The 140,608-nt window shown below is 40.1% G+C and overlaps 11 protein-coding genes across 22 annotated transcripts; 7 read left to right on the top strand and 4 right to left on the bottom strand.

The window, feature by feature from the left end:
• The first annotated feature begins 297 nt into the window (after positions 1-297).
• kcng1 (potassium voltage-gated channel, subfamily G, member 1) lies at positions 298-12,192 on the top strand. 2 transcript variants are annotated; one of them, XM_026154906.2, is made up of 4 exons: positions 298-749; positions 1,722-1,838; positions 7,578-8,414; positions 10,581-12,192. In XM_026154906.2, the coding sequence occupies exons 3-4, from the start codon at positions 7,632-7,634 to the stop codon at positions 11,358-11,360; spliced, it is 1,563 nt and encodes a 520-aa protein (XP_026010691.2). In that variant the 5' UTR covers positions 298-749; positions 1,722-1,838; positions 7,578-7,631; the 3' UTR covers positions 11,361-12,192. The 2 variants fall into 2 exon arrangements, with proteins under 2 accessions (XP_026010691.2, XP_026010690.2); XM_026154905.2 differs by having other exon boundaries at positions 1,705-1,838.
• A 2,159-nt stretch (positions 12,193-14,351) lies between these two features.
• On the top strand, positions 14,352-44,782 carry src (SRC proto-oncogene, non-receptor tyrosine kinase). Of its 5 annotated transcripts, none has more exons than XM_026153888.2 (14): positions 14,367-14,787; positions 32,992-33,253; positions 33,372-33,471; positions 34,150-34,167; positions 35,199-35,297; positions 36,208-36,234; positions 36,416-36,519; positions 38,376-38,525; positions 38,703-38,858; positions 39,725-39,904; positions 40,271-40,347; positions 40,430-40,583; positions 40,866-40,997; positions 42,253-44,782. In XM_026153888.2, the coding sequence occupies exons 2-14, from the start codon at positions 33,001-33,003 to the stop codon at positions 42,459-42,461; spliced, it is 1,659 nt and encodes a 552-aa protein (XP_026009673.1). In that variant the 5' UTR covers positions 14,367-14,787; positions 32,992-33,000; the 3' UTR covers positions 42,462-44,782. The 5 variants fall into 5 exon arrangements, with proteins under 5 accessions (XP_026009674.1, XP_026009676.1, XP_026009673.1 ...); XM_080295215.1 differs by lacking the exon at positions 14,367-14,787 and adding an exon at positions 25,993-26,011; XM_026153889.2 differs by lacking the exon at positions 34,150-34,167 and having other exon boundaries at positions 14,352-14,787.
• A 1,862-nt stretch (positions 44,783-46,644) lies between these two features.
• On the top strand, positions 46,645-71,318 carry mical1 (microtubule associated monooxygenase, calponin and LIM domain containing 1). Of its 2 annotated transcripts, XM_026154399.2 has the most exons (25): positions 46,645-46,799; positions 47,303-47,392; positions 50,462-50,769; positions 51,628-51,835; positions 52,281-52,388; positions 52,567-52,662; positions 52,857-53,012; positions 53,716-53,816; positions 54,086-54,343; positions 55,255-55,370; positions 56,034-56,160; positions 56,473-56,551; positions 56,717-56,864; positions 56,982-57,172; positions 58,325-58,431; positions 58,749-58,811; positions 58,930-59,161; positions 59,834-59,895; positions 63,616-64,429; positions 64,517-64,626; positions 64,711-64,824; positions 65,575-65,668; positions 66,700-66,793; positions 67,060-67,133; positions 68,427-71,318. In XM_026154399.2, exons 3-25 carry the CDS (start codon positions 50,512-50,514, stop codon positions 68,618-68,620), a joined length of 3,804 nt encoding a protein of 1,267 aa, XP_026010184.2. In that variant the 5' UTR covers positions 46,645-46,799; positions 47,303-47,392; positions 50,462-50,511; the 3' UTR covers positions 68,621-71,318. The 2 variants fall into 2 exon arrangements, with proteins under 2 accessions (XP_026010184.2, XP_080151340.1); XM_080295214.1 differs by lacking the exon at positions 47,303-47,392 and having other exon boundaries at positions 46,650-46,799.
• A 4,046-nt stretch (positions 71,319-75,364) lies between these two features.
• camk1gb (calcium/calmodulin-dependent protein kinase IGb) lies at positions 75,365-86,657 on the top strand. Its single transcript, XM_026154898.2, has 13 exons — positions 75,365-75,520; positions 77,410-77,521; positions 80,773-80,898; positions 81,076-81,150; positions 81,247-81,385; positions 82,823-82,946; positions 83,086-83,161; positions 83,362-83,474; positions 83,562-83,640; positions 84,616-84,703; positions 85,071-85,420; positions 85,508-85,606; positions 85,742-86,657. The coding sequence occupies exons 1-12, from the start codon at positions 75,397-75,399 to the stop codon at positions 85,563-85,565; spliced, it is 1,464 nt and encodes a 487-aa protein (XP_026010683.1). The 5' UTR covers positions 75,365-75,396; the 3' UTR covers positions 85,566-85,606; positions 85,742-86,657.
• A 2,602-nt stretch (positions 86,658-89,259) lies between these two features.
• On the top strand, positions 89,260-90,199 carry g0s2 (G0/G1 switch 2). Its single transcript, XM_026154396.2, has 2 exons — positions 89,260-89,401; positions 89,532-90,199. Exon 2 carries the CDS (start codon positions 89,550-89,552, stop codon positions 89,901-89,903), a length of 354 nt encoding a protein of 117 aa, XP_026010181.1. The 5' UTR covers positions 89,260-89,401; positions 89,532-89,549; the 3' UTR covers positions 89,904-90,199.
• A 349-nt stretch (positions 90,200-90,548) lies between these two features.
• taf8 (TAF8 RNA polymerase II, TATA box binding protein (TBP)-associated factor) lies at positions 90,549-96,258 on the top strand. The gene is made up of 8 exons (XM_026154151.2): positions 90,549-90,726; positions 92,478-92,637; positions 92,926-93,024; positions 93,110-93,172; positions 93,278-93,402; positions 93,516-93,663; positions 93,775-93,917; positions 95,559-96,258. Exons 1-8 carry the CDS (start codon positions 90,679-90,681, stop codon positions 95,697-95,699), a joined length of 927 nt encoding a protein of 308 aa, XP_026009936.1. The 5' UTR covers positions 90,549-90,678; the 3' UTR covers positions 95,700-96,258.
• Positions 96,051-101,703, bottom strand: LOC113013330 (ciliary microtubule-associated protein 3). Of its 2 annotated transcripts, XM_026154152.2 has the most exons (5): positions 101,413-101,697; positions 100,002-100,100; positions 96,701-96,834; positions 96,504-96,621; positions 96,051-96,225 (listed from the first exon to the last, which is right to left on the bottom strand). In XM_026154152.2, exons 1-5 carry the CDS (start codon positions 101,560-101,562, stop codon positions 96,160-96,162), a joined length of 567 nt encoding a protein of 188 aa, XP_026009937.1. In that variant the 5' UTR covers positions 101,563-101,697; the 3' UTR covers positions 96,051-96,159. The 2 variants fall into 2 exon arrangements, with proteins under 2 accessions (XP_026009937.1, XP_026009938.1); XM_026154153.2 differs by lacking the exon at positions 100,002-100,100 and having other exon boundaries at positions 101,413-101,703.
• A 357-nt stretch (positions 101,704-102,060) lies between these two features.
• On the bottom strand, positions 102,061-107,722 carry LOC113013328 (V-type proton ATPase subunit S1-like). The gene is made up of 10 exons (XM_026154150.2): positions 107,546-107,722; positions 106,441-106,561; positions 105,541-105,615; positions 105,254-105,447; positions 105,123-105,160; positions 104,898-104,983; positions 104,574-104,800; positions 104,417-104,452; positions 103,117-103,354; positions 102,061-103,009 (listed from the first exon to the last, which is right to left on the bottom strand). The coding sequence occupies exons 1-10, from the start codon at positions 107,662-107,664 to the stop codon at positions 102,797-102,799; spliced, it is 1,347 nt and encodes a 448-aa protein (XP_026009935.1). The 5' UTR covers positions 107,665-107,722; the 3' UTR covers positions 102,061-102,796.
• Positions 107,723-109,267: 1,545 nt separating this feature from the next.
• On the top strand, positions 109,268-116,318 carry gdi1 (GDP dissociation inhibitor 1). Its single transcript, XM_026153469.2, has 11 exons — positions 109,268-109,570; positions 110,546-110,653; positions 110,832-110,931; positions 111,692-111,826; positions 111,912-112,110; positions 112,290-112,421; positions 112,524-112,623; positions 112,769-112,940; positions 113,593-113,737; positions 113,862-113,916; positions 114,904-116,318. Exons 1-11 carry the CDS (start codon positions 109,526-109,528, stop codon positions 115,054-115,056), a joined length of 1,344 nt encoding a protein of 447 aa, XP_026009254.1. The 5' UTR covers positions 109,268-109,525; the 3' UTR covers positions 115,057-116,318.
• Positions 116,319-117,391: 1,073 nt separating this feature from the next.
• Positions 117,392-129,008, bottom strand: itih6 (inter-alpha-trypsin inhibitor heavy chain family member 6). Of its 2 annotated transcripts, none has more exons than XM_026153462.2 (17): positions 128,640-129,008; positions 127,896-127,931; positions 127,012-127,166; positions 125,226-125,336; positions 124,823-125,073; positions 124,434-124,603; positions 124,218-124,334; positions 123,920-124,091; positions 122,223-123,797; positions 122,045-122,077; positions 120,805-120,822; positions 120,646-120,693; positions 120,535-120,555; positions 120,353-120,448; positions 120,149-120,262; positions 119,684-120,067; positions 117,392-118,539 (listed from the first exon to the last, which is right to left on the bottom strand). In XM_026153462.2, the coding sequence occupies exons 1-17, from the start codon at positions 128,757-128,759 to the stop codon at positions 118,277-118,279; spliced, it is 3,684 nt and encodes a 1,227-aa protein (XP_026009247.2). In that variant the 5' UTR covers positions 128,760-129,008; the 3' UTR covers positions 117,392-118,276. The 2 variants fall into 2 exon arrangements, with proteins under 2 accessions (XP_026009247.2, XP_026009248.2); XM_026153463.2 differs by having other exon boundaries at positions 120,353-120,397.
• A 321-nt stretch (positions 129,009-129,329) lies between these two features.
• Positions 129,330-139,853, bottom strand: LOC113012978 (6-phosphofructo-2-kinase/fructose-2,6-bisphosphatase-like). Of its 4 annotated transcripts, none has more exons than XM_026153465.2 (14): positions 139,691-139,853; positions 134,783-134,908; positions 134,598-134,694; positions 134,297-134,363; positions 134,101-134,175; positions 133,310-133,366; positions 133,074-133,195; positions 132,766-132,973; positions 132,434-132,580; positions 131,753-131,857; positions 130,672-130,801; positions 130,491-130,553; positions 130,331-130,395; positions 129,330-130,024 (listed from the first exon to the last, which is right to left on the bottom strand). In XM_026153465.2, exons 1-14 carry the CDS (start codon positions 139,740-139,742, stop codon positions 129,965-129,967), a joined length of 1,374 nt encoding a protein of 457 aa, XP_026009250.2. In that variant the 5' UTR covers positions 139,743-139,853; the 3' UTR covers positions 129,330-129,964. The 4 variants fall into 4 exon arrangements, with proteins under 4 accessions (XP_026009250.2, XP_026009249.2, XP_026009252.2 ...); XM_026153464.2 differs by lacking the exon at positions 139,691-139,853 and adding an exon at positions 136,030-136,215; XM_026153467.2 differs by lacking the exon at positions 139,691-139,853 and adding an exon at positions 135,494-135,634.
• Between the last annotated feature and the right edge of the window lie 755 nt (positions 139,854-140,608).

The raw sequence follows: 140,608 nt of genomic DNA, 5'->3' as shown, positions 1-140,608 counted from the left end.
TGATGATGTTTGGCTTTCACTTCTGGTGGTTATATGCTGCTAAAACTTGGCATTATCATCCAAAGGCAATTCAAAACAAGTATTTATTTAAGAAAAAAAAATAAAGGAAAATTGCATATATACATTTGCTCCGGTTGCAATGAACATTCTCAGTATGAGCCATGCGTTCCACCTCATCATCATACTTCATGTTAACATTTCCCACCACTTGTCTAAAATTGGACACCCTGGTGAGTGTGAGCCAGCCTACAACCGGCCCTCCCCTCCTCCCTCAGCCAAGTAACCCACTGGACAAATATAAACCTTTGTGTGAGTCTACAATCAAAAGACAGTGATTATTCTCATTTTAAAGGTGAAGGGGAAGTACGGCTCTTTCTAGATGGTGGTTGCCATGGATTTCTCTCAAAAGGTTTTGGTATAATGGCACATCCCACTTCTGATGTCAGCGCTCGAGGAAGGGGAGGAAGAAGGATTCGAGAGAGAAAGCGAGAGTCGAGGGAAAAGGAAAGGGAAGGAGGGAACGAGGGAGGGAGGGCGAGAGGAGGGGAGGCAGCCTGTTGCTCATGATTATCAAATAGCGTTCTCGTACTCCACAAGCCCAGTGCCTTTGCATAGATGGACCAGAGTTGAAGGAGGTAGCAGCAGTGCCTGAAAATACACTTCACATTTTCCCTCATGTACATTCTTCTCATCGCCTTCAGGCTTCTTCAGCAAACTAACAGCTGCAGAGGAACTGATTTGAGAGCGCAGTGAGTATGGATTTTTTTGTTTACATGTTTTTAAACTTAATGCTTGTTGTATAGAAAAAAACAAACAATACTCCTTAGTTGTAAGTGACACTTTGGGAGTTTTTCTCATTCGTGCGTTCAGTGTTTAAATTCCAAATCATGTATGTAAATAGCTGCTTCCTCAGGCTTGATATTATAACTGTGTGCGCCATGTGCCTACCTGTTAGTGTTTTCGTAGGTCACGCTGATGTGCTGTCAGTATTTCTTTTAAAGTAACTTGAAGGGTGCATCAGCAGTGTCAGTTGTAATCAGACTGAGCTAATTAATGGTTTCCTGTGAGGTCCACTTTTCATTGAACGAGGAATTATCTGTCTCGAACAGATGACCGAGACTTGCATGCCCGATGTGCTGCATGTACGCCATGGTAACAAGGGTGCAGCAGCATGACACTGTATGATGTGTAAACATTTACTGAGACAGGGTTCGATGCAGAGACAGATTTTGTCTGGCATGCTCTCTGAGGAGGGACATATATTTGATATATATATATACATTATCTTTGCAGTGTCCTTTGAAATGAAAAACACTTTTCAAAATCTAATTTTAAACTGAAAATTGATGCAAGGGAAACTTTTGAACGTGGGAACAACTTCAAGTCCTCAAACAGCGTATCACAGCTTATGTTTCTGTCAGTGAACCCATATGAGATCAGTTCAAACACAGCACATGGTTTCATTCTGAAGATGATTTTAGATAATGGCCCATAATGTGATTAGAGTCCGCAATGCAAATCCCTCTTTGGAGACCTTGGAGCAGTGATATATGATATGTAATCCATCATCCTCTCTCCCTCCACCAGGTAATTGTGACTCTAATGAGATGAACTAATGACTTTTCCTATTCTAATAACTAATAGTGGCTCTCTGATTCTACTCCACAAAAAAGATCCATAAAGTAATTATAGTATGCTTCTCAGGTGCTTTTATGTTTAAGGTGCTTGAGAGACATCTCCTGATCTGCTGTTTCCCTGAGCACCAGTGGGTACCCAAAGAAATCTGCAGCCAGGGCTCGGACTCAATACAAATTGGGCGATGGATGTGCTTTGAAAGTGTAAGTAAGAAAAAGTCCTCGTCTTTCCTTCTGAAGTCTTTTATCTGCACAGACTTGGATGTGAATTTAGTCCATCTTCTAAAACCCTTGGCTCTTTCATGTTCTGATTTGACCGTTTAGGTTTTTAACCAGTTCAAGCTGTGGTAAAATGTAAAAATACAACTAACTTAACCAACACACAGATGTGGTGTCCTTTGACAAGAAAGCTTTTATTTTCTACACTCAGCACTGACCATCAAGTGTCTAATTTCCCACTTAAAGGACAACTGTTAGTTTACAGTCCATTTATACCATCTCATCAGCTTATTTTAAGTTGAGTTGAGTTCTTCTTTTTTCCTTGCTGAGCTTTTAAGCGACTGGTGCGAGCACCTTCTGTCACTTCAGCCTGCAGGGACTTGCGCTGCGCCCTAGTGCAGAGGTCTTTTGAAACACTCTGTCCAAAGTGACAGACAGTCGGGTCTTCTCTGCAGTGAGGTTGTGATGCCTGCACACATGCTCGCTGTCTTTTATCTGCTGCTTGTGAAAAACACATTATTTACACAGCCCTGAAAGATTAGGTGGTCGGATGATTGCAGCTCGACAGGAAAAGGGCAGCAAGAGATGAAAAGTGAGTATCGGTTAATGCACGCAAACGATGCAGAGAACTTAATGTTATGCAATCTTTATATAATCAAGTTAGATGAGCACTCGCAAATGGTGAGAGTGTGCAATCATCCACTCAGGAAAATTCCTGAGATGAAAAAGAAAAACACATGCTGTCGTTATACATCGGATGTGAGTGATGGGTGTAATGTTGAGGTGTTTTGTGTGCTGACTAAATATTGTGTGTCACAGTTTGTCAGGGATCAGAGGACGGGAAGTGCTGAGGCATGATATGGAGCAGTGAGGTAGAAGCCTAGAGAGTCGGTGGGCCGGCTCAGATCGTGTCTGGGGAATAGAGCCCTTTAAAAAGGAAGGACGGGCAGAGGACAGATTGGAAAATAAACTGTGGACAGAAAATGACAGAGGTGTGATGCTTCTCATTTGCTCTTTGTTACACGACATTTTATTCCAAGCGAGACATGAAGAAGTACTTGAATTGCATTTCAATAATTGACTTTTAAGCTTTTAAAACGACATTTTTATAAAATGAAAGGTGGTTTATTTTACAGATACATTTCATTCTGTTGCTGCTTTTCACTCCAGTTGAATTGAACAGTGAACAGGATGAAAAAGAGTAGCCATTAGTGCTGAGATAGCTCATTACTGAAACATATTATCTGCACAGAATACTTCTGTACCTCAGAAGTAGAGAGCAGCGCACTGTGGTGGACCACAGACAGAGTTGGGGAGACATTTATTGCCCTGGAGCTATACTGTAGCTTCTTCCAGGGTTCTCGGCATGCATTAATACCACCCACATCCAACAAAAAAGAAACACTTTTGTTTACAACTATTCCTGCTTGAATTACTGTAAGGAAAGGTCTTCGGGGTAGGATTGCTTCTGGCATGCCTGACTGTTTCAGTGTTTAACCAGATTTCAGAGAGAGAGAGAGAGAGACAGTTGGGTCTTGGCAGCTCTTGCGGTCCATTTCTGGAAACACCATCCTCTTATAGTCCATTAGAGAACAGTGAGCTGTTAAGGGAATAGGAGCAGAAGTGGTTGTTGGGGAGAACAAAAGGAACATTGTGTGGTTTAAATGGTCATTAAGCCTGAGAGGACATGACTGACATGACTTCATTGTCAGGTGGAACATCTCTATAGAGAGCATTTATTTTACAGCACGTTATTGCTTTAAATATGGTTGAGGGGCTACATGCAAGAAAATAAGACCGAACTCTACACTTTGAACAGCTGCCACTGGAAAGCTTAGAGGTTTCGATTTTCATCAGAAACACTGACAAAAATCCGATACTCATCAAATTACCATGTGTCTGTATTTCACAGAATGAGTCAAGCTGAATTGCAAATCTTTGATTCAGAGACAGATTGGTAAAATCTGTCTTACACAGCACTTCCAGCAATATGGAGATATGCAGCAATAAATAGTCATCGCTAAGTAAACTATTTGTATCTCTTTGCGGGCACAAACACATAGACACTCTTCAGATGTTCATTTTTACTATTAAATTTGAATATGAACCACCCATACTGAACAAAATTCTTTAACACATGCCTCTGCAGGCAGGTAAAAAGAAAATAACAGACAGATCTCAACAGTTACAACACATTTCCTTATTTTTAAAAGCTTATAATTTTTTTAAATTGCTCTTTGATCTTGTGGTCATGATCACTAGTGGGCTCTTTAAAATGATCTCAGTCAATATTGGTGGTATTAAAAGTCTCCAAAGACTCTTGAGGAGGGAACCATGGGAAATGCATGCACAATACTGTCAGGCAACTGAGACTCACAACCCAGTGACTCACCAGGCAATCTGGAGAACATGCCCTGTGGCTTAGCTGTGATAACGCTGGCACAGAAAGAGGCCAGACCTCAGCCGATCTGGTGGGGAGAACAGCCTTCGCTGTCTTTGCAGCGTTTCATCTCTCCTTCTCCTTCTAGACTTTATCCCCCAGAGGAAACATCAGAGGCGCAACATTGCACGGAAAGGAAAACAAAACAAAACAAGAGTTTAAAAAAATGCTCCTGTGACTGCGGAGATGGAAAAGCACAATCGGTTTAAAGGCAAAGTGAGAAATCAAACAGCCTCAAGGGGTTAAGTGTGATTTAATCTAGTAGGAGAGTGGCGTAGGCTTGTGCACATCCACACCGGCGATGCATTGTAGGCGTATTGATAACCTCCACCGCATGGAGGGAGAGTGTGAGAAGAATCAAAAAGGAGGGATTTTGCCTTTTTTGAAAATTTATTTTCATTCTTGTGTTTGGCTTTTGTTTAATGGTACTACTGTTTATTTTGCAGGCAGCGTTTATATTTAAGAAAAGTGGGAAGCGATTGAATGTGAATCTGCTGATGGCCTGCATGATTTCCCTGATTGCACTGGGGTTTTGTTATGATCTGACCTCAGGGGCATTCCACATGTGACGAGTCCAATAAAGCCAAAAATCTATATTATCAGGAAGTTAATGCAACAAGGCAGAGCACTGGAGGGAAAAGCTTCGGGCGGGTTTGCTCTGATTTCAGGGGTGAAAGATGGTGCTGACTGTAATCAGTGGCTCACACAGGCTGACAGTGCAGGTGCCTAATAACCATTCAGTTGACACATTCACATCCCCATTTTAGAATCCTTACTCAGAATTTGGCCAAGCAGCAATCCAGGCACTGACATTTTAATTTCTAACTGGCTAACCTGCCTCCCCCTAAATCACTGTAATTGATTAAATTAGTTTGGACAGAGGCCACAAGGCCGTCACTGCACTGGTGATAAAGTGGTGATAAAGTGGTAAACATTTTCCAGTTCCTTCTCTTTCTTATTGCAATATAGTGCTGCTCCTGTTCTCGTTCTCGTCTCTTGTTCTGCCGAAGAGTCTTTGGTAAATGTGCATAAGCTGGCACTCGGAACAGCCTGCATAACTGTGTGATTGCACGTTAGTACACACACACCTCAACCGACACCTAACTGCGTTTTAAAGCCTCCCGCTCTAAATGTGAGAGGGCCAGAAATAGCACAGACGGATTATTAAGTGTGTTTGAAAACAGCCTCTTCAGTATCTGTAGGATAACAGTTACATCAGTGAATTACTGAGTCAGTACAGCATCACTGGGTGACAAATCTTTATACAAAAATGTGAGGAGTTAAATAGTTGCCCACATAAATGTATACTGTTAAGAGTTTAACATTTAATCATGATCTGTTACCTCAGTCAAAAGAAACTAATGCCTCATTGTTATTTGCCCTCCTTTTCAAATTAAAGTAACAGTACGACTTTGGGGTAAATACATGGAATCAAGTCTTGAAATGGGGACACAGTTAGTCAGGCTCATTCCAAAGTTACATAAATCCACATATTGTCCCCCAAAGCTTAGTTTATTCCACTCAAAACATATGACAAGTTAAACTGTTGTCGCCAAAGCATTGTTTCCCCTTCTTTGTCTCCTCATATTAAGTAAAGTTGAACAGTGCCTCTCTGTCACTCCATAATTAACACAGAAACCTCAGAGTGGTATCAGTTTTGCCATTAAACTGAGGACAAATTCTATTTTAAAACGTATAATACAGTAAATACAATCTCATGTAGCAAAGCAGGGTTGAATTTCTGTTTATGTCCACCAGATATCTTTGCCCCTTAGTGGCCATTCATTGGCTAATACAGCTTACCTCTCCAGCGTTGGGATTTGCATCTTGCGGCTTTATAGCAGGGCGGATTCACCGAGACCAGTGTGTGTGATCGAGCCAGACACTGGAAGGAGATATCTGCAAATATCGTTCAACGACCAGAATACTATTGTTATGTTTGAATGAGTGGAAATAAACAGTATGCAAATTAACCTACAGCAATATGTAAATGTCACCTCAGTTCATTCTCTTGTAAAGTTATGCAATTGACTATACTAAACATTTACCTCAAGGCAGAGCAACAGCAATAAATATTATCATTGTCATCATCATCATACTTTCTTTACTTATTGTTGTTGTAACAATATTCCTTGAGGTTCATGTTTAGTACATTAGATAAGGAAGCAAACAGAAGCAATAATATCAAGTTAAAATAGGTAAATTAGTAAGAAAAGAAAAGAAAAATATTTGCTGTAACATTAAAGTAGTAATAAGGAAAGTAGGAAAACGCTAATAAAATCTAAACTTTTTCCAATGGCGCTGTTCTAAAAGGGACTAGATACTAAACTAGAGTGCACTATGACAAAATAAATGTTGAAAGACATTTTTAAATTAAGGCCTTATAAAACCCAGAAAGACTTTATTTACAAATGCCTACAGCTGCAGATTCCTGTAAACCCTGAGGCACAGTGCTCTGCGGCGCATAGTTAATAAAAGCTACTGCTTCATGACTTCAGTGCGGCTCAAACTTCAGCCTGAGGCTCGAACAAGCAGGAAACACCATCCAAGTGCGGAAACGCGCATATTTTAATCTATTTAATCATCACACGTTTAAAAAGAAGAATATTAAGGTTTTATTACAAGTCAGTGTGACATATTTAATGGAAGTAATGTTAATGAAAACAGTCTTCTAGGATTTCACTAATATGTTTACACATATTAATATTATGCTCGGTGGAGTTTCCCCGCTGTAGCTTTACAATAGCTGAAAAGTGTGTTGGTGGTAATGTTTCACGCAGCTTTCTTGCTTTCATTTCTACAGTGAGTGGGCTGTTCTGCAGGCAGAGATTGTTTACATATCACTCTGCTTTTCTTATAATTTCACGTATCCATTTGAATCATAATGCAAACAGTCCGAGTGCCTCCTGCTGCAGTAAAGTGCATTGTGATGGTATTCATTTAGTAAGAGTGTACTGCTCAGTATGTTGGCAGGTGAATTGAAGTACTTCTCACAGTGATATGATGATTTTAACTGACCTGGACACCATGACTTTTTTGTCTCAAGCTTCCTTATAATTGAACCTCATAACTTTGTCTGTTGTTTGCATTTTACTCTTTATCAAATAATAATGGACTTTTCTTTCTCTGCGTGTATTACTAGTCTGTGTAATACTGCTGACTGTACCTTGGTCAGGACTCTGTTGCTAAAGAGATTTTTAAACTTTGCTTTTTAATTAGTTTGGCCAATTGTGTCAAACCTGCACTGGTGCACTAACTTCAGACTCTCTATTGTTTCTGTGAAGGTGACAGTGTGTTGATGGGAGGTTGAGCACAGGGATGTGAGCGGACCGGTAAAGATGACCCTGCTGGCGGGTGACGGCTCTGACTATGACTACAGTGCCCTGAGCTGTGCCTCTGATAACTCCCTCAACCCTCCCTTCCCACAAGAGAAGGAGGCTCACAAGGGAGCCTTCTATAAAAGGGCGCAGCCTGCCCCTGAGCTCAGCACCATCCACGATAACACACTCCTGTCCAGTGCCCGTAAACTCCATGCCATTATCAACGTGGGTGGCCTGCGCTACCAGCTGCCTTGGACCACCTTAGAGGACTTCCCCTTGTCACGTCTGGGCCAGCTGCACCTCTGCAGCAGCTTCGATGAGATTATGCGCATCTGTGATGACTATGATGTCACACACAACGAGTTCTTCTTTGACCGCAGCCCCTGTGCCTTCCGTAACATCCTGACCTTTCTGCGGGCGGGCAAACTGCGGTCCCTCAGGGAGATGTGCGCCCTCTCCTTCAGAGAGGAGCTGCTGTACTGGGGGGTTCCAGAGGAGAGCCTGGAGTGGTGCTGTCGCAGGCGTCTGCTGCAGCGCATGGAGGAGTTTGAAGCCATGGAGAGAGCAGAGGAGGAAGAAGAACTCCTGGAGGATCTGCTGGATTCAGACAGTGGCCACAGGGGACGCGCGGCTGAATCTAGACTCAGTCGGTGCATGGCTAAGCTGAGGGACATGGTGGAGAGGCCTCACTCTGGCCTCCCAGGGAAGATCTTTGCCTGTTTGTCCGTGCTGTTTGTCACCATCACTGCCATCAACTTATCCATCAGCACCATGCCGGCCATGAGGGAGGAGGAGGAGTTGGTAAGTAGAAACGTGGTGTTTGACACAGCACATGAAGATTAAAAATGATATAAAAAAGAAGAGGTTGTAAGGCTACAAAAGCAAAACAAAACGTATGGTTTCTGTGAGGTACAGTTGGGACAACAACAGGTTTTGTCCCAAAGCTTCTGAGGCTCTTACAGCTGATAAATGTGGTTAATATTGTTATGATATCCAATTTTTTCAAAATAGCTGCCCAGAAGACTCAATTTCCAGTGTCTAAAATTAAAGAACTGCTTAGCTATGGTTAAATTAATAATTAACCAATTATCTAAATGAAGACAGAAGAAGCAGAAAAGTAACTTGTGCCTAAATATAGTTCATTTTTGAAGTATTTGTATTAATAAGGAAAAAATGAGAATATCACAAACTTTGCAAATCGAGTCATTTCATTCTAAATTTGACAAACATTTCAAATATAAGAATTCATTTTGAAACCAATATAGTTAAAACAGTTCACCAAAACTTGTACTCTGTTTTAATTTCATTTCTATTTATATATTTTTAATTCATTTTAATGTATTTGTCATTAAAACTGCTTTGCACAGCCACAATACATAAAGAGATGCCACCATACTGACAATGAATATGTGAACCCAGCAGGTTTATGTTGTTTTTTCTATCCATTCTTTTTAAACTGATGTATCCAAAGGGAAAAAAAAGAGGTTATGTGCTTTACAAAAACCCCTCAGCCATTAAAGAAAATGCTAATAATGTCACGTCATTTTAAAACCTCATTCCAGTAAGAGAAGGAAGGCTGCTGAGAGAGCCACAATTTTTCCCCCAGATTAGAATAAATGTTTGAAGACGTCTCAGGCTGCTTTCATGAAATGCTTCCATTATTATGTCTGACTTCAATCACAAACATAATTAGCACCCCAGCCTTTTTAGTCAAATCAAAGGAAAATTGAATATCTGAGCCACACACGTAATCTTCTCGCAGAGTAAAGTGCAAACAGGTTGTGAATTAATTAATTGATTTGTCGTGAAAGCTTTTGTGAAAATTAAAAAAGCAGGCTTTTGATAGAAGTGCAGATTGACTGCAAACTCTTTGATTTCCACTGTGGGGGAAAAAGTTTGTGTTGTTTTTTTCTTTCTTTCTGTTTTAAGTTGTTCAGATAATCAAGTGCAGATACAGTAATTGTGGGAAATGGGTGGAGTGCAAAACGTTCGCTCCTGTACAGTGAGACATTAGCTCAGGAGTGAGGGAACTCCAGGCCTCGAGGGCCGGTGTCCTGCAGGTTTTAGATGTGTCCTTGATCCAGCACAGCTGATTCAAATGGTTAAATTACCTCCTCAACATGTCCTGAAGTTCTCCAGAGGCCTGGTAATGAACTAATCAAGTGATTGAGGTGTGTTGAGCCAGGGTGAAATCTAAAACCTGCAGGACACCGGCCCTCGAGGCCTGGAGTTGGCCACCCCTGCATTAGCTGCAGATGAGTTAAACATCACCTCTGTCACACTGTTAAACCAATAACTGCCTAAGAAAACGGGGGAGGGGAAAAAAAGAAAAAGAAAATTGAAAAAGGAAATGAAAAGCTGCTTGTTGTCTGATTTAGTCACTGATATATTCATCTGACACCCTTGCACTGTATTCTCACTTGAGAGTCTGAATTCATTTGTTTTTAAAATAAAGTGCCAATGATCTCATTCTAACAGCTCCTCAACAAGACGACAAAGCCTTGCATTAAAAGTACACAAGTGTTTCAGGTTATCTGGAGTTTTCAGGTGGTCAGGCCACTTCCTCCTCTGTGGGAGTATGTTTCATAATAATGATATTATTCCCTGATATGGACTGCATTCAGCGGCTATTGCAGTATGTGCTTTTAAATGCTTTGAACCATATTTCAACCACGCACTGAATCATGAAGAAAAATACACTGCTTCTGGAAGTGTGGCGGTATCGTTTTAGACGCTTTGACCTAAGATTTACTGCCTAATGACATTACTTTTTCCCCCATAACCAAAACTGGTGGTTTGATCTGTAATGAGCAATTATTTTTATTTTTTCATTGTCTTGGCTGCCGTGCTGAGGGCTGCAGAGTCCTACCACTGTTTAGCGTTTGAATTTCACACTGAGGTGGCTCCCTCTAGTGATTCGACCTCATCTACATGCTGGTGACCACATTTTGTTTCTTTCCTAAACAGGGGACCTGTTCCCAGATGTGCTATAATATCTTCATTGTGGAGACTGTGTGTGTAGCCTGGTTCTCCCTGGAGTTCACCCTGCGCTTCATCCAAGATCGCAGCAAGCTGACCTTCCTCAGACAGCCCCTGAACCTGATTGATGTGGTAGCAATCCTGCCGTACTACATTACACTAGTGGTGGACAGCACTTCCAAAGGAGAGAAGAGGCTGGGCTCAGGCAACACCTACTTGGACAAAGTGGGCTTGGTGCTGCGTGTGCTGAGGGCCCTGCGTATCCTCTACGTGATGCGGTTAGCTCGCCATTCCCTGGGCCTGCAAACTCTAGGCCTGACAGCACGCCGCTGCACACGGGAGTTTGGACTGCTACTCCTTTTCCTGTGTGTGGCGATCGCACTATACTCCCCCCTGCTGTACTTGATTGAGAATGAAATGGCCACCACACAGGAATTCACAAGCATCCCTGCTACCTACTGGTGGGCTGTCATCACCATGACAACAGTGGGCTATGGGGATATGGTGCCAAGGAGCATCCCGGGTCAGGTGGTGGCTCTGAGCAGCATCCTAAGTGGCATCCTCCTCATGGCCTTTCCCGTCACCTCCATCTTCCACACATTCTCACGCTCCTACGTGGAGCTGAAGCAGGAGCAGCAGAGGCTCCTGCAGAGGAGGACACACTTTCTACTGCGGAGCCGCATGGCCGGGCTAGGCAGCAACCTGTCCTTAGAGAGCGACATGCTCTTTCCTATTGGGTCGTCTGACATGAGAGAAATGGATGACTGAGACTGCAGGACAACTGAGGACATGAGAGAGTGGGTCTAGAATAGAAACCAAGGATGAAGGAGGTAACGCATGGGATTGAATGTGTAACTAAGACAGGAAGAGAGGCTGACATTCGATGGATTGGCTGGTTGAAAGGGGCGTCAAAAAGTGAGACACAGAAGAGACAGAGATTATTTTTTCTTCCCAAAAAATGCAGCTTGATTTGTAGCAGTGTACACTTAAAGAAAATGATGAAGAGATGAGAGAGAAATAAGAACAGCAAAAAAGGATCTCTTTATTAAGCGCATATAAGAGCAAACATAAGTCCAGCTGACAAAAAAGACAAAATACGCATAAACCTCGAGCTTACCGGTGACCTGTAGTGTTAAAACAGTCATATTCTAAAACGTGTTTATGAACAGAAGACATGCCTGAAGAGCACAGTCACAGCTTCACATCATTCAACAACATTGTGATGTTTTTTTTAATCTCTGGTTTCAGTGGATTTGGTGATGTTGTGTGCTCTCGGGACAGTGCCAGTTAACTGAAGATGCTGTTTGCTTTTGTTAAATCCCAAAGATATAAATTCCTTCCCAACTACAATGTGACCCTTGATCAACTCATTATTTTCTAACTGCTTTGAAAACATTGAAACTTATGTTGGGGTTCCTTAATAATACTGTGGCACAGCCAGCATCTACACATTACTTATGATGTCCTAACTGTCCTTCTTCTACACTTTGGGGTTCATATGCAATTTTTGAACACGTTCTGGAAACAGCATTATTGTGCTTGTAATTACTGCATTTGCTGTGCATAGCTGTTTATAAACTATATCTCACTTTAAATTGGATTTGAGTGGAATCTCTCCTTTTTTCTGTTGATGATTCATTGATGCCTCTTGTTTTAACTTCAACTTTTCACTTTAGAAACAGGGAAAGGAAACTGTTTTACTAAACTGATGCCTAAAGACATCATCCATGGGAACCAGACTCTCTTGGTGAGCTTCTCTTTCCAGACTGTATCAGTTATATTGTTATAAATTTATATTTCATTCTCATCTATTCGGTTACTGATGGTTTACACCAGTGGTTTTCAAACTGTGGGCCATAGGCAGTTTCACTGCAGGTGGCATGTGGACGATTAGGGTAAATATATGCAATGACTGCAGTGAAAATATTGTGATGCTAAATTTATTATTTATTTAGTATTGACTCTCCAATAATACATACAGAAAAAAAACCCAACAATCATATGACCCCCTCTGAGCAAGCACTTTGGCGACAGTGGGAAGGAAAAATTCCCTTTTAACAGGAAGAAACCTCCGGCAGAACCAGGCTCAGGGAGGGGCGGGGCCATCTGCTGCGATCGGTTGGGGTGAGAGAAGGAAGACAGGATAAAGACATGCTGTGTAAGAGAAACATAGATTAATGACAAGTATAATTCAATGCAGAGAGATCTATTGACTCATAGTGTGTGAGAAAGGTGACTGAAGAAGAAATACTCAGTGCATCATGGGAATCCCCCAGCTGTCTACACCTATTGCAGAATAACTATGGGAGGATTCAGGGTCACCTGATCCAGCCCTAACTATATGCTTTAGCAAAAAGAAACGTTTTAAGCCTAATGTTAAAAGTAGAAATAGTGTCTGTCTCCTGAAACCAAACTGGAAGCTGGCTCCACAGAAGAGGGGCCTGAAAACGGAAGGCTCTCCCTCCCATTCTACTTTTAAATACTCTTGGAACAAGTCTGCCATGTCAGAGCGAAATGCTCTAATGGGGGTACTGACATAAATGCAGTGATGAAACGCCAAGAGGCACAAAGCAGTGATGGACTGTCTGAAGTATTCTAATTAAGTATTTGTCTGTTATATTTATGCGCTTCCTTTTCACCTAATTAATACAGTAATACCTGTCTCTGCAAATTATACTTCTTGCTACATTATAGCCGTCTTACAGCTAGATACATTCTTTATTAATATTTTTCATACAAAATCTACAGATTACAAAATAGAAGAGAAAAAAGGCAGGGCAGTAGCTGCACACTAACCAAGGGCTGTATTTGGAACACCTATACATCTGGTGCAGTTCGACAACAGTTTGGTTGGTTGCATTCAATGCACTCGATCGCTAAAGTGGTTCTAATAAGGTGTTTAGTACGTGCATAACATAGGTTTAAGTAAATTTACCTCGACATCACTCATCTAAAATGCTGGCAAAAAGCCATACATGTCATGCATGCAAGTTTTTAAATTGCCAACTCGCTACATGTGCAGGAAAGGAGGAAAATCATAAACGGTTTCCTTCCCTCTCCGTATAAGAAGAAAGATTACAGGATACTTCTGGGACAAGCCAGCATGTTTGCTTGTATGCGTTTTATTTTTTTAATCGTAGGGGCATTGTTAGTACTTGTAGGTAAACTGAAGTACTTCTTTCCTCAGAGTTTAATGTGTAAAGTTGACAGAAGCCTCCAATTCTGCAGCAGCTGCTTCGATTTAGAAATGCTGCTTCATGGCCAGCAGGTGGCAGCATTGTGTCATCAAATAGAAACATCACAAGCAAGCCTGATCTTTGATTTTCACGCTAACAAAGAGAATAATCAAAATCGAAAATTAGACTACCTCGCATTCTAGTTCAGTGATATTAGGGATTATTTCATGATGTCAGATTAAAAAAAAATTCAAACAATTTTTAAGGATCTAAATTTATATTATAGTTAAAATATCTCCATGTTTTTAGGTCAGCCTTTGAAACTTTACATGGAAAATTCAGCAGTATTTGTGTGCAGGGTATGATTTAATGGTGTGAAGTTGGCTCACATCACAAAACGTAACATGTGTCATAGGCTAAACAGTCTCAACCGCCAAGAGCAGGACGAGTAATTGTACAACGAACCGCGTTTGAACCTGCACTACTCAGGTGAGGTGGGGCTTCTATGACATGCCATTCACGCCAATCGGGCAAATCCACAGTGCAAAAACCCTCCCACCAATCAGAGCTTTCACGATGCGGTGAAGTCTCCTCCCTTTCTTGCCTCAAGCACATCCCAGTGTTTTGGTCATGATTTGGTGTTTTTGCTCAGCCTTGTCGCAAACCGGGGGTTTCTGTTACGCGCAAAGCTCGGAGTTTTTAATCAGGGACGTTCCGGTGCTTTTCTTCATTTAGACCGTGTCAGTGAAAAATGTTTCCACAGCTTCAAAGGCTTTCCCCGTCATGACTTCACCGGGCGCTCCCTCCAGTTGAATGGGATCCCTCCTCATCGCCTCTGTGTCACTCGCTTTGGCACAGACTCTCTCTTCAGCTGCCCGTCTTCTCCAAAGCCCCAGTTTTAGGAATCAGTGAAGCTTTTTAGTGTATATCATCAGTTCATTAATGCTTTGATGCCAAATCCTCCGGTCTGATCGACAGAAGAGCGACGCCGTTAAATCTCTGGTAGCCTGCGCTTCACGGTGAGTAAAGCCAACTTGTTGTTTTAGTCGCTTGACAGGCGGACAGACAGGGATTAATAAAAAATGAATGAGCAGTTGGAGCTCAGCCGTGCATCAAATAAGTACAGACAAAGCTTCACTCTTTGGGGCATTAAAACAAACAAACATCTCTAATCTAAATTTACACTCAGCATCTTATTCAGCGTATATTTTTGTAAACAAGTGCTCCTGTTAATGGTGACCAGCAGCTGGTAGTTTTCGCACCTTGTAATAAATTAAACCACGTTGCATCCACACCAGTCTGAAAGTTTATCATCACAGTTTTTCTTGAATAACTAAACTACACGGGGTGTGAGGAGTCTCTCCTCTGCTGTACGTGGCTTCAGGAAATAATCACACCACACCTTTTAGTTGCACATCCTTGATTTTAGGGCCATGGGAGTTTACACAAGTGAAACTTTCTGTCTTTTGCTCCAGTTGATTTATTTATATGAAAGCTGAAATGAGTTTAGATTCATTACATATATGTGTGTATGTATGTATAGTAGGATTTTGCTTGTTCACTCGTCATGACACATATTTTCCCTCTCAAATTCCCCCACACAGTTTAAAGACATGACTGTCATATGCTTAGGATTAGTCTCTCCCACTCAACATGACTCAAAAGGTCTAAATATTGACTCTGTTGTGGTGTAGTAGCTAATAACTGAAAAACTAGGTGTGCATATTTCAAAGTTATTGTACAATCTGTAACATAACGTTGAAAGCCATGCCCCTGAGAAGTTGTAGTTTCAGTCCATAATGTTTAACATTGTGATTAGTCATTGGCTTGCATTTAGTGTACACATCAGTCCCGACTCTCGGCCAATGGCTAGGATCTGCTAACCTAGCCTTTGTGTCAAAAATTAAAACCGATTTAGTGTCTAGACGAGATTTTCTTGCAGACACTTAAATATTGGTCTCTCAGTTCCTGCAAGACGTCACCGTGCGGCATATGTGTTATCATGGCTGTTGAGATATGACAGCTGGCACAGCCCTTGTGCTCTCCACACACACACAGTTAAACCTGCTGTACCACTATTGCAGTGTGTTGTCGCAGCTTTTTGGTCTGCCTAAGATCGCAATATTGTATATAAACATTCAGCTTATTTTCTTTCTCTCACTCTAATCCTTTCTGAAACCTCAAACATTTCTCGGGAGACATATTTCAGTGACATGCGTGGAGGTTTAATGATAATAAAATTGCTGTTACATTTGATTATCAGTAGTGCATTAGACTAATCCTCTACAGATTTTCTAGTGTTTTTTTTCCTCCCATGTCTGTGTGTGTGTGTGTCTATGTGCGTGAATGTTTAGTCTTTTCCTGAAAGCATTAAAATGCTTGGCAGCAGGCAGAAAGAACATATTATTTCCCATGTGTTCAATATAAGTTGATCCAGCAACACGCAAGCTGATGCTCGAGATGAAGCAGGGCATGCTTGATCATTTCTGTTAACCACTATCTTCTCTCCTCATAAGTGTTTTCAGCTAATGTAAATACGGGTCAGATGTTGCCATTTTCACTATTATTAGCATGCTTCCTGCAACCAGTGAGTGAGAAGTGTTTCTCAAAGTGGTACGAGATGGTCCATTGTGATTTCTAACTGCCAGATTTCAGGCTCTGCAGAGGGGACCTAATGCTCCTTGGAATCCCATGAATGTCTTCAGTGAAAGCCATAGATGTTTATGTCAACTCCAATGAGACTAGTGGAAACTGGCTCTTGAGGCTGAAATTCCTGCTAATTGGCAACGTGGATGTGGACTGGCCGCTTTGTTCCCTCTTATACTGGAGTGGTTTGTCTGTCAGGGTGATGCACTGCGCCTGGCATCAATGAACTGCTTGTTTCCGCAGCTATCCAGACTGGGAGAATCAGCGTCTTTAAGACAAGTTGCTTCCACTTTCAAAAATGCCTTTGTGCACCTATTCATAGAGAAGGAAGGAAAGCGATTTGGGGTGGTCTGCAGAGAGAAACTGTTTCTCAGGAGTTTCAGCTAAGCGTTTTGTTAGTGATGTGTGTATTTGTCTCTGCCTTTAACTGCACTGAAGCAAAGTGAGCAGTGGCAGTAAACAGCTTTCACTCTAGCTGGCAGTTTGCTGAGTTCATCATTTGATCTAGCTCATGTCCCACTTTCCTTTAGGTCAGATGAGGATTAATTGGCAGTGAGCTCTGAGGACATATTGTAATTAGATTTTTTAAAGGATTTGCCTTTTGTGTATATTTATTGGTGTAGCTACATTAAAGCCATATAATTCTAATGTTAAATATCAAAACATAATTGCACACACAGAGCTTAAGCACAAAGTTGTTATATATTATAAATAAACTGATGTCAGTATTGGCATTTATATCAGTTCTTCCCACACATCGGCTTATTCATTAGGCGGGTTGCCAGAGAATATTTTAGTGCTGATTTTTAAATTTTTGTTTACTGTTTTGATCTATCTAACAGAATTGGACCAACCAAACTCATTTTACCAGTGGACAATCTTGATTTTTATTTCTAAAGCGCAGTCATCGCAAACCAATCGAGAGTTATTAGCAGTAATAATAATAATAATAATAATAATATGAATTGTGTAAATCTTTATGTTGTGCAATTTTTGAAGCCTTAAAAACATTTTATAAAACATATTGCAGAAAAAGATGCTCATGTGGCCAAGCAGGGACCACAGAGCATAATTATTAAATATGTCTGTGTAAGTTCTCAGTCATCCAGGTCATGATAGGAACTTGGAAAGAAAGCGAATTATCAAGAAACATAATAAATAATTAATAAATGAATAATTTACCCTTTCCAATAAGACTATAAATTACATACAGTGCTTAATAAATTTATTAGTCCAAGGGAAAGCGTTTTAATCTAAATGATATTTTGTAATACTAAAATATAATATAGTTATTGTTGTATGAAATAAATTTTCAATTTTAAGGTTTTACCAAAAAACAAACAAACAGTAAAGCACCTCTTTTATATTAAGATACCAAACTGTATTTTAATTTTCTTTGTTACTATATATTTTTTCTTCTTTCTTTCCAATTACAAGTTTCAAAATGTGAAAGCAAAAGTACCATAGAAAGCCATATTACTGTTATGTTCAACTGCTTTCTCAATTAAAGAAAAAAAAATACCATATTGCAGTTGTTTACTTGCATTCCTGAACAGGAAAATGTGTTATAGTGGTTGAGCGATTGATTAATGGTTATAAAGCATGAATTCAGTTGGTGACTTGCCTAATAAATAACTAATTTTTAGCTTTAAACAAGTTTTTGATAGTTTGCTTGTTTTTAATGAAAAGTGGTTTCATAAATTCGTTAACCACTGTAGTTTTAACTAAAGAATGAATGAATGAATGCCGGAATCTCTTGAAATCCAGATTTTTTACCCTCTAAACATTTTTGTGGGCATAGGCCTAAAAAGTGTATAATCAGTGAGGCACTAATTAAAAAGAAGAAGCATAACTGTCCAGAGAACCAGAGATGAAAAAAGAATCTAAATGATCTGGGGCTTCAGTAGTAATAGGAGTAGTAGTGTGGCTGCGCTTTGCTAAAACAACATACTATTCCCCTTTGGCTTTTGAGTACTTAACAAACAAAACACTTGTCTGATGCCAGTGTCAACCCCTCTTCGGTTTGCCAACGAGATACGCGAAGCACTCCAAAAAGAGAGAAAGCGGGAAAGACTGTATCTGTGAAAAGGGGGCATGAAATTTGTGATGGCTTCCTGCTGACAAAAGCCTTTGAATTTTTCATGTTGCAGATACTAAACTTCTGTTGCTCTAGCCCAGATTTGTTGCTAATTAGTGCCCAGCCACATTCAAGGGCATACGGTTGAGCATGGGAATGCCAGTGCCACCTGTTCTCTCGTTCTCCCTGTCTTACATCACTCCCACCCTGTCACATGCTGTCTGTCTCTCTCTGTTTGGGCTTTGTGTACCATTGGCATAGTTTTGAATCCTTTACTGTAAGTCTACTTTTCATCTACTCCGTACGGTGTCACTGCTTGAATTAGTGTCTGCAGAGGAAATGCGGGTCACCGTGTATACACCAATAAAACATGAAGTTACAAAGCTGTCCAGTTCACCCAGTAAAAGCACTTGAATAATAAAGATGAAGAACTGAAGTGCTCTGACATATCCCTTCAAGGCTTCACTCAGAGGGGTCTGTGCTTGCTGGCCGTCTGAATGAAGTATCTGATAGTGGTTTGATACAGACAAACAGAGGAGGGTTTGTATCCTCCCAGGATCGTTGGCCACTTCCTGCCCCTGTGCTCTGGGAATTAGCCAGGGTGACACAGGCCACGCATCTTCTCTCAATCCACCCACTGTTGCCTCTGTGGAAAAGCGATCACTCTCACACCCTCATTCCCATCGCTCCGTTCGCATTTCTTGTGACAGGAAAAGCGTCTTTGGCATTTAAAAAGATGCCTCTCTGTGTAGCTTTGTGTAGGCGCAGCTGTGCGAGCCCGGTCAGGCTGATGAGATGCTGGGAAGAGCGCACGCTGCTCTCCCCTCCCTCAAAACGTGAGGCTGTCCATCCTCTGAGAATCACCGCCACATATGTCGACATGGGAGTTTTTACACAGATCGTGTTCCGGCAGGGAGCACAGACCATGTCAGAATCAACCTCTGGACCAGGCAAATCTTATAATCTCACCAAAACCAGATAACAGGAGCATGCGTGGAATTTGTGGAGCAAAGCTGCACTAAGGGATGAGGGTACTCAATATGATTTGTGATCCTTTCAGTGAGTCGTGTCAGGCAATGAAAAGCAAAATCCGGATGAAGAGAAATTTGCTTGAATGAAGTGTTACTGTGTTCACGACAGCTGTGTCACTACTCAAATGACTCAGTTGCGACAGAAACGACCGGGCCATGCCGGGTCATATCCTGGGGTCTTGGTTTGACTAAATCTGTTTTTTATGTTTTACAGAACCAGCTGATATAATTGGTAAATCATTTCACCATATAATTACTGGTTGCAGTTTAGATGTTGTTTCTTTGTTGCAAGTAAAAACAGGTAACGAAACTGAAATATATCAGTGTGTGGTTGCTAAACAATACTGATGACTCAGGGATTATTTTCCCAAATGATGTGATTTCTCAGTTTTAAATTTGGCTTTTTGGCTCATCGCCTGCTTTGGACTAAAATCTCTGCATCCACTGACATTTCAGAATATGTTCACAATCCACTGTGTTTATGGCAGTTTTGGATCATGAAACATGACTTCATCATCATTTTTTTTCCTTTTTACTCATCTCTAATGTAAAATATGATTCCAGTCATAGTCACAGAGATAGCAGGAATTGCTGCACCTCGTCTTTCCTGCCTCTTTCCTCTGGTTTCACTCCTGTCTGTTGTTAGGTGAGTCAGACATCTTCCTCTTCCTCAGCAGAGGCAGCTTAGTGGCCCAACCCATCTGTAGCTTATGAAACCTCCAACTGCACCATCAACTCAGTGCTCTTTACTGATTGCCTCGCAAACTGTGTCTCAGTCTCTGCTTCACCACCCCACAGAGTAACATTTGAATATTGAAATCAGGGCCTACTGAACAAAGGCTGGTTTAAAAGAGTTGGAGGAAATCACTTCAGTGTTGGGGGCCTCGTCCTCCAATCTGTTATGGAAATGTCATGGCAGGGAGCAGTTATGTTTTGATGATGAAATGTGACATGGGTACATTTTAATATTTTAATGCTTCTGCATCTCTGATACTTTTATTTGTCTATCTCCAAGGAAGCAGTGCTCAACACTGGGCTCTTTGTGTCTTGGTTTCAGTTTGAATTCAAAGCCAAAGCAGCTATAGAAATGTAGACTGAGCATGCTTTAGTTATGCTGGGTGTGCACAGAAGTGCATAACTTTAGCTATAGCCCTGTCTATTTGAAATATTCAGCTTTATCACTGAAGACAACCTAATAATGGAGGCGTATCAGCTGATTATCAGCTACAGCGTGGCATTCTTAGCATACATTTATTTCTGTTGACACAATAAGAAGTCTGGGGGTGTTTTTCGTGTGTGTGTTGCGACCTTGAATTGCATTCCTGTTCTTTAATTGTGTGAAAAATTCCTGCGTGAAGCTGCCGTTTCTTACCCCGAGAGGCAGTGGAGGGAAACTTTTGGAGTGGATGTTATGCGTGGCTGAGGGAAACTTGTGCTTTTGAACATCTAGGAAGAGACAGTGTCTCTACCTGCTCCCAATAAATTCCTGATTTGGGTTGTGTGAGCAGGAGAGCAGTTCAAACTCGTCTTGTCCTCCTCTCTGCATTCCTTAGCCATGACTGAACTCAGTCACTCTGCTGCAACAAACCTCAGATGGTAAAATGCACATCTAGCGCACTTCTTCCTGCATTAAACAGTGTAAAACAGTACATATATACGGTGCATGTTCCCTCCTGGTGAATCAGGAGCTGCAGGGATTTCTTAGTGCCTGGCTGTGCAGATGAGAAGTTAAACGGTAGAAGCCCTCGAAAAGCCTTAGCTTACTGAAGCGTGAGGCACATGGGAGTTTCTGTGGAAACTGAGAAGATCAAATACCTCCTCTTTGAAATGTGATGGGATGAGGTGAATTTAAGGTTTGCTATCACAGCAGTGGAGTCAACTGTAGGCGACATATTCTGAAGCAGTAAAACACATCCTATGTGATACTGCAGAAGGCTTTCTGATCCTGTATCTGTAGTGTCTTTGTTGTCTTTGGACCCCTCCGTTTTCTCATGTCAAATATGTTCCTCAACCGCTTTGAGCTCACTACCAGTTCAGCAGTGTTTTAGAAAAACATTGTTTTTTCCACCTCACGTGACATGTGCCTGACACATCAGTGGAAATGAAATCCTTTATTTCCACCATTTCTTGAGGGATTGGAGAAAGAATAGAGGATAGAGTGGGAGAAGGGAGATAGACCAAGTGTAAGGGAGTAAGATGGGGATGGGAAGTGGGGGTGGGGGGTTCAATGCCCTTGAGGATTATCTTTCTCTTCTCCTCCCTTCCTCTTTCTCCTCCATTTCTTGTTTGAACACATGACCGCAGCTCATCAATCTCAGTTCGCATAATGACCATATTTAGATGAGAGCTGCACGATATGAAGCTGATGTTGGAGTAAGTCCCAGAAGCCACGCAACCTGGACGTTTGTCAGCGGAGGTACCTCATATTGCAACAATACAGTAGTAAACCAGTCTATTCTTGGCATTTAATATGCCACAGTGGAACAGCGCTCTGCCTCTCACACCGTCAACACAAGTGAACACCCTCAGGGGTCTTAAATGCAGTCGCAGTACTGTGCATGCCACAAATGCCTCAGATCTCATAGTTGTTCAGGAGCCGCCGCTGTTTCGTTTTGATCCTCGTCTGTATTCATCACCGGTGACACAGAACGGCCAAAAACAGTCTTTGAGGTTCAGCTGCTTGCGATGTTCCACTTAAAATCTCCTCCTCATAAACATAAACCTGCAAATGTTGAAACTGTGAAATGCTAACTATGGGTTAATGTGCTGGAATATATTTGCTGTTTTGCAACAAACATGATGAGCTAAGCAGAGGGAATTGCAGTAATGTCATCGCTCTGTCTCGATTCAGCTGGGCCCCCGTCACACCCAGACTGGGGAGGTTAGTCACAGGTCTCAGGCAAATCAGGTGCAAGAAAGGTGATACTTCTTTTTACTAGTTCTGCACTAGGAAGGCTACATTCAAGTTACTCTGTTGAGAGAGATATTTAAGAAACTTGGAGTAGAAAGAGGGCATGATTTACTGAATAATTATTGAAATACATAGACTTCCACAGATTTGGTACAGGTAAGCTCTTACCTGATGGAGTTATACTGTAAGTAAGAACACAAATGTCAGATACAGCTTGATTTGACTTCTACATACTACATGTAGGTCCCTAACTGTGTGGTGCGCTAGTGAGAAGATGCACTGATAATTTATAGCTAGTCATGTGTTTTCATGTGTTTTCATGTCTCTTCCTGCGCGCTCTGCCTTAGCCTAAACCAGTAGTTAGAACATATCCAAAGCAGACCAAATCCTGCAGGGTAGGAAATTACTCTGGGTTTATGTGCTAAAATGGTTATAATGTGAACACATAATGGTTTGAAGTTTAGCGTCGATATGAAATATGTCCAAGAGCGACGTGGCTACGTCTCTGATTTTAATGACAGTGCTAGCTGTGGAAGTAGGAAGTGTTGGGCTCAAGACATAATGTAGGGAATGAATGGTGGAGCTGGTTTTTCATGAGTGAACAGAAGGATGGAAAGAAGGAACTGGAAACAAGTGAAAAAAAGTCTCCTTAGAGTTTACTTATCTTACTGGTTCTATTGGAGGAATAGTTCAGTATAATTGAAGAGACTTACCTTCTTCACTGGGTCGATCCTACTGCCCTATTTACTCCTGCCAGGTCCTCTACAGTAATGTCTTCTAAATAGTTTTTCAAGAAAAGTACTTTACAACTTGAATTTGTCAAAGTCACAGTTAAGCCATGAAATACTGCTGCATGTAATCTACCTAGAAAACAGGTTGTTGCTTTTACATTTAAGTTTGTATGCATATGAAACATTTAATATATTTCTACATCCTTAGTAAGTAGCTCTCCCTCTTTGTTACTTTGCAACCTTTGCAAAAGGCAACAGATCGCTCATGTAAAATGGCCCAGATATTTTCTTTTTGAGTTTCAATCCCAAAATAATTTGATATATGTCATACTCAGATTAGGAGCAGGGGATAAACAAAAATCCTTGAACCTGCAGTTGCTGCCAGCAGTGTTTGTTGTTTGGAAGTGGACAAAAATTCCTCTGTAAGCACGGGGTTTAAGACAGAGTGGCCAGCTGCTCGACTCCATGAGCCCAGAGATGTCAAGGCCAGGTTGGCTGTGGTGTTTGGCAGCAAAAGGTGATCTGCAGGTTGCTTTGATAACAAAGAAAAAAGCAACAACAACAAATAAAAACCCACTGCAGAGAAATACACACACACACATACACATACATTTTCACACAGTGAAAGGGATAAGAGCTCACAGCCTCTGATCCTATTATAGAAGCCAGAGCACTGCATGCTCCTAAGAGGCAGGGAATATGGGTAAACAGGGTATTTTTCTGTTTTTTTCTTGTGGGAATCGCCCTGTGCTATAACTGAAAACACGACAATGGGAATAATTTCTCCAGGTGATCTCACCATCTTTCTCTGAGCCACTTTTTCTTTCACACTCATCTCTCTCTTTCTCCTTTTATAATGCTTTCAGGAAGTGACACATCCCACGTAATTTGGCGAGATGGAGCCTCTGCTAATCTTACCTTTCTCTCTGTCAGATAGGCACGCTGCGCTCTCTGAGTGTTTTGGCCTAGAAAGTGCCTGCGCGTAGCTATCCTACATCTGTGCAGTTTGTTGGTTTGAGGAATGCTTGGAATTGCCTCCATGGCAACGTTTGTGTGTGTATGTGGAGCAGTAAATATTGACTTCATCACCTCCCCATCCTTGTGTCTGTCCGTGGCAGGAGCACAGCGTGGGTGGGTGGGTTGGGGGGGGGGGGTTTGGTACACACTTTATCCAGGACTCAGCAAAGTCCTGATATGGGGAGGGTGGTGTTTACCTTCAGATATCCAAACATGGTGAAGCTTTCTGGCTTTGAGTGGTTCACAGTTTGATAAAGGATGGATGTACTTTACAAAAGAGGTGAAATGCCAGGGGCTTCGTGACGTATTCTTTGCTATGTCACTCTATTTTAGCTCAGTAATAATCAGCCTAATGAATAACGAAATGTGAAGCCTGGGCAAACGCAGATACAAACCTGTGCAGGGGTAGTACTGCTGTGCAAACATGTCCAATATGCCATTTCCTCTATTCGTGTTTGTTTAAAGAGAGGGGAAACAAGGTGACATGAAGCTACACCCAGTGTTTGTTCAGCACCAGGAAGCAGCTCACCTGTATATGATGAGTGTAAACTGTTCTCTCTGCTCTGAGTTCAGGTTTTTAGTATTTTTCCCACAGCAGATGGATTTGTTGGGACAGGATACGAGAGCTTGGAGGAATAGCGGCAGCCGCAGCCGAAGTAGTGGTTTGACCGGTTTATCCTGTCTTGTCATTGCAGCACTCGTGCTGTTTGTAGGCCCCAGATGGAATGTCCTCACTGCATTTGATGAATACGATTAGGGAATAGATGTTGATAATCTGGAGAGAACAAGCAGGCTTGGATTATGCTAGAGTTGGCGACTGGTGACGCAGAAGCCAAAGCCTCCCTACTTTTCCCTCCATAGTAATTACATAGAGAGCATTAAGATGAAGGAATACACCAGGCAGGCTGACATTAGGATCACATGCTTTCGCTCACACAGGCATATTCTCTTTGCGTGCACACATGCTTCCTAACCCCTGTACTTCTGTTCACTCTCCATTCAAATGAGCCATATTCTTTAAAAGCAAGAAACCTTGACTTTATCAGCAGCCTCTTCAGCGTGCAGGGATGTTTTTCCACTGTAGCGCGATCAAATAGAAAACCCCTTTGGAACGATGTTGCAGCTGGTCAAGTGTGAGCTTGTTAGCACAGTTCTGATTTTAACTGAGTACAGCCTGGTCACACATCCACTTCAATTCATGTGATCAGACCACTCACGCACAAAACCCCACTTTAACGGGTGGTGTCTGTTTATGCAAATGCAATAACAACATGATGTTATCTTCCTGCCTGCAGTCTGGCAGCTGTTGTTCACTCAGTGGACTTTTATTGGAGGCCTACAGATAATAAATGTCACTATGCCTCTCTTATATCATATGTCCCATTTTCCAGCATTGTGCCTGCATTCAGGATTGTAACAACTCAGCATAAATCTTGTTTTTTGATCTGTAGTTTAAATATACATTTTAACTGATAAAGGTCTCAGGGTGTAAATACAGAGGGAACTCACTATCATCACTCTTTATCAGCATCACTACAATGTTAGCAAACATCAGCCTGGGGGGGACCATCTTGCTATTTGGAGCCAATGGGGTGATAATGAAACTTTCACTCGATGGTGTGACACAAACTGCAAAAGGACACAGAGGGGGCCCAGAGGCCGGAGGCCCGAGGGCCCCCTTTGCCCCGGAAGAGGCCTGACCGAGCAACAGGCACCAGGCCCCGCCAAGTAGTCACCGGGAGTGAGCTGGTACATACCTGAGTGCCCAGCCCCGGACACCAAGAACCACCAACGCACCAACCCCTGAGGGCATCAACTTTTACTTTGAAGGTGAACCTTTTCATCTCTACCAGTTTCACCGAATACCAAGAAGCAACTTTCCGCAGCTACTGTATTTTTCTGACCATAAGGCGCACCGGATTATAAGGCGCATTAAGCGAAACAAGCATTAGCATTCATCCTCCAGCCTCACTGTTTATGTTATGCTAACATAGCTGTGTCGCTAGCGATCATGTAGCACATCTTTATATACCAGCTAGCCCAATTTCAGTAACCCTACAAACGTCACTGCCTTTTAGTTTTCTGTCTTCGTTTACGTTGGAAGTGACAACAGAACTGTACGTTTTAATTTATTCAGAAATCCCTCTTTCAGAACATGCTATATCATTTTTAGGTGGAAACTAGCAAGCTAAATTCCTGCTAACTTCTAACTCTGTTAAATTTAATAAATTCTGTTTTCATGTCACTATGCCTGGATGTTAAACTTAATTGTTACACCCGGAAAAGCAGCAACACTGATCATTTTATTACAGATGAAAGAATTTAGATAGTTTTTCAACTTGGAGGGACGGAGTTTTGGACCCAGAATACTCTGCGAGGCTCCTGACGACAGTAGCCGTAATGCTCCGGCAATCGATCAAGTCGTGCGGCTTCGTAGCTTAGCAAAGTCGTACCAAAACATTTTTTGACAGATTTTTGAGCACCGTTTCGAGGTCAGTAAGCACAACCAGAATTCATACATAAGGCGCACGAGATTATAAGGCGCACTATCGATTTCTGAGATAATGAAAGGATTTTAAATGCGCCTTACAGGGAGTGCAGAATTATTAGGCAAATGAGTATTTTGTCCACATCATCCTCTCCATGCATGTTGTCTTACTCCAAGCTGTATAGGCTCGAAAGCCTACTACCAATTAAGCATATTAGGTGATGTGCATCTCTGTAATGAGGAGGGGTGTGGTCTAATGACATCAACACCCTATATCAGGTGTGCATAATTATTAGGCAACTTCCTTTCCTTTGGCAAAATGGGTCAAAAGAAGGACTTGACAGGCTCAGAAAAGTCAAAAATAGTGAGATATCTTGCAGAGGGATGCAGCAGTCTCAAAATTACAAAGCTTCTGAAGCGTGATCATCGAACAATCAAGCGTTTCATTCAAAATAGTCAACAGGGTCGCAAGAAGCGTGTGGAAAAACCAAGGCGCAAAATAACTGCCCATGAACTGAGAAAAGTCAAGCGTGCAGCTGCCAAGATGCCACTTGCCACCAGTTTGGCCATATTTCAGAGCTGCAACATCACTGGAGTGCCCAAAAGCACAAGGTATGCAATACTCAGAGACATGGCCAAGGTAAGAAAGGCTGAAAGACGACCACCACTGAACAAGACACACAAGCTGAAACGTCAAGACTGGGCCAAGAAATATCTCAAGACTGGTTTTTCTAAGGTTTTATGGACTGATGAAATGAGAGTGAGTCTTGATGGGCCAGATGGATGGGCCCGTGGCTGGATTGGTAAAGGGCAGAGAGCTCCAGTCCGACTCAGACGCCAGCAAGGTGGAGGTGGAGTACTGGTTTGGGCTGGTATCATCAAAGATGAGCTTGTGGGGCCTTTTTGGGTTGAGGATGGAGTCAAGCTCAACTCCCAGTCCTACTGCCAGTTTCTGGAAGACACCTTCTTCAAGCAGTGGTACAGGAAGAAGTCTGCATCCTTCAAGAAAAACGTGATTTTCATGCAGGACAATGCTCCATCACACGCGTCCAAGTACTCCACAGCGAGGCTGGCAAGAAAGGGTATAAAAGAAGAAAAACTAATGACATGGCCACCTTGTTCACCTGATCTGAACCCCATTGAGAACCTGTGGTCCATCATCAAATGTGAGATTTACAAGGAGGGAAAACAGTACACCTCTCTGAACAGTGTCTGGGAGGCTGTGGTTGCTGCTGCACGCAATGTTGATGGTGAACAGATCAAAACACTGACAGAATCCATGGATGGCAGGCTTTTGAGTGTCCTTGCAAAGAAAGGTGGCTATATTGGTCGCTGATTTGTTTTTGTTTTGTTTTTGAATGTCAGAAATGTATATTTGTGAATGTGGAGATGTTATATTGGTTTCACTGGTAAAAATAAATAATTGAAATGGGTATATATTTGTTTTTTGTTAAGTTGCCTAATAATTATGCACAGTAATAATCACCTGCACACACAGATATCCCCCTAAAATAGCTAAAACTAAAAACAAACTAAAAACTACTTCCAAAAACATTCAGCTTTGATATTAATGAGTTTTTTGGGTTCTTTGAGAACATGGTTGTTGTTCAATAAAAAATCTATTCCTCAAAAATACAACTTGCCTAATAATTCTGCACTCCCTGTATAGTGCCGAAAATACGGTATTTGCCAACCTGTCGAGGAAAACATATTTCTCCCAAGCAACTGACCTGTGTGACCTTTTAGAATTTGAGAATTGTCCTTAATGGGACCACCAACAGGAAAACATCCTCAACTAACATCTCTCTTTTTTTGTGGTAACTCCAATCAAATGGGAGAGAATTCCAGTATCAACAGTGTGTCTTTGTTCCAGGCTGTAAGCATGTTTATTTCTGCACTACCATCTTAACATGGAAGTCTGTAACAACTGACACATTTGGAGCCAGTCTCGGGAGGCCACAAAAGGAACTGTTCTTGGCGCTTACAAATTAATTTTTCAGGCCCGAAGGTTTACAGAGCGATTAAAACAAGAAATTAAATTACTCTTGACATACAGTAGTTTGCATGTATCATCCACAATGTCCTTAATGAAGTGATTAATTTTAAGCTTTGGTTACACATCAGTTCATGTTTTTTTCAGCTTATTTACCTCAGGCGTGATAATGAAATTACATGGCCATTAATGCATAAAGAGTAAATAAAAGCATGTCTGTGATGCCAGTAAAACTGTTGAAAGCTCTGCAGCAAATCCCATATTGTTTGGCCTCAATATTCATCATCAAAGTTGAATAGAGAGAAAGAACATGTTACTAATAATACATTCACAGCAATAACTTAAATGTGACCTTTAACCTGGGCGGGCTATATGAAACACAGCTCTTTCCAATAAGGGCGACTGTCATAACTTGTCCAATCATGTATTAGATGCCAGGCCGACAGGAACAAGTCTCCTGAGACAGATATGAGGGGTCTACTGCAGTTGTCATGGCAAGATACAAGCCCTTACATGCTCCTTCACAGAACCATAGTTTCACGATCTGACTCAGTATTACTTGGAGTTTTCTTCAGTTTCATACTGGGAAAACCCTCATTAAACTCACATACAGAAGATCTTAAGCTAGCTTGTTCAATTTTGATGTTCGTGACTGTTTGATCCTTCCCAAAAGATGAAAAGGCTTTTTTTTAAAGGGCCAGAGCACGACAGGCTGTGTTGTTGGTGAAATGGACTAGTACCATGACAAAGACTTGTGCGGTGAATGAACGACACATCTTTTTATTTGGATGAGAGGATACCATTCAGAAATTGTAATTGTTCTCGTTTCACAATAAATGATAAAGAAAGCGGAACAGGGATAGACAGTATCCTGTTCTGGTTGGGGTAGCAGAAACCCCAGCAGCAATATTAAAAGACTATACCCATTTACCAAAAGCTCAGGAGACTTGAAGGATTTGGAATTCATTGCCAGATCTTATGCATAATTAAGCAAACCCCCCTCCCACCAACCCAGCCACACCCCCTGCCTTGCTGGAGAGATTTTCATGCAGCCATGCCTCAGACAGTTGGTGCTTATTACAGTACCTCAGCGCATTTAGGCTTTTGTTATCATTAACTACTGCAGATAGTACACGTGGAGACATGATTCCACTTACTCTGCTGCAAATGATGACAATGTTTGGCTTCATGACTTCCTTCATTTCCATATTGCCTAATGGCTGTTAGAGCTAAAACACGCTAGGATCTGGCAACCAGAAAGCCACAGGCCACAGGCTGTTTCTGTGCCTTGTTTATGCTGCCTGCTGTGAGTTGACAAAAGATGGCTTTGTTGGAAACTGAGTGTGAAGGGAAAAAAAATGAGACTCTATTAATGCTCCGTTTCATGTTTACTTGATTGAGTCTTCCTTTCCAGGGAGGTTTTAGTGTATTTGTCTGTGTCTAGGACACTGTTGGCCAAAGGAACTGAATTCTATTCAGTCTTGAAATTTGCGAAAGGTCTTAATGGCTCTTTTTAATTTGTTCACTTCATCAGATTCTATGCTGCTGCTGCTGAACCCTAAAAGCATAATTACTGAGTCAGTAAAATTCACCCGTGTTTACCAAAGTTTCTCCACAAAATTTGTTATTTAAATGCCATCTGATTGATCCTATTAAGGCAGCGTCCCTTAAGAATAAGCGTCTTGCGTGTGGAATTGGGAAGCCTCTTACAAGACTGACGACTGCAGATCAGAGAGGTCTCTGCTCTGCCTCAAACAGCTTATTAACCATGCAAACAGTCTGCTGGGGGAGAGCACAGAACACACAAAGAGCAGCTCCCTGAGCCACCCGTCATCTTTGTGTCTACTCTCTTGTGTCTGTGTTTTTGTGTTAACCTGCAACCCATGCAACCCCCCCTCCACCCCTTAATGCAGACATACCCAGGGGGTAGACTTATCGACTCTTCGGCCCCACTGCCCCTCATCCCTTTCTCCTCCCTCCTCCCATTTCACGATGATAACACCCCCCCCCCAAAAAAATCAACCCCATGTTATGTTCACCTCCCTTTCATTTTTTCTCCTTATAATGCCTTTACATATTTTTTTGTATTAAATCAACCCTGGATGAGCTCATATGTGCACTTGCACATATGGCCACAGGCATCTTCTAAACTGTATACAAACTACAAACACAGAAATAACTTCCACATCTCCTTTTGTCACCTCTGCTTCTCCTCTCCTGGCGGAGGGGCAAAATAAGAGACAAGAACCAGCTTTGCAACTTCATTTCCTTATCTTGCATAGTGAACTCAGTCCTTTTATAGTAAGATATTTTCCACCATATGTCATCATTCATAGCTTTGAGTGGCTGCTATCCAACGTTTTGTAGCTGGCTTTGTTTTTGCATTCGCTTGTTAACAACAGTGGGCTGTGTATTGGCTGAGTTGAGCAGATTCACAGCCACCTAAATAACAGAGGTCAGGCAGGCCAAATAACTCGACACTATCCAAATGCACTTTTACCCTTATCTGCTTATCAGAAGTGTTTCCAAGCCATCCCACCTTAGTGTCTTTTCTAAATTAACATTTCTTAGCAGATCGCCTGTGGCTATGTCTATCCATGATAGCAGTCCTTAAATTATTCTGGGCTTAGTGTAAGGATTTCCCTGCACTAAGCTGTGGTTAGAGTTCATGAACCTCCTCAGGTGGGGGAGCTTCAGAAATAAAAACTAAGCAGCAATCCAAAACTGGCCTCCTCTGTTCTCATCTTCTTAGTGCAGTTTCTCAGTTTTGTAATTTATTGACAACTTGAACACCATCAGCACTGATGAGTGATCTGCTATGTCTAAGATGCACTAGTTTATCATTTTACCAAAAATCATCATATTTTAAATGTATCAGTTATAACTGGTAACTGGCTGTTCAGACTTAGTTATCCATTTCTGTGTTGTTCAAGTTAGCTTGCGCAGCACGATGGACCCCAACGCAGTCTGAGGGCCAGAGGACGATCACCTGCACTGTAATAACAGTATTATTTATTTACTTATTTATTTGTTTGTTTGTTTTGATAATTGTTCAGTTTTCTTGGGCATTTTACTTTGCCAAGTGGTCAGATTATCCGACTTGCTAAATAGCGATATCGTCTCCTGTTGTGATATGTCATTGCATTTAGTGTATGCAGACCAACACCTCACAGGGCCACACTGGGTTAGGACAAACACTGTTGTGGTGTACAAAATAGGTTTGCAACTAAAAATGATTTGTGTGTACTTTGTGTTTGGGCGGGTTTTAAATTAAAGAATCAGTCAATCAGAAAATTATCATCTGAGTCAGCTCTATTGTACATTTGTTTTTGTTTTTCCTGGTAACAGCTTTTACAACTCTGACATGCCCACAGGTCTAGTTTCTGAAAACAGCAGGACGCTGCTGAAAGCAAACATGCTTTGATTAACCAGAGTGCACAGTGCAGCATTTAGCAGCCTGAGAGATAACTGTATATTGGACTTACTAACACATTCAATGCAAAACACTATGGGTAATAATGCTTCTATAGCTTGTTTCAGTTAAAAGAAAATCATTTGTGTTTTTTGGTGTTTATATTATTTTAATATCTTATTTTTCTTTTGTTAAAGGTACTGAAAAGTACTCATGACAGCTGTCAGTGCTCAAACTTGCCCGCTCAGTAGTGACTAAATGCTGTAAATCCTCACATTTAAATGCTAAAACTCCTGAATGTGGGCATTACTTTAGCCACACTCACGTAATGGCTCTAAATTATTACCATAATTGATGTTTACCAATCTTCTGTCGATCGTTTACTTACTCAGCACTGCTGTTGAAATGAAGGACTTTTTCATTCCCCCTCAACAAGACATGAACGTGAGTTTTGACGCAATGGGAATGCCACCTCAAAATGCTTCAGCCTTTCTCTGGAATTATTCTGCTTCTGACACATGTTCATGCTTGCATGTGTGACATAACTGCTGTCTGTGTTCATGCTGCTGGTGGGAGTGGGGTAAAGTGGATCTCGTGTCTGTGTTGAAACCGAAGAGTGGCAGCTGCTCCAACGTCTGCTGGAGATGTTTTGCTTCTTGTGGTCCGTGTGACACCGTGTCTCTGTGGGTTTAATAGTAGTCTCCGGTCCGTCTCTGGTTTCTGCATCTGGCTTTGTGGCAGTCAGAGGAATTTTTCCAGAGAATGTATTCTAAGAAGATCACATAAGAAAGCAAGTCTATTTGATGCCAAATTATAGTGTAATTTTTCTATTACAGTGCCTGGAAATTCAATTTGAATTAAGTTTATTCTTAATCTGCTGTCTCACAGAGTTTTCTCTGTCTTTGAATGCACAACAGGCCTTGGCTATGGGGGGATCCAAGAGCAAGTCCAAGGATGTAGGCCAACGAACACGCAGCCTCGATGGCAACCTCAGCTCGGGTGGAGGGGCTGGCGGCCACCATCTCAACTCCACTCAACAGTCCTTAACACCAAACCGCAGCCCTACTGTGGATGCAGGTCTCAGCGGGAATCAGTCAATGGCTAATACTGCAGAGCTAACGCTCTTTGGAGGAGTGGACAATAACAGTGTCACCTCTTCAAACTGCATAGCACGAGCAGGTGAGAACCTTCGCTGAGAGCTTTCAGTTTTACAGTTACCACCTTGTTGTGCTGGCTATTTAAACTGTGCACTCTGTATGCTTCACTTTATCAAAACCCACACTTTATCGTCTCACAGGAGGGGTGACGACCTTTGTGGCATTATACGATTATGAATCTCGAACAGCCACAGATCTGTCTTTTAGGAAGGGCGAACGGCTCCAGATAGTAAACAATACGTAAGTAAAACATTCACACTCCTTCTCTGTCGTCTTTTGGCATAAGTTATTGCTCACCGTCTGGTTACTGTGCTCTCCAAAATTGATGTCACTTGTCTACTGAAGACTTCTGTCTTTACAGTCAAGGGAAACATTTCCTATTCCCTATACTGTTGTTGTTTTTTTAAGTACGGGCTTGCTCTTTGACTCAATAGCTATGCAGTGAACCATATAGTGTAGTCATGCACCCCCATTGCTGCCTGCCTACTGACAAATTACTGACCAAGAAGGCAGTTTGGAACAATAGTGGATTATCATTGACCCGCTAAGCCAGAGATCTGGCCCATTAATGGGTCAAGGATACTAAGAATGCTCGAACCAATTCTAAGACTTGTTAATGTAAGTGTCAGATAGGCTTGTCCTAGTTTTCTGTTTGGTCAGGTTCACTGGATTAGTAAAGCTATGCATAGTTTTTTCTCTCCCTGGCCTCATTACTGTGCCTCATTCAATACACAGTAGTTCAAGTAGTTTAGGTTCAAAGCTTTATCATATGTGCTGTGCTGAAGTCTGCTTGTTCTGCGTACTTTGCTATTCTGCCACTGCTCATAATATGCTCTCTGTATTTCTCCAACGCTCTTCTTTTTCACCATTTCATCTCTCTTTCCCATTTCTCCTTCACAAACCATCACATTTTGATAGGAGGAAGGTGAACTGCAGGTTTGTGAAGCTTCTCTACGACTGTGTTTAAATCAACCATTTGTGAGCCTGTGTTCTTTGTATCACATGAAGCATATGTGAAACTGATGCCTCTGCCCTCGCCCCGTAGCAGTTGGTTGAAAGCCTTGCAGCACTATCAATGGGAGGCAAATAATCAAAGCAAATAAACATATTGCTTTAAAATTTGACTTGTGAATATAGTGCTGCAAAGCTTCAACAGCTCAACCTCTCGTAAAGTGTAGCCTTCATGCACCATCAGTCTGCCTTTTGCAATATCCATATGTTTCTATAATTACTAGGGATGGGAATCACAAGAATATCATCCCCTGTTGTGATATGGCATGAGTACACTGACAGTAAACATCAGCATTTTTATTAAAGCGTGCAAAGGGTCTAGATGGAGTCCCTTTGCCAGTTTGACTTACCAGAATCACTGCTTCATTTACCGCAACTAATTATGGATCATATCAAATGAAAGAGGGTGAAGGGAACAGAAGTTAACTAACATGTGCTGATGGAAAAGAAACTCTCAGAGGGGAAACTAGCCGGGGGAAAGCAAATCAGAGAACTAATTAACTGAACCGACACGTTATTATATAATAATATTAATTGAATAAGGATGATAATACATACCCACACTGACACCACAGTGGTGTACATAATTGCTGCATTTTGTCATTTCAGGGATATCTTTTCCTCACTTACAGATATCAGGATGTATTGTAGGCGCATAGATCATGTTGCTGTTGTGTGCAGTAAATTATGATATTATCATTTTGTTAGTTACAGCGATTCCCAACCATAGTAATTGCATAACAGAAAAAGAACCTGGGCTGACTTTCATCAAGCTTCTCCAAGAGCCAAGAGCTGAAATACTACAGCTATTGCAGCAGTTACTAAAATTGCAAAACAAACTCTATCCTTTCATTTATGGTCTGAGACACTTGATAAACAGCCCGAAAATTCACATTTGTGTTTTGGACTTGTGATGAGCCTTGGTAAAGCTGTGTGTTATCATTTCGTCTGTGCAGAGAAGGGGACTGGTGGCTGGCGCGCTCCCTGACCACCGGAGAGAGCGGTTATATCCCCAGCAATTATGTGGCTCCATCTGACTCCATCCAAGCAGAAGAGTAAACCCCTTTATTTTTTTTCTCTCTCTCTCTCCCTCTCGATGTGACACTTATCTGTCTTTCACCAAGTGCATGGAAAGATTAACCCTCAAACTTTGTGTTCTTTGGAGCTTTCAGTATTATTACTTTTATTGTGAATTAGAAATTTGACCTTAAAGGAATAGTTTTACATTTTGGGAGGTAATTTTATTTCATTTTTTTTGCTGATAGCTATGTAAAATTAGTACCAAAGCTACAGCGAGTTCACAACAGCTAGCCAGGTTCTCACTAAAAGTAGTGAAATACATGAACCTAACCATTTCAAAGCGACTACTGCTACATATTATTAGTTTGAAGTAATGAGGTCAGTGTATGTGGAAAATAATACTTCAGCCAAATGCTTAGGCTTCTAAATACTTGATTTCAGACAGTCTCTTATACTCTGTGCTCCGTGTAAAGGTGGATGTCTATTATATGGTCATATCAGGCACACGGCTCTGGCTGTGAGGGCAGAAGCACCACCATCAAGTCCAAGAATGCTGGAAATGAGTGTCACAGATCCCATTTAAAGCTCACTATGAGGCTACGAAAGTAGTAGCAACTGAGCAAAAGGACTAGAAAGAGCATAAAAATTGGGCTTGCTGGCAAGTGAACTTTGTTACTATTTGACTGTATTTGCCTCTGTTACCAGTCTTTAAGGTAAGCTAAACTAAGTGAGTGTCTTTGTAATGTAACACTGACTTGATCTTGGGCTTGATGCTGGGATGAAAGTCATTACACCGAAATCTTAAACTATCCATTCAACTCGCTGTAGCTCAGAAACCACTTTCTCTGCTAAACCTCTCATGCTAACCTGCTTGCTTACAATAAAACTCACAAACTAACTTTTTGTAACAACTTCGTTTCTCACCTTTGCCTCTTTCTCCATCAGTCATCTCAAACTGGCTCTAGAGTCCAGGTAAGCAGCTGTTGCACTGTAGGCACTTGTATGCACTGCATCTGGAATAACCGAAACCTTCTGAGACTATAAGCGAGTTCAGCCTCGATTTCCCATTCCCTCTCTTTCTCCCACTCATATCTCCTTCCCCTCACCAATCTGCTCCCTTGTGTCCCATGTGTTGTGTCTTGACCTCAACCAGGTGGTACTTTGGCAAAATCACACGCCGCGATTCTGAGAGGCTGCTGCTGAGTTTAGAGAACAGGAGAGGGACTTTCCTGGTGCGAGAGAGTGAAACCACCAAGGGTAAGTTGAATCACAATTGAAACTGGAATACGGTGAAGTATCTGAATGACTTAGTTAATTTGTTCTCTAATCAGAAACTCCCTGTAACTACTATTTTGGCATTGATCATCAGACTGTTCGTTAAATATATCTGGTCTTGGTCGTAAAGTAGCTCTAAAAATGAAAGCTGTGCCAGCATCTACAACATTACTTTCCTTACTTCCTTACTCAATCGTATTTAAACATCACCTAGATATCCTTTTTAGATTTTCTAAAGTGTAGTTTGTGTACAAACGGATCCCTTAATCTGTTAAAAAAACTTTGAACAAACAAAAACATTATTGCTTCTGGAAATTGTAAGAAAGCTATAAAAGGTAATTCACCACAAGCAAGAATCAAGAGATCATGTGTTATCCCACTGATTTAGCTGATCTTCCCACTAACTCATCCACAACACAGTTTTAAAGGGATATGATTTGCATGTAGATATACATCAGTGTCGGATTGTTTTGTTTTTTTAATATATTTTGAATAAAAGTGTACTGAACTGAAAACACAGAATCATACAATATTAATATTTAATGTGCTGTAGGAGAGTTTCTGATTGGAGCTCTATTGTAGGTGGAAACACCATCAACATCTGTTAGTTTGCAGTGCAGTGTTTCCAGTTTTTAGTCATACAATAACTAGTTGAGGTGTTTCAGGCATGCAAGCTGTGTACATGTACTTTTTGTTAAGACAAGGAAAAAGTTAAAAGCTTGCCTGCATTTTTTTAGGATCTGTGATTGTTTTTCTGATTTTAAAAAGTGTTTTTTCAAAGCACACTCATCCCTATCGAACAAAACTACTCCTGAATCAGTGACTTCTGATATCCTTCAAACACCAGCCCTCGGCTTTCTCACAAGTTTTCCTTTATGACAGAGTATGAGAAAGAGTAATTGTAAATGTAAAACTTTTAGGGCCTGGGCATGTAGATTTTTATTTTTAAAACCAGTCTACCAGGGAACTTTTTTAAAAAATCTCAGAAACATAGTGTGCAGTTATTTTTACACCTCTTCGTGTATCTTTCTATGAACTTGTAAAATGTTCAGATTTCAAAATGAATTTTCTGTTCTGTGACATATCAGACTAAAAAGGCACCGAGGAGAAGAAAGCAAATTCTTTCTACAGTAAGGCAAGCCTCCGTGCTGCTCACTGTGCTCCCCGCTGTGCCGTGTCAGTCATGTGGCAACGTGGGTACAGAAGAGAAACAAATCAGGCAGATGGGAAAAGGTTGGATGTGATGCCTGTGGGACTCAGTGTAGAGAGATGGTTCTGATAGGCAGCTACTCTGATGCTGCTGCTGCTGCAGCAGTAAAATAGTCTCTTCGGGCTCAGTCAGTTGTGTGTATATGTCGTGTGTACACACTGGTACATTACAGGATTACTGTTATGGAGCAGATATATGGAATCTGGAGAGACTGAGAAAAGATTGAAGGTAGGGAGAGATAGGCAGAAGGGGAGTAGGTGGGTGAGCTGGAGCAGAGGCGAAATACTGGGTGAGTGAGTGAGACAGAATTAGGTCATTGTGGAGCTGAGGCTATACAACCACAGGCCATATTGCCCAGTTCAAAAATAAAGAGAAAGGCTAGGCATCGCCTTGGGCCAAATCTGTGATTCAGACTGTTTTTTGGTTGACCAGCACTGCCCTCTGGTGTTGCAATGAACACACTGCCCACAAAAATGGACTCCAATTACTCTTCATTCTGAATGGCAAATGTTCTGTTACTTTCCACCAGGTGATTTAAAAGAAAGAACACAGATTTAACATCATTCGATGAATCAATGCTATCAATGTCTTTGCTACTTTGTGTTAATTGGTTATCATTTTCCCCCAGGTGCCTACTGTTTGTCTGTATTGGATTATGACAACACAAAAGGGTTAAATGTGAAGCACTACAAGATCAGGAAGCTGGACAGTGGAGGCTTCTACATCACGTCACGCACCCAGTTCAACTCCCTACAGCAGCTTGTCAATCATTACCGCAGTGAGTTCAGTGCAGACAAAATGCTTTTTAGCTTCCCCAACAGAGTCTTTAGTAATTACACAAATGAGCAGAGCGGCTCTAATATTCATTCACTTATTCTTTTAGTTAAACCTTTCCTGTGTTTCCTGCCCATTATTTGCTTTACCACTGACCAGCTTCACAATCTTCCCTCCCCAGAGCATGCTGATGGATTGTGTCACAGCCTAACAGACATATGTCCTGTACTGAAGCCTCAGACTCAGGGCTTAGCAAAGGACGCCTGGGAGATCCCGAGAGAGTCTCTCCGTCTTGACATAAAGCTTGGACAGGGCTGCTTCGGCGAAGTCTGGATGGGTGAGTCAGGCTTTATTCCTTTAATGGATATTCAGTTATTTTCTCTGGTCACAGCTATTGTAAGACCAAAGTGCATAAATTATTTTAGCGCTGCATGACTGAAAAATTGCACAGCTATAACTATTACTGCTGTAACTGATAGCTGATTCTGATTAGAATATTATTGCATGATCACTGTTGATGCCAGGGAAAATAAAATGCCAAACGTTTTAGAAATTTGGCCAATATGCCCTTTAAATATGCCGACGTCACTTCTGGAACATTTTCAGTGTGGCTGCTTTTTTCAAATTGTTCAGTAGATCTTTGTTTCTGTCGCTTTGCATTTTTTCCACTACAGTGTGCAATGAATCTTCTCCAGTGTATGAAAACAATGACCTGTCAGTTAGAATTTCATTTTGGGAACGTGGATGAACTGACAGGGAGGCAAATTAAGTGTAATGGAGGTTGGTGCTGGTGCGACCACAAAGCTCTTGTGTTTTCAGGCACACCCAGGTATGCTCAGGTCATACCTACTGACTGTCCTCCCACAAATGTCTTAAGGCATAACAGTAGAAATCAGCAATCATTTGTCTTTCCCTTTGGGGCAAATTCATAGTGAAAAAACAGGAGTCTTCCATTTGCTTGAGCTCTGACTAATTACTGGAAACTACCAGTAATTAGCTTTTAAGCAGAAATGTTTTGTTGTCAGAAAAGGATGGTCATGGAGCAACATTTAAAAAAGCAACCATATACAAGACTGTCCAGAGGTGCATTAGAAAATTATTTAACACTTAAATGACTTCAGTTTTAATGGGGGAAAGCTGGAGTTGAATTAAGTTCTAACAATCAATACTAATGTTATACTAATAACATTTGTTTTTAATTAGGAACATGGAACGGTACAACGCAGGTGGCGATTAAGACCCTGAAGCCCAGCACCATGTCCCCAGAGGCCTTCCTGCAGGAGGCTCAGGTCATGAAGAAACTGAGACATGAAAAGCTGGTTCAGCTTTACGCTGTGGTGTCTGAGGAGCCGATTTACATCGTCACAGAGTACATGGGCCAAGGTCAGCGTGGGGTCCTCACTTGGCCACATTTAAATATTTTTTCAGAGTACATTTTTTCATTTGTAAATGTAAATAAACATGTGTTGTACTTAAAATATTATTTGATTATGACTCATCGAAATCATATTTCTAAGTCTAATTAAAAGATGGACACGTCTTAAAAAAGGGGATGTGATTAAGCAGAAACAGCCAAAAATTGAGCTAAACTATGATGTGTTTACTGCCTGGGAAAAAAGAAAGTTCTAGACAATGAATTTATTTATAAATAAACGTCATTTCTGCATACATTTTTTTCAAAATTTAAAATGAATTTCAGGAATTTTATAATCACAGTGGTGATTAACTTATTCTAATCCGCACTAACAGGTAGCCTACTGGACTTTCTGAAAGGGGACATGGGTAAGATGCTTCGCCTTCCCCAGCTGGTGGACATGGCCTCACAGGTCAGTGCAAATAATATCACGTTTTATTATTTAATTGTTTGTTACTTTTCTGTTATAAAACAGAGATTTGCCCCTTTCTTAGATTGCTTCAGGGATGGCTTATGTCGAGAGGATGAACTATGTGCACCGTGATCTAAGAGCTGCTAACATCCTGGTGGGAGATAACCTGGTTTGCAAAGTGGCTGACTTTGGTTTGGCTCGCCTCATAGAGGATAACGAATATACTGCCAGGCAAGGTAAAAGCATAAGGGTAAAAAAGACAGCATTTATTTTATCATGCTGTTTCTCGATGTGACACAGTAGCCTTTCTCTCTTTTTCTAACACCAGGCCAAATATAGAGTATTTCAAAGGCATCACATATCTAGTTGGATTTTGTTTCTTCACTTTTGTGTAAGGAATCAGTGATTTTGTGATGTCACAGCTGTTGAACAGCAGGAAGCTCTGCCAGTTGGTTTTTTGTTTCAGCCTGTTTACAATGATCTAATTTCAGCCTCCTGATAAACTTGTTCTTTTGCAGGTGCCAAGTTTCCCATCAAGTGGACGGCCCCTGAGGCTGCGCTGTATGGCCGCTTTACCATTAAATCAGATGTATGGTCATTTGGGATCCTACTGACTGAACTGGCTACTAAAGGCCGAGTCCCATACCCAGGCAAGTATAGATAATTTTGTTTAAGGCTTTATTATGGTTGAAGGAATTTGAACCTCAAAACTTAATGCTTAAAGGAAATGTATGTTTATTTTTTCCCTGTGAGAGACTAAATAACACATAAAAAAATCAATCCAAAAGGTCATTTGAGATCTAAAACCACTGGTGGGCAGATAATCCCAGATTATAAACCCACAGTAGGGGTGTCAACCTTTGGAGGTTGTTCTGAGGATCATTAACCCACTATTGGTCATTTGACCTGGATAACCTACACAGACTGTGCATTTCCTAAATTTGGTAACTGTAACATTTTTGGCTTTTCAAAAATATTCACAACCCCTTTTTAAAAAAAAGGTCATCCTGTTTTTAGTAACTCTCAGGAGTCCTTCTGTTTATGAAGTATGTCAGTTTCGTGGTCTCTTCATAGTCAGTGTTTGCTGAAGGACCAGCCACAGCTTTCAAAATGCTGTTAAAGAATGGAGAAAGCCTGCATTTGTTTATGATGTGATTGAATTCATATGTGGGTTATATCCGAGGCCTTTGTTGACTATCTAGTCAGAATGGAAAACTCCCACCAGCTCATCCTTAATAGTACTAGCCCTAACCAGATTCTTGAAAGTGGTCATCTGCATCAGTTAGCCCACCTACCACGTCCATCAAGAGTCAGTCTTAGTTTATATTTATTTTTATTATTATTATTTTTTGGCTCGCTCCTAATGCTTCATTGTATCAGTCTTATTGATTTGTGGTCGTGTTTCAGCGTTCCAGTTCTGGAATATCGTGGCACCAGAGAATAATGGGTTTCTGATAGTCTTGTGTTTTTATAAAAAATGGGAAGACTGTAGAGTTTGGCTGCTTCACAATAAAAATAAAAAGTGTAACCACTAGGGGGCATCAGTTAGCATGCACTCAGAAAGGTTTCTGACTGAGTGACCTGAAAGATTTGCAAGACAGCCATAATAAGAGCTGGTTGACTTCTCTAAATGCTCTGTGACATCATACAAATATGAAAAAGTTAAAAAATTTGTGTCTTAAGAGTAAGTGCTGCTGTAATGTCAGCCCTTAGGAGTTTTATTAATAACTCAGTGAAAGAAAATAATTGTAAAATATGCATAAAAATAATAAAAAGATCAGAATACACACTTACCTAATAATTCTGTATTCTGTGTATAGCATAAAGATGTCTTACTTAGTACTCCAACTATGGATATAGTTTTTCAGCTGCATACCTTTCATAATGCTTTATTTTCTCTACCAGGTATGGTGAACCGGGAGGTGTTAGACCAGGTGGAGCGTGGTTATAGGATGCCGTGTCCAGCAGAGTGCCCCGAATCCCTTCATGAGCTGATGCTGAGCTGCTGGAGGAAGGAACCTGAGGAGAGGCCAACTTTCGAGTACCTGCAGGGCTTCCTGGAGGATTACTTTACCTCCACAGAGCCTCAGTACCAGCCAGGAGAGAACCTGTAACCAAGCTGGCAACATATCTGTGCACACAGTATGGATGTGCATAACTGAGCATGTGCATCGTCTTTAAAGTGCATGGATAATTGTGTATGGGGCGGTTGTGTTTTTTGGGGGGTTTTTTGTCCAGTGGGGCAAAGAACTGACACATATTTGGGTACAATCATTGATTCTGAGTGACATCAAACCAATCAGCAAAATCCAGTCTTTCCAAAGTCTCTCCAACATTTCCAGTTTGAGAGACTGTTTTCAAGGTATGGTATTATTTTTCAACAACCCAAAACAGGCAAAGAGGTGTGTCTGCCTTTTATGTGTTTGTAAGGTGTCCTAATAAGCCTTCCTCGTGGGTTCTTCCTATGTTATTTCTCCTGACTGATCTTATAATTATCACCATCAATTACACAACATGGCCTACAAGACAGCATATCAGTCAAACATGGGTGGGTGTCCAGAGAGTTAAGTTTATTGGTTACAACAGGATGTCTCTTTTCGCCACATTTTCTTTGGGATCCCCTTCGAAACGCACACGCTCAGACGCCGTCTTCCATTTTTCTGCTCAAGAAGCATCTATGTGGTACCAACATCAAATTTTAAGATATTATCGATCTCTTTAAAAAGAATTTGCTATTATACCTGGATTAACTGGAAATTTTCTATGGTAATACTTCAGTTTTTAGCACCACACTTCCCCTGTGCAACATTGAGGCTTGTTTCTGGATTGCTGTGAGATTTTGTGATGTGAAAGTGATGTGAAAGTCTCTTTCACCAGCTGGACTAATTGAGTTATTGCTGTGACCAACATACAGCTCAACGCAAAGAAGAAAAGAGGCCGTCCCTGTCTCTATTTGCTAATTGTGACTTTTCTTAATCTATAAAGATAAATGGCTACTGATCACTAAAGATCATCTCAGGATGGAGAAAACAAGAATTCTTCTGTGAGGATTTTTGTGCCAATGAAAAATGTCTTTTTTACTCTCTTCTACTGTGTAAAAGTGTATTTTAATACTCCGGACTTTTCTTACAATGAAGCTTGTGTTATCTAAACAGAGGTTATGCTGTTCTGTTCTTCTTAAAGGATAATCCACTGTTTGTGAGATCCTGCATCTGTGTACACTTTTGGATCACAATTGGATCACCAGCATGCATTTTAATCTGTAGATTTACTTTCAAGCATTCGCATTAAAATCAGGTGAATGTCCCCGCGCAGTTCTCAACTTCATGGATATGAAGACGATTTTTAACCAGCAGTAGTATTTCACTAATGAGTGCAAGTTTTCGGACAATGTTACACTGGAGATATTGTCATTGTGTTCTTATTGAATATGATAAACGAGCTGCAGTATGGTTATGCCTCCCTGATGCCTATAGGAGGCAGACTACAATGCTTTCCCAGGACCACGGTGGCAGGTATAACAAAAAAAAATTGGCTTCTTGAAACCTAATTGTAAATATTCTTAATGATAATATTTGTATATATCTTTATAATTTATTACTTTAAAGAATAACCCAATTGTTTATTTTGCTTTCTGGTACTTTTCTGGGTTACATAACATCTTAAAGTATAAGATTAATCATAGTTGCAACACTTCTGAGCACAGGTATGTTTCTTGTGCACGTATTTCTGTGAAACCTTTCTCAGATGAACATTAACGTGCCAGTTGTTTCTCGCCACATACTGATAATCTACCAGCATCGATGCTTCCCATAATACAATCAATACCACAATGTTTACATCGTGATGACCTTTAGATCATTTTGATGCTGCTATACAGGCTGAGAAATTAGCAGGTAATCGCGTGTCATTCTTGTCAGACATATTGCTTTCATGAGTCTGTTTGACAGTGTTGTGCTGCCACCTTCTGTTGTTCCTCGAGTGGGCTCTCCAGCCGGGATTTCCCAAAGCACTGCTGGTTAAGGCTGAGTAACTCCACGCAAAAGGATGATGCAGCTGCCATGAATAGGAGCTTGATATCTGTGTTACATCTGCTGTGTTGCACGGATAAAGAATGCAATGGCCTGCAGGTGTAGTTGGGTTGTTTGCATCGTTCCCTTTTCCTGCTGTCTCATTGAATGTTTGAGCAAAAATATGGATAAAGTGCATGAAAAAGATCATATAGTCAGTATGCAGCCTTGCTAATAAGCCAAGGACATTTCCTGTGGGGTTCTGTGGGTCTCCTTTCTGGCTATGCAGATATTTTAAAATCAGTGATATTCCTATATATACTCTTTTTCTACTGTATCCAATGGGAATTTTCTCATAAATAACTCTTTGTTAAATCCTACTGATTACTGTTCAAATTTGAATAAAATTTGTATACTGCCTATGACACGCGCTTTTGTTTATTAACTGAACAAATGCTTCTTTAAAAAAGAAAGAAAAACATACTCACACAAAGCAGTAATGTACACAAAATACTTGATTATCCTTTTCTAAGACACAAAGGTAATCTTCCATTGACCTAGAAAAAGATTTGAAAGCATATTTATAGCGACATGCAACGAACAGTAGTGTCAATTTTTTTTTATCTACATATAAATAGTCTAATTACAAGACTTTTGCATAGTCTTTATTTCTTCATATTTTGTTTCCAAGGAGCCACATTTTTTCTTAATTTTTAAAGTGCTTTTAAGCAATAGTTCTTTCAAAGTTTTTCTCTGCATATCTTGTCTGGTTTTTCACTCATTTTCAGTCTAGTCCTTGTACCTGAATATTTTAAGAGGAATGTTTTTTTGTTTATTGTGCCACTTAACAATGAGCTGAATCATTCAAGCCTAAAATAGACGCCTAACTCACGGGATGAACCGGTATTGTGTCTACACATAACAACTTGACAGCTAACCAAAATTGTATCTTTAGGCATTTTGTTAGTAGATTCCTGTCACAAGAGCACGTAACTTGTTCCCATTTGTTTAATTGAATCAATGAAAAAATACCAAAGATAATACAGTTTGACAGGCATAAATTTTTTTGAACCAGCAATGTGATTCCTGAAGATTTTTAGCAAAAAAAAGAAAAAGAAAAAAAAAGAAGGCATATCTCAGTATGGTGTACAGTCTGTCTGTACAAAAGGTGAATGGTATCTAAAAGTCATGTCCTTAAGAAACTGGAAAAATCCCAGCAAAGAACTGACACTGGACCTGAGATATGCATTTCGCCCTTCAGTGCTTCCATCTACTGTCCACTGAATCCTCATCAAAAACATGTCTTACAGATGCATTTCAACCAGTGGTGTTGGGGATCTTCTCAAAATTGTTAGAAATCTGTCATCTAGTCTGATTGGCAGTGGCTTCATTGTTTCAGCTGGAAAATGATCCCAAACCTGGATTCAACAACAAATAATGGAAGATTATCAGCCTTTGATTGGCCTCCAAAGGGCTCAGACCTCAACACTACTGAAGTACTAGGGGGTCATCTTGATAGACAACAAAACATCTATTTATGAGCTTTGAATGTCCTTCAAGAAGCCAAGAGAATTATTCCTAATGACTACTTAAAGAAACTACAAGACAGCTTGCCTGAGAGAGTTCAGGAGAGTTAATCAATAAAGGTGGTCATACTAAATACCAAACAAGTCACAGTGCACCATGGACAGGTCGCCAGTCAGATGTAGGGCTAACAGATAGAGTCAAATAATTAAGTAAAATAATTTGATAGATATAGCACAAGAAGCTTATTTCGCCTGCTCCCGTATACATACGGAATGAGAATGCATATTTATTCCGTATGCATACGGATTTCTGTCGCAGTCGCCAAGATCTTTCGAGTATTTTATATATGGGGGACTATGTAGCCTACATTATCCGTGCCATTATGAAGTAATGGTAGAAGTTGTAATTAATGTATTTTCAAGTGTCCTTTTATTTGTTTCTTTTCCCTTGTAAAAGAGAATAAAGTAGGAGTAGAAAGTTGGAAATATTCAAGTTAAATAAATTGAGTCCAAGTTCTTCTTTGACATTAAACATTGTTTCACGATATGGTTGCTCTATGCATTTTCTTAACGTGTAAAACCCACTGATGACATGTTTCACAAGTATAATTGGATTATTATTATTATTGTTGTTATTATTATTATTATGGCAGTATTAACATGAATACTGAGCTGTGATCACAGAACGTGTCGTCCGCGTGCATCGCCTCACAGCTCGTCACGTGGGGCTCGCGCTGTGTGTAGCTTTACAGAATGTCCCGGAAGAGGCTCCACTAGTGTAGTGCGGGCGCGAGGTGCAGGTGAGGCAGTCCACGTCCTTACCTGTAACCAAAGGAGAGAAAAAAAACGAAAAAATGGGAGCGACAGCATGGACACAGTTTCAAGGAAACCCGCTTCTAGGTCGACCTCAGAGCTGGTAATGTAATGTTGTATATTGTGCCTGTATTTTCCCCCCTCTCGATCTCTGAGGCGGGTACTTTTTCTATAAGTTTTCAAGTTTATTGATTGATTGTGTAGGTCATTACGTGCTGCTGTCTGAAGCGTATCTTTTAAAATTCTCTTCCATCATAAAACACCCAATTAAATCATTTAGTTTTTATGATGCAGCTCTATAAGATATATTTTCTCTGAACTTAAGTCAGCTCCTGTTTCAGGGTGCAGTTTGCAATCTGGTTGCTTGCATACAGTAACATGTTGGGACTGCATCCTGCTTTGGCATAGCAGAACGCGATCAGTGCCACGCCTGCTCATTTAACAGTTTCCTATGATTGTGAGATCATAAGTATTAAAAAAAAATGCCAGCACAAAGTCTAGATACGTGTCCAGGAAATAATCTCTCTGTTTCCTCTCACGTCTTCTTCGCGTCACTCATTCTCCTTTCTCTTTCTCTTCTTTTATGTCCTTCTGTAAACCTGCCAGGCTGGACAAGAGAATATGATCCATCCACGAGTCTGATAAAACACAGCGTTGCTGCCAAACAAAGTGCACAGAGCTTACACGTTAAATAAGGTGGGTCAATCCACTCGAATCCAATCCACTGGCAGTGAGTGAAATTAGGTCAAATTACCTTTCAGTCCTGTTATTTTCTGTCTGATCATGCTGTCAGCAACAACATTCCCGAGAAGACTTGCTTCTTGCCTAGAATTGCTTAACAGAAGTCAGATGATGATGGTGGTGGTTGTGTGTTGTCTTACCTTTGTCACAGATGACACTTCTTTTCGCGTGGCCATTCTTAAACTTGTATTTTAGTGTGAGAATATTTTCTTTTTTAACATTGCAACACTTACAAAAAGGAAATCTGTCTGTGGGCTTGTGGTTTCAGCTGTGCAGTTTTACATGTTTAAGAAGGGAAAAAAAAGAACATGACAACAGATTATAAAAACAGCAGCCTCCCTGAGAATTAGATCAAAGTATCAAGTCGGCCGTGTGAGCTATTTTAAGTTTTTAGATTTGACAAGCTTATTTTGTCTTCAAAGAGTACCTCACTCTTCTTAAATGTTCTGTTTTTAATGGGAGGAGTGGTTCACTTCATAGCCTGCTTGGAGACAAATAATCACCAAGTCATATGTGTCTGCTATATATAGCCTGTAGCTGTGTATTCTTGTCAGTTCAATTCAGTTATATTTATATAGCGCCAAATTACAACAACACTCAACTCAAGGAACTTAATATTGTATAAGCACTTGATTACAGTGGGAAAGGAATGTCTCCTTTTATAAAGGTAGAAACCTTCAACAGAACCAGGCTCAGGGAGGGGCGGCCATCTGCTACGACCGGTTGGCGGTGAGGGCAGGGAGACAGGAAAAAAGACACGCTGAGAAAAAGAGCCAGAGATTAACTATAACTAATGATTAAACACTGACTGGTGTGTAAATACACAGAGAGTGAAACACACAGGGTATTATATACACATATATGGTCGATAGCTGTATATAATAAAATAAGATAAGATGATATAAGGTGTAATTGGAAAATTCCTGCGTTAAAGCCGCCAAAATATTACATAAAGTACTAAGGTTTAATAAATCATAGAAAATAGAAAATAAAGTTAAAATCTACATAAAATGCAAAAAGGGTAAAAATAATAAATATTTCTAAACTATGTAACAAGTTAAACATTCGAGTATTAAAGTAAAAATATACCGTTAGATATTTTAGTTGAACAAGAGCTGTTTTTGTTTTTTTCATTTGCATTGTGCCTTTTTCGTTGAAGCTAGTGTTTTGCATCTCCATGGAGGTTTATCTAACACACCAACACAACTGTTTATCTTTGTGTTTATGGCAGGTTGTGATATCTCTTTAGTGACTGAAAACTGTCCTGCACAGTAACAAGCATTAAGTCAATAAACAGAATAAGAGGAGTGATTTATTTAAAATTTTTTAGCATCTTGTCATATGGACGCAAAAGCTGCCTCGTTTTGATGCCCATTTTCTGGAAACTGTAGTAAAATGTGAGGACGGGAATGTTGGCCTTAGGAAAAGCTAAAATGCAGTTGTGTTCACACGCATACAGGGGCAGTCATGCAAAGCATGCAGGTGTACTCTCTATAATGAAAGACTTTGTCTCAGGTGGAGGGCAAGAGCTGACAACTTTACAGAAGAGAAGCGTAAATACCAGTAAATGATACAGTGATAGTTACAGGAAATGTCAGCCTCACACTTTTGGTGTCATCTGCATTTTCTTCAGCTTGCTGTTAGGAAAGCGTTAACTTGTGGTAAATTTTCAGAATTCACCTTTCAAACATTGTATTTGTTGCTTAAGGATGCTGTTGACTTAAAAGATTAGCATGTTGCTAGGAGTGCCACTAATTTTAGGTTAGTCAACAATCTTTGCCAACATTGGGTAAATGTTGACCGAGAATATATGAGCTCATAGCTCCTATTTTAAACCAAATATTTCCCACAATGAGACATGCATTGTTTAGGAGTTTACTGTTCCTTTTAACATTCTTTTGTTCTACACACATCGTAGAGGCTTCATCTGATAGACACTAGGGTCAGATGGTGTTGAAAACCTATAGCTGTACTCTTTGTACTCACTGTTACATCTGCAGTAATATAGTACAGAAATGTGGTTTCCGTGTTCTTAGTTAGGTCCTCCCCTCACAGGCCCATATTCACGCAACGCTGTGCATGACTTGCAACCAGAGATGTAAGGTTGAAAAAAGATCCACGGGCATATTTCTTTAATTGCTAAGATTCTTCAGAAGTCAAAATCTAGGCCATTATCGTTCTCTTATATTCGATTTATGTTTCATCTTCTCTTGTTGGTCACTTTTCTTTGAACCATATGACATCACTGAAGCATGTCTGTCCTAAAAAGAAATAGTTGTATATAACTTGGTTTTGCCAGGGTTAGGACAAAAGAATTACCAGCAGACCAAACACAGGAAACCGTGCTTGAAATGCCAGATTGTTAATGTGAGTTTGTTGTCTACTGCCTTTCCTTTTCCCATACTTTATTTGATCATATTATAAAATATCTTTGGACTTTGAACTGTTAGGCAGACAAAGCAAGATCTTCGGAGTAGGCCCTGCCCACCATGTGTTTTTAACTACCCGTCATCAATTAATAGCAAAAGAATCAACAGATTAGCTGAGTATAACATTACATATTAATTTTCACCCCTATGGTTTACTGAAAAGTAAGCAAATAAAACATGTGTTTTAGCCACATGTTTCTATTACACTGTGTCCTCTTTCTTACAAGCAAGTAAATTTCCTGAGACTGCATGTGAGAATGACACATCAGCTGTGGGCGGGCTGTTTGGTTGTAAAAAGAAAGATAGAGAGAGCCACAGGGGCCCCATGGAGGAAGTTAGTAATGACTCAGCCAACCAGGTGACATAAAGCCATCAGTGTTCAAACATCTGGACTATAATTAAGCGCACACGAGGAGGGAAATTCCCACAACAAGGCATGTAGGAGTTTTACATAACTGGACCACCTCTAAACATTACAGCAACAAAGGCTGTAAACAGTGGGAAAATGTTTGATCATTTACATGAACCTATCCCGAGGAGGTGTTACTTCCAGGTAGGAAAAGATGATGTCACGATATAATTTCTTCTTTCACAGCTACCCAACCCAGTGACCAAAAGGAACTGGTCTTCTTGACATCCTCAGCTATGGCGAGCCAAGGTCCTGTCAACCCTTCACATGCTACGTTTGACCTCTTTGTCCAAGCCCAGACCTGTAAGGATGTAAAGCACCATTTCACTCAGCTCTGCAGGCAGCTGGAGATCGATCCGGAGGATTTCGGGAGCTTCTACGCAAAGTTAAAAGAAAGACTGAACTACTGGAAGGCCAAAGCTTTGTGGACCAAGCTTGATAAAAGAGCTTCTCATGAAGATTATCAGCAAGGAAAGGTCTGCACTAAAAACAAGGTACAGACAACTAAAGGTCATTTATTGTCATTTTCAAAAGTTAAAAGATTTTGATGTAAGAAGTTGAGATTGTGGTTCTACTACTTGCATGATAGAGATTCCTCTTTAATCGCAGCTACATTAAAAGAGTTAAATCACGTCTCGTAGCTTTTCCAGAGATTGGATCGTGTCACAGAATCTTCATTAGTAGAGGAAGTTTATCCATTTATGTCGTGGCTCATTATAGAAAGTTAAAATTCGACTCGAGTAGGTTAAATTTGCAAGAGCGTTTGCAACATGTGGATCATTAATCGATTAGGTTAGGCCATGAGTACTGCTGTCCACGAAGACTTTCTGGCATTTTATGACATTTATCTTTCTCAACTTTGTGTATTTTAATCTTCATTGAATGCTTTTTTGATGCATTTATTTTAGTCAGAACATAAATGTATCAACCTGTGATAATAATGGTGTTTCCTTACTTTTATAGAAAACATTCTATGCCTAAAACTATAACAAAAAAAGTTGTTAAAAAGATCATACAGATTATCTATAAGTGCTTTTTCCTTTCCAAGAACCTTTGCTGCACTTGCGGATCGATAACTGCAGCCATCAAACTACAATTTATTTTCAATTCAGATGTCATATTTGATTGTGGGCTGTGACTCTGTGGGTTTTTTGCATCTCTTCCCTTTAATTTCTTGTTAAATGTTTGCCCTTTATATATAATTCATGACACTCTCACAGTCATCAAATGGCTTTATACTAATTGTCCTTCAAGAGCAGCTTAAAATCGTTCTCGTTTGTCCTCACCTTTTGCTTTAAAAATGTTTTATTATCGCGTCCATGCTGAGGGTTTGCTGATTTCCTCTCTCCTAGTGCCTCGTGCTGGGTGCTGGTCCATGTGGCCTGAGAGTGGCCATTGAACTGTCCCTGCTGGGGGCTCAGGTGGTGTTGCTGGAGAAGCGGGAGACATTCTCCAGAAACAATGTTCTCCATCTGTGGCCCTACACCATCTATGACCTCCGCGAGCTCGGAGCCAAAAAGTTCTATGGCAAATTCTGCTCTGGCTCTCTGGATCACATCAGTGAGTGCCTCAGTCAGTTATTGGAGTGAGAGTCTATATATAAAACCGTTTTGAGCCAGTCTGAAATGAATTAAATAAACTCACTGCATTATCATTGTTTATGGGGCTCCCATACTTTTAGTATTACATGATACAATCTCAAATTTCAACCGTGTAGTTGTTTTTTTCACTTAATCGTTGCTAATCAAACAAAATGGGCTCTCAGATTCACAATTTCTGTATTTTTCTGTCATTCATGTTTTATGGCTTTATTACCTTTAAGTTCTGGTAGGTCAGCACGAGCAAATTTCAGACATCACATTACTGAATTTCCTTAACAGAAGAGTTTTTAAAGAGAGAATTGCAATATTAGCAACCATTTTTAATCTGTGCACGACTGATAGTATTTGTAGCATTTTGGTTATGCTACACACACATTTCTCATGACACCCACATATATTTTTAGGCATCCGTCAGCTGCAGTTGATTCTATTGAAGGTGGCACTCCTCCTCGGGGTAGAGGTGCACACTGGAGTGGAGTTCCAGGGTTTGATTGAGCCCTCAGGAGAAAATGGTATGTGCGTTTAACAACCATCCTCATCATCCTCCCTATTAAGTTTGCTTGCTTTATCCACTGTTGTTGTTGTTTCTCAAAACTGGAAATATTCATAGACCACCAACATGTAAAGCAGTAAACTTGTGATGAAATCCGCTGAGGTGCAGAACATAAAAGTTTGATGTGTTTCTGACAGGTTGGATGGCAAAACTGCAGCCCCGGTCTCATCCTGCCGCAGCCTTCCAGTTTGATGTCTTCATCTCTGCTGGGGGAGGCAGGTTTGTCCCTGATGGTGAGACAAATACTTATGCATGCTTGAATACTTTCATTTCCCACTGATGCAACAAGGGCTACTAAGCAATTTCACAAGGCCTAGTTGATACACATAGTTATTACGCACAATCCAAATTTACCCCAGCAGTCTTTTTCAAAATGTAGCATTTCATCAGCTAAGTTTCCTGTTTTTCTTCTTACCCAAACTCTCAGGGTTCAAGCACAAAGAGCTGCGAGGAAAACTGGCGATCGGCATCACGGCCAATTTCATCAACAGACACACAGCTGCTGAGACCCAAGTAGAGGAGATCAGTGGTGTAGCCCGCATCTATAACCAGAAGTTTTTCCAAGAGCTACTCAATGAGACTGGTAGGCATCCCTGTGACATCTGCAGTGATGTTTGGCAAAAAAAGAGGAGGACATCTTAATTTGCAGTGAAGCAGCTGTCTGCTCTTATTTATAGTATAATGTTTAAAAATTAAAGCAAGAAAAGAGAAAATCGCTGGCTTCGGATTAACTTGTTTTACTCCGCAGCGTTCACTAAGCTGAGTCACTGAACCAGAATATTTTTAATAACAACATGAGTGCTTTTATTTTCATTAAATTTTTCCTTTGTCGCGCCTTGCTGAATGCAAGCCTCAAGGCATGAAATAAATGTTCACACTGCTGCTTCAGGTTCAGCGTGAAGTGTGAAACAAACAGCAGTGCTGTTAATCTGCGTTTCGAACCTCATCTAATTTCCTGTCAGATTGTTAACTATTGGTTAACCTGCCTGAATCCTCTGAGCTAATTTATATCTACTGCACTTTCATATCAGTGAAACGCTTTAGAGGAACTGAACTGTGTTTGCTGTGCTCACACCCCTTTGAATGACTGTCTAATCAATCCACACTGACTTTCCCTGTGTAGGCCAATAAGCTCTCACATTTTCAAAGTGGTTAAACCAAAAGAGAATAGCAAACATTCTATTGAGAGAAATATGGCACTGAGAGAAACTGCAGAAATGCTTTTGCTTTCAGCTTACCTCATTCAACCTCTCCTCCATACTTTCTCTCTCCATTCTCCGTTCCAGGTATTGATTTGGAGAATATTGTCTACTACAAAGACGACACCCACTACTTTGTCATGACTGCCAAAAAGAAGAGCTTGTTAAAGAAAGGGGTCATTAAACAGGTGAGAATAACACATCTATTACTGAGGAAAAGTGTGATTCTTATTGGCACGAGCTCTATCTCTGGCCAGTAAAGAAAAAGAAACAAACCACGTAGATGACACAGCCCTGCTGCTGCTTCAATGTAGCGACACTAAAAACTGTCAGTCATCTCTTCTTTCTCTGCTGCCTGGCCCCTCAGCTAATGCGGCAAACCAAGTGTAAGACATGTCATCTGTGTAAGTGAAGGTGCCAGAAGTCGTCCGATACACTTCTCCCTCTATATCTGCAGGATCATAATGATGCAGAACAGCTGCTGGCCCCTGCAAATGTGGATTACGAGGCTTTGTGCAACTATGCGTGTGATGCTGCCGACTTCTCCACTGGCGGCCGACTGCCTGACCTCCAGTTTGCTCAGAATCACGCCGGCCAGCGGGATGTGGCGATGTTCGACTTCACCTGCATGCACCGTGCTGAGAATGCCTCGCTGGTCAAGGAGAGGAGAGGGAAGAAGTTGTTAATTGGTCTTGTTGGAGACTGCCTAGTGGAGGTAGGGAGCAGCAATTTGGGGTCTTTTCCCTTAATTCATATCCTTAACAATGCTAGATAACTGTGGGACAGAATATTGTATTGAATTATATTATGCTGCTTCCTAATGCCATACAGTTAATGAAACACTGGAACTAAAATAAATAAAAGTAACCTCTAGTTAACTTGCAGAAAATTGCAAGGCAATTGGAGACATCAAAGAATCAAAGAACCAAATTGGTGAATTAACACATCAATAAAAGCATCTTATTAAGCTCATTTTCACAACAGTTATTTGAATTTTGGGATTTTACAAGAGAAGTTTTGCATCATTCACGATTTAAAACAAGTAGTTTTAGCTCCTCTTCCTTTAAGGCCGCCCTTTGTTTGAGCCAACTTTTTAATTGGATGCCCTTCACAAAATTTTAAACAGCAGATTTTTGGGGTTGTGGCCAGAGATGTCCTCATATTAGTGATATCCAGTCTCACTGACATCATCAGGGTCTGATTTTTATACCTAGCGTGGGGAAAGCAATGCATGAAACTATGTGTTTAATCGAGCATGAAGCAATTATTTTTACACTCATAATCTTAACAACAGTGTTGACCATATAACGATTATAATGGTGCGTGAGTGCGCTGACTCTGACACTAAAAATTAGCACCGTCATTTTTAGTGCTTTAGCAAGCTGATGTTTTTGCAGGAAGCACAGTCTAACGTGTCTACTCACCCTGCGTCTGCCTGACTAGATAAGCCTCTGCATGAAGTTTTCTCAAACTAAGGTTGACAGGATGTTTCATTTTACACCACACAGGCTTTTACGGTTAACATATTTCTGTGGTTGATGACACGGCATACTCCATTTACTATTAATTAATTGATAAAGTGACATTTTCTGTTACAAAGTGACATTAAGTGCGTGTTCTCTGCAGCCTTTCTGGCCTCTGGGTACAGGCATCGCTCGTGGGTTCTTTGCTGCTTTCGATGCAGCATGGATGGTCAGGAGCTGGGGTAATGGGGTCCCACATCTCAAAGTCCTGGCTGAGCGGTAAGTACATTTTATACAGCTAATAATCTGCACACGGTTTTATTTCATGATCTCACATTTTGAGATTAGATTTGCTAATGCAGTTGCTGCCAGCTTGTTTACTTCTTACACTGAATGTTTATTAAAAGAAAGCTTTACTTTTTGTTTCCTTACAGCAAAGACTACAGTTCTAATATTAATGTAATTTTTTGTCACAGGGAAATTACGTTAAAGTTTTAAAGGAATACATCACATTGACTGAAAACTACTGAATAAAGTAGAGAAATGTCGCACTAGAATTTGTCAGCCTGCCTGTGGGTCTCATCCTCAGCAACACTACCCATCCTGACATAATCAGCGTGATGGATAGTTGTTCTGATTGCATAAGCATTATTATTATTTCAGCAGGAGTCCTTGATGTGACCAAAATAAAACAATTAGGCTTTTAGTGATAAATGTTCGTGTGGATTTTAAAACTTGAATTACATAATAAAGGAACTTTTAGCTTATTTCCTCATAAAATACCATCCTTTGGCAACAAAGTGTTAAAAAATAAGGGTGTGTACCTGCAGATCAGCTAAAAATGGACAATGTCAGAGGCAGTTAACCAGTAATTATCCCTTACTTGCAATATACTACAGTTGTTGATTGTTTTTGGTTTTATTTATCTTTACAAATATGCAGTGAAAGCCTCTACCAGCTCCTGTCCCAAACAACACCAGAGAACACCAGCAAAAAGTATGCTGCTTACAGCATCGACCCCAGAACACGGTACCAAAGAGTTAACTTGTCCTCCATCCAGACCCATCAGGTTAGTGGTGTTATCTTTTATTTAGTCAACAGAGATTGAAATAAAGCTTTTAAGAAATAAAGATTTCTTAAAGCCTTCATCCTAAAGTTCATTTAGGGAAGCAGAAAACAGTCTAGTACCTTCTTCAAGTGCTCTTCAAAGCAAAGCTGTGTTAAGAAATGAAACGTGAAAATTGATGAGAGCAGTTTATCAGACCTCGGCTTCTAGTCAATGCATCTGCTGTGTTAAACAAATAGATCTATGTGAACTAAACAGGTTAAACGTTGATTTATTGACTCCATCTTCTTTGTATGTACCGGTCACTCAACTTAGGTGCAGCACCTGTACGATGTTGAAAAAACTCATCCGTCGTTCAAGAAACAAAAGGAGAGTTCACTTCACATGCGTCAAGGTCAGCGACTCCTTTAGCGGTTATTCTGGTTATTCTGGTTATTCTTTCCTGGTCTTGCTAAATGAACCGGGAAACACGATTGCGATTAGCATTGGCATGAAATATGCAACCGCAAAAGCTATTAGAGGTTTCTCTGATTTATTGTCTGGTTTATTGCTGTCCCAGATTCAGCTGGCGGTTCTGAGGAGCTATTGAAATGGTGTCAGAAACACACTGCTGGTTATAAAAATGTGAATGTAAAAGACTTTACACGGTCCTGGAGGTCCGGTTTGGCTCTGTGTGCTCTGATCCACCACTTCAGACCTGACCTCATGTGAGTTCCTGCTTAGTTTTTGTTCGGCAGTACAAGAGTGCTTTGATTTTCTAATCAATCAATCATTATCTAATCAATGTAACAAACCGTCTTTGCTGTTTTCTCATTCCTTCCAAGTGATATGTCCTCCCTGGATGAGTCTAATTGTGTTCACAACAACCAACTGGCCTTCAGTATCCTGGAGAAGGAGCTGGGCATCCCCCCTGTCATGTCTCCCAACAGCCTGGCTAACACTGATCACATAGACAAGTTGACCATGGTTCTTTACCTCACCCAGATCCAAAGCGGTTTCGCTTTACCAAAAAAAGGTGAAAGTTTTAGAATAAAGAAATCAATCAACCCACATTCATACACACACACACACACATACAAAACTATGACATTTATCATCTATGCAAATATTAAGAAAGTCAAATTTAATCAGTGCATTTGCAAAATTCCACAGTCCATCGAACGTCTCTTTAAATATAAGCTTATATTTTATAAATATATTTATATATATATTTATATATATATTTATATATATATATATATATATATATATATATATATATATATATATATATATATATATATATATATATATATGTAGTATATATTAGTAGCTATTAGTGACAGCAATATCAGTTTTACATAACTCTGTTGCCTAGACACAGCGCAGCATTAGAATCACCTTAAAAGGTTCAGGTGTCCTCCCACTGAAAAATGTTCAAGAAACGTTCAAATCAGTGCTACCCCTTTAAGAAGCATATTACCCAGAATTCATTTGGCTTAAGTGGCTAGTGCTGTGCTCAGAGCCAGCCTCTACTGGTTGTGCTGCTCTCCTGCACTTGAGCCAGCCCAGCAGCAGACAGATCAGTCATCGTGTAGAGCTGACTTATCGGGGGTCTGATGTGAGCAGCGCCTCTAGAAGGGGTTCTGCTTTTCTTGCGCTGAAGGAAGGGTTTCCCCTGGCTTTTTGTAGAGGTACACGTACAGTTTCTTTTTTCAGTATGTGGACTTATTCAGCGTAGATGTGAGCTCAGCCTTTGGAGGTACTGAATGAGCTGAGGTGGGTGTGATATACTCTGTGATGCTGTGCTTGTGCTCCGCTGACTGATGTGCAGACAGCAGGGAGCTGTCAGTCTTGGGTAACCTTATCTGAATGATGAAAGAGTGGGGGTGATAGTCAGAACTGCAGCTGAAGAGTTTTTTTTATGTAGATTGACAAGTTAAATCCAACTGCTGCTTGATGTGACGCCACTGAAAATTCAACTAAGACTGATTTGTCATATTTCTGATAGAGACAATTTTTAAAACGGTGCCCTAAGAATATACTGGGCAGCTGTATTGAAGAGCTGCAAGTAGGCCAACACTCACATTCAGGTGTCTTTATATTAGCATTCTAGTCTAATTTAAGATGATTTTGCTGTGTGTCCCTCTTTGACATTTTGCATTTTTGTATTTTCTGTTGGCAACAGAGCCCACAGGCTTCCAGCCATCGTCCAAGTCTCTGTCTTTCTCCCGGACACAGTCAGCTGTCTTTTTCCTGAGCAAGCTGAAGCACAACTCTCTGCAAAGACGTAAGGTATGCCCACTGAGCCTTGAGTTCACTGTTTACACAGCACGGAGGAATCTTTGATAAAGATATTTTCAAACACACTAGCTTGTTGGCTGGAGTTCACTCCGGGGCCTTCGGTCTGTGTTCTCGAGCTGTTGGTGACTCACATGTCTGCTTTGTCTGGGATTCCTGTTTGTGATGACAAGATGTTAGATGTTAATTCAGAGGAAGTGGCTTTTGCTGTTCTACTCCTTGATATTGTTTAATCATGTTTGTTTTGCAACTGTTCTCGATATCCTCAACAAAATCAGGTCATGTGGTAGTTTATTTTATTTTCTCTGCAGGAAAAGCTGGCAGCTAACAAACAAGCCACTGGAACAGCGACAAGAATGGGAGATGAGGACAGTGTGAGTGTGATTCAACAACTCGTGCTGGACTATGCAAGCTTTCTGCATGATACTGATCTTTAAAAACCATCGTGCTCTGTTGTTAAATCTCAGTCTGCTGTCTGACCTTTTTCCTCAGACATTAGCATCTCCCGTCTCCTCTGAGCTCGATCCTGTCGCCGAGGTGGCTCCTGAGCCGGATACTCCTGCGCTGATGACAAACAGTGAGGAGTGTTACTTCTGTGGTGAAAGGGTTTATCTGCTGGAGCGAATCAGTGCTGAGGGAAAGTTCTTCCATCGGACCTGCTTCACCTGCGCTCGATGCAACATCACACTTAGGCTAGGAGGATACACCTTTGACCAAGATACAGGTGACTCCTAGTTGCGGAATTTATATATTTCTATATTTTGACTATACTCAAGTTTTCAACTATATCCATATCTGTCGCTCTACCTATAGGTGTATATACCATCTTAGCTAAAACCACAGATTAACGTCTTATTCTTCACTCTAGAGTAACGCTACAGCAACTATCATTATAAAGTGTTGTTTTTTTTCTCTCAAAGCTGTTATAGAATCAAATATTAGATATCCGCCCCACGCTGACTGAAGCTTCGAGTATTTGCTGGTGATTACTGTCAAAGAGGCAGCTTTCGTCCATATCTGGTCTAACTCCTTCGCTTTTGTTGTCTTTTTGCCTATCTAGCACTCCTCCGTGAAACTGCTTGATGCTGTATTATTGTGTATAAAGTGCTTATATCTATGTTTTCAACAGCTCTTGCATCAGTACTGTGATTGTTCTCTCAAAGCCAAGATCAGATTTTGCTCCTATAAGTGAATCACCGCTTAATTATTTATATGTATAATTAATCATTTGCGCTGAGACCCTTTTCAAAGGGGTCTGTACTCAGACTAAAAGGAGATGAATAATTTAAGAAAGCAGCAGGGGTTTCCCTCTTTAGCGTTCACTTGTCTCTAAATTTCAACTTTTCTTGTTTTGTTTTTTTAACATTTTTTTTTTTTATCTCTGATTTCTCCACAGGGAAATTTTACTGTGAGCTACACTCTGAAGAGCTGGCAAATGGGCCTGCAACATCTTGTGAGGTGGGTCACTGAAGAGAACTGATGTAAACCATGCTGTTGCTTGCTGCTGATGACTCCAGACACCATGTTGAGTCCTCTTATTCATTATGCTCTTGTTACACAATCTTCAGTTGCATCATCTTTCTGGCTGACGGGTTCTGTGTCAGCAGGACTCGCTTGATTGCGGAGAAACATCTAATGAGAATATTTGTTTCCAAACATACAGTTAGAGCCCAGTAATCATGATAACAACAAAACAAGTTTACAATACATAAAATCATTAGGAACACAGATTTGTATGACAGGTGGAAGGTAATCATAATGAGTATGCCAATTTATAGAGGTGCATTTTGAGACAGGATTTGAAAGCAGAGGGAGAGTCTATGTTATGGATCTCTGGTGGGAGGGAAGCCACGGGTCGGCCAGAGCAGCTGAAGGCTCTAGATCCCATGGTAGTCACGTGGATGGATGCCACAGTGAGATGGATAGAAGAAAAAGACTTGAGAGTGAATGGTAATGGACTGGTTCTTATATAGCGCTTTTCTACTCTCCTGGAGTACTCAAAGCACTATACAACACGCCGCACACACCCATTCACACAAGCACTATTATCCATACGGTGAGTGCTTTCTAACTATCATTCATAAGCATTCATACTCTGATGGATGTATCAGAGAGCAAGTCGGGGTTAGTATCTTGCCCAAGGATATCTGGCATGCAAACTGGGGGAGCCAGGGATCGAACCACCAACCTTCCGATCAGCAGCTAACCTGCTCTACCTCCTGAGCTACAGCCACTCCAAAGCTTACAGCACCTGGTATTCCCAGGCGGGCTCCCATCCGAGAAATCAGAGGTAAAAAAAAAAAAAAATGCTTAGCTTCCGAGATCAGACGAGATCGGGCGTGCTCAGGGTGGTATGGCCGTAAGCCGTAAGAGTGCGAATGGGTTTGTTGATGTGCAGAGGCTCATAGAGGTACTGTGAAGAAAGGTTAAGAATGGCATTAAAACTGAGGAACAGAATATTGAAATTAGTGCAATATTTAACTTGAGCGCTGCTGAAGGACAGGTGTGATGTGACCAACGGACTGAATTCTGGTGATGATGCAAGCAGCAGAGTTACGGATCAGTTCAAGGATGATAACAACAATATCCTATAAACAATAAGAGGAAGACCAAAGAGACAGGACTCGGAGTAATCAGTGAGAGATATAGCCAAGGTGTGAATTAGGACAGGAATACCGTTCGGTGTGAAAGATGGATGGAGCCAATCAATGTCATGAGGATGGAGTGACGCTACTGATGTGAGCTTGGAAGGAAAGTGTGCTGTCAAGGATGACACACAGACTCTTAATCTGGGAATGGGAGAGAGAGAAACTGAGGAGGTGTCAATGGTGGTGTTGGTGCGAATGAGGAGAACATCAGTTTCATCACTGTTCAGTTTGAGAAAGTTGGGGGAGAACTGGATTTTCCTAGAAGCTAACACAGATGGATGTGGGTGGGACAGCAAAGGAGTATTTGGTGGACAGATAGAGCTGGTGTCATCAGCATAACCTGGAAATTGATATTGAATTTATGGAAGATATGGCCAAGATGAGGGAGATAAATAGACGAGGCCCTAGGACAAATCCCTGAGGAACACTAGAAGTATTTAGAAATGGGTGGGATTTGAAGTGAGGCCAGAGAGAGAGAGGATTGAAACCAGTTTAAAGAGGTGTCAGTGATTCTAATAGAGACTAGGATTTTAAATACACTAGACTAAAAGTTATTGACATTGTTGGGGTCTGCTGCAGGCTTCTAAAGTATAGATGTTACTGCCGCTGGTTTAAGAGAAAAGTGTACAATAACAGAGGTAAGGGGGGAACGCATGGTGACAGTCATTATGGTGAGCAGGGTTTATTCAAGACAGCAGGAAGATGATTTCATTTACTGGTAGATGGCTTTGATTTTTCAACAACAGAGGTACGTTTCAAACAAGTGAACAGGAGGGAGGGGCTGAGGGAACTTGTAGATACAAATTTTAAGAAGGGTTACTTGTTAGTTGCTGGTGAATCTTATTTGGGCTTTTTTTTTAACATATTTCATTTTTAGCTATGTGATGAAGATAAGCTTAGTGCAGACACAGTTTTAATTCAAGGTCATTTGCATCCAAATTGGACGAAGCGTTTAAGAATTACAGCCTATATGTAGCCTTGTGTTTTAGATTTAATTTAGTTTTTTTCCAAGAGGCCAAACCTAATTGTATCATTCACTCAGAAGCTGTTTTGTGGACAGTTATAAGATATTCCAAGTGTAGTATTTGGATTTTGAGGCAACGGCTGTAAACCCACAACATGAGTTCAAAGGTACTCTCCATGCAAAAGAAGCGGCCTATCCTTCATTTGCAAATCAAAACAAAGCATCAAAGAGATAGCGGGAATGTTAGGAGTGGACAAATGAACTAGCACTTTCAACAACATAAAAAGCTAAAAAATCTAGTCCATTGACCATAGGGCTGTATGATTTTAGGATCATGGGGATTTAGTCATGAGAGAAAAAGCAGTGTTCATCACAAGCTGCAAAGTGGTGATAAAATCACCTGAAAAGCCAGACCAGCTCCTGAATAGCATTGTTTGGACAGCTGAAGGGTAGGTTAACCTGTGCCAGTGTGATGGGAAGAAAAAAAGTATGGAGACATCATAAATTGCTCATAATCCAAAGTAAAACTGTGTAGGCAGTGTGATCCATGCATGGATGGCTTCTAAAAGCTCTGAGTCACTAGCATTTATTAATGATAAATGACAGAGTGACAGATGACAGAAGCAGCAGGAGGAAATCTGAAGCATACAGTACAATACTGCCTGCTCACATTCAGCCAGATGCAGAAAAGTGGAGTGGACTACATTACTAAAGAAGTGGATTATTCTATAATAGCCAATGGAAATGCCTAATCTCAACCAAACTGCATGTACATTTCTTTCATTTCATTTTCCTGTCTCGCAAGATACAACTAGGGGGGCATGCACACAATTGAACTAAAGACAGTCCTAATATTTCATGTAACATCACATTAAATATATACATTTATATATATTTAAAAATGGCTGCAGTCACTCAACAGTTGATGCAATATTTTTGTTAATCCTTTTAATTACCGTAAATCCTGGACTACAGGCCGCACCGGATTTTAAGCCGTAAGGCGTTTCACCTGTAATATGAGATATTTACACAGAAATGCTACACGTGAGTATTTTTAATCCGTAAGGTAACATAAACATGGTAACATAAACGTTATGGTAACATACAAAAATACATACTGCAAATGCTTTTTTTTTCCTCGAACAGCGCCTGTAACACGGCTACCTTTAAGTATACGTACGTATCAGTAACACACAAATTACATTGCTTATGGTTTTTTTACAGAACAATGCACAAACAACATTACAACGTCTCTTAACAACCGATAAAAATATATACACTACTTATCATTTTGATTGGTCTACTGTTACCAGGCAAAATGTTTTTGGCGGCATGAAACAAAATGTGCATTAGCCGCAGTCAGTGTTCACAGTGTGGGAAAAAGTAGCGGCTTATGACCCTAAAACTACTGTACATCTGAGTTATTGAAACTACAATTGCATCTTCTTTCATTTCAAATCTCTAAAATAATTTGTTAATATATAGTTAAATAAACTTAACAAATTTTTATATAGTCTGTGGGCTAATTTAAATTAAACATGTTTTTCATGCTTTTTATCAATTTAGGAAAGCAAAGGAACTCAGAGAGAGACAGAAGAAGGAAACGGAGTTTCCAGTGATGAATATACTCCATCGCCGTCAGATGAGGAGTATGAAAACACCCTGGACTGTGGTCCTCCTACTCATACACAATCACAAACATCTGAAGAAAAGGACCACCGCATATATGAGTCAAAAGAAGACTCCCAAGAACCACTTGTATCAAAAACTCCCACAGACCATCCACCTAAATCTGAGGTAGCAGCAGCCATTAAGGAGGCGGAGGAGACAAAAAAAATGACTCCGTGTCCAGTTCCAAAGCCCCGTCGCTCTCGGCAGACTACTCCCAGCCATCAGCCCTCTCCCCCAGTAGCAAAGCCTCGCACAGTCCACCTCATCAGCCTCACCGTCCCAGAAGAACCTTCATCTCCGACTCCCACAGAGGAGGGCTCTAAAGCAAGACCAGACTCCCGTCCTAAACAGTCACTGCGGAAGCTTCAGTTGACCGCTGAGGAAAAAACCCAGCTGGTGAATCTTCACAGCTTCAGCGCAGACTCGGATTCAGAAACCCATGGCGGATCCTCCTCCTGCTCCTCTTCCTCAGCTAATGCAGGGCCTCCTAAAACAGAGGGCCTGGATGGGCAAGAAGAGGAGGGCTACTGGAGTGGGAGCACTGCTGGGCAAATGCGGGAGAAGAGGAATCGACGCTGCTTCAGAAGAAAAGAGATGCCAAGTGGGCAGGCCAGAGTGCGATCAAAGTTTTCTCCGTGGAATCTCTCTTCACCAAGGATCAGCAGAGACACCCGGCTGAGTGTCCACGTTAATCAGCCGGGGAGAGTGGGTAAGCTGGCAACTCATCTCTTTGGTTTTAGCTCAATCTGGAGTCATCCAGGCTTATTGCAACACTTACTCTTACTTTTTCCCACAGAAACAACATTCAGACATGTCCACCACACCTCAGAAGAGGGCGTCGAAGGAGATGAGGACGATGATGATGAGGACGATGATGAACAAGACATTGACTTGTTTGATGACCAAGTAAGGATATCGGTAGAGTTCATTTGTTTCAGTTTTTCAGGGGGAGGATATTTTGCACTAACTGTACTATTACTTTACCTCTAGTTTCAGAGTGTGCCATCAGACCCCGTGGAGGCAGAGAAGCTGGAGTTTAAGAAGATGAAGACGTTGGAGCGGCGAGCCAGGATGAGTGAATTACAGCGATTCCGCAAAGCTCAGGTGAGTGATCTAAAACTCATTCCTGGTCCGTTTTTCTACAACTTCACTTAGTGGAGCAATGAATATGCACATAATTATATATTATTATTATTATTATACAATATTGTAATTTATGTCATTTCTAAGATATGTTTTTATCATCTGTAAAGTTATGTGAATCCATGCTTACTAGTCATTTTTGCTGCAGCCAGTCATACAGTTTGCATAAAATTGAAATCCAGTAAATGCAAACACATGCAAATCACAACACAGCTAGCAGATGGCAATCTATAGTGGAGACAAATTCATCAGCCTGTAATCAGCTGTTAATCCCACCTAAAATGTTAAGAGAAACAAATTTTTGCAGAAAATTGTTCTTAATATTAAAGAAAGTTTGCAGATGAGTCACCGTGTTGGTTTACGTTTAAAATTCAGAAGCAGACAGCCCATTCATCTGCTTCAGAGGCATTCATCCAATCAGGTGCGCCTCAGTGTTTGCACAGTTATTAGAGTATGCAGGAGAGGGAGTGTACTTGTCAATCATCTGTCTTCACACCCCATCGAGCAATGCCACGAAGCTGGGTGAACCCTTGAGTGTAACTCATCCATATCCATTTTACAAGAATTGGCTCAATTGCATGTTTTTTGTTTTTTTTTTATATATCTGCCCTATATGGAATTCAGATTTGTCACCAAAGCCTATTTCAAGAAATTAAAGCAATTTCATTAAAATATTTGTCAAGATGTACTTTTTGATTTTGTGTTTCACAGTCTATCCAGAGAAGACTGGAGGAGATTGAGGTGACCTACAAAGACCTGGAGGACAAAGGTGTGACTCTGGAGCGGACACTGCGAGGAGAGGCTGGTAAGATCAGATCTTCTTTTTTTATACATATTTAAAGAACTTGGGGTGTATTGTTCTATATCTCTGGACATTTGCGATGGAAAAAAAGCTTATTTTGGAAGTATAAAGTCATTCTAAAAGTGTATGCTTCCACATAAATAAAGATTCATAGTTGAGGAAGATCGATAAATTTGAAATTGTTTGTGGGAATGATGTGTGTCCTCTGGACTAAAGAGGAGAGTCAAACATCCAGTTTGTTAGCAGCTTTCACTTTAAAAGCATGCCTCTCTAATGGTATGTTCTCTATGGAATTAGCAGCTCGCACATCCGGAAAGACGGCATCAGTACTGAAAGTTGTCTATGCATGTTGCATGCTTTAGCATGAGAATGTGCTGTTGTGAGCTTTTACGACAGCTTTTACAACAACATAGCTTTGTAGTAGAAGAGTCCAGGTGCTGAACTGGTCTGCCTGCAGTCTAGAGCTCTCACCAGCTGAAAACATTCGGCACATGATGACACAAAAATATGAGATAGAAGACCCAGGACTGTTGAACAGCTAGAATCTGTATTTTCAATCGACTTTTTAGCAGTATTTTATACGAACCAAATGCACAAACTGAGATTACTGAGATTTGCAACACACCATTTACTTCAAACTACGGCGATATTTAACACTAAACAAACCAGCAGGTCTGATTATCTGCCCTTGATATAAAAATGAACTGACTGCATCTCTGTTTAGAAAGCCGTGAAACTTTTGTAAACCACACGTATGAGCGCTATTTGGGGATTGCATTCCTATGCTATTTTGGTCTGTTTAGTAAATCTAGCCCTAAATTTGTAGGTCAGCTGAATTCTTTTTATTACAGCCTCTTGGAATCCTTATACAAGTTAGCGTGTGGGCTTGTAGACAAACACTCACATGGGTGCTGTGTCAGATGCTGCAAATAAATCTGGTTCCTCCTCACCACTTTATTGAGAACCCACCCCACCCAAAAAAAGCACATCTTCCTGTTTTCTTAAAGAAAATATGCACCATTTTTTCCTTGCAGAACGCAGCGGTTCTCCTGATATGATCGAACAGTGGATCCAGCTCGTTCATGAAAAGAATGCATTGGTTTCCGAGGAGTCTGAACTCATGGTGGCGTAAGTCTGCAGCCTCACTGGTTCATTCTTTATTTCATGGAGTAAAAGTTTGTCTAGTCATACAAGTAATACAACAGAGCATCTGTATACAAGTGACATGGTAGACGGAGCAGATCTCACATCAAAACACTGCGGTGACTGGCTGACCTCACAATGCTAAAAGCCAGTCTTTTTTTTTACAGTGAAATGTCGTTTGTTGTCGGTCCTCATGATAACATACAGCGTTACTACTGACAGGACTCAGCTGATGCTTGTTTCTCTTGCAGGTCTCGACAGCTGGAACTCGAAGACAAGCAGAGCATGTTGGAGCTGGAGCTCAGGAAATACATGGAGATAAATGGTGTGTACTTTGGTGTGCACACAGAAAGACTTGTAACTAAAAGTGTCTTTGATGTAGTTAAAGGGAGGAGCCTAACTTCTAAACAGGCACCAGGCCGAGCAAGGCCCGTACTGCAGTGCATGTTTGTCCTACTAATGAGCACATCAATGCTTTCTTTGTCTTTGCCACGTTTGTTGTTGTCCCATTAACTCAGTTCTGCATATAGCAATGTCCTGCATTTTGTAGGACACTATACACTACTGGACCATGTTTTTTCTTTTACTAAATTACATATCATATGATTATTTATTGACCATAATTTCTTCCAGCATTAATGCCACTAAACTAGTTACTTACGCCCGTTCATAAATTTTCCCCTGGGGTTTCCAGGTAGTGTATTGTGCAGTAAAACAAATTTTGACCATTTTCTGCAAACAAATAACTGAATATAAGAATATATGAATATGCAGAATCTTTTGGCAAGAGATAAGACTTCTGGCACCAGAAGCATTCGGCTTCTGTTTTTAGTCTAATCACATTTAGTCAGGTTTTGGTTGCATGGAGGTAAACAGTCCATTTAAAGAGCAAAAAAACAGGGATGCACATGCCAAAATGCAGTCCCATAATCATCATCTATTACCTGATGAGAATTTTTAAATATATTACAATTAATTAACACAGACTGGTGCACTGAGCAGGAAGTTCATATTAGCCTTTATTTCCAGAAAACATCAAACAAAGGTCAAAGAGTCCCCGGTTTGGCCCAAACAGGCCACAGATTGCCTTTGAAGCACTTTCAACAGTGCAATAATGGGCTCAGCATTTCGAGTCAGACATATCAAGTAGATAATTTCCAGTCTGCTTAAGCTTTAATTAGATTTAGGTGAAATGTATGGAATGTGTTCTTCCACTGAAAGAGGGCAATGAATAGATATTTAGTTGGAAATGTTTTCTCCTCATGGCAAGTATGGACAGGAGAGGAATAACTGAAGGGACTATAAAAAAGTACAAACCTTGGCCTTGGCAATCTAACTGTTTGAAAGTTTGAAATGACTCACTAAGGGGCCTTTTGCTTCTATGGAAAAATAAAAATACATTCCTGGCAAGTCTGGCAGCCTTTCTACTCAGAAAGGTTTTTGCATCATAGTCATCAGATGTTGGGAAGGGAGGGGTACAGTACCAATTATCCATTTTTTCCCCCTAATTAGTGAGAGGACGAGAGTTTACTTGCAAGAACCACTATTCAGCTTAGACTTGATGTTTGTGTCTGTTATTAATTAGAATTGGGTGTGTGCATATGTTTTCGTTTTCCAGATAAGACATCAGAGCAGCAGGCAGAAGAAGAGCGAATCCTTCAGGAGATGATCGAAGTGGTGGACATGAGGGACTCTCTGGTATCGTTTCTGGACGAGAAGAGGCAGAAGGAAATAAGCGAGGAGCAAGAAGCTTTCTGCATCATGGAGGCCAAACGGCAATCAAAGGGAGGATCTCAGGTTCACTGGGCGTAGGGTGAACCTGCATGTCCCGCGCTGGTGATTATTTCACATCTTCTGTGTGTGAGACTCGCTGCTTTCAGACTTGAAACCTGAAATGTACATTTGAAAAGCCAAAGATGATCGAGCTTCGTTATGGAAAGTAACACACCACAAGCACTCAGTCAGCGGATAGGATTTAGTTCAGGCTTGTGAGCCCGGAGGCTCAGAGAGTGTCAGTTGCAATCCACCCCCTAGAGGGAGACATAAGCCTGGAGATCTGAGTCTTTCAGTTGACATGCCCAGAGTCTGTGCAGCTAAAGTCTGCCTGCCATATTGGGGTCATAGCAACATAGCCGCATAGGAAAAATTATCTTTAGTGTATACTGAACTATTGAACATCTATCACACAAATGATGATCAGTGACCAGCCTGGGACTTGGCCTGATTTACTGTCAGATATGTGACTTTAGCACTGAGCCAAGATAGAGGAGTATGAAATCACAGTGGCTGGAAAGCTGCTGTACCTGACTTTGTCTCCTTAGAGATAGTTCTAGGCTGATAATACAGGACAGCTGGTGTTTTTGAAAATAGATGTTCATGTTGATTTTACTTGTTTCATCATGGGGAGTGCTACTGTACACAAACACATGATATCCTAATTCTATCTTTAGTATTTGTATTACATAAATGTGATGGGATTGTAAAGAAAAAAAAGAAAAACTAAGTGACATTTAAACATTACAAATATTCAAACTTTGTTTTTCATTTCTTTTTGTCGATGTTGATGTTTTGTAGCACTTACAGCTGTTCACCGTGTCCTGTCCTGCAAGCACATTGGATAGTTAATCTCAGGGGTTGATTGTTCAGTCCTTTCGGGTCAGAGTTAGTTTTCCAGTGATAGTCTTCAAAAGTTGGCTGCACTTTATTAGTGGATGTAGTTAATTCGGGGTAATTGGGGGGGGGGCAAATATGGACAGATTTATCTATTTATAAAAACCAATATTTATTATTTGTAGGTATTCCTGTCATTGTGCAGGATGAATGGCCAAAATCTAAACAAAGACCGTTTCTTGTATAAGTGAAAAGGAGCCTTATTTAGTCATTGTCCTGCTGCCATTTTGTGCTATCTGGACAGCCATTCACAGCATATCAAATAAAGTACATGCACTTTGTCGTTTTTGTTTATTTATGCATTTAGTCTTATATTGAAGCACTGTGCAGTATAACTAATACTAACTCATAATATGTAAGGTGTTGCCATAAAGGCTTGACCTCGCCTGTTATTCTAATTGCTATCCTGTAGGGCAGCGGTCCCCAACCCCCGGGCCACGGACCGGAGTCATTTGGTACCGGGCCGTGAGACTCGGGTGTGAAATGTATGATTTTCAGGGTTTTTATTGGTTTTTAAGCGTTATTTTGTTATCGTTTTTTCGTTAACTCGGTTTGAATGGATCTTTTCACGTGTGTTATGAATAAATCTTCTTTTTTTCGGTACCGATACTAGTTTTATTTTGTTGTATTTATCCACGAAACCTTGAAGGCCGGTCCGTGAAAATATATTGTTGGGCACAAACCGGTCCGTGGTGCAAAAAAGGTTGGGGACCGCTGCTCTAGGGTGCATACTTGGCCTTGATTAAGATTTAAGTAGTGAAGACGCTCCTTCCTATTAAGGTCCACAAGTCAGTAAAATAAAATGCAGCGAAAGTCCCAAATCGTAATTTTATTGAAACGAATAAATAAATATAATCACCTAAACTATCAGAAGAACTTGGAAGTGCAGGGAAACCTTAGTCAGTGTGAGCAACAACCAGCTTTGCAGCGTCACATTCATGTCTAACAAGTACATTTTAAGGTCTTCTTTCCTTAAAAAAGTGTTTATGGGCAACATCAAGTCAGATATAAATGAAGGTTGTTACTGAGTTAATTAACAAGTGCGCGTTTGTTTGCTAACGGAATATTTATCAGACCTTGTGATCTCACGGAGGAAGTGCGGAGGATGAACACAATGTCAGATGTTTTGAATTGATACATAAAAGTGAATAATTGCAGCTCATCATCATCATTACAGGTATACTGCCCACATTTTTTACAGTGAAGATCATGTTAACAATATGCATTATGTAATACTTTTCACAAAGAAACATCTTTTTTTGGAGTAGTTACATAAAGCAAATAATTGCTTTCTGTAAATTTGAGTGCAAATGTCACACACGGGTCGCTAGTTTTCTGCAAGCACTCACTTGTATTTAATCTAAGGTTATGTAAGCACTTAATATATTAAGCAATGATTAAAATAACTTGCAAAACACTTTACTCATGCTTGTTTGGATTCAAATCCTGGTAACATTTGCTGGATCTTTTTAAGATGTATCTGCTTATATGACTTTTTCCCACATGGGAGCTGTGTAAATATAGCTCTGAGCACAGATTCCTTGATCCATTTATTGTAATCCCATTGACCATTAATTTAGCTGCAATGGATCTTAAGCGCCTGAGGTGGTGTAAGGTACTTTGTTGCACCTGTGAAGAGAATGGGGAGCTTTGTTTTACATCCCTTTAATGACATAGTCTTGGATAATCCCTGTTGCGGGGATTAAAAAGTTCACACTGAATGATGTAAGGCGACATGAGTCGCTGTTTTATCAGTCTTTGTCAACAACTACTGCATAATGTGTTGGGAATTGAAAAGCTACTGAAAAGTATCACAATTAAAAGTATTTTATGAAATTTATTTCAGAATTTGTTGTTGCAGGTAAATGATAATGATGGTAATATCAGAGTAAATGAGCTGGGAACAATTTAATCAGATTCGTGCTTCTTCCTTCTTTTTTGTATTTGAAGATGGTTTTACAGAAGATGTACATTCCTGCAGTCTTTATTTCCCGGTGACCATTGCAATTCACTTAATGTAGATGATGTTTAGATCATGCTTTAAAATGCCCTTCAAAGATCTATCTTAGGGGTCTATCTCACTTGAAGAAGAACTTTGGTGAGGGAACTGAGTAACAGAAAACAATGCAAGAATTCAAAAATACACCTGCTAACCTTGAAAATGAACATTTATGCAAAGACCAAATGGATGAGCATAACTTTCTGCAATTATTATCAGAATATTTGATTTTTCCTGCAACCCTTTCATGCATGAATTATGACAACCTCAATAGGATTTCTTTCTTAAGTATTTTTATTCATCTTTAGGCATGACAAAAAGATTTTTGAACTTCACTTTTTTAATCATGGACTTTTCAAAGAGGTTTTTACATGTCTACTTAGGTGGACAACACACATTTTGACTGAATTTGGTATGAAGTGACACATCAGTGTCCAGTGTCGTGGTTTATGTGCAAGTATACCATCAACACTGGCACAAATACAAGAAAACAGCCTTTGAGTCATGACCACTATGCGTGAAAGGGTTAATGCAATGAATTAACTTGTTAAGTTTCCTGTCCTTTCTCTGTGTATAATGTATCCATTAGCAATGTTCCAATTGATTTGCATATTAATTTACCATATCAGGATATATCGATTTTCATATTTTGTGCAGTAGGATCCAAGAGAGAGTGGGGCCCAATCCAACTGACTTTAGGCAGTAGGGTACACCCTGGAGAGATTATTTGTTAATATAGGGCTAACACAGAGTAACAAACAACTATTCACGACCAGTTTGGAATAATCAATCAAGCTTGCATGCATGACTGTTGGAAAGGTGCAAGCAGCTGGAATGAACTTGTCAGGCACAGGAAGAATATGTAGACTCTACACAGGAAGCAGCAGTGAGTCAGCATATTCACATTCACATGTGTTGCCAATTCTTAAGACTAGCCTGGTAAACTTGACATATTTGAGGCTTGAATAAAAGTAAAAATGTATATTTGCAAATATTTAAAGCTCTGTAAACACCGATTAAGGTGGACACTGAGCAACCTATTATACAGAAATGTGCCCCACAGTAAACTTAATATGAGCCTAATTTTTATTTATAACTGCTCCTCATATTAAACTCTGCCAAAGTGAGTCAAAACATCGTCCTTCAACTCATTCTTAACATGTTTTCCTACTTTCTTTTTTTCTTCTGGATCTGTAGGATATCAACGAGACAGGATATCCCTACTACAGAGATTTCTGGCACAGAGTTCCACCCACCTGCTGCTCAAATCTTTTGTTTGAGCTGGCTTAAAGGAAAGGTGGCCTCTAGGGGAGAGCAGCGAAAACAGTTTGTTTCAAACAGAGGATTAACTGCACCAAAGCCCAGTATGAGATAATAAGGATTATTTTCACATGTGAATTGTCCAAAGCTACACGAATACAAGTCCAAGAATAAAACATATTGAGCTGAAAATGAACAGAATAGGTCCACTTAAAAAATAAATAAATCTAGTCCAGTTAGTCAGTTGGAATATATAGGGTTTAAAGAATATTAAGAGATAAATCCTTGGCTGTACTGAAAACTGCCTGGCATTTAAAACTATTTTTCTGTGTAGCTCATCTCCGTGGTGAAATAACTCTAGCCTAGCAACTGTGCTAATTATGTGGAGTGATCTGTCATCAAACGTGACACTTCCATCATGAAAGGGCCTTTTTACTGCTGACCTATGTGCCTTCTCTTCTGATTAAAGAAGACGTCAACTATTTGTCATTCTTAAAAAAAAATCATCTGAAATGGAATGTGACCATGGCATCATTTTGAACTGGTAACCATGACAACAAGGCCAATTTTAATAGTCTCTGCTGCAGCACATTACAAATGTGCAGGTAGTCAAATCGATTAATTTTCTCCTGGCAGGTTAATATTGCAGATTTGGATGGCAGATAAAATCCTGCAGGATTTATCTTTAGGTTATGTCTGCATTTCTTTATTTATCAGAAAGGACTCATAGATTATAAAGGTTATTAAAGCTGAACTGGTTTGTTCTGTCTGCTAGGAAGCCTTTAGCTTAGCTAGGCTGTTTGTGAATAATTAACCTTTTGCATTTCACAAACACTGGAGTGAATACATGAGCAGCAGAGGCCTGCAGTATTATTAGTGTGACCTGTCTGTTGTCATTGCATTTCGTATGGTTCCTTCTGTGGAGGGTTACATGAGCACCTAATGCAGATTAATGCATAAACCTGTTAAGGGATGCCTCCTCAGGCTACAGATTATAATGCAACACTGTCACAGCCTGATGGTGCACTGTGGTTTCAAGCAGTTGGTAGCCAGGTGTAAAATATCTTCAACCTTCAAAAAAGCTGGGACACATTTTACAATGTAAATGAGAATGCAATGATTTGAAAACCTCATAAACCCATATTATATTTGCAATAGAAATTAGGAAACAGATTAAATGTTTAAAGTGAGAAAATGCGTCGTTACAAAAACATACAATCATTTTGGAAAAGATGGTAGCAACACAGCTCCGAAAAGTTGAGAAATAACTAATTTATCACTCTCTAGCATCGCCTCTTCTTTTAACAACAGTCTGTGAACTGAGGAGACGTCTGCTGGCTGGACTCCGGGGCATTTGCCCCATACGTGTCCAATACATTCTGGCTATTGATCAATCCTAGATCTGCTTTGTTATATTTTCAATTTCATAATGTTCAAAATGCTTTCAATTCGGTGAAAGATCTGGACTGCAGAAAGCCCAGATCAGCACCTGGATTCTTCAACTTCAAAGCCTTGCTGTTGTAATAGATATGCTTTTTAGGATTGTCTTGCTGAAGTATGTAAGGCCTCGCTTATAAGAGACATTGTAAGGATGGGAGCATATGTTACTCTAAAATCTCTGCATCCCTTTCAGCATTATTGGTGCCTTTTCATATATGCAAGTTGCCGATTCTACTAATGCACCTCCTGTGTCATCAGAGGTGCAAACTTTTGAAATGAGCACTGATCCAGATGGTCCCTCGCGTCTTCAGTCCAGAGGATGCACTGTCCAGTTTTACTGTAAATATTTCAAATTTAGATTTGTCTGAGCACAGAACTGTTTTCCACATTGCTTCAGTCTGGATCAGATTCACATATGGCTTCTTCTTTAATCTGAATTTCCCGTTGGCATGGTGATAAACAGCCTTGTTTCAGACAGATGTCAGATAAATGAGGGGTATTTTCATAATGCAAACCTGCTCTAGAGTCCAAGAATGAAAATATGAAGATGGAGCACAATAGGTCCACTTTAATTAATCATTAATATTTTACAGGTAGACAAAATGTTTTGAAATGTTAGCTCTACATCCAATTGAATTATTATCTAATTTTGCAGACAAAACTTTAATTTTGACAGGTCACTCATACACCAGGATATTATTTATTACACTGGCAGTAACTTATTTTAATTTAATATTGCTAATTAATTAAATCGTTAACCAATGTATAACTAATGTATATACCAATATTTAGTTTGTTGCTGAAGTCTTTCCTCTTCATTGGTGTCACAGAGCTGCAGAAAATCCACTTTCATTCAGCATTTAAACACAACATTAAAAAGACTCTGCATAACAACCATAACCTGTGTATAAAGCTTTTATAAATTGTCATATTTTTTTTAAATTATTTTATATTGAGCATCATCAAAAATTAGTCGTCATATATTTTAAAATACAGCCTACTTGCTTGTCGTGAGCACGGCGTGGGCTGTTTTACATGAATCGTGCTGTTTTACAATAGGAGGCCGTTTCTACGCAGGAAGCGCAGTTTTCTATAAAACCTGAAACTGTGTGGAAAGATGTGATGCAGCGGCGGCAGCAGCGAGTGCACCAGCCTCAACTGTGCCACAAGTCTCAATGAGCACCTGTGAGACTCTCCGCCCCTCCCATCGACTATCTTCATGGATGTAATCTCCGACTTAACAACAGGTACTTGTAAGGTCCCAGATAAAGTAATCTCCCCAGACCTCGCTGAGCTTTTAGCAGGAGAGTCAGAGCAGAGCTCCAACCGCGCAAAGTCTCTAGGTAAGTCTCAGTCAGCGTGCTGATGAATGAACCTCTTCTTTATTAAATTAACTATACGTCTTCAGATGTCTCACACTACAGTAATTACATCTAAAGAGCTGCAGATTGGAGATTTTTTCCGGCCTAGGATGAGGCAGAGGACCAGTGATGTGTAATTTATATTCTGCGCGTAAATTGGGTAGTTTTTAAACGTCCTGCATCTTGAATAGATCTGTCTTGAGTACATTTATGTGTGTATATTCAGAAGTGTTTCTGCTCAGGCGTGGCAGATGTGTGCTTCAAGCTTGATCTGAATATCTGATCATCCGCCTGTTTGCCGCAGAGTGATCTTTCCACGGATGCCGCAGCGAACTTGGTTCAGCTGTTGGTATGATGCACGATGCTGTATCGCGAGGCACCGCACGGGACATATCTGCTGTCATTTACTGACAGAGGAGCCTGTCTCCGTGCTGCAAGTCACGTCATTTATCGGTGTACCTATGCGTGAGATAACGTGGATTTTCTCTCCCACCTTTTTTTTTTTTTTTTTTGCACGATGGCAGAAACGTGTGGCTGAGCTTTAAGCGTGAAGTTGATGAATAAATGACAAAGATAAGGTGAAAGTTTTCGTAAAGGGAACCGGATGTATTAAAATGTAAATCACTGATGCAGGTTTTGACTTTGCAAATTAGGTTTTGCGTGGCTGACTGTGGTTTTGGATCCCCCTGCTGAGTTTTATGTTGTGATCTGTGCTGTTAAAACAACAACACACGCTCAGGATGAAAAGAAGTACTGCAGGGGAGGAGTAAACAACAGGAAACCCCTTTCATATCAGATCCTCTGTGCTCATCACTGTCTACATATGTATTTATGTATATAAATCTGGACACTGGATTATTAGAATAAATATGTTTCTGAGCTTTAGGTTTTGGTAAATTTGCATATGCACTGAATTGAAACTGTTTTTTCTGCTTTATTTATTCATATAATTTATGTTTTTATACCACTGTCAGCAGATACCACTTTAGCAATAGTATACTTAATTAATTAAGATATATTGTCACATTTAAAATAATTTGTTCTAGGCTGTTCTAAGATTTTTTTAGTTTTTTTTTTTTTTTTTTTTTTTACCTGTGATGGTGTCAGGTATACAGATCAGGAGTTAATCCATTATATAAGAGAAAAGGGGGCAGGAAATCAGACTGAGTAACTTGTCCTTCTAAAGTGTTCCTAATCCTCCTCAGTACATTGAGTTCTACTCAACAAGTCATTCTTGTTTTAGATGCTCATCATTTGAGAAAATACAATCATTTTTCTCATTATACTGAATATATTCCTGAGCTGCAAGGTATTTTCTTTTCTAAAAAGTTTCATTTACAACAGTTATAAAGGTTAATTTCTTTTTCAAATGATTTTTTTTTTATGTCAGGAAACAAAAGTGACACATTAGTCTCACATTTCATTCCCATTTGCTTTTAGATTGTGTATCAGCCTTGTTGATACACAGCTTTATGATACAGCATCATGTGGTGCTGATGTGGGCCAAGCCCGGCATAGCTTTACACCTCCCTGTGTGCTAGTTACAGCGCGGATTAGTGCGCTAACCTTTTGTCAGCCAGACAGAGACCGGCTGACAAAAGCAGTCTCACCGGCTGCTCCCACCTGTAGACAGTCTGAGCAGCTCAGCAGACGCGTCAACCTTCATAGCTGCTTTGTTAGGACTTTTCAATAATCCCAGATGACTTTTTTGTTTACATTTACAATGACGAGGAAGCCTGTACACTGAGCCTGGATGGTTTTTGTTTGTTGCAGTTGTATGCAAATAAACTAAGGAAACAAGGGCAATGTGGATCTTTTCCTTTGAGTGACATCTATTCTTCTGTCTTTTGCTTTTCCTTAACATCAAAAAGAATTCCCTGGCAAAGCACCTGCAGACATGGGTCGTCAAGAGGCCGACTATGTGTGGAAGAAGAACACTGAAAACATCCAAGAGGTTTTTGACTTCATGGAAGAGTTGGGATCGTAAGTATCATTTAACTCACTGTAAGATGACTTTGATTAAAGTTTAAAAAATGTTTAAGTAACTGAACAGTTTTTTGCTTCCCTGGCGAATGCTTTGCACCATTAGATGGTTTATTTTACTGATACTGATGTGAACTGCAGTGGCTGGCATGATAATAGCCATCAGCATGCTGTTTGAATTAGAGGACAGATTACTGATTTGATTGGATTAACATGCTAAGGCTTACTGTACTTAAGTATTGGCAGCAAGATGCTCTAACTGTTAGACAACTAGGCTGATTTTCCAGAGGGATCCAGGCTTTGGCATCAGTGCAGCAGTTCATTCACAATTTTTTTTTGTAATTTTTTAAATTTGCTAATCATTGCTTTTTAGTTTTTATATGCAAACAAAACAGAGGAAAATGTAAATATTTGATTATAAATCTGGCACAAATAATAAGACAGTAGAATCGTTATTGAGGTCAGGGGTTCTCGAAGTTTTCATGACTGAGTGCCAACATATGATGGAGACTTGCACAGGAAAAATGTGATAATGTGATAACGTGATATTCTGTGCCGGGTTTAAACAATTAGTGAAGTGACTTTAAATGAAAAAAAGCAGCAGTATTTATCAAAGTTAGGACAGTTTAATTTTCTATGAAGGGAAGAACAGAGCTGGAATTAATGAGAAGTGCTTCCAAGAACCGCTGGCACATTTGCAATTAAAAAATAAAAACTAAATAAGAATCCACCTAATGTTATTGCTTTCTAACGTCTAACTTTGTGCTGTACACATTCAGTCGACACTCGCTCACCTGCGCTCACCTAATTTTTGTCACGGCGGTGATAAAAACCAGTGGCAGTGTTGAGTATTTTGCAATAGACTGGAGAACTACTGGTGAGAGACTAACATTAAATCATGATGTAAGCTAGAGTGCTGCCAGAGTGAGAAAATAGAGCTTACTGTGCTGAGGGCTGAAGAGGCTGCCAAGAGGTTTTATCTAACACATCATCAATGATTGGACTGTGAAGGAGGCAACACCCTCCTGAGCAAAGAGCGTTATCTAATTTGGTTCAGTTCAGTTCTGTTGGTCTACAGCAATTACTTTTATTCCCCCCAAACAATTTGAACACCCAAGAGTTTCACGTAAAAGTGGGAAAACAAATTTTAAAATTACTTGTAATGCGGTTATTTCTGTGGCACCTCCCCTAGAAGAGAAGACAGATTGGATTACTGCTGTCTGAGCCACCCAGTAAGTTTGCTTTCGGTGAACTCTCTGAATGATGCCTATTCCCGGGTGAACATTTTCGTTTTTTTGTGTTCTGTCACAATAAAAGCAAGAGACTCCAGAAGGGACTGGAGATTTTGCAGTCTTTCCCACTGGGCCTCATCAGACATTGTGTAAACAGCATCCTAATGGTTTCCTGGAAATAGGGACTGAGTTTATTCGGGGTTAAGAAGAACCACCAGAGTGCATTGAAAAGCAGTGCGATTTTAGTCTGTACTGAATTCTAAGCACTCAGATTCACACAGTCGGGTGAATTCTTGCAATTTCTGATCGCTCCTAATCTTTTTGATCATGGTTGTTGCTTAGCTTTCATTTTCAGGTCTTGACCGGCAATTTTTCTTGAAAGTCAAAGTATTTTTTTCAAGTAGGTCCTTGGAACAAAAATCAAAGCAATTCAGGGAAAGTAGTGCTATAATGGGAAAGGGACAGCTTGTTCCTGACTGCCAAACTGAGCTGGAATTAGAGTTTATATGAACGTGGGAAAAGTGGTCTGCCGATAGTTCTTGACACCTGCCTGTGACCTGACCTACACATGGTCCGTTGCTGACCTTCTGTGCCTGGAGCCTGCCACCGTTTCCTTTGCGTCAGGGATAAAGCACCTAATCCACCCAGTAGAACAACTATTCCCAGACAACGCTGAAGATAGCATGGACACAGGAGCACAGCGCACAATAATAAGCCCCTGACATGTGAATTGTTAAGTCACAGAGGTCCTTACAAGAGCTTAATTAAACCCTTTGATATTGCTATTTCTGCCCTGAGTTGATTTTAAATTAGATGGTCTCTAAGAAGTCCGTATCAGAAAGTTTCCTTTCCTAAATGATGTAATACGACAGGGAGAAAAAAACAAAGTCATTATTGACGGTTACACAACAGAAGCCTTTAAAGTCTTTAAATGCAATTATGGACTAAATGTTTTTCTGGTGATCTTGTTTATACAGTAAATTAGAATCAAAACCTGTATGCGCAGTTAGCTTAGCTCGACTTTTACAGCTTTAGTATTTATCTATACAAAAATACATATGGTTTATGGAAGGCTCCACACTATTCACAGTCTCTGCAAATTCAGCTGCTTATCTCAGTTTCCAAACTAAGCACAGCTAACCAGCTCTTTATCATTTATTCAACATAAACCATTTGCTCACGTTTACAGCAACCTTCAACTTGACGTTGCCCACCAGAGACGCTTGTGAGAATGCATGTATGTAGATGTATCATGTCAAACTGGACATAAATAAATATGCCAACCTCATAGTACAGTAAGTGAGTATGAGTCAATATGAGCCAGTATAATCAGTATGAATCAGTATATCCGATTGTACTCCTGAGAACAGCACAGGTGAATACACAGCTAGAGAGTAGGTGTTTGCATGCTCAATCCAGGGAGCTTAGTCACCTAAACCAAGCAGAATGTTCCAGTACTGAGAACACATCTGTGTGAAGTAATGTGAGAGAGGACATCTTTGTCTGACGTTTATGTTCTTAAAAAGAAAAACAAACAAAATAATGGAAATGAATGTTCCAGTCTCATCTCCTAACTCTGCAGGAAGAAAACAGCCTATTTCCCAATGTCCTACTAACCCTGCAGCACTTCCTCATTCAGGAAATGGGACTTGCATTATTATATTTTAAATCATAAAGAAAATAAAAATAGGATGTGTCATTAATTAAAAAATAATGTGTTTAAAACATGAGCCCTTCAAATAAAAGTTGGCTGAAAACCAATAACATTTAATGTATGCACAAATTGAGAAACTGAATAGCTTCTCCCAGTTGCACGAGAGCAATATAAAAGTAGACACACAGGAGTCCAATGTTCTGTGTTGTTAATGTGCCCATGTTTTATTAACAACAGCCCTCTAGTAATAAGCGAGAAGGCTTATTTCCCCTTACCAAGGGAGACTTTGTGTGTTGTTTCAAAGCAATCAGTGAAGGCATCATCAGTAATGTATTTTCAATATGTGTTTATGTGTTAATGAGCAGTGGGGCATTCTCAGAGGTTTACATGGTGAAGGAGAAGAAGACGGGAAAAAATTTCGCCATGAAGTGTGTGAAAAAGAAACAGAAGAGGGATCTGAATCTGGAGAATGAGATCGCTGTGCTGCGAAGGTAATTCACATGTGAATTTTTATGAGCCTCCAGCTTTCATCTCTCAGACGTGAGCACAGGAGGAGGATTGCCATTGATGTCGGGTTCTTTTGGATGTTGTTTGGGTTGCAAGTATGTGGAACTTTGTGATAGGTATAAAAGCAATGTCATAATGAAAGCATCATGTTATTTTTACAGAATTAAACATGAGAACGTTGTGGGGCTGGAGGATTTCTATGAAAGTCGAACGCATTACTATCTTGTCATGCAGCTGTGAGTATTCCAGATTTTGTGTCCAATATTATCAAATTATCACCATAAAAGGAAAAGGAGCATATAGTTTTAATGCTGGCGGTGGCTCTGTACCAGGGTTTCAGGCGGTGAGCTATTTGACCGTATCCTGGATCGGGGGGTGTACTCAGAGAAGGATGCCAGCAGAGTGATTCAGCAGGTGCTGGAGGCCGTCAGCTATCTGCACCAAAACGGAATAGTGCATCGGGACCTGAAGGTATGGCTGATAATATCCCAAACACTAGTGAAATATATGGTTTTTCTCCTTTACATCACATTTGACTCATTTGTATCATGCTTACTCCTTAAACCCGAGGGTACATTAGATAGAAAGATAGACAACATACAGTATTATAAAGAAAAGCCCAACAATTTGCCTTCTTGACGAAGCACTTTGTAGCATAATGGAGACCTCAGGGGGAAATTGGTTGGGATAAGGTGACAGAGAAAAGGGAAAAGATGTCCATGGAGAGATGAAAAATGATATGGTGTTTGGCTGGCTGATGGGACGTTTAACATCAGGAACATTTAGCTTTAAAGACAGATATATACACTCAGAGGAAAGAAACAATAATGTGCAATAGCAGGATCTAAATGAATGATATACATGTGGAGGAGACATTCTCCTTACATCATGGGAAATCCTCCAGCAGCCTGAGTCTTTAGTCGCAGGAGAGAGGATTTCTGAAGGCTCTGCCTGCCATTGTAGTTTCTAAACTGGAGGAACCACAATTAAACCTGCTCTCTGACAGCAGTTCTAAAGTGGGACAATATGCTACTATGAGGACTTTAAGACATGTTGAAGCAAAACCAATTCAGTGCTTCACAGGGAGCCAATGAAAAGAATCTAATATGGGCAAATGAAGAGAATCATTTTAGCTACTAACTCCATTGTGTGGCTCAGCTGGAGACTGCTGCAGCCGTTAGGTAACAAGAAATTACAATAGTCCAGCCTAGAAATAATAAATGGCCTGATTAGTTTCTCAGTGTCACTCTGAGACACAGTATTATGCAGGTGAAAGAGGGCCCTCCTGGAGACTTTTTATGTGCAGGTTAAAAGACATATGTTGGTCAAAAGTGAGCTTTAAGGGTTTAGTGGTGCTTGGAACTGAGGTACTGGCATTCATAGAAACTATCTGGTAAGATGGTGTGTTAGAACCATAAAAGGTAATGAATTACTGGATCTATAACTATCAGCTTATTGATGGAACAGCCTGGCAGAGCCATTGTGACTTATCCATCTGGTAATTATCCATACCTGAATATCATTTACAGGGTCATATGTTGAAGGGGTTTTTAATTCTTAGCTCATCAGAAAAACTAACTTAACCTTTGAGAGAAATTCTTAGAGAAATAATTTGACATAGTTGACATTATTTAGCATACAACTAAAGAGCGGTTTTACCTTTGCAAAACAGTAGGTACCCCAAAGCTCAACTGTTACTTGAAGTCCAGACCTCATTAATCATATAGATAATACTGCTTTGATTTTTTCCCCCTCTTGCTTTGGCTTAATTTACAATATTATCACTTTGACAGAAAGTAAGATATTAAGAATTTGTTCCACCACAGGTGAAATAACTATTTGAGAAGTTCTTCATTGAGGACATCAGTGTGTGAACAGCTCTCATCCCTGCTTTTTTCCCTTGTGCAGCCCGAGAACATCCTGTACTACAGCCAGGAGGAAAACTCCAAGATCATGATCAGTGATTTCGGCCTGTCGAAGATGGTAGACAATGGCATCATGTCGACAGCCTGTGGCACCCCAGGATATGTTGGTAAGAAAACATGTCATTCTAGAGGAATAATCTCACACTCGCTGAGTTAGACCCTCAGAGTGGGTCATACTGCATGTTACCGATGCTTCACGAGCTTTTGAGCAATCACTGATATAGCTTTAAAATTTTCTCTAACCAGCTCCTGAGGTTTTGGCACAGAAGCCCTACAGCAACGCCGTTGACTGCTGGTCTATCGGAGTCATCACCTACATCCTGTAAGTAGAAAGCTATTCACCACCTGCTCCAGATTTTTCTCTTAGTAACAAGACGATCAGATTAAAGGCCCCAGCTGTGTCTTATGCAATGACACAGTTACCTATATACAGAAAAATGGAGCACATTGAGTCCACGCATGTACCATGTAGGGGATTTTTTTCACAGATGCTAAATGTTTGTATTTATTTGGTTTTTTCAGACTTTGCGGTTACCCCCCTTTTTATGAAGAAAGTGAGTCACGGCTCTTCTCCAAGATCATGAAGGCACAGTATGAGTTTGACTCACCATTCTGGGACGACATCTCTGAATCCGGTAATTACACTGAAAGATGGCACACACCGACTGTGTTTCTAATAAGCGTTGTCTAAGCTCTAATGTATCTATTGTTTTTTTCTGCAGCCAAGGATTTTATTCGTAACATGATGCAGAAGAATCCCAAGATGCGCTACACTACAGACCTAGCACTCAGACATCCATGGTGACTACCACTCATACACTACACTTGTATTATGGAAACTTATTATGCTCCTTTCACCCATGTTGACATTTTTTGGACTTTTTGGCATTATTTATAGTTTACTGTAATCCTTTTTTATCTGACAATCAGTTCATTCACAGTCTTCAACAAGACAATTTAGCATTTTCTCTCTTTTTATCAGATCCTCTATCACATTAGGGACATTTGCTCTCACTGACATGACCCAATGCCAAAAGCAGACAAAAAAAACAGCATTTAAACCTCATTATTTGAGATTCTGATTATATTTAATATGAAAACCCACCCCAAAAGTTGATTCTGTTCATTAGGACGTAGCGTTTTTTACAGTGGGAGAAATGTTTCATTTGCCTAATGACTGAAATTAGCACCATTGAAGGAACAATGGGCTGGGAGTTCAGTTCCTTGATCATTAATATGCAAATTCTAATGAGCATTGATCAAAGACCACTGATCAATGGCCATGAGTACCATTTGCAGAGAGTTGGGGAATAGCTGCAATCAAACCTGCAGTCCGCTGAAACTGAAGACATCACTGAAGACGCTACGTCCAGATAAACAGAATCAACTTTTGGGGATTTACTTTCCTGGATGATTGAGCATGCATCAAGACATGAAAACCCACCATTGTAGTTGTGACAAAACAATAATTACATATTATCTTTTATTAATGACTCCCTTTTTGTAATATAAGTACATATTTTGTGCAGTATAGTAGCATGTCTCGAGCAAAATTCACAACTGTCACTGAATTATTACGTTGTAACAGTTAATGTGTAATAGTCCATAAAATGTCATCTAAGCCTGATCATAAAATAACTTTCTACAATTAACATTTTAGTGGCACTGCACACAGGAGGCATCAATCTTCCTGCCCAGCACCAGTTACAAATGCATTCAGAATTAATCTCTACCTAAAATAAATTTAAGCTTTCTGTGCCGTCATTCGTTTTCCAGGATTATTGGGAAGACAGCTCGGAGCCAGGACATCTACTATTCCGTCAGCGTTCAGATTCAAAAGAACTTTGCCAAGTCCAAGTGGAAGGTTAGTCTGCACGGATTTCTTGGCTTCAGTGTGGTAACCTTACTGAAGACCTGCAGTTTATAGTAGATTAATCGGGTGCCAACCTAAATCCTTCCTGGCCAGGGAGACTTTAATAAGATACTGTTTAGTAATCGAGGGCACTAAGGGCTGATGTAGTGCATACACTGCCTAGGAAATCAAATGCACTTGGCTGCTCAGTGGTAAAAAAGAAGAAGAAAAGATCCTAAAATATGAATCTATAATTTATCAATCAATGATAAATGAACAAGACATTTCATTTAATGTCTACTCAATATCACCATATATAAGGACATCTAAAGTGAAGCTAGGCTATTTTTCAACCTCTTTTTTATATTCGCTTTTACAGCAAGCCTACAATGCTGCTGTTGCCATCAACCACATGAAGAAGCTGCAGCTGGCCCACTCAGAGCAGGTCCTGAGGCAGGCCAGCATCCCAGACATCAGGGTCATCGACGTGTCCTCCCCAACGAAAAACCGGAAACATCTTGATCCAGACAAGGTTGAGCCCAAGGTGCCAGAGGTCAACGGGAGTGTGCAGGGGACACATCACATGTCCTTGCCCACAAGCCATGTTGAACTAAAGAGCCACTGCCACCCACTGAAGACCAGTCAGAGCCATTGCAGTGCACAACACGCACCTACAATAGCTGAACAGGGAAAGCATGTGTACCACTCAGAGCCTGCCAACCTGAATGGGTTTGTAGCTGTTTTATATCAAATTGTGACCTTTGACCTTTTGAGTTTATAATATGGCTGACTAAAACATTTCTCTTTTGCTTTTAGATACGGTAAAAAAAACAATAATAGCAAGACCATAACTGGTGTTTGCGCCATCATGTGAAAGCTGCACAGAGTTTACATGGAAATAAAACATTTTACCTGGTAGGTACACTTAAAGCATGTGGATATAATGAACAAATACATTAAACTGTTTTTAAATTACACTTTTATTATTAAACTACAGTTTAATGGTGAAAAATTTATTTCTCACCCTGAATGTATTTCTGCCCTCTACAGGTCAGTGTTGCTGTTTTGACCCAGCATACAGCTGGTTTGCGTCAGCAGCTCCCAGGTACTGAGAACGACAAGTGGTTGATTCAAGCGGTGTGGGAGATCCACAGTCTGTGTGGAGCATTTTATTTTGGAGAGAGTGCCTAGGAAGCTTCCCCAAAACCACACCAAAGTACACAAACCACAACGAAACTCACACGCTCAGATGCACGAGTCTCATTTTTAACCAGAACATTTTTGACAGTATTCAACAGAACTGTGTGATCTAGGACGGAAAGCAATGGATTAAATGGGCTCATCTCTAGCCGGGCTTTGCATGAATATCCATGTTGTTTATGGTGACGATGTTCCTGACCACTGGTTTTTGATGGGGCAGAAGTCAGATCATCCGAACACTTTGTGTTCATGGTTCCATGCTTAAAATAATACACACAATGACGTCAATGACAATTATTGTACTTGAAGAAAACCGCATGCTTACTGCATCCAATAAGCCATACTGATGTAATTTAATATGGTAAAGTTGTCTCATATTTTTGTTACTTTCTTTAAGTTAATTGTTTCGCTAATTTATTTTTTTAATTATTTGCTTCTTTTTTAAAAAAATAAAATAAAATAGAGCAGATCAAATTCAAATTTGAAATAAAAATATATATAACAATGTATATTTAAACAAACCTATCATTAACAGTGTAAATGCCACAAGTATATTCATTAAATGCCATAAACCTACTAGAACTTTTACATTCAGGTAAAGTCTATTGTTAGAAATGTTTATTCACTTATTGTAAGCGGTTTACTTTGGGCAGTCTGCTGTTTGTCTTGGTATGTGCTTTGTAATGATGGATTTAACATATATTAATGTTATATATGTATTATGCTGGGAATCCTGTATACTCAAAAATAAAGGATCTGCATTTGTTTTGCTGTGGTTGTTTTACCTTCACTCCTGGTAAACAAATTAATGGTAGACTTTGCAAAATTAAATTAAGCTATTGCCAGTACATACACTAGCTAATCAATCACAGTATAATCAGCAGGCAGCTCAATGCATGGTCAAGATGAGAATACAAAGCAAGGTGATTTGCAGTAAGTTACTTTGAACGTAGCATTGTTGCTTGTGCCAGATGAGTTGGTCTGCATATTTTACAAAATACTGATCCTTTTTAGCACATTTAGCACCACATTGAATCCTGAAGCTGATGGGCTACAGCAGCAGAAGGCCACACTGGATCCCTGCCAGGTAGGCAACAGGAAACTCCGGCTACAGTTTGAACAGGCTTTGTTCAGACGTGTTTACTTTCTAATAATAGATTTTTTCTTCTTCTTGTTAATTTCTGCAACTTTCTGCAAACTTCCATGTTATTAAGCATCACCCTAATATAAATACACCATATTTGGGACTCATTTAACCTGAGCTGGTAACCTCAGTTAATCTAACCAGCAAGCCAATTAGCAGGCTGTACTTCTGTACTTCAGCCTTTCCAGCACAGTCAGGATTACAAGGAGCAGCGTACTTAGAACAGCACGTTCCAGACGGAGTAAATTAAGCCAAGTAAGCCAACAGATACAAAACATGTCTTTGTGACCAGGTTTAAACAGCTTTTATTATAAGATGTGAATAGGAGTCAAAAGCTGAGAAATGTATGTTGACTTAAAGGGTGCTTTAGATTATTATTCATTTCACCCCATTTATGAATTTCCTGCAAACACTGTGTTACAGGTAAAACACTCACTATTAAAATCTCTGAAATAAAAAAGTCACTGTGTGTGTAATTTTCCTTTCACAGATAAACATTTTAAATACTGTGGATCTAAACTCCTTCTCCCCTTAGCTCCTGTTGAAAGAGTTTTCACATCCACATTTGTCATAAAACTTCCCCCTCAACCACAGCATGGTGCCTTGGTGAAGTCCAGAATAGAGACAGACTGTTCATTTCAAGCAGAAGTGACAAAAAAATGGAGCAAAGGTCTCCAAACAGTCTCAACATTTTCCCAGCAGAGGCAAACATAAATGCCCAGAGCTGAGTTGCTCAAAGAGGAACATTATCGACTGCGTAATTATTGCGTTATTACCTGCAATATTTTAGGCAACTCTGCAATCCAAAAGTGGACAAACGGGGTGAAAGGTTGTCCCTGGATTAGCTATGAAGAGTGGAATCAGTGTGGATACTTTTTAGCATTTTCTCCTGTATTTTACTCTGACCTGATGTATTAGTATGAAATTCTTTACATAGAATCTTCACCTCCATTTTCAGTTCAAAATCTCAAAGTACTGAAAAAATAATGCTTTATCAAATCAAATCAAATCACTTTTATTGTCACATCACATGTGCAGGTACATTGGTACAGCACATGTGAGTGAAATTCTTGTGTGCGAGCTTCACAAGCAACAGAGTTGTGCAAAATACAAGAATGGCTACATCTGAAACTAATAAATATATGTACAATATATAATAGTATATGCATTTCTGGATGTGTATACTAAATATTTTTCTACGTGTGTGTGTGTGTGTGTGTGTGTGTGTGTGTGTGTGTGTACACATAGTTTACAAATTAAATAGAGTAAACAATTAATAAAATATATAAAAATATACAGAGTTGAGACATTACTTTAATGTAATGTCATGAGTAATCTGTATAACTGCTGCATTTTACTTAGAGAATTATATTAATATGCAATGTGACAGTTACAAAACTAATAATAAGTGTAACTTATTTGGTCACTACCAGCACAGCTAAAAGTCAAACTGGATAAAATGTTAAGCATGATTCATCTGGTGTACAGATGTTGAAGCAATGTGTGGTTGTCATTTTCACTCAGTGATGATGTCTCTGTGACAAAGATCAGACACATTTCCCAACTCGCTACTCTTCTCTCGTGCAGCAGGGAACTGGTTCAAAGTGCAGAGAGTTTGAGACACGTACACACGCATGTACTGTCAGCATTTTGGACAGATTTAGGTACAGGAGCAGAGCAGCTCAGGACAGCATGATTTGGGGGATTCTATTGACCCTTATCTTCTAATGAGGCTTATCTATTGCTGTTCAATAGGGGGTATTCCATGTGTAACCAATACTGTTGTCAGACAATAACTATTAACCAATAAATGGGGCTGGCTTTCCACAGCCTAGCATACTCTTATTGGACACTAATGAAGCTCTCCTGATAAAGATCAATATGCATGGTAACAAAGCACAAACCCAGGACTGTTGTTGTTCAGTGGTCCGTAACATGTTAACTGTCTGAATGTTAACATCCTTTATTTATTTATTTTTAACTTTTCTTAAACAGTGCCTGTGTGTGCTTGAAGAAGTTAATGAGTACCAACTAATGTTGCAAAGCATTACTTACTGTCAGAACAATATAATGTTTACTGCATGAACTGCACATGCAGAGTTCAGGCAACATGTCACATCACATGCATTTCATCACATACAGGGATTGGATGTGTCTGCCCTTTTACCCAAACAAGTTCTAATCTCCAACAAAACAATTGGAGTACAAGTGGCCTCATGAATATGCATTGTGTCCCCAGTGTGGGCGTTAACCTGGCCCTGCTTGGGTTTAAATATGCAGGCTCTGCCTTTGCCTCTGCCTGCAAAGCCTGATTACTCAGAACGCACAGAAAAAGAGAATAAGAGAGTTTGTGCGTGTGCTTCGACGTAAGTATTATTCTCTTTTTTTGTGGATAGTAGAATTTTTGCATTTTAATTAAATGGATTAGTTGTCAGGAGTAAATCTTTGTTCTCTTTACAGAATATCTGGTTACAATTGTTCCTTTTCTTTTAACAGACTCATCGACAACACAATATGGAAAACTTTGGCGAGATCATCCCATTTGCTAAAGAAATGCTGACACAGAGGCCCAGCCGGAGCATGCTGAAGATCTACATGCTCGGCTCTACTCTGGCAATGCTTGGCATGGTCGGGGGACTGGTAGAGATGGCTTTCCTGCCCTTTGTGGAGAGAGATACTGAGGAGGATGAACCAGCAGAGCTTATCATCCTGAAGAAGAAGGAGAAGAAGCAGGTGCTGAAGCCACACACTGCCTCTGCTGATAGTGAAGTTGCTGATGTGGTGGATACAGTAATGCCCGAGGAAAAAGCCAAATATCTTTTGACTTCAAGGCGGAGAAGCTCAGCCAACCGCTTACATGCTTCTTAAAGAAACTTTCTCCTCTTCACATAAATGGACACTAGAGATGATGGTAATGTTGGTGAATCAAGTCATTGTGCGGAAATGGCCCATTCATTATTTCAAAAATTGGTTAAATGTGCAGTTTGCTCCTGTTGACTGGGTAAAAAATGAGATGAGATACAGTGAAGACTGCGGGTTACAGTAACGTTGGCTGCTGGGCAGCAGATATTTGTGAATGTGATGTGATAGATGTGATGTAAAAGTGGAATGTGTGTGATTAAATTTGTTTTGCACCCTAATAAAAATATATTTTTTTCTCCAAACAATTGTCTCAGACCATGACTTTAATATAATCTGTGGGGTAGGTTACTTCAAAGAGCGGACCTCATGTTATAATTAGCAAAAAGAGAGAAAATGTAACTAAAAAGATGCAACTGATCTTTTAATCTCATTTTTCTTCATTTAATGCAATAATTTTAGAACTATGACTGGAAAATATATTTTAAAAAGTATCACAAATACCCTTTTCCAAGTACTTATTTTGTATTACAAATAACTAAAAGCCTGTTATATTAATTTTACAGCAGAGGATTTTCACAAATTAGAAGCAAGTTGAAGCAGGTGTAATTTTACAGATGAACACTCGGGGGCGACAGACAAACAACGTGTGTGATACGATCGTGATACGGCGGAAATAACGTCATACAGTCGTGCCGTGTTTACCAACGGCGGCTAAACGGTGTTCGGAGAGATACAAATATAAATCTGCTCAAAACAACGAGGAGATTTCCAATAACTGCAGATGGCGGATCCTGCGGTGGCGTCGGGAGGCCCTCTGAATGCGGGAGCGGTAAGAAATGTTTTTTGGGTCACGGAGAGGAGGCGGATGTAGCATGTAGAGCCGGATTCACGGTGCATGGCTAACAGTCAGACTGCACTGAAGTCCTAATTCGATTTAACAACTTTAAATAAATATGATTTAGTCCGGTGAAAGCTTGAAATACGTTTTTATAGACTATAAGGTGGGTTAACTTTATCTATGTCAGTGCTTACCCTGTCTGAATAAATGTTTGTGTCCTTACAGTGACAGGAAGAGGTACGTTTCACATGTTCTTTAGTCTTAACATATGGACACATCCTCATCTAAATTACAGGTGTGAACAAATAGAGTCTATACCAATATCACAAACACTAAATTTAGGGAGAATGAAGGGTTTAGCAACACTTCTTGTATTTTTCATTGATATTTGGGGTAGACCAACAAACCGTTCGAGCGGTTCCCATCTGTCTGCTAACTACAAGGGATGGCTATTAATAATATTTTAGACAAGGTCAGTTTATTTATGTAGCACCTTTATTATTAATAATAAAGTGGCACAACCATTCAGTACGGTTTAGTTTTATTTATATAGTGCCAATTCACAGCAACCCCCCCCCCCCCCCCCCCCTTAAGGCGCTCTATATTATAGACAAAAAACCCTACAATAATACAAAGAAATCCAACAGTCAGACCACCCCTAGGCAGCTTTAATGTTTGTCTGTTTTGTTTGGCCTATAAAGTATAAATCGTGCCTATTTGGATCTAAAAATGCTGGCGGAAAAAAAACGAAAATTCAAAAAAATGTTTGATCTTTGTTGAAATCCCTGACGTTTACATGAGCTAACCATGCCACTACGTCTGGATTCAAAATGTTGAGGACAGTCCAGTTTGTTTGTTTGTTGTTTTTTTCCCCAATAAATACAGCAGCAGATTTTAAACGTGTTTTCTGTCCACATGGTTGGGGAAGGTTCAGTGAGCATTTGCAGTATGTGTTATCACTTTGACTCAGAACTGTTGCAGGGTCTCCAGTGTAATCAATGGAGTGAGCGTTGCAGTTTGGAGCTGCTTTAGTACCTCAGGGACAATGCAGCTTGCTGCAGTGGCAAAAATTAAATCTCTCAATTACACAAATATATCTTACAGAAACATGTCCACCATCCTAAGCTCACTAAGAGCTGGATGATGAATTAGAACAATACATTTTAATATTAACATAAAATTAATCATTATAGAATTGATTCAGATAAACAAAACGTCTTTTTAAATCACCCAGAGCCCAAATATTCTCCCACTTTCACCACCGGCACTGGGAATGTTTAATATGTCTGTTCAGTAAGGACTCTTGAGAAATGTTTGTGAAATGTAGAAAATATGACGATTTTGTAGGTTTAATGGCTCCTTGCCACTATATTTGTTAAAAGTCACATTTATTTCTAACATTATAGTAATAGCCCTCATAACTGTAGTGTATGTGCACATTGTTGGCATATTGGTGTGCCCACCAAGCAAAGGGAATAGCATACACTGTGTGGTAAATTTGCAAGGCTTGGGTCATTACTCTCTGTTTGTTTTACTTCAAATTACAAAAGCTAATGTCCATGTGCCCCTTAGCTGTAAGTCAATTAAAGATTCTGGAACCATGTGTCTGTTTATTTAGCCTTTTAAAGAATCCTTTAGTTCCAAGTGTGTTGTGACTATAGTGAGATATTTTTCTCATAAAGACAACAGCATGTCTATGTATTTCTGTTGTATACCCTTATTCACATTTATTTTACTTCCAGCGAGGAAGTGCTGGTAAAGCAACTTCTAGCCCTGCAGAAAACTACCTCCTGGCACGCCGTCGCACTCTGCAGGTCGTTGTCAGCGCCCTGTTGACTGAGAGTGGCTTCGAGAGTGCGGAGAAGGCAGCTGTGGAAACCCTAACTGAGATGTTGCAGAGCTGTATGTATGATTTTTAAGTGTACACCATCCACTGGGAAAGCTGTAAATCTTTAAGTGCCACTTTTACAATATATATCTGAACACCAGTGCAAGTACACCTCACTTTATTTAACCTACTTTCTTAAATAAACACCAATGGGAATAATTTTGGTTGAAGTTGGTGAAAAAAAGCTGAGAAACTGACATAACTGAGCCCCTGTAGACTATTTTCAGAGCAGACGTTTCTTGAATTTGCAGTTGGTTGTTGATTCATGTTTACAGAACTGATTCTTTTTTCTCTGTTTTTAGATATTACTGAAATAGGTCGATGTGCCAAAGCATACTGTGAACACACAGCCAGGAGCGTCCCGACACTGTCAGACACAGTGGTCACGCTTATTGAAATGGGTAAGACCTCCTTTAACACATATGGATTAAACGTTGCTAAGGGAACACAATACTGATTCGATTTATTCTGCTTGTGTCATTAAAGGTTTCAATGTTGATACTTTGCCCATATATGCTAAAAGATCACAAAGGATGGTCATAACTGCCCGTAAGTAGGAACTCAGCTCTCCATTATTAGTATTAAAATGAATGACTTGAGACCTTTTGATCCAGTGGTTTTAGATGTGAAAAATGTTTTATTTTTTAATTTCAGCTCCAGTGACAAATGCTCCTGTGACTCCCAAAGCGCTGTCAGCTGGACAGAAGCGCACACATCCAGCCCACATCCCCAGCCACTTCCCAGAATTCCCCGACCCTCACACGTATATCAAAACACCTGTGAGTCAGAACTTTTCCACTTCATCATGGAGATCCCTAGAAAGCTGGATTGTGTATTATAGAAGTAGAACTGTGCTAAAAAGTAAGCCACTTAAGAGTTTTTCTTCCTGTAGACTTTCAGAGAACCCGTGTCAGACTACCAAGTGGTGAGAGAGAAAGCAGCAACTCAGAGGAGAGACGTGGAACGAGCACTTACACGCTTCATTGCCAAGACTGGAGAAACTCAAAGCCTATTCAAAGATGACATCACTACCTTCCCATGTGAGTGATTCTCAGTAAGCTGATCTTTATTTAAAGCCAGATTATGTCTTGTGATTACTGAATGAAGCATGCTGCATTTTCACGAGTTCTGCTTCCTGTGATTGTCATCAGTAATTGCAGCACAGCCGAGCACCATCCCATATCTCAGTGCCCTCCTGCCCTCAGAGCTGGAACTGCAGGCTCTGGAGGAGACGGACTCCTCTGAGCAGGATGACCAGACTGATGGCGAGAACACAGCAGGAAACGCCATTACTGTAAGTCTCCATGTCCGGGACCTGGTGTGCCATAGATATATATAGTATATATGGTATAAACAGAAATTGTAAAGCAAATTAATATCTTCTTGGGATATTTCACAAAATCCTGAATCTTTGTTAAATTAAAATTGTATCACACATTGAAATTTTAAGGAACAGAAAAAAAAATTGCTGCTGCTGGCAGGCGTACAGAATCATCTGATCTCTAAATGTTTGTGGATCTTCTCTTACTGTTACTGTAGTGACAGGGAAAGATCTGTTGCAGATTAGCCTGAACAAATTTAAGTGAGAATCTGATCTATTTCATTACCGTGATAACAGAATTTCAGGGTCATTTTTTTCAGTATTAAGCTCCATTAGTTGCACAGGGTTATCAGATTTTCAGAGAGAATATTGGTCTCAGTACAGATGCTCAAGTATATTAGCAAACACGTGGGAGAAGTTTCTCAGAAAACCAGTAGATTTTCTTAGGAACTGAAAGCTACTCAAGCCTTCCATAAACTTTAATAATGGAGCTTTTGTGAACATTTATTTGAGCTAATTTCGAAGTAAAAAGAGGCTTTATGAAACTGAAGTCATAGTGCATTTCCATGTTCTGGTTGAGTTCTGTTGCCATCAAGACATCACACAATTTAAAGTAATTGTTTTAAAATGGGAGAGTTTTGTTTATGCTGAAAATGTATACTTGAAAGTTGATATCATCCTCATATTTACCCTTTAAATTGGACCTATAATGCTTCTTGTTTATTTTCTACCCTGTCTGTTATAATGGTGGATGCTCATATTAAAGAAGTTTCAAACAAAGATTCAGCACAGGTGATCTGTGAGCCAAAAGCCTGAGCTTTTTCGCTCACAGGGTCTTGGCTCTGTATGATGGTGAGAGAGATGTAAGAGTGGATATCCTTAACAGAGCACATAGCTCTGGCTGTGAGCACAGAAGCCCCAGCCATCTGCAGTTTGTTTAGGAGGTGCTGCCAAATTTAAGGTGGCTGGATTTTTCTGGGGATTGATTTGCTTGAATTTAGGGGGGCATACAAAGAGTCCAGTAAAAGATTAATAAGGATTATTTTGAATGTTGTGCATAACAGCCCCCCTTTAAATGTGAAAATACAGCCAAGGAATAGCTCAGCTTAACAGAGTGACTAGAAATGGGATGAATTAGCTAGCAGCTAAACTATTAAAATAAAGCTAATGCACTTCTGAAGCTAGGAAACGTGCTTCATTCATTTAATACATACCAAAAAATTAAACAAACAAGTAATGTTTCATGCTCTAATTCCTTATCATTAGTATCCTGGTTAATGCTGGAAATCAAACTTTCATTACTTTGATTTCAATGAATTCATAATTGTGTAAATTACTTTCAGTGTGTTGATAGGGTACCCGTGTGTCCATATTGCAATCATTATGTTCAGCTAAGCTAATCACATCTAAAGTGGCATTTATACATCTGCATGAAGCCCACACCCAGAGCTACATCATAACAGGTTGCATCCAACCCTAACTTAACTCTGATTCAAGTTTTCTATTTACCATGTAGTTATACGTTGGTACCTATGCCAACAGTTAGCAAGAAGTTTCCCAGAATGCCCTTCAAATATACCACTGCTAATATTGTTTTACATTTCCATCATTCAGGATGATCCAGGAGCTGACAAAGAGAATTCCATGCTTCCTCCCAGCGGCGTAGTTCCATCCACCAAGGCTAGTGAGGACAATGTAATCGACAATCCGTACCTCCGGCCGGTCAAGAAACCCAAAGTAAGGAGGAAGAAATGAGAAGGGACGAAACTTAAAGAAACAGACTCATATCTGCTCCAGTCTTTGGTGCTTACAACAGTCCAGTCAGTGATTCCCTGCACAGGGGAAGTGGCCCGGGGTTGAAACCCGCTGCGTGAGCTGAGACCAGCGACTGCTTTGCCTCAGCAGCGGGACCAGTACTGCAGACTGACTTCCACAGAAGATGGCTTTTTTTTGTTGTTGTGTTAAGTGTCACTTTTTCAGCTGTTTAAAAATCTGTCCTACATTATTTTGTAAGCAACATCTTTATGTAACATACAGGTCACATAGGAATTCTGTCATTTTGTAATTAAAGGAAATTAAGTTTCTTTTAAAAAAGAAAAAAAAACCTTACATGTTCATATTTTGTTTATATTTTAAGGGGAAAGACAAAAAACAAAAAACGACATCTTCTTGCTTCGCCAGTGTCATGATAGGTTTCCATGTAAGACCTTCAGGGTTAATAGTACAAACTCAGGTAGGCCACTCTGTTCCTCTGTTTAAGGTACTCCTTTTCACTGGCAAGCTGTGGGAGGAAAATAAAATATGTATATCACTATTTTTTTGGTGCAGCAACATGTAGTTTTGTACAGGTATAGGTGACGAGCACACCTAATATTACACCAAATTAAAGGCTAACAGTTTATCTGAGTAATCGTGCATAGAATCAGCACATCTACAGAGAGACAACATTTCTGATACTAGAGAGATATCTGTGGTCTTTATGTATAAGCTGGCTGTGCCTTTTAAGTTTTTGTAACAGCAAAATTAAGGCCATGAAATTTCTCAACTTGCTTCGCTCACCTTCACCCTGAGTGACTTCTTGCCTATTTGAGGCAGGCTGGACCAGTCTGGTCTCCCAAAGCACATGGGCCAGCTCACTTTCCTGTTTGTCACTCTGTCGTGGGCATACGTCCCAGGGCTGTGTCACAAAATAACATCTGTCAGCTCAGTTTAGCACCGTAACATTTCTGCCACGTGTCAGTTTCTCTCTGTCTCACCCTGGACTCCTCTCAGATGTACATGGTGTGGTTTTGAACCTCTGTGCTTTTGAGCTGAAAGCTATTTTGCCAGGAGGAGAGACCCTAGAACCACTTTGATCCTGCTGGTACTGCCACGGTGAAGGGGTCACTGCCTGGTGATCAGAAGGATTATAAAGATCTTGTATTAAGCATTACATATTAAAAAGCCAGTAGCAGGTTTATACTTGCACAGAAAATGTTTTGACAACCCCCCCAACAAGTAGAATACAGCGACTTCTAACTATGTGACTTAATTTGGTTTTAATTTCACCAGATAGCTGACAGAGTAATGAAGATTTATTGCCAATACTGTAAGCAGACCAGTCATGCTAATGTAAACAGTCATAGAGCAAAGGCCCATTAAGAACCAGGAAAAGATTTCATTTTCACATCAACAACTTTATATTAAGTGAAGGGCCACTTTTATTCTTTCATACCCCACAACTTTAGCTAACTTTAACTGTGTAAAAAAAGATGAAAATTGCAAGCATAAAATACTTCCATGATAAAATTCCCAGCTTTACAGTATTTTTTAAGCATGTTTACATCCTGGAACTCATCTGAATCACTGAACCTCTTGTGTCCTCTCAGTCCTTTTCGAAGCATTTGAAAAAAAACCATAAAACATGGTTTGTCCAACATGTTTATACTTAATTTTAGGTGAGCAAAGTTCCAGTCTTCTGTTAGTCTGTTACTTAGCACTAATTACAAAGTATATGTCTTTGCAAAGCACCTGTCCTGTCTGTTTGCTAATGACAGTTGATAAATTAGTACTCTACTCACTCATCCTAATTATCAATGGTGTAAAATTTGGATGAAGTCCTCTTATGAGGCCTTGAGCTGGGCATTTTTGCCACCTTGGTGTTTTCATATCAGATGTGATAACCGAGGAGTGGATTTAACTGTAAAACCACAAACTCATCACAAATTGAACTTAAGCTCTTTTCTGACTCTTGGAATGATCTTATTTTGAAAAACTGACTTAATCTTCTGTTCAATATAATCAGAAACTAGTGCACGAGTTCCCAAAGTTAACAGGAAAGTGTTTACTAAGGATGCAGAGCAAGGTGGCCAAAGGCCAATTTCTATCCAACTGGAAGTCCTTTTCCAGCCACAGAGGTCAGACCTGGAAGCTCCCTCCATCTTTTATACATTCTATCGTCCTAGTATCATTTTTGCCTCAAAAACCCCCAATATATTTAAAAATTACAATACCATGATAACAACTAAAAAACCTTTAAGAAACCGCTGGGCAATATGAAGATGTCCTAAGATAGTCACTTCATGGCAACATGGAAATAAATGTAGAGGTTTGGGCTAAACTGTCGTAATATATCAAAATCTGAACCTTAAAAAAGACTGAACTCATGAGAGGATTTCCAAAGAAGAAATCAAGGGAGCAGTAGAGTGGCTTTCTCACAGGCTTCTCTTTTTGCAAACCAACTTATGTTTGTAACCACTCCTGCTGGCCTTAGAAATGACACAAATTTCAGACACTTATGCAGTGGAGCTAGTTTCAAGTCCTGGAGGCATTGACCATTGTTAATACAGGCGAAGGCTGTAAGTACAGTGGGGCAAAAAAGTATTTAGTCAGCCACCGATTGTGCAAGTTCCCCCACCTAAAATGATGACAGAGGTCAGTAATTTGCACCAGAGGTACACTTCAACTGTGAGAGACAGAATGTGAAAAAAAAAATATCCATGAATCCACATGGTAGGATTTGTAAAGAATTTTTTCGTAAATCAGGGTGGAAAATAAGTATTTGGTCAATAACAAAAATACAACTCAATACTTTGTAACATAACCTTTGTTGGCAATAACAGAAGTCAAACGTTCACTATAGGTCTTTACCAGGTTTGCACACACAGTAGCTGGTATTTTGGCCCATTCCTCCATGCAGATCTTCTCGAGAGCAGTGATGTTTTGGGGCTGTCGCCGAGCAACACGGACTTTCAACTCCCGCCACAGATTTTCTATGGGGTTGAGGTCTGGAGACTGGCTAGGCCACTCCAGGACTTTCAAATGCTTCTTACGGAGCCACTCCTTTGTTGCCCGGGCGGTGTGTTTTGGATCATTGTCATGTTGGAAGACCCAGCCTCGTTTCATCTTCAAAGTTCTCACTGATGGAAGGAGGTTTTGGCTCAAAATCTCACGATACATGGCCCCATTCATTCTGTCCTTAACACGGATCAGTCGTCCTGTCCCCTTGGCAGAAAAACAGCCCCATAGCATGATGTTTCCACCCCCATGCTTCACAGTAGGTATGGTGTTCTTGGGAAGCAACTCAGTATTCTTCGTCCTCCAAACACGCCGAGTTGAGTTTATACCAAAAAGTTCTACTTTGGTTTCATCTGACCACATGACATTCTCCCAATCCTCTGCTGTATCATCCATGTGCTCTCTGGCAAACTTCAGACGGGCCTGGACATGCACTGGCTTCAGCAGCGGAACACGTCTGGCACTGCGGGATTTGATTCCCTGCCGTTGTAGTGTGTTACTGATGGTGACCTTTGTTACTTTGGTCCCAGCTCTCTGCAGGTCATTCACCAGGTCCCCCCGTGTGGTTCTGGGATCTTTGCTCACCGTTCTCATGATCATTTTGACCCCACGGGATGAGATCTTGCGTGGAGCCCCAGATGGAGGGAGATTATCAGTGGTCTTGTATGTCTTCCATTTTCTGATGATTGCTCCCACAGTTGATTTTTTCACACCAAGCTGCTTGCCTATTGTAGATTCACTCTTCCCAGTCTGGTGCAGGTCTACAATACTTTTCCTGGTGTCCTTCGAAAGCTCTTTGGTCTTGGCCATGGCGGCGTTTGGAGTCTGACTGTTTGAGGCTGTGGACAGGTGTCTTTTATACAGATGATGAGTTCAAACAGGTGCCATTCATACAGGTAACGAGTGGGGGACAGAAAAGCTTCTTACAGAAGACGTTACAGGTCTGTGAGAGCCAGAGATTTTCCTTGTTTGAGGTGACCAAATACTTATTTTCCACCCTAATTTACGAATAAATTCTTTACAAATCCTACCATGTGGATTCATGGATTTTTCTTTCACATTCTGTCTCTCACAGTTGAAGTGTACCTCTGGTGCAAATTACTGACCTCTGTCATCATTTTAAGTGGGGGAACTTGCACAATCGGTGGCTGACTAAATACTTTTTTGCCCCACTGTAGACAGTCCAAGTGGAACGACCCTTACACTGATATACAGTAAGGCTGTTAATACACTTCTTAATGTGCTCTCAGTATAACAGGAAACTTCTTTGTGTAAACGCACCTTGTTACAAGGCGGAAAGCGCACAGCAGTCCTTGCAGAGAGACTATATCCTTTCTTACTCCCAGGTGTCTTCTGTATGTCATAAAGTATGGTGCCAAACTGTGATAGAAAGGGCAAGTTTATTAATGGAAAATACAAGAGAGAGGTAAAGAGGAGAGTGCAGGCAAGGTGGAGCAGGTTGATTTGTAACAGAAGGAAAGCAGCAAAGTTGAAAGGGCAGGTTTACAACGTGGTAGTGAGACCTGCTACAATGTGTGGTTTGGAGAAGGTGGAAACAAAGTTAAAAGGGGCAAGGCTGAGGTGAGACAGGATGTTGAATGTGAAGCACAAGACAGGAGAAAAACAGGAAGACCACAGAGCAGCTTCATGAATGTAGTAAAGGAGGATATGAGGAGGGTCTGTGTGACAAAAGAGGATATTAATATTGGGTCAGATGGATACTTAAAGGGTGCAGCCGTTAAAGGAAGAGGAAGCAGATGTTAATGAGCAAGGCAAACTATCAACAAACATTTAGAAGCACTACTTTACAAAACAAGTATGTAAATAATTATTCTGAATATACCATTCATTCACCAAAAGTCAGCCGAAAAATCAAACCTCGCAGCTGGCCTGCATCTCAATGCACTTACTGTAGCTGACTTATTTTAAAGCATCACCTAAATTAACTTTAACGGTCACGTGGACATAAAAACTGCATGCATAGAAAGAAAGGGGAAAAATATGTAAAACAACTTGTGAAAGTACCCAGTGGCGGCCCTAGCCTGTTTGGCGCCCTGGGCGAACACTCCCTCTACCCCCCCCCCCCCCCCCCCCCACCCCACACACAAACAGACAAAACATATTATATATATTGTTTGTTTACTTGCACTGCTGTAACTGGGGCCTTGTCGTCTCGTCTCTCTATATACTGGACTGTAGCGGAGATGACAATAAAGTTTACTTTGACTTCAGCAGCAAGCAGGTGCACCGAGGGCTCTCGCACTCACTTTTCTATAGAATTTCGAAAAAACATCGGTGCAAATTATAAGTCTGTATCATAATGTCTGGTGTTTTCGTGTTTGTTGGTTTGTTTTTATTTTGTTTTATTTTGCGAGTTGGTTATTAGATGCTGCTCCAGCTGGTCAGAGAATCCCCCGCCCTCTCCTCTCTGCGCCGCAAGCAGCAGGCGCACCTCGCAAACGGAGGGCGCCCTTACTCCCAGGAAATGGGCGACAGAAAACCGATCGGTGCCTATGCCATTCCCAATATGCGTTGGCTGACGTCGGGGCAGCATGAGTACGAGCATTTATTTATTTATTTTTTTTGCCGATGCCCGTGATGCCGCCCCCCACCACGATGCCGCCCCGGGCAACCGCCCGTATCTAAAACCGCTACTGAAAGTACCCCTTGACTCTTTCTCTCTCACACAAACCTCGTGGTTGTCATAGCTTCCCGGGCCGACATGTGGCGGTCCCTGTTGTGACATTTGGTTTCCCAGCCGGTCTGGCGCGTAATGGAGAGGAAACAGCCTCCTCTCCAGTGAGCTCCCAAAACATACTCTCTGAGCAGGAGCGGTCAGCATCGTTGAAGCAAACGTTTGGTAACGTAACGAAAACCCAAGTAGGAGGAAAAATACTGCTAGCTACTTTCTAGCTGTCCAACACCTCTGACCGTCGTAGCGTTTCTGCTTGCTGTAACTATGGCAACCGAGCAGCATATCCTGTTCAACGCTGATTGGTCAACTTTATTAAAGCTCCCACATTTCGATAGGCTTAAATTTACATTATGCGTGGCGGATAGCTTGTATTTATGCTTGATCAAGAGTTGGGAAAACTGCACTCAGTTAATACACATCATTTTTTCATCCCAGCGATTTATGCAAAACATTGAACCTCTCTCGTTTTATGAATTTGCATATCTAAATTTCAAGACGCTTCCCCACTTAAGTAGCGATGCCCATCCTGTCGTACAGAAACATCCGCTTTACCCTGCATTTAGTTTGCAAGTATCTTTCAGCCTGTATATGACCTCAAAATAATGAAATAAAACAACTGCAACTGAGGGGCCCACAACTTCAGAATTACTTAGGAATTTATAGATTTATTTGCAATTAAACAAATCATATTGTACTTCATTGCAAATGCACGTCAATATTTTTTTTTGAAAACAAGGCACTGTTATTAAAATAGCTGATAACCCAGAAGCAAAGGGTAAACCTTAAAGGCAAATGAAGTCCTTTTATACAAATAAATTACTTGCCAAGAAAAATGGCAACACTGATATCCAATGTTAAGCCATGACAAGTGGCCACAGAACTGAATCCAAGGTATGTTATTGGGAAAAACAGCAGCACTACACAACACATCACAAATGATCATTTATATACACAGGCACTTCTTTCATTAACAGTAGTTTTTAAATTACAGTTAGGCCAGTGAAATTAAAATAAAAAATTAAGAACTGAGGTCTGAAACGGTCCTACAGCATTTAGCGATCACATTCGTATTGGCAAGGAAGTCATTCCATGATATGTGTGAAAATTATTTTAGTAAAAATACTAGCTGTATCTGGCACACGCTCTAAAATAATAGTCATTAAAAATACACTCTGGAACCTGTAAAATATGGCAATATGACGTGGAATGTGCCAAAATAACTGTGGTAGGACTCAAAAGAAACATACATTAAAGAAAAAGACCCAAAAACACAAAAGCTAGAAGGCAAAGGGATACTTTCTTTGATCAACAAAGGGGCACTCAAAAACTGAGGAGTGGATGTTCTTACTTTTTTTTTTTTTTTTTTAAGTAAAAAAGTGATTTACTCTGACTGAGGCACTGAAATTGATGGGCCTTTGGGGTCATCGAACCGATCCATGGTGTTAATCTGCATGATCATGTGCAGACCGTACACTAAAATTAGCAGCGTAAGGAGCACAGTCACCAGTCCCATCCAAATTGCTGGGGTGAAGAAGCTTGCACAGTCACTGGCGTAGGAGAAGTTTGTGCTGTTGGCCAACCCAAAGCCCTGAATCTGTATAAAAAACAGAAAACAATTATTTAAGAAACCCTTCATCAACACACCTCTTCATGCATTGGTGTTTGACCTTAAAATTAGCAAATGCGGCACTATATTTGTACCTGGAAGTCGATAAAATTTAGCCTCCATTGAGATGAATTTGTGTCTGTTGTGTTTGTGTGGAGCAGGATATCTCCGAAGTTGGCGACAGACTGGCAATGAAAGGAATACTCTGCGGGAGCATAGATGTCACGGCTCGCGATGTAAGATGCACTGAGGTTAGCGTACTGCAGCTCAACTGCATCCAGGGAGAACCATTCTCGTGCAGAGACAGAATAGAAACGCTTGCTCATTGAAAAACTGGAGATCAGCAAGAGAAGGATGGTCAGAAAGCGTATCAGTGTAAAAAGCACAATCACTGTTTAACTATTCTTTCCAAAATAGTTGTTCTAAACTCTTACATATCCGTGAAGGATTTTAAAATAAACTGATGCTAGCAGTGATATTAAAAATATAGTATATTACATTACATGGAAATAATATCTCTACTGCAGAGATTGAGAAAGTTATTTTTGCCTTTTTAGAAAACAAGAAAACTTTGTTTTTGAAAAAGAGAACTGTCTTCAAATGGAAGCCGTGATTTCAGGAATTTCAACAAAATACTTCATTTTTTGAAATGCGTTCTTACTAAGAATTAAACAGGAAGATCCCATTTATCACTTAAACATAAATCCACATTAATTTAGCAACCCCATTTATAAAAATGCCTCAAGATGATCATTTTATGAACTCTGTTGTGTGATAAGAAAGCTGTAAAAACATTAAATTGCTTAATACTTGCACAAAGGCTTGTCCTCCTAGTTGTGTAAGTTTCTATGTTGAAACTAGACAGAAAATAGTCCTTGAGCTAAAATGTCCATAGTGACAACCCCCACTGCTCACTGCTTCCAAGATGTGTGCAAAATAAAAATAACTAAAATGCATCAGCTACAAACAAAGTGAACCAAATGACCAGCTGTTGACTCCAAGATTTTAAATGTCAGGTAAATGTCATTTTGTGTTTCAATTGTAGAACAAAGTGATCTCTTAGAGAAAGCAAAGCAACAGAACGCCTCATTCATGCCAGCACTGTGCTGCACCCATTAGTACACACTGTCACTCACAAACTTCTTTTTAAACAGGGTGTGGGCAGAAGCAGCAGCGGCTCAGCTAGATTTAAAGCCACACACACTGAAAGAACCGGTTTGGAAAAGCAGGTGTGTAGAGCATGATATCTAAACAGTAAATACAAATACATAGAAATACTATTGCTGTGGTACATTGAGCACAAAATTGAAAAGCACATCCTGGGGACATGTTAGAGTTATTAACTAATTGAAAAGGTACAATATTGAATCTTTAATAAGCAACTTTTTGCCTTACCTTAATCTAAAGCCTGATTGGTAACTAAGCACAAGCCTGAAATGAGAAAAAAATAAAACATGCAACTGATTATTTCTCTTTAAATAACAAAAAAAAAAAAACCTAAACTCATCACAGGCTGGATATTGCTTTGGGAAATAATGAAAGGCCACTTTACCGTGAGGTACTGCCATTACACAGTGATCCAACAAAGGAAGGTACATCCTGAGCAAGGTCGATCCATGGTGAGCTCGGACTCAGTCTGACAGTGAGATTTTGAGCCCACAGCATTATGCAGGGACCACCAGATACATTAAACATGATGGGAGGCTTAACTTCAGGTCCATCTGCTTGTAGCAAGGACCGACCCACTGGCTGATCAGAAATCGGGGTTTCTGAAATCACCTGCAAAGTTATCAAAATGTTGTTCATTCTCAAAAAATACCCAAACATTGAGAATGTGTTATAATGTGGCACGTTTTGACTAATTTTAAAAACATACTCGTGATGGCTGGAATCCTGTGTATATTGCAGTGTATGGGATGTTTTTTGCTTTCATTGAACTCAGAACTTTTCCAATAATTTCATCTGTTGACAGCAAAATGCATTCAAATTATACACAAATCAAAATATAACATATAATGCTGACTACAATTATACATGTTTGTAATTGTAAATGTCATATACAGTTATAAATGTTTTTAATCCTCAGCACTTAAAAACATACCATTCTCATGTAGGACTTCCTTGCATGACTTCTGTAAGCTACAAAACAATTTAAAAATAATAGACTTTAAGTATTAATTAAAAACAGATAACTGATTATTCAATATAACTTTGAACAAAACAAAATCTCACCTGCTACAATAAGGAAGATTGATGAGCAGGAGGTTGCTGACAGACGTTTTGATGGTCAGATGTGAGAGAGTGTCTGCATCGACGAGCACAGGCGAAACACCGAGCTTCTCCTGCAGCAGAGCTGCCATGTTAAAGGAACCAGACCACTCCAAGGCAGGCAGTGTCACTTTTGAGGTAGAAGACTGCATTGCATCCTGAAAAGGATCAAGTGGGCACAATTATCAGTCTGTTTGTCTAGGAAAAAACTATATTAATTTTGGACTAACATATAGTTTATAAAAACATACCTCAATGTTTTTAAAGGCACTATCCTCCTTATTCCCAAATACGCCACCAAAGACTGTGAAGTCATCTTTGCTTAACTAAATACAAAAAAGGAAATAATTCTTGAATTCAGGAAGACTTTAATAACTAAAACATTTACCAGTCCCATTAACTCACGAGCAATTAATTTAGCAGCTAAATTGACTGAATGCCATTCATAATCAGACATTATTTTAACGGAATTCTTTTTTAATGGCTCAGTTTGTATTTATCATTCTTAAAAAAAAATACAGCCTGTACAAATTACATTAATTTGGACAATTATTATCTGCTACTTCTTTCATTTTCTTTGTTTCAGTAATACTAGGAAAAACTACATTTCAAATCTTAATGTCTGTTTGAGTGACTTGTTGTGTGTATGCATGACAGTATGCTAGTGTGCCAAAATATGAGTGAACTGGCGGCTCCACGATACCTCAATTGACAACAAACTGGAATGAAATCATTGTCACGTTCATACTTTTCACGCAAGCTACATCTAAAGGAATATCTTGTTTGTGCTTGTGTAGTTGATTAAAAGTCATAGAGGATTTACAATGACAATTTCATGACGATTACAGTCACGATTAAAAATATCACATGGGAAAATATAAATATATGGCTCAGTCACAACACTGAGTGTTCACCACCACCACAAAAAAGACCCAATGTATCACAGAGGAACAGAGAAATGGGAAGTGATGCCAAAACTCACTGTCACACCACACTGTTGCAGTGTCACATGGGAATACAGTACAACTACCCCATTTTGCACAACTTGCATATAAAATGACTAGCTTTCAAATCAACAAATGGTGAACAATTTAGTGACATAAACATATTCATTACAGGGCCAGAATCTAGTTTATGTGTCAGGTACTGACCTTGTCCTGCAAGAACAGCAGCACGGTGTGGGAGCCAGAGCTAAAGGCAGAGGTGAGGTAGGCACTCAGCTGCTCATAAGATGCTATATGACCAGCTGTAGGTGAGGCCAGTGGTGGCAAGCTAAACATAAAGAAAAAAAAAATAAAGATGAATTGTGATATTAAGTGGTTCAGTTGCACTGACACATTTTTTGAAAATGCTGAAAATCCCAGCGGCTTTTATTATGGCTTTATGTACTTCATTTTTAAAAGAGACCCATTAGTCAATCAAATGAATCCTTTGAGTAGGCCCAAACAAACCTGTGTTTCCTGTAAAGCTGGCACATATATAAGAAATGTCTAAATAACAACAACAAAAATAAAAATAACTAATCGGATATTCATCCTATCATCAAAGAAAACTATTTTGGTATATCAACCTTGCTTTGTCCTCCTGCTTAACACACCACCTCATACAGTAGTATACTTCCACATTTTAAACTCCTGTGTGCATCATCATAAGGAAGTGCAGTACCCTAGCAAAAGTCACTGTCTGTAGTGTAAATGTGTTTGATGTTACAGCTTACTTTGCTTTTTGCAGATGAAGATCAACAACAACAGAATAAACATATCTACTAGTGCTAAAGAGCGTCAGGTTAGGGGTTAAATCAGGGAGACTCGTTACTTCTATGGGTTATTTCAAAATTAAGAAATAAAAGGATGGCCATTATGAACAAATTGTAACAAAACGCACAAGCAAATCTCTACAATTTATGTGTAAATACTCCTCTATATATTTAGCATCTAGACTTTAAACGATTGGTGTTTGCTAGGTTTGCTGTAAATTTAAGTTAATTTGTAAATTTGTGTAGTAACCTGTAAATTGTAAATGCTATAAATCTTTTTCTGTCATTTAATGGTCGGGAATTGCACAGCTACAAGCATTTCACCCCCATGTCATACTGTGTATGGTTGTGTGTGTGTGTGACAAATAAAATTTGAATTTGAATAGGTTGGGCAGCAAAGTAGCTAGAAGAGTTAGCATTCGAGTTAGCATACAAGATAACTTTGCCGGTAGTTAAAGTGAGTTTTGCTGAATGAATAAGTAAGAAAAACTAAATATTACCGTTCACTGGACCACATAAGAAAAGGCACTTGAGACGTGGCGCTCCCCAAGGCGAAAAAAGGGGCGAAAAGTAGAATATAAAGACCCATTAACCGAGTGGAGCTCCTCGAACCTGCCATTTTCGTTTAGACTTTTCCGTAACTCTATGCTCACGTGACCCACACCACCTGACAGTCATGTGCTGAAGAGATGACTTCCTGCTTGTTTCATTCAGCCCGAACAGCCCGCAGCAGCTGCTGACACCAATGACACACTACAGCTTTGCTCTCAGTTGAGCATTTCCAGGAGAGAAACCGCTACAGTACCACCAGCTGACCACATTGCTTAGCAGAACAATTGATTCTTTAAAGTATGGTGTGCGTGTGTTTGTGTGTGCATGTGTGCGCGTTTAAACAAATACGGCAGTCTTCCATTATTACTTCATTTATATCCATATTTTCTTTTTTTCACACTTTCATTTAGGGCGTAGACTAATTATCCAAGATACTCTTAAGCGTTTAAGAGTTAAAGTGTTAAATTCCCTCTTTGTTTCATGTCCTAACAATTACAAATAAGTAATTGAGTAAATAATAAATAGATAAATAAATCAGTCTAAACATTTATTTAATTGAAAAGCCACTCCTCAAAAAAATAAAAAAACAACAACAATCCAACAACCCTCTATGAGCAAACACTTGGTGTCAATGGGAAGGAAAAACTCCCTTTAAACAGGAAGAAATCTCCAAGAGAACCAGGCTCAGAGAGGGGCAGCCATGTGCTGCAATGGGTTGGTGTGATGGGAGAAAGCCAGGACAAAAGATTCATTGTGGAAGAGAGCCAGAGATTAATAATTACTAATAATTAAATAAACAGTAGCCTAATAACAGTTATGTTAATGCTGTAGTTACTTATCATTTTACCTGTCCCAAAAAGCATAATTATGCTAACATCTTACTGCTGAACTCCTATGTGATATTATCAAATGTAAGGCATATATAAACCTCAACATCACGGTAACATAAAAAGGACAATATATTAATCATTCAGTGATCATGACTGCATAATTAACTCTGTATAACAAATACTTTTACTTTAGCTACTTGGGACTGTAGGTAGCGTTTCACAGCCAAAACAGACTACTTAAATAGGAATGTGACATTTACTTAAAAAAGAGGCCTAAATGCTTGTTTAGCCACTTTGCAGAAAGGTTATCCAAATCTTTTGCAGCACTGCTTTTCTTGTAACACCGTCTTTATTGGGAGACAGGGCTGCAGAAAAGACACTTTTCTTTAATAATATTTAAATCCGATCAAACATTACGACCCCCTGCCATACTCCTGGTCCCCCACCCCACACCCCTGTACCACCCCGTTAAAAAGAAAGAAAGAAGAAAAGCTTGGAAACACCCCTGCTGTAAAGGCCTAGTGCGTGCGCTCAGTCAGTGAAAGCAACTCCCATCCACACAGCTGTAGCAGCGGAAGGATATCGCTGCCTTCATCCACGCAACGCTGCGCCTACAACTGGGAAGGAAAGATAGAATAAGAAATTAGAGAACACAAACATTGTGGTTTCAAAATGGCCAAAAACAAAAGCCAAACTCCACAACAGCACAGCCCGTGTGCAAAATAAACAATCGCCAAAGCCGGCTCAAAGCGGCGTCTCTCGCTTTGCAGCTTGAGTCCATTGTGTGGCAGGATGGGAAATAGGGAAGGAGGATGCGCACTATTTGCCGACGCGCAGTGACATTGTTCTAGACTGCTCCACGATCAGGGCCATCTTTGGTCGTCCTCGCCGGTGACAGTGTGGACTGTGTATTCCATTGGCCATTTATACCCAATGATTAATAAATAATATTTTACTTTGAAGAGCAATTTAAAGGACCTGTGCAGAGACAGTGAGAGACAGTTACCCGGTTTGTGGACTAACCAATTTTATTTGCTTTCAATACCCTTCATTTCTCAAGGCAAAAAGAGGGCGAGACGGGAGAGGCGGTGAGACAACATGGATGAGGAATATGATGTGATCGTTTTGGGCACCGGACTCACAGTGAGTAGTCAAGCTTCGTTTTGTCTGCACAGAAACACACCGAATTGATTCTGTCAGCTTCCCAAAAGATGGTTTTAGCCAGATCAGTGGCCCGATATCCTCTATCCTAGCCAAAGAGTGGAAGCCCCTTGCTTCCCGGCGTGCGTGTCACATTAGAAATTTATCACAAGAGATGCTCTTTGGAAATAAACCGCACCAGCTGATCTGCTTGTACACGACGAGAAGAAAATAGTTCCTCGACCGGGAGTTGTTTGCTTTCCAGAGTCACAGCCGGCGCAGTGTTGTGTTACACCCAGCAGCATCTTTTAGGCGTAACCCTACAGTGTGTCATGGTCCTCTTTGCATAGGCAGGCCTCCATCCTGAGGTTGGCGCAGGCCTGAGCTCCGGTTTATTAAATGACAGAGCTTTTCACTGCTGCCACTATCGCCGCACTTTCCTTTCACTCATCACACCCTCTGCGGCAGAAGTGCGCTTTCTGTGCTATTCTCCCAGCTCTTTGCAGACACGGAAGCGGATATTCTGGTAGTTTTATAAATGGAATCAAATACAACGATGCATATCCACACAATTTTTATTTTTTATGTAATACATTTTTAATTACATTATTGTTATTATTATTATTAGTATTAGTATTATTATTATCGTAGCTACGTTGTTAAGACGATGCAATCACGCATGCGTACATCTTTTCCACTGTCCCCCGCATCCTTCTGTCAGAACCTCCTTACTTCCATTTACATTCAGTGTCTAAACTAAGCAGCGTGCCTATCTCTAATGATATGCTAAGGTCTAGACCAAAATACTAGAAACATTTCTCATCTTGACAACTTAAACTACACCCCTCAATGAATGATTCAACACATCTCTAAAACACTGGAGCCTTGACAGGAGAAGGATTTATTATAGGGCTGTTTTATACCTAAGAGTTATTGATGTGATTGATGTGTTGGATAAATAAATCCGTTTTCGTGCAGGAATGCATTCTGTCTGGGATCATGTCCGTGAATGGCAAGAAGGTTCTGCACATGGACCGAAACCCCTACTACGGTGGGGAGAGCTCTTCCATTACCCCCCTGGAGGAGGTAAGGACTTCTGGGATCTATAAAACCAATCAATAAACTTTTAATGTTTCTCAGTATATCTCATTTTACTTCAAGTCCCATCTGTCACCCGTTTACTGTCTTCATTTGCTAACTGCTTTATTATCTGTAAAGCCTCAGATTCGATGGGCCTCACAGGCTTTCCTTTCCTTTTCCACAGCTGTACAAGCGCTTCAGTCTGCCAGATACCCCACCTGAGTCAATGGGCAGAGGACGTGACTGGAACGTTGACCTCATACCCAAGTTTCTCATGGCCAACGGTTAGAATCCTGTTGCTAATTATATAAAGAAATGCCATAAAAGTTAGCACGTGATAAGTACACAAGAGCCAAAGGGCTTCAGACTATTCAACAGGGTAATTCTGGAGCTTAATACTGTGACTGCAAAATGCTTTAATTCTTCAAGGTTGGTCACACACTAACTGCTTGTTTAGGTGACTCTGGAGACCTGGCAATGTAACCTATTTAAGTGGCCAACACCTTTGCCAGCATTAATGCTTGTGGGTGGTGTTTTACCATGTCCTGGTGTTTTATAAGCAGTGCCATTCGTGACAGGAACAAATAAAATGCTGGGACTTTTTTCTCTCCTGGCCTTTAATCTTTGTTCCAATCAGTATTTTTTCAGAGGCCATCATATTTGTCCATGAAGTTTTTCCACTTTTTTGTGCATTTCCTCATATTTATTCTAGTAATTTTCAAAATCCCCCACCAGGAATCTGATGACATTTCTGAGTTCTTACATTAAGACGGTGGCTGTTGTCCTCTTAGTGATCCATTCAAAAACTAGGGTAAAAAAGTAGCTGGAAATGCATAGGAGGAATCGACCAGACTAAGCAGGCGAAATACAATAGCTGTGGGATTTGTTAACGCGACATATAGTTATATTTCCTGTGAGGTGAGCGTCATGTTACAGCATGTTATGTTGTAGGCTTTCAAGGGATTTGTGGTTATGTTGTATATGTAGTGTGGATTTAACACAGAGCCTGTAAGATGTTGCGTGTGTTTGCCTCCCTGATTGCAGGTCAGCTTGTAAAGATGCTGCTATACACAGAAGTGACACGGTATCTGGACTTTAAAGTAGTGGAAGGCAGCTTTGTCTACAAAGGAGGAAAGATCTACAAGGTGCCATCAACTGAGACTGAGGCACTAGCTTCAAGTAAGTCACCTGAATGTTGTCTCATTACATTTTGCACGCGATGATGTCGACAGTAGAGTGCTGAAACCTCGGTTTGAATTCACAGATCTGATGGGAATGTTTGAAAAGAGGAGGTTTCGAAAGTTTTTAGTCTTTGTGGCCAATTTTGATGAGAATGACCCCAAGACCTTTGAGGGCGTGGACCCTAAAACCACAACGATGAGGGACGTTTACAAGAAGTTTGACCTCGGTCAGGATGTCATTGACTTCACTGGCCACGCCCTGGCCCTCTACAGGACAGATGAGTAAGAACAACATCACCCATCATCAACCGTTTAATTGTTTATTTCTGCTTAATGTCACAGTTGCATGCTTTCAAATATGAGTCACAGATGTTCTTATCGGGGAATACCAAGGGTTTATTGTTATTATGTGCTTAAACAGATACCAATGGGGTTCTCACATTGCTTTTGCTCCACTTCAGCTATCTTGATGTTCCTTGTTTGGAGACGATCAACCGTATCAAACTCTACAGTGAATCACTGGCACGGTATGGCAAGAGCCCTTATCTCTACCCCCTCTATGGTCTGGGAGAACTGCCACAGGGCTTTGCCAGGTATTTTAACTTAAATTAAACTTCTGATATTTATGATGGAGTCTGTCATAACTATCAAAACCACTCCTCGAGTTAACGGATCATACTCGTTTGTAATCTTAGGTTGAGTGCAATCTATGGAGGAACCTACATGCTGAACAAACCTGTGGATGAGATTGTGATGGAAGGTGGTAAAGTGATTGGAGTAAAGTCTGAGGGCGAGGTAAAGCAGATTCTGCCTTATTGTCCACAGCTACACAAGTTTAACAGTATCATTACAAATTTTAAAGTGGTTACGCCTAAGGTTTATTCAGCCAAATACACTTAGCAAGCAGACTCACATCATTACTGTCTCGTTCCCACTGCAGGTGGCTCGTTGTAAGCAGCTCATTTGCGACCCTAGTTACATCCCAGACCGTGTCCGTAAAGCGGGTCAGGTGATCCGTGTGATCTGCATCCTCAGCCATCCCATCAAAAACACTAATGATGCCAACTCCTGTCAGATCATCATTCCTCAGAATCAGGTTAATCGCAACTCAGGTGAGCAATATTTTCTATATTCAATATTTCTGCTTTTTATTCTTCAAAGAAATGGTGCAGATTTAGTCCCCTACAGATTAAATTTAGATTATTTTTTAACATCCCTAATCAATAAACATCAGACTCCATGTTAAATGTGACAAACTAGAAGTGATGAGCTCTGCAGTTGCCCTTAGCTCCACGGTGCCTTTTAGCACCTTTCTGCTAATAGTTTCAGTTGTACTGTTTTGATTTACTATCACTGTTACTCACCTGATTTAAACAGTAAAGTTGGAAAAAATAAAAGAAGGAAGGAAAATAAGCACTATAGACAACTTGCTTGACAACAAGAAGAAGAAAGACAATTTAAAAAAGTAACTTGTGCATATACTGGAGCAACCCTGAGATGTTTTTTTTGTTAAAAAGTTATGGAAACAAAAGCAAAGCTAAAGGAAATGAGATATGAGACACACAGCAGGTGGCTAGAAACATGACTCCAGATGAATGCTTATATAAACAGGCAACTGTTTACTCAACTGGGACGATAACGTGTCAGTGTGTATACAGCTCGTTCCTGCTGCCTCCAAGTGGACAAAAACGTCAATTAATCCTGCTTGAAGTTAACTCTTGATTTAACCATCTCTTCCTGTTAACTCCTTTGTCTGTTCTTTAGACATCTATGTGTGCATGATCTCCTATGCTCACAACGTGGCGGCCCAGGGGAAGTACATCGCTATTGTCAGCACCACAGTGGAAACCAGTGAACCTGAGAATGAAATTGAGCCAGCTCTGGAGCTGCTGGAGCCCATCGACCAAAAGTGAGTCCCACATTTTACTTCTTGCTTATTCAAATTCATGTATGTTTTTAGTTACATGGGGGGGGGGGGGGGGGGGGGGGGGGCGCATATATAACTGGGATAAATCACATTTTTTTCCCCACAGGTTTGTGGCTATTAGCGACCTTTATGAGCCCACAGATGATGGTACTGAGAGCCAGGTGAGACATTTTTTCCAAGGGTAACATCCAGAAAAAATATTGTATTTTACAATATAACAAATTAATATGCTGCCACAACTAATACGGCTGAGTTGAAGGGTCAGTTGACCAGTTTGTTGCAAAGAAATGTTGTACTAGATAGGTAATTATCATTCTATCATAGACTGTCCATAGAAGATGGCTGTAGTGATGATCTAGTGATGTCACTTGTATCGTGATCTCCTTTTTGGGAGCTTCAATTTTATGGGCAACAGCTGGCCCGCTTGGTTATTTTGGACCCATAAATGGGTTGCTAACCAAACTTGGGTTAACAAGTTTGGTTAGCAAGAGGCACCCATAAACTATGAGTACATAAAATAGATGCAGACACCTGCTAATTAGTGTTAAGTTCCATACAGAATGATAGAATTCACTCACCAAATGCATAGCGCTTTTAATACAGTTAAATGCAAGATATTTGACAGTTAATTGTTTTTAAAATAGCCCAAAAGACCTTAAATAAAGCCCAGATTTGTTTCTGCTCTAAAATGTTAGAATAGGAGGCTGTGGGGATTGACTCACTTTTGAAGCCAGCTTGTATGTGCATGTGAGGCGTTTAGGTGCCAGCTTGAAATTTTAGCTGCAAGCATCAGACTGCTCTAAACAATCAGATTCAGAGTTTTTTTCCCCTCTTGCCTCTGTATAATGTTACTATGAGTGGATATCCCTAATATGTTCATATTAGACACAGAGCTGTGTTGTGTTTAAACCCTCTGTTTTCAGTCATTTACAAAGCTTTGTTAGGAGATGGGAGATAGATCTGCTTGTTTCAAACAGATAAACTGTGCAGGTGCACAGAGGCCTGGTATGACAATAAATAAGGATCATGCAAAGCTACTTTTGTATATTTTTGAATAAAAATGTGAAGCTGGAAATGAGCACTGCAGCCTCACAGACCTGCTAGCAATGCTGTAAAATCTAACTCTTGTTATTGAACTCTTTCCTCAGATCTTCGCATCAAGGTCCTACGATGCCACCACTCACTTCGAGACCACTTGCAATGACATCAAGGACATCTACAAACGTACGACCGGGAGCGACTTTGACTTTGAAAACATGAAACGCAAACAGAACGATGTGTTTGGGGAGGATGAGCAGTGAGCTAGAGAGGGGGGCTTCTGAGAGAGGGCAAGGCTGGGAAAGGAGGTGGATGCAAAACTGGAGGCAACGGGGCTTTCAGTAGAGGGCCGGGGCTGCCTAAACAGTGCTTTAAAAGCAAAATGGGTAAAATGTGAGAGCGGTGGAGAGGGTGTGCGTCTGAGCCTCTGAGCCCGTCTTCAGCCGTTTGCCTCCACCTCCTCGCGTCGCTCTCTCTCGCCCTCTCTTGGCACGCATTCAGACACATAAATGCTCACAGACACACACATACACGCTTTTCAAATGCTCACATTCCCTTTCTCTGTCACTGAAAAGCAGGGTTGATATGGTTTTTCATTCCATTGTAGAATTTACAGTATAATCATGTCTTAACTATTATCATTAGAGGTGAATTTATTACTTGTTGTTGGCAATTTCCAAAGCATTTCATTCCTCCTGTAACATCGTTCTCCTCATATCAGAGGTTGGGTCAATGGAAGGTTGATGGCACCGAGAGGTCTCAACAGATAGCTCTGACATGAGAGATGTGTAACGGCTTAGTGTAGAATCCTCTGGAAGGGTCACCTCCAGTGGACGTGCATGCATCTTTTACACACAGTAGTATTGTACATAGATTCAAATGACACTGCGGTATGAAGGCTGGACCATTCCACGCATCACTCCTGTCAACCCTGCTTTCACTTTTCTCTTACTTGGTCTTTTACCTGTGTTTCTTCAATAGATGCCGCTCATTTTGGCAAAATCTGTTGGTCGGGCAAAAACAGAAAAAAAACAAAACAAAAAAATGTGATGAAAAGTTACATATAAATGGGCTGTTCTGTCAGCTGATAGTGCTCACTTTGCAATGCTGTTGTGTTTCCTGTGCTAGCAGGCAAGCTAATCAGTGGCTACTAACTGTCAACCCTTCCCTCCTGAAAAAGAAAAACACAAAAAAAGTTTCTTTGTTTATCTCTGTTGTGTGATGTCACTTTTGAATTTGAATAGTTTTACTTTCTAACATTTTAAATTATTGAAGAGTTTTATTTCTATATGCTTGGTGCACATTTCACTGGCTGAAGTTATGAAGTTTACAGAGCAGAGGATGAAACCGTGGTCTTCGAGTTGAACATTTACAAGAAAAAGGGAACATTGGGGCAAAAAGGCATGGTGAGGATTTGTCTTGTGTTAGGTGAGGGTTTCTGTGAAGAGATCTGGAAGATTTTTGAAATGGTGAAGGATAAGAATGTATGTGAGGAGATTGTTGTCTTGGCGAAGTTTCACTTGCGGGGGAAGAGAGTGAAGACTGAAATTTCGGCTCTCAGTGGAAGCACCAGATTGTGTCTTGGTTGTTTCAACCCTTGTGTTTGTCATTGAGATAAGTCATTACCCTTGGGATTAAAACTCAGAAAAAAATTGTAGTGTGACATAGAGGGAAAAGCAAGAAATTTTCAAAAGACTGTAGCATAGCATAAGTATGAAACCACAGTTCCAAGTGCCGCCCCATGAGAGTGAACCAAGATGCTTTTATTTGGTTGTAGCCTTCATTTTGGGTCTAATTCAAATGTTTGGACCCATTCAAAACATTGACTGCTTTGTTTTTACTAACATGTAGTGGGAGGCCAGTCTTGTGCCAAAACTGGTGATTCTGTTATTGGCAAAGCTCGCTGACATTAAAAGTTTGGTGGTGTATGTTGCTCTGCAGAGCTGGCTGAACACTATAGAGAGGATGCTGTTTCCTACCGAGTCAGAGGTGTTATTGTACACCTGAGACAGTTCCTCATATCTCTACAGTGCACACTCGCAGTCAGATTGATCTGTGGCTTGGCTCGTTATGGATCAAAACAAACACGAGATGCTACGATCCATTTTACTTTACTGAAAACTGAAGCGGTTCCATTTCACTTTATCCACCGCGACCAACCCCTTGACAACTCTAAACAAAGTTATCGCGTCTGGGGTGTTGACGTGTCTTATCTTTGAGCTCTATTTATTTGAATTTCGCTGACGTATCGTGGAAGGGTTTACGTCAAATGCTGAATATGCTATGCTAATAGTTTACGTTCTGATGATAAAATGGATTTAAAACGTTATGCACACCGATTTCTTTTGTTTGTTTATTTGCTGTGTCATGTGTTATGTTTACCTAATTTAGTGATCATTCCAGTGTTGCATCAGGATTTAATGATTTTTAGCATTCCTAAGAAACAGGTTTTGATGGAGGGACAACAGCAGCAGTCAGTCATAGATCTGGAGTCAAAATCGATACAGCTGTGTGTTCGCACTGTGCGTCATTTAACATTGTGTGTGCTCTTCATCCTGGAAACACATTATCTGGTGATAACTGGAATACTGTTTACTTCTTGAACATAGATATATCTGAAGCCCCCCACCCACCCTTCCTCAGCATCAGATACTATCCTCTTTTTTATTTATTGAAAACAAAAGCCTCATGTGTGGTTGTACTGTTTAGTATGGCCTTTGAAAACCACTATTGACAAATATCCCTTGAAATTGACAAAAGAAATAGACTGAGTAGTAGAAAACTTACTGTCCTTGTTTGATCACTAGTATGTGAACAATGCCTAATGTCTTGTGTAACAAATAAAATGAATTAAACTATGAATGAAATGACAGAAAAATAAAAAGCACATGGCAAACCTGGAAAAGGCTGATTTGTGTTGCTTATTAAAGATGCAATGCTGACACGGGAAGTTTATCTATACACAAATACATACATTAATGTTTTATATACACTTGTACTAAAAATACAACTTATTGAATTACACTATGATTACAAGTAATTCTGAAAGATAGCTTTTGACTATCAAAAATTCAATCATAAAATATAAGAATAATCTGATAAACAACTTGTAAACAGGGTTGTTTTGCAAGACATTTTGGAGCATGCGCAAACTGCTGCAGCAACCATTGGATATTTTGTAGTTGCCATGCGACCAGGAGTACATTGCGTCTCTGTCATAGATACGAAGCTTGAATCTGGTTCAAATTCAGTGGTGGAGATGGAACAAGGGCACCATTCAATCCTTTGCTGTATTTACTTCTTTACAGGAAACTTTTCTTTGCAGTCTGTAATCTGTCCCACCCTTCCAGAATACCATTCAGGCAACTAACCCAGTTGGATCCCAGCTTTGGTTCATCCTTTTGTGATAACCTATCCACATTGCCTGCTGTGACTTGAGCTGTGCAGCAAACAGACAACATGGTGGAAATGACTCGGCTAGAATTACACATGATTCACCACGTAGCTCTCATACGAATGACCCAGTAGTCTCTCTATCTCTGTCTTGGGCACCACCCAGCAGCTGCTTCGGTGGCGTTTTTGCACCGAGTCCTTCAGCGTCTTGTCTTGCAGGGTAACTGGCATTTGCTCTGATCCCCACCTCAGGATCCCTCTGGCCAGAACTTGTTCCTTCTTAACTCGATGAAGACCTTCATCCACGTAGTCTTTCACCACTGTTATATTAATGTCAGCGCGTTGAAACTGGCCTGCAGATGGATAAAGGACAGAAATGATGAGAAGTAACAACTTAAACTCACTTCCTGTATTCATCTATAAATTTGAGGTATCCGATTATTATTTTTTGACACTTGATTGAGTAAATAAGCACGTTTGATTGCTCTATTTATCATTTACATTTAACACTAAGATCATAGACTGTACATAAAAGATGGAAAGTGTCTTCGAGTCTAAAAAGTAAGGCCTTCTGTAGTGTGCTACATTCTTTTGTTAAAAGTTTTAAAATCCATGTGTACAAGAGATTGTTTACATAATGCTTGTTTGGTATATTACAAAACAGTCATCATCACATCAAGTACTGGAGTTGGCTGACAAGTCAGTACAGTATGAATATGCAGCAGCCCCCATTTACACTGTCAGGTCCACTACATTATTAATGATGCATCATACTTCAAAAAACTATGATGATGAAATGCTTTAAATGGTAAAATAGTCAAATAAAATAGTAAAAATGGTCAACAACAGGCTTCAAAGTAATGGTAATAGTGGCTACATAATCTTTTATATAGAGTCTATGATTAAGCAAAGAGACATACTAACCCCAAATCCCATTAGCTCCTTAGACTACCTTAACCTGGATGACTGAGAACCTACGCTGACACTTACGGTTGCGATGGGATTTAAACATTTGTAACATTAGTTAGCTGATGTTTAGGTTGGCAATGGTAGAAATGAGAAAGGTTGTACATTAAACTGTTGACAGTGAGGTTTGCAGGTTTTTTTCTAGTAATCAGATCAGGAAGGAGATATTGATCCTGAATATTTTTGTTTATTTGCTATTTATTTTTTTATTACATTCAAGGGAACTATTGGCTGAGATGAAACATCTTCCAGAAAACTAAAGAAGTCCAGTTGTCTTCTTTTTTTAAGCTAGTAAGACTGAATACAACAACTCTCTTTCTATAACTGATATCACATCTAAAGAAATGAAAATTGAATGTCGTGGCCAGCTTTCTTTTAAACCACTGGGCACAGTAGCCAACAGTGTAGTATTTAAAATGGTTTTGTAAGTGGGAGCTTTTTATCTGCAATTAAGTATTTTAAGTGTTTTATGCCATATGTACCAAAACAAAACAACATATTCATTTTCAGTGGAAGCTTCAGTGTACGCACCCAGAAGGCCTTGGGTGGAGTCAGAAAGCCCTCGCCCATCTGTGATGTAAAAGCCCAGGTGAGCCAACTGCAGGTAGCTTGGATGTTTATAATGATGGAACAGGACCAGGAACTGCACGCCCTCTGCCAGCTCGATCCAGCAGCTCTGGTGGTTGTCCACAGTAACAGTCACGCCTTGCCTCGTCACTGATCCCTGCTGATTGATGGGAAGCGTATCCCGCCCTTCACCTTCCAAAACTACAGCGTCCAGCGTGAGTGTGATCATGATGTCACCAGAGTTGCCCGTGACCGCGGAGATTGTGAGCTGGTCAAAGTAGTTTCGCAAACGGTCTTCAACACCATCTTTGGAGGGAGCCCCCATTAGGTGGCCATCTACAATGATATCTTGAAGAGAAAGGAGACATATGTAGACGTTTAAACACCAAAATTACAGTGTCAGATTATAGATCTTATTGCTCTGCATACTTCTCTCTGGGTCTTCCAGCAGTCTGAGGACATCATTAGCCCTGCCATCTACTGTGAAACACAGGTTTTGGTGAAGCTTTGCTAGCTGGACCACAAAATGAGGATCTCCATCAACTGCAAAAGATAATATTTAGTATATACATTAACTACTGAAATTAGTTTAAGGGCCTACTAAAGAGAAAATAAATAAAATGTTGACTCAACCTGATGAGGAGAATCCCCTGATGGCTCCCATTTTGGGTTGAGGCTCTAAAAACACAAGACATTCAGCTAAAGGACAATCCTCCTCACTCCCAAGCACTGAAACCAATGACAGGACTGTATTGCAAGCAGCATCTTTACAGTTAATGACTTTATATGCAGCTTTTGCATTCTCAAATACTCACCAAAAGTGTCAGTAATATACCCTGAAAATAAGTCAGACATGTATTGTAAAGAAACATTTCAGGTCGTAAGTGAGAGTAGAGTATTGCTTCCAATATACATTGAAAACTTACAGTTATCTTGATCGTCATCGTAATCATATTCATAGGTTGCATCATAGTCTGAGAAATGGAAACAATGTATGAAAAGCAGGTTCACTTCACACTGCACTGCTCACCAAAGGAGCTGATTTTAGAAATAACAGAATATAATGATTTAATCATGATGCTTACCTTTCACCAGGTCAATATCTATTTAATAGAAAAGATATGCAAATTATTACTGATTTATATTCTGATATATATAGTTGTCATGGTGTATTTTAACAGCTAGATAATGTTACTGAATCTAAGAACTGTGTACAGTATTTTAAAATGCAAATTTATCATTTTAAAATATATATAACACAATTTTGAAAAGCATTTGATTAATTTCCTCTTATGTTGTTTTTATAGTTTTATAGTTTAATTTTGTTTTATTTACTGTTATATTGTTTATATTTCCATTTCCTGTGTTGTAAAGCACTTTGTGATTTTTTATCTGTGAAAAGCGCTATATAAATAAATTTTACTTACTTACTTACAATTATAAAATATGTTGTTTTTGCTTCAACACTGAAAATAAAGCATTTCTTTAATTCTTTAAAGCGAACATTTCCACCAGAGAATAATTTCCCCTCCAATGTTGTCAGATGCTTTAATTTCCAGAGACAATTTTATGAAGGGGAACTATTATGCTCAATTATCACTTTCTATTTTTTTTCATCCTATTTGTCCATCCCTCCTTCTTTGTCTTTGGATGAACTCGGTCAAAGTGAGGCATTTTCTTATTTTTCAAAATTTCCTGCTTTCGATAATACAGGAAAAATGTACAACAACACAACAACATCAGCTGAGTTCTTCAGTGACCTGCAGTAAGCTGAGCTTCCTTTGCCATACTGAACCAGGAAATTGGTCCTGATATGAAATAAAGATACCCAAAGAGTGATCAGGATGTCCGCATTTAGCATATCTGACCACTACAGTATGTTCACTATGTACAAGAGTTTCATTTTGGTTTTTTTATTAAACTTGTCCATAATCTCGAGTGTGTCCTAACTTTTTAGTCCTGCCCACTTGCAGTGAACCCTTCTGTTTTTGAGGTGCTGCCAGTCAAGTTTTTTTTTTTTTTTGCCTTTAATTAAAGCGTGTATTAACAGATTTCAGATGGCAGATAAATTAAAGAGCTATGTCAAGGTCCAGTATAAGATGAACAGGAATTATTCTAAACTTAGACTTATGTTAACCTACTCTAGAATCCAAGAATAAAAGTACAGGGCACTACAATAGGTCCCCTTTAAGTAAATTCTATTCTTGTATATGATATAACTATTACTACTAGCTCCAGTATAAACAGGTACAAATCTATACAAATATATACAAATAGCGCTTTGACTAACAAAGCGTTTGTTATAGAGAGGAAATCCAGTTTTACCTCGTCTTTGAATTTGAATGGAAGAAGAGACATCTAGTGGAGAGACAATAAACAGTTCAATAAATGATAAACAAACAGTCTACTCCTCATCATCCACCTTATAACTCCCAGGTTGCAAAAAAAGCTTTGACTGTGAATTAAGCTCAGCACACAACAGATGAGACGAGGTGTAACCTACCCAGAAGCTGTGCTGCCTCCCACAGTTGTTCCCCATCTGTTACGCCAGGCATGGGAGCAAAGGTAGCTGACACTAGGGTGGCAATCCTCAGGTCTGTGTCAACATTTGATTTTGTGTTGTTGTTTTCCACTGCTGGAGCTGGAGCTGGAGTGGGAGAGGTTAGTGTAGATGACAAGTGAGTGAGGGAAGGAGTGCTTTCGGACAGGTGAGCATATGGAGCAGACGATGTGCTGTTCTCTGCTCTTAGAGTCACTTTGACAGGAGGGAGAGCTGTCCGTGCTGTACTGGGTAGGGGGGCAGGGTTAGTTCTGACTGAACTTAGTGGTGGTGAGAGACTGGTGGTGAATGTCAGCATAGGGGTGGTTGTGGGAGTATTTGGTTTCTTGGCATTGGGCAGGGGAGTGGAGACCTTTCCAGGTGCAGGAGGTGGTGCTGTTTTTAAAATCTTTAGCAGAGAAGTGGGTATCTTTCCAGCTGGAGGAGGAGGAGACGTTTTCAGGCCATTATGGGAAGGAGTGAGCTTTTTAGCAGAGAATGGTGCAGGGGCTGTTTTCATAGAGCTCGGACTTGAGGTTGTAGCTGCTTTTTTGGATGATGTAACCACTGATGTTTTGGGGGGTTTTAGGGTATTTGGAGGTGACTTAGGCAGGCCTGGATTTAACTTCTTATGCTTAAGGTTAGGTGGTGAGCCGGACTTCTTTGCTACACCAGCAGCTGACATTTTGGTTGTAGCTGTAGTTGTTGCTGTTGTGGTTATAGTGGCAGCTGTGGTGGGTTCTGGAGTGGTTGGACTTTGAGTTGCTTCATCTTCATCTGGCTTAACTACAACTAAAGAAGTGACTGGTGTAACAAAGTTATATTTAAGGGAGAGGTTGGTTGCTTTATCTGTTAGCAACTTTTGAGTTGCAGGATCAGTAGAATTCAGTTTAGCCAGTAGAAGCTCTTTGATAGTGAAATATGCCCAGAGGCGATGAACAAAGCTGGATATCCCTTCTAAATCTCCCGAACACTCAAGTGAATCTGTTGTCCCATTTTCTTGGGAAATAAACACGTCGTTCTCCAGCTTCATTTGCTGCTTTGAATCTATAGCTGAGACTAGCACCTTTAAATCTTTGACCCCGGTCTTAACTCTCCCAGTCACAACCAACTCAGATCCTTGGAAGTAGTTTGGAAAAAGGGAGCGGGTGACATCAAATGCTTGATCATCCAGATAAGACAGCTGTATGTCTGATAACAAAGGGCTAGCTACTTCATCATAGAAGTCCTTAAGCTGCAAGGCTGCATCTGCATCTTCATACACCATCCGGGCTACACCTCGGTTTTCCAGAGCCAGGCGTTTGAGAAGCAGGAAGTCTGCATCATCTCCAAAGGCAAGGCCAAACAGAGAGGCCGAGCCCAAAGCCTTCTTGGCATTACTGAGGATAGTCTCACTGGATGTGACTCCAATGGTTGCTTCCCCATCAGTGAGGAAAATCACCAGAGGAACACGATGAGATGAGGTGCGTCTGGAAGGGCCAGAGGATGGAGGATTGACAAGCTGGGCAGCTGAGAGCAGAGCTGCATTAATATTGGTCCCTGACACAAAGGAGTGGAAAAAGGAGAGAATTAGTTGAAGGCACAAGTTTAACAATCAGCTGATGCAATGATTCAAATTGTGTACAGTGCAGCAGTTCAGTCAGTATCAGTTTTGGACTCACATCCTTCTGCTATAATCCTCTTCACAAACTCTTTGGCTTCCCATACATTCTGCCGAGTTGCCCGCACTGTTTTGCCTTTTTTCCAAGTGTGAACCTTGTCCGAGAAGGTGATGATGTTGAAGTGGTCTCCCTCTCTAAGGTCCCCAAGGATGGTGCTCATAGCTTGCTTTGTCTACTGACAGAAATTCTTGGAATTATTTACAGAAAACCGACGTTGCTGTCATATGTGAGCAAGTTTCTTCATCTTAAGACACTTAATACAGGTCTAGCTATCCAAATGAGCCTTTGTCCACTTTACCTGCTTTATCTTATTGCCTATCATTGAGCTACTGACATCAATGACAAATATAACATCCTTAGGAACCACAGGAAGTCCCCTAGGTGCAAAGTAATGCACAAAGTAGCCATCATACACCTGACAGTGAGTGAGAAAAGAGATTGTTAAAAGCAACCTTTGCTTCTATCGGTATTACATGTTTATAGTGTGACAAAGTCAGGAATGAAAGGTGCTGACCTGAACATCACCTATGAGGTCTTTTAGATCCACATCATACTGGATGATGAAATCAGCATTAAGACCATTGGAAGAAATGCTCTTCTGTTGATTTAGAGTCGGAGTGTAGCGGACCCGAGCACACTCGGGACTCTGTTCGACATGAGTAGAGGCAGGGGCATCGGCATTAGCTGTGGGAAACATGCCATGAGGTTGGACTCAAAACCAATAGAAGAGAATTTACAAAATTTCCATCAAAGTAAGTAGACTTATTTGCATTTTTCTCACCAACCATTTAAGAATATACCATCCCTGTGTGGTATGAAATTACAGCCAGCAAAAACAAGACATTATGTTAAGTCAAATAATGCACATGTAAATATTCTGATGGCTAACCGTTCAGATTTTACCTTGAGCTGGGGTGTTGGTGACCGCTTGGCTTGTCCTAAGAGGAAGGACCTTAAGAAAACTGATGCCTGTCCTCTCTCTTATGCAGACATCTAATGTGAGGTTCTGGACAAGTTGACCGGGCCTCAGACCCAGAGTGAGCTCATAGCGGCCGAGCCGACGCTGTAACAGCTCCTCGTACGTCAGGAAGAAGGACACCCTAGCCCCTGATGGCACACTCACTGCAACACGAAACTTCTCAATTTCCCTCTCTCTGCAAAACCACAAATGTAACATTTGCAAAGTTGTATTTCTGTAAATATAGTATGATACTGCAAACATGAAAAAACTACCCCCCCAAAACAAAACATAATATTCTGCAGTTATCAAAGGTGGTAAAAAGTTCCAATTTTCCCTAAGACTGACTTGGTAGCGACAAGTCCTGCTGTTTTTCCTTGCTTCTTAGCTGTGTCGTACATTTTCCTGGCAGCAGCCCTTTCCTTCACCTGAGCCACATACACCTTGCCGCTGGAAGTGCTGATGGGAAAAGGAAAGAAGAAATACCTCTCTGTGTGACACACACGGGGATGTTAAACATGATTTGTTTTACTTTACACATCGTATTTCCACAGAAATTACAAAGCTGCCACACAAACTTGTATACATATCGAGTTCATACAACATGAAAAGGAGGTGAAGGTTATAAACAGGAAGAGTGGAAAAGAGTAATTTTCGTGTAAAAATAACAATAATGGAGCGAGAGAGCTCACAAGCTGATGATCCTCCAGGGGAGTGCCACTGTGTGCTACACCCAGCTAAATCCCAACCAAAACCAGCGCTCAAAAATGAGATTAAATTCACACAGTGCACTTTCTAGGCATCGTGACCACTGCTGGCACGTGACAAGGTGCTAAATTAAGGTCAGGTCCACAGAACAAATATATCCAAAGGGAAAAAAACATCAAGAGCTAACTAAAATAAACCCGCAGCCTTGAAGCGGGTCTTGTTTGAAAAGCAGAGCAGAATGGCATGAGAGAGCAGAGTGGAAAATGAAGGTGCTTATATTTATATGTGTGGCTGGCTGAGAGGGTGAAGGAACGGCTGTACGTCAGTGATCTACACATAGAGTTCTTAGTGTTGGAAGCCGAAATGCCAAAGAACTAACGCAATACATATACCACAACTTTTTTCCTCTGGGTATTTAGTGACATACAGGCAGTCTTATGAGTTCTGAATGTCTGTGTGAAAACATTTATGAATGTACGCAAGTCTGTGTGTGACAAGGAGTGAGAGAGAAATGTCAAGAATTATGGGTGCAAGAAGCTGTACGAGCTCCAAACTCACACATACTTAAAAAATTCAAGTCTAAATCCTCCTGTGTACACACACACACACACACACACACACACACACACACACACACACACACACACGGACAGCTGATGTAAGTGTGTGTCTATGCAGCATATCTGAACTGGCAAGGTGCCTTAGTAAACTGTATGGGGGAGAAAGGGGAACTGGGCAAACTCCTATTAACTTTTGGACTTGGGTTTACAAAGCTTGGCATTCATGCACCCTCAGGTTCCTTCTCCTCCTGACCTGCTTCCGCTCCCAAATTCAACTCCGGGCTTGCTGTTTGGCCTGCAGTGTTGACTTATTTGTCTTGTTTATATTTAGCATTTTTAAAGGAGAGCGGTTTTGAAACCTCTCGGTCATAAAATTATGCATCTACTCCAGACCAGAATTCTAGTTTCCTAGAGCAAAAATGATCTACACGTACTAATTTCTACTAATTTGTCTCAAGTTTTACTTTATGATTCAGGCCACCAATGAAAACGATTACTTTTGTTCATTTCAATTTGCGTTATTTCTCAATTGTGAGATACTCTACATATTTATATTGATACTGCTTTTTTTCTATTATTTGTATCTTGTCTTCTCTCTATATAGCAGACAAAAAGCGTTTTTTTTCTTGTCCACTCTATAATGTGGGACTTAGTAGCTATGCATTATTATATTTTAATCAATATACAGTGAACACTACTGGAAGACAGTTATTCAAAAGAGTGAGACACAGATTGGGTGCTGTTTCAGGCTTTTAAAGTAAGAGCAAACAAGTAGAGAAGAAGAAAAGGAAACAGAAAGAACACAGGCACACTAACAAAGAAATGATACCATAGGTAGCAGACTTGATAATACTGGGCTGACTTACATGGTGAAGTTAGAGATGAAAGCAGAGGAGGGCAGGTCCACCTCAAAGGCAGCCTCCTTAGTTATTGGGAGCTGGTTCCACACTGAACTCTGGACTGTAGTAACAGCATAGCGGGACACCACTGAACACTTAACAAGGTAGTCTGTCACCTTCAGCTGGAGACATAAAAAATAAGTGAATAACTTAAAGGTTGGAGAAGAAAGCAGCAAACTGAAGGATTTACAGGAGATTCTCGTCACATAGGAGCAAAGCCCTGTTTTACTGTAAAAATACAAGACATCAATCAAATCAACTGACTGCAAAAATAGAAATAAAAATAAATAAATTACAGTTTACTGTAGATTTGCCACCTGTATGAATCTTTCCCAGTTGCCACATGCATATGAACTTACTGTCAATGTGGTATCCTTGTTTTTCTTTTTTTCTATATTACTGATTCTCCTGCATCAAGCCAGTGAAACAACACAAAGCAGTTCCCTGCAGGGTGTCTGTGCCCTCCTGTTGTTTACTTAGGGACTGCTGGCGCCTACTGAGACCAATCTGGTTAATGCTGGCCACATTAGTGCAGGACAAGGCGACAGGCAGGGGGCAGAGACAGCCACATCAGGCTTCCACCTCAGCGGTATTTAGGAAAGCTGTGGTTTGCCCAAGAATTACTGTATGTTACCAGGGAACTGCTACAGACTGAAGTAACCTGAAGGAAAAATCCCACAGTGGAGTTACTGAAGATATCCTGAGAGGCAGTGGTGGTTGTTTCCCCTGACTGTGAAGCTTGTTGTTCAGTTCAGGTTGTGCAACCAACAGAACAGAATAAAATCTGCACAGCTGTTAGAGCCACAGAACAGCCATTACTTAGCACTATTACAAAAAATGCACAGACTTACCACTGGTTTTGTTGGTTTGCTTTGACGTTTTGCTCTCTGGAAAAGAAACAAGGCACCACATAAAAAAACAAAAAACAAACCACACTGGTATTTCAAGTGCATTTAGGAAATGGCACATTTTGTAAGTGTAACAAGAGATTCTTGGTTCAATAACTTGTCCAAAATGTCCCATTTTTGAATCAATCTGTACAATCTTCCTGTGTGAGGGTTGGGTCAAGATTGAGTGTCATAACAGTTTGAATCAAAGTCATTCATGAATGGAGGGGAAGTGGAACTGGAAATAAATGCTTTCACTGTATGCAGGCCCGGGCCAGGGTTGCACGGTTCGGTGTCCAATGTTAATTCAATACACTAGTCATTGCTGTGTCAATACATTACCAAATATCCTGTGTATTGGTGCGAAGTTAGCATAAACAAATAGTAAGTGTGGAAACCCCCTAAAGAGAAAGTTACGCAACATTAATTATACGGGTTACAGAAAAATAGGACTATATAATAAGTTCTTTTTTGGTAATCTTATTATATAGTTCTCCATTGTGCAAACTTTCACTTTAGGAAATATAGCTTTAATAAATTTTAAATATTTCGCAAAGGGTTGACTGAGATTTACTGGATTTAGATGCATGTTTGTGCGTTTAAAATGCATTAAACATAAAGCTCTGCGTCATTAATATTGTCCTAATGCAATAGGGATGATATTTCAGAAAGCAGCATTAACTGTGTAATAAAAAACCAAAATCTTACCTGTAAATTAATATTCGTGCTAACTTTTGCGTCATAATCCTCTGATAATCCCTCTCGCATGTACAAAGTGAAGAAGACTAGAACACAGGGAACCTTTAAAAACATTTTGCCCTTAATCATTTGGACTTGGTGCTGAAAAATAAGGAAATCGTCCAGTGGTCTCACGCTGACTGAAGCAAGCAGAGCACACGCCTAATTTTTACACTTTTTGCAGTGGGCAGTCCACCCCCTCTCTCGCGTCACCTAAACTGCGGCTTTGATATTGACATAAAAATACATTCAGAAAGGAGCCAAACATCCGTGAGGTGTTGTGGAAGAAAAAATGCCAAAGAGAGTGAAGTTCATTTAGAAACCTGCACGACTTTTCACGGAAAAGGAGGAGGCCGCTTCCAGCATGCATTCATATATACTGGAAACTTTGGGGACTTAACGAGAACTTCAGGAAAACACCAAAACAGTCTCCCCTCCCCAGCTTCTCCGTAACAGCGCTCCTTAAAATAATCACAGTCGTATTTTTTTTCTAATTACTGCCAAATGTTTTCGTTTCACTCGAGCGACATTTCTCAAAGACCCATTATTTAAAAGAAAAAGGAAAAAAAAGGAAACAGTAACATTGGTCATTAGGTATGTGGGAAGAATTTAGACTTTAATTGTTGCACGTGGCAATTAGAAGAATAAAACAAAGACTCCTGAATTTTAATGCGAATTTATTTTCTCACATATTGGAGATAATTATTCTTATATATTTTCTATGTACAACTTTTATTTATTCGAACTCACCATGCTATTTAATTTCATTACAGTAGTTACAGTCATCCAAGTATAAAGTAAATGTTTTGTTTGGGTGCTGTCCATGGTGCTGATTCCTAATTACATAACTTGATGATCAACAACACATTTTGTTATCTGTACCACAGTTAAATGTACATGAAGACAAGGTTAAGAGTGATAATGAAAACCCATCTACATCTACAATTTTATTCTTGCCTTCAGCTCAAGACAAAGTGCATTATTACTGTCTATAAATCATTTGTAAACACTGTGTGCTTTCAGAAAAGAAAACCACATTAAGTCTGATGAGACAGAAATATTCCACAGACATCCTGAAAACAGAGCCAGCTGTAGGTTATTCCCTTTTCACTCACTCCTTGTGCTTCGGTGTTGATGCAGTCCCGTGTCTAGAATCACCTCTTCAGCTTCAAAGACCTCCTGTCTTCTATTTTCCCACATTCAGCTGTGACTGGAGTGCATCTCTAAAACTTAGTGAAGCTTATCAGTAGTAACAAATCCAGTTTCACATAACTCAGTTTTCCAGCAAACAGTGTTTATATGTGGTCAGGAACAGTCTGCAGAGCTTCCTCTGGGTTTCTGGTGATGTTGACATTCTGCAAAAATAAAAGCAACAAAAGAATCTTTCAAGACTAAAGTGGAAGTTACTGAAAAACAGAACGATGAATCAGATCTAACTTTAGTACGAGTAGTATGTAATATTACCATTTATGAATCCAACTTTACAATGTCAATAAGTTCAATGTAAGTGAAAAAGGGATAATTAAGCAAAGGCATCGTTTCTTCACAACTGCACACATATTTATTTAATCAGCACATACAAATGATACAACTTTACTGCCTACAGATGAATTATTGGCAAAGCTAAGTATTACAACAAATGTGCAGTTATGTAAACTCACCAGTGGCCTCTCTCTGTGTGTGTTGACAGCTTCAATATTGAGGAAAAATGACTCAACCTTACACCCTACAAATGAAGATGTAAGAAAAAGATTTACATAGAGTGAATGTGCGATACACTAAAGATGGGATATCATATATAATTAAGTTCTTACCACCTACCGTAGGCTATCGGTGTGAGTTTGAGCACAGTGTGAAGAGGGCATCTTAGATAAGGCAGCTCATCTTCAGAGACACAAATGTAAATATTAGAAGAAGTGTTTGTGGAATTAAAACAATATCACAAACTGTTGTATATTGTATCACATGTTTGTGCACAGTTTGGGACGTTTTTTTGTTCTACCTGCAGGTTTGTCAAGGAAATAGGCTAACAGGCAGCGCATCACAGCTTGGTGGCAAATGACCAAAACATTTTCCTGCCTCTCCAGCTCCATGATGACTGGCTCTAGACGATGGACTAGATCTTCATAGGACTGGACAAGAGACATAATTTCAAACATTTTTCCACAAGACCCAGACCCTAACCCAGGCTCATTTTATTCTGATTCTCTTAAGGTACATTTTTGGTAAAATGGTAAATGGTCTGTATTTGTACAGCGCTTTACTCAGTCTCTAAGGACCCCAAAGCGCTTTATACTACATTCACCCATTCACACACTGGCAATGGCAAGCTACATTGCAACCACAGCCGCCCTGGGCGCACTGACAGAGGTGAGGCTGCCGGACACTGGCATCACCGGGCCCTCTGACCATCACCAGTAGGCAAACATGGGGTTAGTATCTTGCCCAAGGATATTTGGAATGCAGCCCGGAGGCAGCCTGGGATCGAACCACCGACCTTTAGTGGCTGACCTGCTCTGCCACCTGAGCTACAGCCACCCCATTTTTCTGGAAATGGTAGGGACAACAAATTGTAGAGCTAAAAAAGAGGGGACCCAAATGAAGGAAACAGGAAGCAGGTAGACTAAGCCAAAGGCTAGCATCAATGCTGATCTGATTTAGAACAAAAAAGCAAGAGCAGGAAGAAAATCTGCTTAAAGACACTTAGTCTTTATTATTTTTAAATTTTTAAAGACTAAGTGACCTCCGACAGTGTTTGCAACATTTTGAAAGCTTGGATCACACAACTCCTCAATTTGTTTCCTCTCTAAAGTTTTGTCAAAGCCACTCTAAAGCTTTATTTTTGAAAGACAAATATCAAAATAATTTAAATCTTTTTTAGCTCTACATTCCAAACTAAATACTCTCCCTGAATGATCAAGTCAGTGTGCAAACTGCTTCTGGTAAGCTGCTCACTGGCCAACAGAGGAAATTATTTGTACTAGAAAGATTCCAGGTGTCAGCAGTGTGTTTATTAAAATCACAGTTATGCTTCCTTGGTTGCATAAAATATATTTCTAAAACTCATTCAGAGCAGGGCTTACCTCACCCTTTGGGTACCGATAGCGATATTTGTCCTGGTCTCTTAGTGCAAATTCTTCTGGGAAATTCTCCTGAATTTCCTCATAAGTTAGTTCCTCACATACACCCTTAGTGAGAAAAATATAACACGGAAATCTTTTTTGCAAGTGTACCGTAGCATAAAAGCACAAAACCTCTAAGGTATTGAAATTTCAGTCTCTTGGAGATTTTAATCGCAGATTAAGATTAAAACAAAAATTATAACATCCACGCTAGCGACTTAGAAAAAGTGGTGATGTGAGCAAAAAGCAAAGTGTATAACTGTGCAATGGCAACATTTCCTTACTAGCACCAAGTACACAGTGAAGCTCATAGTGATGCCAGTAACCAAGATTGCAATTTATGTTTTGGACTGAAGATGGTGCTAGAGGATAAACAATGTTGCAGGTCATCTGTCAAGACACTTGATCAAATATTCATATACGTTACACTCAAAATTGCCTCTTCTGCAAACTTAAAACATTTGTGGATAATTTTATAATGTTTTTAATATACTTTGGTATATTACAGACTGAACCAAAGGGAAAAACATACTAACTGACTATGTAATCATATCAACTTGTCAAGCATTAGAAAAACAAAATAAATCATTTATTGGAATAATTGAATTAGTGTTGCTGAGGTATTATTGTTTTATAACTCACCGCATCTATCTCATTAAGAGCCTTCCACTGTTCATACTGGACTCCCAGGGCCTCTGCAGTCTGGACAGTCCTCTTCATGTGACTCGTCCACACCTTGAGGTCTATGATTTTCTGTCCTTTGATGAAGGTCGCCAGGGCACTAGCATACTAAGAGAAAGAGTATGATTTTAAGAAGCTAGTTGACCTTTTAGGAAATAGACTGGCATTTATACCACATTTTTGCAATTTTACTCACCAAATGAAATGCATAAGATTACAAACTACAGGTAACTAATTTTGCTTTTTCAGAAAATGTCAGTTCTTTATATGTTTTTATTTGTCAGCCAAATTACCTTTTGTCCTCTAGGGGATAAGCCCGTGTCTCCACCAATCCGACCTAACAGGTTGAGTTCGCTCTCTCCATGGCGGCTCAGGTAGATGGATCTTGGTGTGACGTGTATGTTCATGAGGTAGTACACTATTCTGCTCTGAATGTGGTCCTGGACCCGGTTCACAAGGTATCTACTGCCCACATCGAAGATCTTTATGTAGGAGAGTTTCCTGATCAAATTTATGGCAGTGAAGATAAAAAAAAAAAAGTTATGGAAGTATTTTTTATGCATTCTTATCATCACTGGAAGAAAGGTGTCATAGGTCGCACCTGTCTTTCTCATCATCTATAGGCATGTAGCTTGCCCTGTAACAGTCGATGCGCTGGGTGAAATCTTCCATGGCTTCATCTATGTCACGGTCTGCATAATCAGGGCTGCCGAATTTTACTTGCTGAAATGAAAAGAAGATTCAGGTTTAGATTAAAACATTTTTTAATTGCACAACAGCTTCTGTACATACTGAAGTCTACACACAAAAAGGTTATAGCATAGATGTGCTTCTCACCCTGATATTCTCTGCAATGATTTCTGGGTCATCACAGATGGATTCAACGAAGAACACCTGCATTCAAGAAGTCAGTTGAAAAAAGTATTTTTACATCATGAGTAAATACAGTATAGTTAGTGGTTAGCTTAAAGGAACCACATGGTAAGCATTGATATAACTCTGTACAAAAATCACAGGTAATGACATTATTAAGTAGAAGGTCAATATGATTCTTTGGACTTGACAGTAAATACAACGCTACAATATCCAGATGCTCAGCTCCCAGAAACACAAAGTAACAGCTAGCCTGGCTTTTCTTTGAGGCATACACAAAAATATATATCCAAATAAATATTTAGGTTACTCTTAGCTTTTAAACTAAAGCAATATAGGATGTTTTTAGTTGTGCAGGATTGCCTCCATTGCTAGACTCAACCACTGCCACAGCTGAAAACAATTTACCTCACATTGACTATGGCTGTATATGCACTAATCACCTAAACAGGTAAAACAGTATTAAGCCATAAAACCGGTCTCTTTAATGTTTCTCTTTTTTTATTTCTTATTTTTTACTTTTTTTTTTATGTGAAGAAAAATAATTATAGGATAAAAATAGGTGGACTTTTGGGCTTGTAATACACGGGTAAAAATCCTGTATTGACCTTTAGCTTACCTAAGTTAACTGGTTGTGATGCATGTCTTTGATTCATGAATATATAGTGACAGAAAATTGATGTCATTTTATTTATTCTACTCTAAACAAGACCCCCCCCACAAATAATTGCTTTAAATAGCCGTTTAACACTTACCTTGTAGCCCATTTCCATTGCAAAACTAACAATGATTGCCCTCCTTTCTCTTGTGGTGTTTGTAGCATCAAATACCTGCATGAGACAGGACACAGGTGTTATCATTTGGTAACAGTGACACGATTAGATAGATAGAGATAGATAGGGAAAGTTTTTTCAAAATTAGAAGGACAGTTTTAGTTGTCCTCTTACTCACGGCTACTTGCCCCAGTTCCTTTGTGAAGTACAAAGCAACATCTTTGAGTGCAGCTGCTGCACAGGCCCTGGGAGAGAAGTGACACTCGTATATGCAAAGAGACAAAAACTGCAAAAATATGAATGATTGATGAGTGTCATGTGAAAATGAAGATAAATCAAATCTGTCACACCATGATTTTACAAAATTCTCTTCAGTTATTTACATACTGTTACAAATGCCAATATTAAAAATGGCCAGTCTGTTGTTTTAAATGAGTAAACAGGTGCACCTTTGAGTAGTTTATCTTTAGCGTACTTACTTGCGAATCTTCATGGCTTCCTCATTATCAGGTTTGAAGAATTCAAAGTTTTTATAGATCTTGACGGCCTCCCTGCGGTACTGGCCCACGTTAAACACTGATGGAGTCGATAAACAGAGAAAAATTAACTGTTTCTTTCTGACACTTATATGATTAGGACTCAAGAATTCATTTGGAAAACTGACTTTTTGTCGGAACCCCGATCCAGTTCAGGTAACGAGTGAGCTTCTTGGAAATGTATGTCTTCCCTCTGGCTGGCAATCCAACCATCACAATCATTGTGGGAGAGTTACAGAACTGAGGCACAGAGGCTGAGAACAAAGTAAACACACAAAAAACACAATGAATTCTTTCAGGTACACTTGGGACTTGTGAGCTGACTGGGTTATTCAGCATTAGAGCATCTGTTTTGTGTTCAGTGGGTCACATGCAATCTAGAACATGTTTTGTCTCTGGCTGCTGAGGTCGTTTTCATTAACAGAGAGAATAAGAGCTTCACAGTGCTGCTCAAATGTCAAGTTTACGGTTGGTGTAGTAAGTTGCATGGGTTTTGTCTGTGCACAAAACAACTGCCCAACTGACCAAAAAAAATAAAACGGACACAAAAGCAGAACAGAAATTAAATAAAACTCTTTAGGTAGTCACATCTTAGAAGCAACCAGAGAAGCACACTGCACCATACGGCTGACAGGACATAATGCCTTTAATCTCCAAGTATGTTAAAATGTCCCTGCATGTTGTTAAAGCTCAGCTCAGCTACTGCAAGAATTTCCAAATGTAACAATATTAATCTCCCTGGAAAAACCTAAATTGGTTTAGACTTTGTCACCTATTATTTATGAAGGAGCAGCAAGCAAAGGAAAACTTCATTAGGTGCCTTTATAAATGCATCTTACCTTACCAAGGAATGGTCCAGTAGTCTCAATACTACTGTGTCTCAAAGTTCAGTAATTTATAACGTAGACTGCTTTGTTGCTTGCCGGCTAGCTGTACCCCAACAGGTACCCGGATGGCCTGTGTATATGTCCATATGAGGACATGGAAAGAGTTAGCCTCCAGACTGTTCGATTATGAATGGAGTATGCAGCGTCAGCAAAATGCTCAAAGGACCATGCCAGACACTCAACTGAGAGCCAACTCAGACCTGGTTTGGTCTAGGCTGGCTGTAATCCCATCGCTGTGTCTATGTCTATGTCGCTCTCACACTGCTGTCTTTCTACGCGTCTCCCTTGAAAGGCCTGAGCTCAGTTCAAAATTAACAGGAGAGAAAGGTTAGAGTGTAAAACAGACTTGTGACTGCTGGACATCTTGATGCTGATGAAAGCTTTTGCTGGAGCAAGAAATAAGTTGAAGCAGAGACAGAACAAACATCAGGGAAGATAATGTACTGTAATCTCATACTCAAAGTGAGACAGGCTTTTAATAAACTTACACCCTCTCCTGCGGTTCAAGTTGCCTCCACTCCATGGCACCCAGATCTTGAGCAGAGGTGTCTGTGTAAGATTTTTATGCTCTGTGGATATATTAATTGCCAAAGCCATGAGGCCTGTGAAGCAGGTCGAGGAGTTAACGACTGAGACGCACAGTCCTGTGATCTGTGTGCATATTTGTGCCTCACTGAACACTAACTACTGCAGGTCAGGTGACAGTTGCTAAGGAGAAGTAAGCTACTTGGTAGGCAGGAGGGGGAGGAACTGAGGCCATGCTGCTTCTCTGCCTCTCCATCTGTTTCATGATTTAAAAGGCTTGAGAGAAGCTGCCAACAGAAGGACCCCTCATGAGCTGAGCACTGCTGGTGCTGCTGCACAAGCTGTACAGAAAGTGCAGTGCCAGTATTCTCCTTCCTTACCACTAGATGGCAGTTTAGACCATCTGTTTAGTCGCTCATAATCAAAACGGTCAAAATTTCAAATAATTAAATAATTCCATATAAGCCAACAACAACGATTAGACAGCACTAACCACCACTGCTCTGCCTAATTTAGGCCACATAGTTCATATCAACAGTCATCAAACAGTTATTTATATTATGGCTGAAGAAATCACGATAGTAGACAACATTAGACAGATCGGATTACCCCTATGAGCAAGTATTTGGTGATGGTGGAAAGGCGGGACTCTTCAATAGTAAAGGGCTTCAGACAGAAGTGGGAGGGGCATCCTACCTTTACGCTTTCAAAGTTGAGGGGGAAGAGAAGATACAAAGAAGAGCTTTGAAGGACTACAAACAACAAAGGCAACACAATGAAGCAAAAATAATGTTTTAAAAGAAGTCAGCCACTTCCTGTCAAAGCCCAATTAAAGGTTGTGTAAGAACAGAATGAGTGTTCCTGTATGTGGTTGGAACAATCACTTTCTTGAGCAACGAATCATTCAAGCATTTAAACAGCAGCTAACTCAAAGGATAAATCAGTGTTGTGTCCACCAATAACAGAAAACAAAGCAATTTTAAATATGTATCATAAGGTATTTTTTCTAGCAGCATGTCACAAAACATAATTTAGCCCAATTTGTTGAGTTGAATCTCTGAAAAATGGCAAATATAACATAGTTTGATAGGCATTAAATAACAATGTGATTCTCACAGAGTTATTAGCTGAAAACCTGGATTATATCAGCATGGTGTGCAGTACGTTCTCAAAGAATTTCAGGAAACCTGAAAAGTGGAGGACAAAAAGAAGTGGCAGGCCTAAAAAAGTATCTACAAGACATAAGCAGCATCTCAAAGCCAGGTCTTTAAGAAATAGGAAAGAAAGACCTGAAAGGCCTGAGATAGGACCTGAGAGGTGCATATGATCAATCAGATGTACGGTTCCCTAAAGCCTCATCAGAAACGTTCGAAGGAAGAGCGGCTGTCAAGAAGCAATTTCTAAACAAGGTAAACAGGGACATTATTGTTAGTATGTATGGAGGAGGTCAGGAGAGCAGTACAGCAGTGAGTGCTTACAACCTTCTGTAAAACACAGTGAAGGCTCTGTGATGATCGGGTCTGCATTTCAGCTAGACTCTTTGAATTATGAACCCAGAAAAGTTACATTACATTACATGTAAAACCATCTAGAAAGCATCTGATTGGCAAGGGGTTTGTTTTCTTTTTAGAAATAGCAATAATCCCAAACACACTGCCAATGTATTAAAAGGTTATCTGTATAGAAAAACACACAATCGAACACTGTCAGTCTTGGACTGGCCTCCTTGGGGCCTGGGCCTTATTAATATTGAGATTGCATTATGAGATCATCTTAAAAGACAACAAAACCAAAGATCTTTGAATGTCTTCAAGAAGTCTGGAGAACTATTCCTAAAATCTCCTTAAAGAATAACAAGAAAGCTGCCTAAGAGAGCTCAGGCTGTGTTGGTAAGAATAAATGTGATCACATCAGATATTTTCAAGATCATTCAAATTATGCAAAGTCTGTTTTTGCTTTTTATGCTGTACTTTCATGTTTGTTTGCACATAATTTAATAAATAAAAATAAACTAACGCACCGATTTCCCATTTTCCTAGCAAACATATAAAGAAATGTGGGGTGGCTCATTTTTGAATTGTTCCCTGTGGCTTTCAGTTTCTCTTCTCAGTGCTAACAGTAGCTCCTGATGTGTGACGTTTCTCCAAATCTCATTTCAAGTGTCGAGAAAACCTGCAAGTTTTGAGCAGAGCACTTGAGCAAAACTTTGACTATCTGCACCACAGTTAAGTCTTTGTTTGATAAAGACACAATTTTTGTAGTTTTCCCTTGATACACCAAAGTGGAGTAATTTAATACACGCTTGAGATACTCAGTCAGGTTTGGTTTGCAGTGTGCTTTGGATCATTATCCATTATTGCACTGTGATGGACTGTGCAATTAGTTTTGCCACATTTGGCTGAATCTGAACAGAGAGTATAGGCCTGTCCACCTCAGAATTCCTTCTACCTCTACTATCAGCACTCCCATCGACAATAAACATCAGTGACCCCAAGTTGTCTTTTGTGGTATTTCAAGCCTGTTGGTGTTGCTGAGCTGGTCAGTGCACCCTTTATAAGAATATATCAGCCATCCAGATTTTAAAACTCCTAAAGATTTTCCTATCACTTCTTTAGATTTACTTTTGTTTATCAGCCTTATTAGGTGTCATATTTGAAATTACAAGAAAAAGCTACAAAATACAAATCTGAAGCTTTAAATCAAGTTCAGATATTTTGTCAAATTCATCTGTCATGTAAAGTCAAAGGAACTGGTCTCACCTGCCTATGAAACCACTTGTCAATCAACTGCCAATCAATTTTGAGCCTCTGAAAAAAAGTCTACTTGACACAGTGTACTGTGAAAATCCTCCCTGCCATCATTAGCCACTCATGACATTTGCTTGTGACACTTGCACAAGTCCAAGTACTCAAACCTTAATGTCAACTACTCAAACTTCAGAGAACATCGTGACCCAGTTCTGGACCAGGTTTAAAGGGCAGCTAGCCTTGGGATAAGCTCAACAGAAGGAACATACTATTCTATTGGCTGTTTTTCTTGGTAGGAGAGGTACTTCCAAAAACAACGGCCATGCAGGATTGGAGTGCTTTATAATGTTTCTTTATATTTCGTCCAACTTAAAAGAAGTCATTTAACACGTGAGAAAATTACACCAAATAGTAAAAAAATTGAATATAATAATAATCTCTCCATGATCTCTGTGATAAGGCGCACTGATCACTTATTTGTTTGCTTGTTTTAGTTTCTGTTTTAGTTTCTTGTTTACCTGTTCAAGTGCATGAGCCTTTTATTATCTCATAACCTTACTTCACTTCTTTGTTGTTCATTCATGATCAATGTATTACCTATAAACAAGGCAACCAGTGATGGTATAGATCAAAAATAAAGCAAGCTGCACATGCAATTTCTCATTGTTTGTGGGCGATTTGTATTCTTATCTTCCTTTAAAGTGGAAGTTGATTCATTGATTCGTAGGAACACATTCAATTATTTACTCATATTTATGTTGCATTCAGTATGTCCATGTTGTTGAATCACATATTAATAGAGATTTTCTTGCAGTATTTTGTCTGGATATTGCTAAGACACATGCTCTCTTTAAAGGTAGTTAATCTGTGATCTCACCTGCGCTATCATGTCTTCGGAGCCTCGTATGTTCAAGCTGGGGAAGCTCCATTATGTGCAACACTCCAACAAAACAACCAACAGACCATCAGCACAATCAACAGACAGAATTATATGGTCAGTGGCAACAGGATTACTGCTCTTTTTAAAGAACCCGAACAGAGTGCCAAAGTATTTTCAGCTCACCCCCACTCCCACTCTTCAGAGTCCTCAACATGCTGACACATGATAGCAGCACACTGGGCTTGTCCTTTGCCGTTTGCCAGGGCCAGAGTTCACAACAAACATAATGAAAGGGGAAGCAGCACTCATAGGATGCATCATAATAAGTGCAAAGGTCTTTGAGATGGTAGTTGCTGTTTTGCAAATGAAGATATGGCAGCATTCATGTTAAATTGCTATCTCTTATCATGCACGTCTGATTTAAAGTACATCAGGGAGATCATTGTCATCGACTGTGTGATATATGTTCGGCCTCACTGGGCTTGTTGGGCCACTGGAAGCAGTGGGATAATGTGTTATTTATATAAAAGCCAGACTTAAACATGAGATAAGTCTTTAAAGCCTACCCGATATTATATTATCTAATTTTCTAGCCATCCATCAATACATTTTCTTCCACGTGGCTCAAGAGTTAGGAGTTCGCCTTGTAATCGGAAGGTTGCCGGTTCGAGCCCCGGCTCGGACTGTCTCGGTCGTTGTGTCCTTGGGCAAGACACTTCACCCGTTGCCTACTGGTGGTGGTCAGAGGGCCCGTTGGCGCCAGTGTCCGGCAGCCTCGCCTCTGTCAGTGCGCCCCAGGGTGGCTGTGGCTACAATGTAGCTTGCCATCACCAGTGTGTGAATGGGTGGATGACTGGATATGTAAAGCGCTTTGGGGTCCTTAGGGACTAGTAAAGCGCTATATAAATACAGGCC

This window comes from Astatotilapia calliptera, chromosome 20 (assembly GCF_964374335.1).
Source record: "Astatotilapia calliptera chromosome 20, fAstCal68.1, whole genome shotgun sequence".
NCBI lineage: Eukaryota > Metazoa > Chordata > Actinopteri > Cichliformes > Cichlidae > Astatotilapia > Astatotilapia calliptera.
Note: the sequence above shows the minus strand (reverse complement) of the source record. Positions and strands in the feature narration are given on the sequence as shown.

Excerpts from the sequence above, each read along its gene's own strand:
- LOC113013328 (XM_026154150.2), bottom strand. The coding sequence starts at position 107,664 with ATGGCAGGTTCGAGGAGCTCCACTCGGTTAATGGGTCTTTATATTCTA. Across the intron at positions 106,562-107,545 it reads CTTATGTGGTCCAGTGAACG|CTTGCCACCACTGGCCTCAC; the intron begins GTAATATTTAGT and ends CTTTATGTTTAG. Across the intron at positions 105,616-106,440 it reads TGCTGTTCTTGCAGGACAAG|TTAAGCAAAGATGACTTCAC; the intron begins GTCAGTACCTGA and ends TTTTGTATTTAG.
- mical1 (XM_026154399.2), top strand. The coding sequence starts at position 50,512 with ATGGCGAGCCAAGGTCCTGTCAACCCTTCACATGCTACGTTTGACCTC. Across the intron at positions 58,432-58,748 it reads ACTCTCTGCAAAGACGTAAG|GAAAAGCTGGCAGCTAACAA; the intron begins GTATGCCCACTG and ends TTTTCTCTGCAG. Across the intron at positions 66,794-67,059 it reads GAGTCTGAACTCATGGTGGC|GTCTCGACAGCTGGAACTCG; the intron begins GTAAGTCTGCAG and ends TTTCTCTTGCAG.
- camk1gb (XM_026154898.2), top strand. The coding sequence starts at position 75,397 with ATGGATGTAATCTCCGACTTAACAACAGGTACTTGTAAGGTCCCAGAT. Across the intron at positions 75,521-77,409 it reads CAACCGCGCAAAGTCTCTAG|AATTCCCTGGCAAAGCACCT; the intron begins GTAAGTCTCAGT and ends AACATCAAAAAG. Across the intron at positions 83,641-84,615 it reads CTAGCACTCAGACATCCATG|GATTATTGGGAAGACAGCTC; the intron begins GTGACTACCACT and ends TTCGTTTTCCAG.
- src (XM_026153888.2), top strand. The coding sequence starts at position 33,001 with ATGGGGGGATCCAAGAGCAAGTCCAAGGATGTAGGCCAACGAACACGC. Across the intron at positions 33,254-33,371 it reads AAACTGCATAGCACGAGCAG|GAGGGGTGACGACCTTTGTG; the intron begins GTGAGAACCTTC and ends ATCGTCTCACAG. Across the intron at positions 35,298-36,207 it reads GACTCCATCCAAGCAGAAGA|TCATCTCAAACTGGCTCTAG; the intron begins GTAAACCCCTTT and ends TTTCTCCATCAG.
- LOC113012978 (XM_026153464.2), bottom strand. The coding sequence starts at position 136,138 with ATGGCTTTGGCAATTAATATATCCACAGAGCATAAAAATCTTACACAG. Across the intron at positions 134,364-134,597 it reads GAAGCCATGAAGATTCGCAA|GGCCTGTGCAGCAGCTGCAC; the intron begins GTAAGTACGCTA and ends CTTCTCTCCCAG. Across the intron at positions 130,396-130,490 it reads ACTCACACCGATAGCCTACG|GGTGTAAGGTTGAGTCATTT; the intron begins GTAGGTGGTAAG and ends CTTCATTTGTAG.
- g0s2 (XM_026154396.2), top strand. The coding sequence starts at position 89,550 with ATGGAAAACTTTGGCGAGATCATCCCATTTGCTAAAGAAATGCTGACA.
- LOC113013330 (XM_026154152.2), bottom strand. The coding sequence starts at position 101,562 with ATGCTGACCGCTCCTGCTCAGAGAGTATGTTTTGGGAGCTCACTGGAG. Across the intron at positions 96,622-96,700 it reads ACATCTGAGAGGAGTCCAGG|CCCTGGGACGTATGCCCACG; the intron begins GTGAGACAGAGA and ends TTTGTGACACAG. Across the intron at positions 96,226-96,503 it reads AGAAGTCACTCAGGGTGAAG|CTTGCCAGTGAAAAGGAGTA; the intron begins GTGAGCGAAGCA and ends TTCCTCCCACAG.
- kcng1 (XM_026154906.2), top strand. The coding sequence starts at position 7,632 with ATGACCCTGCTGGCGGGTGACGGCTCTGACTATGACTACAGTGCCCTG. Across the intron at positions 8,415-10,580 it reads TGAGGGAGGAGGAGGAGTTG|GGGACCTGTTCCCAGATGTG; the intron begins GTAAGTAGAAAC and ends TTTCCTAAACAG.
- gdi1 (XM_026153469.2), top strand. The coding sequence starts at position 109,526 with ATGGATGAGGAATATGATGTGATCGTTTTGGGCACCGGACTCACA. Across the intron at positions 112,111-112,289 it reads GCCCTCTACAGGACAGATGA|CTATCTTGATGTTCCTTGTT; the intron begins GTAAGAACAACA and ends GCTCCACTTCAG. Across the intron at positions 113,738-113,861 it reads CTGGAGCCCATCGACCAAAA|GTTTGTGGCTATTAGCGACC; the intron begins GTGAGTCCCACA and ends TTTTCCCCACAG.
- itih6 (XM_026153462.2), bottom strand. The coding sequence starts at position 128,759 with ATGATTAAGGGCAAAATGTTTTTAAAGGTTCCCTGTGTTCTAGTCTTC. Across the intron at positions 124,604-124,822 it reads CACCAACACCCCAGCTCAAG|CTAATGCCGATGCCCCTGCC; the intron begins GTAAAATCTGAA and ends TGTTTCCCACAG. Across the intron at positions 120,449-120,534 it reads GTATATTACTGACACTTTTG|TGCTTGGGAGTGAGGAGGAT; the intron begins GTGAGTATTTGA and ends CATTGGTTTCAG.
- taf8 (XM_026154151.2), top strand. The coding sequence starts at position 90,679 with ATGGCGGATCCTGCGGTGGCGTCGGGAGGCCCTCTGAATGCGGGAGCG. Across the intron at positions 93,025-93,109 it reads GGTCACGCTTATTGAAATGG|GTTTCAATGTTGATACTTTG; the intron begins GTAAGACCTCCT and ends GTGTCATTAAAG. Across the intron at positions 93,173-93,277 it reads AAGGATGGTCATAACTGCCC|CTCCAGTGACAAATGCTCCT; the intron begins GTAAGTAGGAAC and ends TTTTAATTTCAG.